The following is a 144,179-nucleotide window of genomic DNA, read 5'->3' as shown; positions in this document are numbered from 1 at the left end:
CTGTGCAACCATGGAGGCAGAGATTGGAGTGATGCAGCCACAAGCCAAGGAATGCCAGCAGCCACCAAACGCTGGAAGAGGCCATGTTTAGAAATAGAAGTTTTCTTTTGTAATGTTAATGAGATAACAGTGGAGTAGGGTGGGCCCTAAACCTAATTCTTTCTAAGCGGTATCTTATGAAAAGAGTAGACATAGACTCACACAGGAAGAGGTAAGGAATGGATTCTCTCCTAGAGCTTCCACAAGAGCACACCCCTGCCAACACCCAGATTCCGGCCCAGTGAAACTGACTTCAGACTTCTGACCTCCAGAACTATGAGAGAATAAATGTGTGTTGTTTTAAGCCATCGAGGTTGTGATAATTTCTTATTAGTTTGTTACCTTAGGAAAGTTACCTTGTCTCTCCAGGCCTAATGTCTTCATCTGTCAAATAATCCCCATGGTGCCTTCCATTCTTCACACAATTTAATTCTTACTTATTAGGGCATAAGCCAGGTAACGTGAAAATAATTTTTATAACTGCAGGATCCTAACACTTTTAAATAATAATAATAATAATAATGGCTAACATTTATTGAGCTTACTGTATGCCAGGTAGAGTGCTGACCATTTTACATGAATTATCTTCATCCATGAGTCCAAACCCCAAAAAAACCCATTGCCATCAAGTTGATTCCGACTCATAGCAACCCTATAGGACAGAGTAGAACTGCCTCATAGGGTTTCCAAGGAGCAGCTGGTGGATTCAAGATGCCAATCTTTTGGTTAGCAGCTGGTTAGCAGCCAAGCTCTTAACCACTGCACCATCCATGAGTTAAGTACCATTATCATCCCCCTTCTTCACAGGAAATTGAGCAGCTTAGAAACTTGTGAGTAACTAGGCATATGGCTAAATTGCAGAGGTCCATTGTCTTCGTTCCCTAACAAATATACCATAAAGTGGGTGGCTTTAAATGCATTTTCTCACAGTCCTGGAGGCTACAAATCCAAATTCAGAGTGTTAGCAGAACTATGCGCTCTCTCTCTCTCTGCAGGTCTAGGGAAAGATCCTCCCTTGCCTCTTCCAGCTTCTGGCACCTCTGAGCATTTGCTGGCATTCATTGACTTGTAGATGGAGTCTCACATGCTGTCTTCCCCTGTGTGTGACTCTGTTTCCCTGTCTGTTCTTCTCTTTTATAAAATGCCACTCCAAGGGGATTAGAATTAGGACCCACCTTACTTCCACAAGACTTCATTAACTGATAACATCTGGCAAGAAAAACTCTATTTCCCCCCCCAAAATTACATTGTGCCTGTGAAAGCTGGACAATGAATAAAAAAGACAGAAGAAGAACTAACGCCTTTGAATTGTGGTTTTGGAAAAGAATACTGAATATATACCATGGACTGCCAAAAGAACGAACAAATCTGCCTTGGAAGAAGAACAACCAGAACGCTTCTTGGAAGCAAGGATGGTGAGACTTGGTCTCACATACTTTGGACATGTTGTCAGGAGGGATCAGTCCCTGGAGAAGGACATCATGCCTGGTAAAGTAAGGGTCACCGTAAAAGAGGAAGACCCTCAACAAGATGGATTGACACAGTGGCTGCAACAATGAGCTCAAGCATAGCAACTACTGTGAGGATGGCCCAGGACCAGGCAGTGTTTCATTCTGTTGTGCATGGGGTCACTATGAGTTGGAACTGACTGGATGGCAACTAACAACAACGACAACAAGGTTACACTCACTTGTGTTGGAGTTAGGACTTCAATATATTGGGACAATCCATAACACCGAGCTTATAACCACTATGCTATTCTTCCCTCCCAAATGTTCTAATACTAGACTATCGGCTAAAAGGCATTCCACCAGAAGATCCCAAAGTCAGACCCCTCAATTCTCTGAAACAAATTCGCAACACCATGCCCAACTAGTTTGGAAGGATAGATAGTGTAGACTAACAAGGTAATGAACTGGAGAGATTCCAAGTCATCTGTGGTCTTTTTCAAATTAAAATCAACACTCTAAACTATACTGGGGAAAGACTAGCTTCTAACACTAAAAATGGAGTTTAAGGAATGACAGGATGTCAATTTGGAAAACCTGCAGTCATTTACACCAAGCTGCAATCTCCAGAGCTAAAAGGAGCCTGAGTAACCTTGGGTTAATATAATGTTTCGATATCTCGCTGTATTATTTTGATCTAAGTTACCATAAAGAAGACAAAACACACCATATAAAGATAGAGTGAAGCCAAGGAAAATAAATATTAACAATAACAACAGCAACAAAACAAAACACCTTAGCCAAAGGCAAATGCACCCACTCTGTTATCCATTTTCAATGCAAAATAATGCAATTTGTTTCCTATATAAAATATGCTCTCCCACCAACTTTGGGAATGTGTCCAGGAAAGAGGAGGGTAAGCTGGATTTTATAGACCATAGCTCACCACCACGCGTTGCCATCGAGTTGACTCCAACTCATAGTGGCCCTATAGGACAGAGAAGAACTGCCCCACAGGTTTCCAAGAAGAGGCTGGTGGATTCAAAATGCTGACCTTTTGGTTAGTAGGCGAGCTCTTTAACCACTGCGCCACCAGGGCTCCCATACCACGGCTAATCTCCTGATTTTGTGGGAGAATCACTTATCAACTCTGAATAAATAAATTCCCCCAGCACCTCTCCCTGAGACTTGCTTTAGACTTGCTCCTGTGTGAAGTAGCTCTCTAGCCAACACCTGGAGTAGGTTCATCTGCTCTTGATTTTTGATCTGAAGCTCATATTTGAAGCCACTATTTGTTTTCTCGATTCCTGTAGTGTCTTAGGTATTTAGTGCTGCTATAACAGAAATAACCACAAGGAGATGGCTTCAATAAACAGGAATTTATTCCCTCACAGTCTAGTAGGCTAGAAGTCCAAATTCAGGACGGCAGTTCCTGGGGAAGGCTTTCTCTGTCAGCTCTGGAGAAAGATCATTGTCATCAATCTTCCTCTGTCAAGGAGCTTCTCAGCACAGGGACCCCAGGTCCAAAGGATGCACTATTCTCCTGACTTGGTGGTATGAGGTTCCCATGTCTTTCTGCTCCCTTTTCTCCCTTATATCTTAAAAGAGATTGGCTTAAGACACAACCTAATGTTGTAGATTGAGCCCTGCCTCATTAACATAACTGACGCTAATCCTACCGCATTAACGCCATAGAGGTAGGATTTACGACACATAGGAAAATTGCATCAGATGACAAAATAGTGGACAATCACACAATACTGAGAATCATGGCCTATCCACTTTGACACATATTTTTGGAGGACACAATTCACTCTATGACACATAGCATCTTAAATACGTATATGTTGTGTCTCTCTCAATTCTAGAGGCTGACAACCTATATTTTTGAGGCAATTCTTTGGCCACATTGTACCTAATATTATAATGTTTGTGTATCTGTCTGGGGTAGGCTAGATAAATAATAGCCTCCAAAGATCTCCCAGGCCTAATAGCTGGAACCTGTGGATGTTATGTTATATGGAAAAAACATCTTTACAGATGTGATCAAATCAAGAATCTTGAGATATATTGTGCTGGACTATGTGAGTGGGCCCTAAATACAATCGCAAGCATCCTTATAAGACAGAGGCAGATGGAACTTTGACCACAGAGAAGGAGGCATTGGAACCAAGGACGCAGAGCTTGGAGTGAAGCAGCCACACACTAAGTTGGAATGCTGGCAGCCTCCAGAAGCTGGAAGAGGCAGCAATGTGTGTGGTAATTTGTTACAGCGGTCACAGAAAATTCATACTCTGTATTCAGAGAGACTGAATATACAAATAAACAATGGCCAGACAATAAGTGACAATAGGACTCCACCCCACATCCATGGATCTTCTCAATATAAGCTCTTCTCGGGCTTCTGTTGCAATGGCTAAGGGACAACATCATGAAGCTTCCTGGTGGTTGTACTGTGCCATCGAGTCAACTCATATCATAGCAACCTATATGACAGAGTAGAACTGCCCCATAAGGTTTTCAAGGCAGTAATCTTTACAGGAGCAGATCGCCAGGTCTTTTCTCCTGAGGAGCTGTGTCCTAGAAGCCATATATTTTGATTAAGGATATGTGACTAAACACTCTGACCTTACGACCTTTCTGAGGTTTTAGCAGAAGGCTGTGCACTCACGTTGTTGCTAGCTGTCGTCAAGTCAGCCCCCCGGCTCATGTAGACCCCATGCACAAAGGGACAAAGCGCTGCCCAGTCCTGTGCCATCCCCGTGATCAGAGGGATAAGACCACTGTGAGCCATGTGGTTTTCATTGGGTGATTTTTGGAAGTAGACCACCAGGCCCTTCTTCCTACCCTTAGTCTGGAAGCTCCACTGAAAGCTGTTCGGCATCTCAGCAACCCACAAGCCTCCACTGACAGAGGTCGGCTGTGCTTGACGTGCGGCGTCTGGGAATTGAACCTGAGTCTCCTTGGAAGGCAAGAGTTTTACCACTCAGCTACCACTGCCCCCGATGTACACCCATGCTTTTCACTTTTTCTCTAGAGCGTGCTTTTCTGATGTTAATTCTCATAACTTTAGTATCTTTTGCTCTCTGGAAAGGTTGGAACTTTTCAAAATCATCAGGTTCTGGGTTTGTTTGTTTGTTTAGCAGTTCTTTCCTCAATTTATCTCTCTCCTCTTGTATTTCTTTATAAGACACAAGAAGAATCCAGGCAGCACTTTCAACACATTCCTCAGAAACCTCTTTAACTATATAACCAAGTCCATCACTTACAAGTTTTGCTTTCCACATAACTGCAGGAAGCCATTTCACTAAGTTTTCTGCCACTCCATAACAAGGAATCCCGCTTCCTCCAGTTTCCAATAACATGTTCCTCACTGCCTTTTGAACCCTCACTGGCAGCATCCTTAAAGTACAGATGCCTACCAACAAAGCCTGATAGGCTTCCTCTATCATGCTCCTCAAAACACCTCGAGCCTTCACCCACTGCCTGGCTCCAAAACCATTCCCACGTTGCTGGGTATTTGTTACGGTAGCATCCTCCTCTCAGATTCAAAATCTGTATTTGTTATCTTTTCCTGAATGAAAAATTGCCACACAGTTAGCAGCTTCAGGTAACACACACTTATTCTCTCACAGCTTCTGTGGGTCAGGAGTCTGGGCACAGCTTAGCTGGACCTTCTGCTTAGAATCTCACAGGCTGCAATCAAGATTTCAGCCAAGGCCAGGTCCTCATCAGCAACTCGGCTGAAGAAGCAGCTGATGCCCTTCTTGCCTGGGTTTTGGAAGCATTCAGTTTTTTGCAGGTGTGGGATTCATGGCAGCTTGCTTCTTCAAAGCCAGCAAAGGAAGAGAGAGATTGTGCTAGCAAGAGAATCGTATATATAACATACAGTAATCAACATACTCAATATATGTAATCAATGCTGAGGCAAGCAGCAATCAATAAATCAAACGACATTTTGCATTGGGCAAATCTGCTGCAAAAAAGCTCTTTAAAGTGTTAAAAATTGCAATGTCATTTTTTAAAATAATTTTTATTGTGCTTTAAGTGAAAGTTTACAGTCAAATCAGTCTCTCACACAAAAACCCACACTCCCAATTACTCTCCCCCTAATGAGACAGCCCGCGCTCTCCCTCCACTCTCTCTTTTCGTGTCCGTTTCGCCAGCTTCTAACCCCCTCCACCCTCTCATCTCCCCTCCAGGCAGGAGATGCCAACTTAGTCTCAAGTGTCCACCTGATCCAAGAAGCTCACTCCTCACCAGCATCCCTCTCCAACCCATTGTCCTGCAATGTCATTTTGATGACCAAGGTGCACCTGAGCCAAACCACGCTCTTCAGTTGTCTCATATGCATGTGAAAGCTAGACAATGAAAAAGGAGAGAGAAGAATTGATGCATTTGTTCCAACTGTGGTGTTGGTGACGAATATTGAATAAACCATGGACTGCCAGAAAAATGAATTAGTCTTAAAAGAAATACAACCAGATGCTCCTTACAAGTGAGGGTGGTGAGACATCAGCTTGCATACTTTGGACTCATCACCAGGGAATCACTAGAAAAGGACATCCAGTCTGGCAGAGGATCAGCAAAAACAAGGAAAACCCTCAATGAGATGGGTTGACACAAGAGCCACAGCAACGACCCCAAACATGTCAATGAACCTAAAGATGGCACAGGGCCGGGCAATGTTTATTTCTTTTATACATAAGTTCTCCATGACTTGGAGGCAAACTGACAGCAACTAACAACAACAACAGACTAGTGGGAGAGTAAAATAGTAAACTAATAATTACAGAAGTAAATATATAAATAATTTGTTTAAATGTGCAATGATGGAGAGATGTAGGATGCTATCTTTAAAAGTGTTTAGAGGGGTTATCTGATCAAATTTATTGTGGGGTCTTAGAAGGCTGTTTACATTGGTGCCCAAATGTTTTATGAGCTCCTTGTAGGTACAACACCATCATATTTATCTTTGCCTCCCCACAGCCCTAGCTAATAACATATAGTAGCAGCTCAATAAATGCTGCAATAAAGACATTACCAGACCAATTCAACATATAAGGTCTTACTCCCACCAGAGTCAATAAAAAGCTCTGGTTACATGCTTCTAAAGACGTAACCTGTGATGTTTGCTTTTCTTCACTTTCAAGGAAGAAGTTCTAGAGTTCCAAACATTTAAGAGAGGGCTCTAGGGAGAAAGTTTGTGTAGCTAATGATCCGGCTTGGGTTGGTTTATCTAAAGCCAGGGGAGTATTTGCTGCCTTCACCCTGTCAGCAGGGAACTGGCTCTGAAGATACGGGAGATTACAGGAGCTTTCAAGACAAAGGAACATAAATCAAAAAGAATTAAAAGAAAACAAGATCCTTTATCCTCCTCCTGTTAACGTTCTTTTAAAGTATTCAGCAAGAGAGTGGGGAGGGGGAGGATAAACAAAAGTTAAAAAAAGGGAATTAAGGCAGAAGTTAAATGGCTGAAGCCAATATAGAGCTTGGGTCTCTTGTCTTCTTTTCTCTCTTCGTCCTGTTCCTCCTCCTCCTTCTCCTTTCTCTCCTCTATCTCTTTGGTTTTTTCTGTCTTACCAGTTCCAACTCAAAATGATTAGTATTTAGGAAAAAAAAAGTCAAAGACATGAGCCATTTCCTCTCCCTTTCTCACTCTCATTTCAGTTGCAAATAGTTAAGTGCGTGACTACTAACTAAAAGGTCAGCAGTTCTAACCCACCCAGAGGCACCTGGGAAGAATGGCCTGGCAGTCTGCTTCCCAAAGGTCACAGCCAAGAAAATCCTGTGGAGCACAGTTCTACAAATGCGATCGCCATGAGTTGGAATGGATTCAATGGCAGCTGGTTCGCTTTTGGCTTCCTAGTTCAGAAATTGAGAGATACAGATATTCTTTACTGATGAATAGTTGGGGCTCTATTTAACAAACCAAGAACAGAGTGCAATGTGGTGGTGAGGAGATGGGACAGAATATTTGCAACAGAATTGCTCAGTTCTGAAAGAAACCAAGAGCATCTGATTTGGATGTTAACTCTTCAACAAAGATGTTTAAGAGCTATCGAAGGTGTTTAAGAACTATAGAAGTCCCATTCTCTCTATAAATAGGGGAAAAGCCCAACCCTTTCGAGATCCCCAAGAGGGAAACATCCCAGTCCAGAGTCCTGCAGGCTTCTGGCCGTCTCTGAAATGCATTACCAGAGCTTCAGAACCAAAAAACCCACTGCCATCGTGTCAATTCTGACTCATAGCGACCCTATAGGACAGAGTAGAACTGCCCCATAGAGTTTCCAAGGAGCGCCTGGCGGATTTGAACTGCCGACCTCTCGGTTAGCAGCTGTAGCACTTACCCACTACTCCACCAGGGTTTCCCAGAGCTTCAGAGAGGAGCATTAATTCATCCAGTATTCCTCATGCCTCAAAACTTCTGTAGGCAGCCGGCTGTCATACACTGATAGACAATCCCTGGGTTGATAAACTCCAGACTCACGATGCTCCCTTCCCAGTCCCTGTAGGCTAACACATCATCATTCTCCCAAGGTTCTCATGGCGTGCTGCGCATTCCTCTGCTCTAGCACTTAATCACTCAACAAATATTTATTGAGCACCTACTATCGAGAGGCAATATTCTAGGCATCCAGAGCACATCAACGAGCAACCCAGTCGAAAATGCATGCCCTCAAAGAGTTCCCCACGCTAACAGGGGAGGCACACAAATTAAACAGGGAAATTATATATTTGAAAGTGGTTAATTGTGCTATAAAGAAAATAAAGCAAGGAAGAGGTGTCCTAATGGGGGTCATTTGTGGTATAAATAGGGTAGGCAGAAAAGACTTGGCTGAGAAGATGGCATTTAAGCAAAGGCTTGAAGGATATGAGGAAGGGAGCCATACGAACTCCAGGGGAAAGGAATCAGCAAATTCTCCCCAAGGGGAGCAGCCCAGCATGTCCTGGAGCAGATGGAGGTGAGCATGGCTGCAGAAGGAGCGAGGGGACATTGTAGGAGATGAAGACAGAGTGGTAACGGGAAGGCCAGCTCCTTGGAGCAATGCCTTGTCACACTGAGTTGTACAGGACTTTGATCACCACCACCCCAGCAGGGACACTGGCATTTGCTTGGGTGTCCTGGTGCCTCGCACAGCGCTGAGGACATTGTCATTGTTAGCTGCTGTCAAGTGGCCCTGACTCATGGCAACCCCGTGCAAAACAGAAAACACTGTGCCATCTCCATGACAGGTTACAAACCCAACAGTTGTGATCCATAGGGTTTTCATGGGCTGGTTTTCAGAAGTAGATTTCCAGGCCTCTCTTCCTAGTCCATCTTAGTCTGGAAGCTCTGCTGAAACCTGTTCGGCATCATAGCGACTCGCAAGCTTCATGGACAGATGGGTGATGGGGTCACACGAGGTACACTGGCCAGGAATCAAACCCAGATGTCCCACATGAAAGGCAAGCATTTTACCACTGAACTACCACTGTTTCCCACCCCACCCCCTACCCCAGCACACTGCTAGCACTTAAGGGATGGGATGTGGCTGAAGGGAGGGACCTAGGTTCAGTTTTCCACTAGGTGAGGAAATGAGACGTGGTTTTCTAACTACAACTTTACTGTGCACTTCTCCTTCCTTTCTGTGTTAAGACAGAGGATCTGGGATGAGGCCATCTTACCCCTCCGGCCAAGGAAGTAAGAATTGCAGTTCCCAGAATCCTGTGCTCTGCTCTTGCTTCTTTGCTTGCCACTCTCTGCTGACCATCTGCCTGCCCCTCACCCTGAGGATCCTCCCCACCTCATTCCACCCCCTGCCAAAGCCTTGGCAAGGCCTCCTTCCTTTCATTACCTGCTCCATGCACAAGCCTTTGACATCTGGAGAGAAGGGAAGAATGTGGGGTAGGGAAGGGAGGTGCAAGAAGCTGGGGGGATGGGGGACAGGATTGAGAAACAGACCGGGACTGTTCTGGGGGAATGAGAGAGAGGACATTTTGAAGCCTGTTTGTTGGGGGGGGGGGGCGGGTAACAAAGGGTTAAGCCATTTGCATTACTGTATTTGTGTGCAGGCCTCGGAGGGGCCGCCCCGGAGCTGCGCTTGGGTGGTCCGGTACAGTCTCGGGCAGCAAACTATTAGTGGTATCTCGGCGTGATTTATGCAGCTGTCAAGCGGCCTTCAGCAGGACAAGTGAATTGCGGGCACCGGCCTGCGGCCCATGCTCCTTCGGAGAGGACAAGTAAATGGAGGCCAAAGAGAAAGAAGGAAAACAACCCAAGGTGCCCCCCACTCATCCTCGGGGTCCTCTAATGAGGAGTCCCCGCTATAGAAAAACAGCCTGCTGCCCACAGGAGACGGCGCGCACAGAGCCCCACTGTCTGAGGCCCCTGCGCGCCCTGCCACCAGGAGGCCCAAGGCTGGCAGGGAGCCACCAACATAAGCAATCTGAGAGGCGAGGCAGGACACACAGCAGCCCCTGAGCACACTTACTGGGGTACTCTTTACACGGGGCCACCTGTCTCAGCCTGAGGGGGATGGCGACATCACGTGTGACTGTCCAGAAGCACTGTCAGGCAGACACCACTCCAGACCATGACCCTAAGTCCGGTGACCGCTCCACTCATGAAATGCGAAGCCTCTGTGTGCCCTGCCTCCTCCCAATCATGGCCTCACCTCATTTTCCTTTCCACAAAGGCATGGGCCAGCGCACAGGGGTGTCTGAGAGGCTCCGGGGCTGAGAACGCAGTCTGTGGGCTCCATCATTCCAGAGTGGAGTGTGAGAGACTGGACCCAACGTCTGAAACTCCTGAATATGACCACTCCTTGCTCTGCACCCACCACGGTCTGTCCACTCATAACCACCAGACTTCCGCTCCCCCCCCCCCCACCCCACATACACACCCAATAAATCAGTTTACTTCTAGTCTTTACCGTGTGTGCAGAGTAGAACTGCTCTATAGGGTTTTCAAGGCTGTGGCCTTTCTGAAACAAATCACCAGGCCTTTCTTCCGTGGTACCTCTGGGTAGACTCAAACCTCCAACCTTTCCAGTCAGCAGCCAAGCATTTTAACTGTTTGCACCACCCAGAGACTACACAAACACACACACACACACACACCTTCCTATACGCCTGTTATCCTCAGAGGTCTAGCTCCCAAGGAGGTTGAGATGCCTCTTTTATTCAGCGTTTGACTGACAGTGGGCAGCAATGAACATGTGCAAATCTTTAGAGGTCCAGTGTGTGTGTGTGTGTGTGTGTGTGTGTGTGTGTGTGTGTGTGTGTCAGAGACTGAGAGAAAACAAGCAATGGGCAGGACTTCACTTCTTAATAATGTTGGGGACTTTTCTTTCATGGGCCTCTTTTCTCTCCCCTGACAAGTGACATGGGGTATATTGTGTTTGTGGTACAGCAGTGGAAGGCAGGTGTTTCATATTGGATTTGATTTCCAGCCAGAACATTTCAGAGGTTGTGGGTGGGGGGCAGAGATGCATTCCTGATTGTTGCCAAAGCAGGGGAAAAAGAAGAAGAAGTTGCTTGCTTTTCGCAAATGATAACCACGAACTATACTTCCCCCTTCCCTTCCTGCTCTACACCTTTGCCTCCCCTGTACTCTGCAGGCTCCCAGGATCCAGAACATGGGTGCCCTGGAGAGGAAATTGCTTAGCTGGACTCAGATAGACACAGGTGGTAGCAGCAGCTGCATGTTCCCTGGGTTTCTTGACTTGGCAGGAGCTGCTTGGACTTGGTCTTTTAACAGCCCTTTCAGCACAGGCAGGAAGGGACAATGGGCATTTTTAATAGGCTTCCTGTTTGCTCAGATAGGAAACCGCTAATGCCTCACTTCAAAATGGTGCCTGGAGGCAAATGTGCCAACTAGGACTTTGAGCACCTGATCTGCCTTCTCTTTGCAAGAAGCCTTAAGTGCCCATTCAGCCGGAAGCTTGCAAGTTTGACAGTTTAGTTCAGGGCATGGCAGGGCTTGTGTTTCCCACTGCCAGGGGCCTTTTAAGGACCCTTATACCCTTCTGTTTTTCAGGGCACCATTCTTCTGCTCTGGTCCTGGTTATAAAGAGAACAGCTGCACTGGCAGTTGAGGCTGAGGCAGGCTTGGCCAACATTCCTTTTTATAATTCCCATCTTGGCCCTGTCACCCACGCCCCACGTCCGGTCATTACAGACAACTCTTGATTCCTTGAGCTTGCTTCCGATATTGAATCTACAACATTGACCTTCCGTGTTGTCCCCAAAAGGCCTGTGATAGCTAGCTGCCCTCATGGCAACCCCTCAAGCCCAACGTCTCACAAGGGTCACACAACACAAGGAGCCTTTCGGATTTGTTTTCTGGAAAGTTCCCTGGAGACCCTAGAGAGGGGAAGTCACAAAGAGGTGGAAAGGAGCCCTTTTTGGTTGTTCATTAGAAAGAAAAGGGTGGGTGACAGAAGGCACAAACAGCTGTTGTGTGCCTGATGCTTTTCTATGCACAGTGTTGGGGAGACCATGCTTGGAAATAACACAGGGCCCAGAGTGACTTCTCCCACTGACATTTTATTTAGGGTCCTTTCTAATAAACTTGGAGTCCCGGGATGGCACAAGGAGTTAAGCACTCAACTGCCAGTCAAAAAGTTGGTGGTTTGAATCCACTCAGAGGAGCACAGAAGAAAGCCTTGGCGATCTGCTTCCGAAAGGTCACAGCTTAAAAACCTTACAGAGCAGTTCTCCTCTGCAACACGTGGGGTCGCCAAGAGCTGGAATCGACAGCAACTAACAACAACAACTAACAAATTTATGTTCACATTACTCTTTCTCATAAAACTGAGAGAAGGCAGGCTTTCAGAGCAGAGTCGCATGCTTTCTTCTGCAGGAGGTGTGAAGCCCACTGACCATCATCACTGCCCCTGCAGTGACTCAGCTCTATCAGGTCTCATCTAGGTCATTGTAAAGGCTTCTCCAAAACCCACCCTCTCTGCTTTTATCTCAATCATCTTCCTAAGATACAAGCCAGGTCTCATTTTCCACTCCTCTAAAATCTTCCCCAGCACCCTGACTGCCTAAATCCCAAGTTTTAGCCTGTCATTCAAGTAACAAATAACAACATCATGTTTATAAAGACATAGAGATAGTATATGCAATCAATAACCCCCCAAAAGGGGAGTCCTGGTGGCACAATGGTTAAGTGCTGAGCTCCTAACTGAAAGGTCGGTGGTTCAAATCCATCAGCCACTGGGCGCAGAATGATGTGGCAGTCTGCTTCTGTACAGATCCCAGCCTTGGAACTTTCATAATAAACCTCTCTTACTACTTCTGTTCCCCTACGTGTCTGTCAGTTTGTCGTACTGTGTGTCGGCTTGTGTGTTGCTGTGACGCTGGAAGCTATGCCACCGGTATTCAGATACCAGCAGGGTCACCCGTGGAGGACAGGTTTCAGCTGAGCTTCCAGACTAAGACAGACTAGGAAGAAGGACCCGGCAGTCTACTTCTGAAAAGCATTAGCCAGTGAAAACCTTATGAATAGCAGCGGAACATTGTCTGATATAGTGCTGGAAGATGAGCCCCCCAGGTTGGAAGGCACTCAAAAGATGACTGGGAAGAGCTACCTCCTCAAAGTAGAGTCAACTTTAATGACGTGGATGGAGTAAAGCTTTCGGGACCTTCATTTGCTGATGTGGCACGACTCAAAATGAGAAGAAACAGCTGCAAACATCCATTAATAATCAGAACCTGGAATGTACGAAGTTTGAATCTAGGAAAATTGGAAATCGTCTAAAATGAAATGGAACACATACACATCAATATCCTAGGCATTAGTGAGCTGAAATGGACTGGTGTTGGCCGTTTTGAATCGGACAATCATATAGTCTACTATGCTGGGAATGACAACTCGAAGAGGAATGGTGTTGCATTCATCGTCAAAAAGAACATTTCAGGATCTATCCTGAAGTACAATGCTGTCAGTGATAGGATAATATCCATATGCCTACAAGGAAGACCAGTTAATACGACTATTATTCAAATTTACTCACCAACCACTAGGGCCAAAGATGAAGAAATAGAAGACTTTTATCAGTTGCTGCAGTCTGAAATTGATCAAACATGCAATCAAGATGCATTGATAATTACCGGCGATTGGAATGCAAAAGTTGGAAACAAATAAGAGGGACCAGTAGTTGGAAAATATAGCCTTGGTGATAGAAACAATGCCAGAGATCAAATGATAGAATTTTGCAAGACCAACAACTTCTTCATTACAAATACCTTCTTTTACCAACTTAAACAGCGACGGCGACTACACACATAGACCTCACCAGATGGAACACACAGAAGTCAAATTGACTACATCTGTGGAAAGAGATGATGGAAAAGCTCAATATCATCAGTCAGAACAAGGCCAGGGGCCGACTGTGGAACAGACCACCAATTGCTCATATGCACGTTCAAGCTGAAACTGAAGAAAATCAGAGCAAGTCCACGAGAGCCAAAATATGACCTTGAGTATATCCCATCTGAATTTAGAGACCATCTCAAGAATAGATTTGATGCATTGAACACTAGTGAACAAAGACCAGACGAGTTGTGGAATGACATCAAGGACATCATCCGTGAAGAAAGCAAGAGGTCACTGAAAAGACAGGAAAGAAAGAAAAGACCAAGATGGATGTCAGAGGAGACTCTGAAACTTGCTCTTGAGCGTCGAGCAGCTAAAGCAAAAGGAAGAAGTGATGAAGTAAAAGAACTCAACAGAAGATTTCAAAGGGCCACTGGAGAAGACAAAATAAAGTATTATAATTACATCTGCAAAGAGCTGGAGATGGAAAACCAAAAGGGAAGAACACACTCTGAGTTTCTCAAGCTGAAAGAACTGAAGAAAAAATTCGAGCCTCAAGTTGCAATAGTGAAGGATTCCATGGGGAAAATATTAAACGACGCAGGAAGCATCAAAAGAAGATGGAAGGAATACACAGAGTCATTATACCTAAAAAAAATTAGTCAATATTCAACCATTTCAAGAGGTGGCATATGATCAGGAGCAAGTGGTACTGAAGGAAGAAGTCCAAGCTGTCTGAAGGCAGTGGCAAAAAACAAGGCTCCAGGAATTGATGGAATATCAATTGAGATGTTTCAACAAACAGATGCAGCGCTGGAGGTGCTCACTCGTCTATGCCAAGAAATATGGAAGACAGCTTCCTGGCCAACTGACTGGAAGAGATCCATATTTATGCCTATTCCCAAGAAAGGTGATCCAACTGAATGTGGAAATTATAGAACAATATCATTAATATCACACGCAAGCAAAATTTTGCTGAAGATCATTCAAAAACAGCTGCAGCAGTATATCAACAGGGAACTGCCAGAAATTCAGGCTGGACTCAGAAGAGGACGTGGAATCAGGGATATCATTGCTGATGTCAGATGGATCCTGGCTGAAAGCAGAAAATACCAGAAGGATGTTTCCCTGTGTTTTATTGACTATGCAAAGGCATTCGACTGTGTAGATCGTAACAAACTATGGATAACACTGTGAAAAATGGGAATTCCAGAACACTTAATTGTGCTCATGAGGAGCCTTTACATAGATCAAGAGGCAGTTGTTCGGACAGAACAAGGGGATACTGATTGGTTTAAAGTCAGGAAAGGTGTGCGTCAGGGTTGTATTCTTTCACCATACCTATTTAATCTGTATGCTGAACAAATAATCCTAGAAGCTGGACTATATGAAGAAGAACGGGGCATCAGGATTGGAAGGAAGACTCATTAACAACCTGCGTTATGCAGATGACACAACCTTGCTTGCTGAAAGTGAAGAGGACTTGAAGCACTTAGTAATGAAGATCAAAGACCACAGCCTTCAGTGTGGACTACACCTCAACATAAAGAAAACAAAAATCCTCACAACTGGACCGATGAGCAACATCATGATAAACTGAAAAAAGATTGAAGTTGTCAAGGATTTCATTTTACTTGAATCCACAATCAACAGCCATGGAAGCAGCAGTCAAGAAATCAAAAGACACACTGCATTGGGTAAACCTCCTGCAAAGGACCTCTTCAAAGTATTGAAGAGCAAAGATGTCACCCTGAAGACAAAGGTGCACCTGAGCCAAGCCGTGGTATTTTCAATCACATCGTATGCATGTGAAAGCTGGATAATGAATAAGGAAGACCGAAGAAGAGTTGACACCTTTGAATTGTGGTGTTGGCAAAGAATATTGAATATACCGTGGACTGCCAAAAGAATGAACAAATCTGTTTTGGAAGAAGTGCAGCCAGAATGCTCCTTAGAGGCAAGGATGGCGAGACTGCGTCTCACATACTTTGAACATGTTGTCAGGAGGGATCAGCCCCTAGAGAAGGACATCATGCTTGGTAAAGTAGGGGGTCAGCAAAAAAGAGGGAGACCCTCAACGAGACGGATTGACACAGTGGCTGCAACAATGGGCTCAAGCATAACAACGATTATGAGGATGGCACAGGACTGGGCAATGTTTCATTCTGTCATACATAGGGTCACTATGAGTCAGAACTAACTCGACAGCATTTAACAACAACAATAAATGAAAAGAGGCTGGGTCCTCCATCTGCTTACCCAGGATGACCTGCTTAAAAACTGGATGAAACTACAATGACATTTCTTGGGACCAGATCTGTTGCAAATTTACCCTGGCACCCCTTTGTTGTTTTTGGTGTGTGCTGCCGAGTCGATTCCAATACATAGTGACCCTATAGCATGGAGTAGAACCACCCATAGGGTTTCCTAGGCTGTAATCTTTACCGGAGCAGATCACCAGGCCTTTTCTCCTGAGGATTCATTGGTGGGTTAGAACGGCTGACCTCTAGCTAGCGGCCTAGCACTTATCCATTGCACCATCAGGGCTCCTTTGCATCACTTTTAGAACCCATGACTGAATGAGTGAGTGAATGGATGATACAAGACACCAGTAAAAGACCTGGAGAGAACAAACACACAAGGTGGCCTGGCCACAGCTTCTAAAACTAGAAATACAGCCCTGCAAACAGTTATCTCATTTTAATTTTGGCAGAGGGTAGGAACTGAGGAGTTCTAGTATTCGGTCCTCTTCATTCTCACTAGGTTTTACTTTTCTCCATCTTTTTTGTGACTTCTGGCAAAACCCTGTATTCTCAGCCAAGCCTAGGTTTACTTGGGGAATTAACTCACAAACAGAAATATAGACACACAGAGGCACCTCTGCATAGAGTTAGCTTCTGGTTCTCTCATTCTCTTATGTCTTTCTTCTTCTCCTTCTTCTCTTCCTCCTCCTCTTCTTCTCTTCCTTCTCCTCTTCCTCCTCCTTTTTTTTCTGTTTAAACTCTTAGATGATCTCAGCCCTCTCTAGAATCTTCACCAAAAGAAAGAACAGATATGGATGTGGTAAAGCTTACAGTAGCCAGGTTTGCAACTTGTTTGCAGTTCTAGGGAAGGGACTGAAATGACCTTCCTCATATCCTTCAAGGTACTGTATCAGTTTATGCTGTTGTTGTTAATTGCCATCAAATTGATTCCGACTCATGGCAACCCCACAAGTGAAGAGTATAACTGCTTCATAGGGTTTACAAGGCTATGACCTTTCAGAAGCAGATTGCCTGGCCTGTCTTCTGAGGCACCTCTGGGTGAAGCTGAACCACCAAACTTTCAGCTAGTAGTGGAGCGCTTAACCGTTTGTGCCACCCAAGAATCTGGCCTCATTTATGTCATTGGTCCCCATGAATGCAATATTACATTTGTTCCTTTCAAGCACTACCTATGGGGTAGTATGTGATCTCTTTTTGGTCTAGATCACAGACCTTAAAGATCTCATGAAATGGAACCAGGAGAACGTGGATAAACCAGCTTCAGAGAACAGAAGGGAAATGGCACACAGATTCTCAGAGCTCAAGAGTCACTTTCTCCTCTGAGGCAAACTTTCCTTATAAAACCAAAGGGAGCCTCACAAAGTAATTTCCTTTGGTGACTGAAAAGTAACATCGCTACAACACACACATTTGTCTGGCAGGCTTGGCTTTTGTAGTCACCTCATACGATATGGCAGGCAATGTATTTTGTTAATCACCTCATGTCTCTCCAATGTAGTTACAGCCTGAGTCACTTCACCGGGTGGTATATGCAGTAGTAAAATATTGAAGAAGAAGAAAGCTTCTCTGTCTCCGAGGTGTCTCTTCTGAAGAATCTCTTTCCGCCACGTCTAGGATGACCGCATCTCGGCCGTTGCTTCATGCCAACTCTGTGATGGGAGGACCCAGACAAAGTCTAGACTTTCAAGTCATTTAACATCCTAAACTATTTTGAAATGCTTTCCTGTTTTCCAAAATCTAGTTTTGATCCCTTTTGTCCTAATTATGCCAGTCTGCAAATTAAACCAAAAACACGAAACTGGTTCCTGTAGAGTCTATTCCAACTCTTGGTGACTCACTGTATGTCGGAGTAGAACTGTGCTCCACAGAGTTTTCAGTGGCTGAATTTTCAGAAGTAGATCACCAAAACTTTCTTTCAAGGCACCCCAGGGTGGACTTGAACCTCCAACTTTTCAGTTAGCAAATGAGCTCATTAACCATTTGCACCACCAGGGACTCCCTCTATAAGTTAGAGAGGGATAAAAAGGACTCTGGGAATCCTGTCATCTTTATATACATAAAACAAAGGAGTTTGGTTTATTCATCTATTTTAATTTTTTTCTGCCCTCCTCTATTTCTTTTCCCCTGAAGTATGGATCTGCCCAGGAAGGCTTTCATATTTCCCTGTAAAAAAATCCTTTCCTACTTTACTATTGTTCAAAAATATTTTTTGCATTTTAAAAGTGAGTTTTGCAAAAAGCAGACTAAATGAATTTATACCATTTGAGCTCAATTCTACTTTAAAAAGTAACTGTAAGCAACAGGGTAACGAACTCAGTAGAATTTAGGAAGAAACAAGAGCTTGCTAGAGCTGGGTCTGTCATTCTCCAGTAGCCCCTCCATTTCTGCTCCACAGACAGCTTGTGTTTCTGTCGACTTTGGAAACTATCAGCTCCCAAAGAGGAAGACTTCTCAGAGTATCACTCCCAGGATTCTATGTGTGTCGCAGGACTCCCTGTAAGTTATGCTGTGGGCCTGCTTTCCTCGAAGCACTGCCCGGGGCCAGGCCTTGTTCTGCCTTCCGCTCTGTAGCTTCTGAGGGATGATGGGGCAGGGGTCTCCCAGGCCTACTGGGAACACGCCTCGAATTTCTTTTCCTGCATCCGGTACCTCTAATCACGGCTCCCAAGCAGTAATCTCTTACCCTTTGCAAGCTTCTGCAACACCAATGGAATTAATATCTTCCTGGATTTAAGGCGGGGTAGGGAAGGGTGGGAGTGGGGGGAGGTAGGGGGATGTTTTCCATTTAGGGAAAAGGTATAGAGGTTTTGGAATTAGAAGGAACCTCTAGGTACTGCAAACTGTTAATGCACTTAGCTGCTAATCAAAAGGTTAGAGATTTACATCCATCCAGAGATACCTCAGAAGGAAGGCCTGGTGATCTATTTTCTGAAAAAGCAGCCATTGGAAACCTTACGGAGCACAGTACTACTCTGACATACATGGGGTCACTACGAGTCTGAGTCAACGAACAGCAACTGTTTTTGGGGGGGGGTGTTGGTTTATTTGTTTGTTAATCATCCATGGGTATTGATCAGGTAAGAAAAGCACCTTATTTCTTCACCACTACCACAGCGTCCACCAGACTGAGCCCAGCACAACTAGACGGTGCCCAGTTACTACCACCAACTGCTCTGCTCTGACAGGGTTCACAGTAGAGGGTCCCAGACAGAGCTGGAGATCAACGCAGAACAAAACCTGAACTCACACACAAAAAAAGACCGTACCTTAATTGGGAACCCAAGGTCAAGAAGGGAGAGTGTTGACATGTCACGGGGTTGTTAATTAACTTCGTAAAACAATATGTGTACTAACTGTTTAATGAGAAACTAGTTTGTTCTGTAAGCCTTCATCTAAAGTACAATTAAAAAAAAAAAAAGAAGAGAAAAAAAAGACCAGACTTACTGGTCTGTCTGACAGAGACTGGAGAAACCCCAAGAGTATGGCCCCTGGACGCCCTTCTAACTCAATACTGAAGTCACTCCTGAAGTTTACCTTTCAGCCAGATTAGACAGGCCCATGAAACAAACAATAAAACATGTAGCTAAACCATGTATATGACACCAAATGGGCACACCAGTCCAGAGGCAAAGACAAGAAGGCAGGAGGGGACAGGAAAGCTGGACAAATGGAAATGTGGAACCCAAGGTCAAGAAGGTGAGAGTGTTGACACGACACGTGGTTGGCAACTAGTGTCATGAAACAATATGTGTATTAATTGTTTAATGAGAAACTAATTTGCTCTGTAAACTTTTACCAAAAACACAGTTAAAAAAAATTTTTTTAAGTACCTTATTCCTCACTTGTTGAGGTTGTTCAAATTCAAACCAACCTCTTTCCCATCCTACCGAAGCAAGAAAGAAGCACAGACAGAAAGCGAACGCTTCCTATCACTTGACTGGCAGATCCCAAAGAGTGTACTGAGATCAGACCCTGGGGTTGAATATCTACCACCCTTGAATGCAACACCAAGTCCTGCAAGTACAGTTTGCTTTGTGTTATCAAGAAATACAGTAACTGTGTCTTTCCATTATCAGTAATAAGCTTTCCCTGCTTCATACTAAACTCTCAAAGGACTTCTGCCCTAGATTTTGGAGTCTTAAAGATTCAGGCAAGCACAAATTATTTGCAAAAATGATTCCAGTGACTCAATAGGACCATTCACTTTTATTTCTTCTTCCCTTTAGCAAAAATCCTCTAAGATTTTTATTGACCTTGAGACTTGGAGAGGAATTTTGACAGAAATGAATAGGTTGATTTGGATACAATGACAACCAAGGCAACTGGCATCCTAAAGAAGCATTATAATGATCAAGAGAGCATCCTAACCAACAAAGGTGTTTCATGTTACACCCCTCGGTGTCTAAAAACTTAACTGCAGCTCTTTCTTGTAAAGTTTCCTTGCCTTTTACTCAAAAGACTGCACCAAGTTTTTCTTCCATGTTTCTTTTTGCAAATAGACTACAACAAGAAGGCTTGGTTGTTGGCCTCTCTTTAGACTTAATGGCAGACGTTCAATCTTAAACAGGCCTCATGGTGTAAGTATGGTCTGTTGGGAGCTCAGTGCTCTGCACTGCTTACACTCACAGCCGAACACTCTTCCTCTCCTTGTATGTTATGAATTGAATTGTGTCCCTCAAAAAGTTACGTTGAAGTCCTAGCACCTGAACCTGTGAATATGACCCTTTTTGGAAATAGGAGTTTTCTTTTCTTATGTTATGAGGTCTCATCATAATGGAGTAGGGCGAGTCCTAAACCTAATCCCTTCTTAATGATGTCTTTTAAAAACAGCTGACAAAGACAGGAAGAAGAGACCCCATGAAGAGCTACCTATGGGCCAAGGAACACCAAGAAATGCCCAGGGCTACCCACAAGGAAGAACCCTTCCCTAGAACCAATGCACTGATTTGGACTTCTAGCCTCGAAAACCGGGAGACAATGTGTCTCTGTTCTTTAAAGCCACCCACTTGTATTTTCTGTTATGGCGGCATTAGGAAACGAAGACATTATTTTTAATATAGCGTACAATTGATATACTCCGCATGTCTGCTGTTATTTCAATTCTTCCTGCTTTCTGGGTGTCTTATCTCCCTTGTGCAGACCCTGTCATCTATTCATACTTGCACAGTTGCCACATGTGTGAGACTGGTGTGACACAGGCAAAGGGACAGCTTCTTTGATGTACTTAAAGGACCCAATGAAGAACATACAGAGGTCTTCCCAGAGCTGGGGGGATGGGGGGTAGCACCAGTTTCCCCATTGGCAAGGTAGGCTTCCCTGGCTTTCAGGTCCCTCGGAAGGTATTCTGCTGCCAAAAACATCATTGGGCAGAGTAAGGATTCCATGAGGTTCCTTGAGAGGCTCACTTTGGCCATTCCCAAAGGAGGGATTATACTCTGGTGGTGTAGTGGTTAAGTCCTACGGCTGATGATAACCAAAGGGTCGGCGGTTCGAATCCGCCAGGCACTCCTTGGAAACTCTATGGGGCAGTTCTACTCTGTCCTATAGGGTCGCTATGAGTCAGAATCGACTTGACGGCACTGGGTTTGGTTTTTTTTTTTTGGTTTAGCCCTCACCTTGTATTTATATTACGTTCTTGTCTGTTTACAACATCTGACAATCACTCTACTGTAAAGGCAAAAGGAATGTTTGAGAGAGCAATGCTATAAATGGCTGTTATGGATCTAGTTGTGTTACTCAAAAATGTACGTTGAAGTCCTAAACCCCCGTACATGTGAAAGGGACCTTACTTGAAAATAGGGTCTTTGAAGTCATTAAGTTAACATGAGATCATCCTGGAGTAGGGTGGGTCCTAATCCAATCTGAGTGGTATCCTTGTGAAAGAGGAGAAGAGAATGAAGAGACTCACAGAGAAAAGATGACCCTGTGTCTTAGGCTGGGTTCTCTAAAGAAGCAAAACCGGTAAAGTGTATAAATACATATAGAGAGAGAGATTTGTATCAAGGAAACGGCTCATGAGATTGTAGAGGCTGAAATGTCCCAAGTCCGCGTATCAGGATAGAGACTTCTCACAATTCACGTAGCTGCAGAGGCTGGCGAACCCAAGATCAGCAGGTCAGAGAGTGGCTCTCCCCTCTCAGGCTGTGAAGATTGCCAAATTTCAAGATTTGCAGATAAGCTGATAGCTCAAGTCCCAAGAAGAGGAGATCAGATGAACAGGAGGCAGCCACAGGATCCAAAATGAGCAAAAAAGCCAGAAGGACTGCTTATATTCAGATGCGGACCACACCCCCAAGGAAATTCCCTTTCAACTGATTGGCTACTCCCAGCAGATTTAATCATGGGAGTAAAAAAATATATATATAAATACTGAGAATCATGGCCCAGCCAAGTTGACACAATATTAGCCACCACACCCTGTAAAGAAGGTGATAGAGACTGAAGTGATCTCACTAAGGATCACTGCTGTCACCAAAAAGGTGGGGGAGAGGCATGAAACAGATTCTGCCTCTGAGCCCTCAGAAGGAATCAACACAGCCTACACCCACGTATTTTCCCTGAACTTTTCTCATCTCTCATCTAGTCAAGTACCCTACAACTTCCCTCTCCTCTCATTCTCCTTCTGTTTCCTCTAACTCTTGGGGCCTCAGACATCCCATTATCTGATTCTGTCTTCTTCTCTTTCCTTCTCTCAATCAGGCAAAAGATCACCAGTGACGTGATGGTTAATTTTATATGTCATCTTGGTGAGGCCCAGTTGTTTGCAGTTGTTTGGTCAAACACTAGTCTAGATGGTTTCTGTGAAAGTATTTTTTAGATGTGATTAACATTTACAACCAGTTGACTCTAAGTAAAGAAGATTACCCTGGATAAAGTGGGTGGGCCTCATCTAATCAGTTGAAGGCTTTAACGAAAAAACTGAGGCTTCCCAGCCCAAGAAGAAGAAATTCTGCCTCAAGATTGTAAGATAGAAATCCCACCTGAGTTTCCAGCCTGATCTATGGATTCGACCGCTCCCACAATTAGCCAATTCCTTAAAATAAATCTCTTTTTATATATGTGGCTATGTGTGTGTGTCCCATTGGCTCTGTTTCTCTGGGGAACCTTGACCAAGACACAGCTTTCTACTCAGGCTTTTGTTTTTCACTGATATTTAGCAGGCCAATCATTACATTTCAATGATAGTAGCTTCCATAATGCCACGAGAAACAAAGCCTGTGGCACCTTCCATATCACTCCACCTTTGCATAGTCTGGAGCCCTGGTAGCACAGTGGTTAACAGCTATGGCTGCTAGCCAAAAGGTCAGCAGTTCAAATCCACCAGAGACTCTTTGGAAACCTTATGGGGCAGTTCTACTCTGTTCTATAGGGTTGGTATGAGTCAGGATCAACTTGACGGCAATAGGTTTGGGTGTGGTTTGCATAAGTCTGGATACTTATATATTGCTTACATATTCTATAAGGTTGAAAGCTCTTTCCCTTCTTAAATAGAAAACTGTCTCTTGTCAAAAAGAAAAAAGCCTGAAGCCCTAGAAGTTCAATTTCTGTTAGAAACAGACCCCTCTCGGTATTTGAGTAGAGGCTAAACCTGGGCAGGCCAGTCCTCCCCACCCCCGCCCCGCCACCAACCGTTTACTCCATGGACACTTGAAACCATGAATGCTCTGGGACACAGGGAAGCTCCCAGATGGGCTGAGTTTTTTCTTGCTGGGCCGGATTGAATCTATGCCCAGAGCCCTGTGCTCTCTCAGCAACCTCTTCTTAGTCGGACCTGCTCAGAGAGAAATCCCCTGGATCCTTTGCTGCAGGGCCAACCCACCCATCAGGCACAGGAGGCACAGAGCCTTGGACCCACAGTACTTTCAGGGGGTCCACAAAAATGTTTCATTTTAAAATCAGGGAAAAAATTAACTTTTGGGTCAAAGAAAAATTTTTAGACTAAAACACTAATATTTTCATATTTGTACCAACAGTCATAAAATTTAATTTTTAATAATTTCATATGTGTGGAGGAAGTGGCCCACAAGAACAAAGTGCCTAGCCCAGAATAAAATTTAAAACATGACCCTGCTTCTGTTCCTGTAGGAAAGGGCTTGTCACCCAGCCACCATCTTCCACGACATGCTCTACTTGCTATTACCCCACAACTTGGTGGCTTAAACAACAACGTTCTCACACGCACAGATTTGGTGGGTCAGGAATTTGGATAGTGAATAGCAGAGATGGTCTGTCACTGCTCTGTGATGTCTGGGGCCCCAGCTGGAGGGTCTTGAAGGTAAGCGTTACTCAACAGCTGGGGCTGGAATCATCTGGAAGCTCCTTCACTCACATGCCTGCGTCCTGGACCTAGAGGACTAGCGCTGCCCACCAGAGACCTTCCTAAGGCCTCTCTGTGCAGCTTGGCTTCCCCCAAAGCATGGCAGCCGTAGGTAAGCTGGACAGGCAGCTCAGGGCTCCAAGCACAAGTGTTCCAGAGAAAAAGGTAGAAGCTACATCATCTTTTACTACTCAGCATTGTAGGTCTTACCACATCACTTTGACTGTATTGGTAGAGCCAGTCACAAGGCCACATAGATGCAAGAGAAGGAGACATGGATTGCAACAACCTCTGGCTTAGCAAGATAACATGATTGTCTGTCTGCATATATTAGTTTTTGTTCTAACTACTACCTGTTCATGGAAAAAATATAATTTTCCATGGAGCCCTCATGGTGCAGCGGTTAAGAGCTCAGTTGCTAACCCAAAGTTTGGAAGTTCGAGTCCACCAGCTGCTTCCTGGAAACCGTATGGGACAGTTGTACTCTGTCCTATAGGGTCGCTATGAATCGGAATCAACTCCATGGCAATGGGTTTTTGATTTGCGGAAATAATAGAGTATATTTACCTTTCAGACTTTTGCTGATACAAAGATTTTTTTTTCCCTAAATAGAGGATTTTTCCATTTCCTTGCTTTTGAAGGTAAAACAGTTTCCAGAGAGCTAAGAGAGAAGCACACCATGTTGCGAGGGCGCGTGCACAGACACCTCCCCTGAGGCCCTAGGATCTGCCTGGCAGAGTCCGCTGTCACTGGGCCCACAGCGTGGGTTCGTAGAGGAAGATGAACCAAGGCTGATGCGTCCCATCCTCATTTCTGTTGTGCCCAGAGGCCGTAGCAACCAGGCATGTCTGCACATTGAGAAATATATATAATCCACAGCCCTTTGAGTCAGCAGTTGGCTTGGCCCAGCCTGAACTAAGCGGCTCTCACGTGGTGCTGATCCTTTATCCCCCAGGGGTTAGCCAGCTCTCGGTTACACCACTGGTTTCTCCCACTGGGAATAAGCCAAGCTCTCTTCTGCTTTTCCTCCCACCATTGCCTGATCCTTTGCTGAACTCACAGGGTTTGTTCCTGCTTCCGCAGAAATATAAAAAGGTCAGCAGAGGACTTTAAACTGGTCAGGCTTGCTGCTTGTTAAGATGGCTTCCCACCTTCTGTAGCATACTCTTGTGTTTCTTCCCTCCTTCCATATCGATGTGTCATTTTCTCCATGGGAATCACTTTGCGATTGTTCCCATTTTGCTTGGTAGATGATATTGAGTTTGTTTTGCAAAGAAGTATTATAGATAGGGAAGTATTTGATATATACGTTATCTCAGTTGGTAAACTGTGGGAGGTTAGAACTACCTGCTATGAGTGAGCACTTTCCTGAGTGAAGTCGAATGCTCTGCCTGTGTTCATAAAAGACAGAAGTGACAACCCAAGTCTGATTCCAAATCCACGGCCCTTTTTATTACACAATGTTTTACTTCTTCTTTACTCAAAGTACCTAGATTAGCACTATGTACCCAGTTGTTGTCAGCTGCTACCAAGACGTCCTTCACCATCACACGATCCTGCGCCATTCCCATGATCAGTTGCAGATCAGACCACTGTGATTCATAGGGTTTTCAATAGCTGATTTTCAGAAGTAGATCTCCAGGTCTTTCCTTCTAGTTCATCTTAGTCTGAAAGCTCCACTGAAACCTGTTCAGCATCGTAGCAACACACAAGCTTCCACTGACAGATGGGTGGTGGCTGTGTATGAGGTTCACTGGCTGGAAATTGAACCTGAGTCTCCCTCGTGGAAGGCAAGAATCCTACCACTGAACCACCACTGCCCCCGGAGAAGTCAATAAATGTTTGCAAATGGGTTACTCTAGTCTGTGTGGCTGAAGAGAATGGCCTTGAACTTCCCATCAAACTCCAACATTCTAGAACTCTAAGGTAGCTTGCAATCACAGTTCAGATTATATCATAATTTTCCCTAACCAATAGATTGTTTCTTTTCAGACTTTTACGAAAATTGTAAAGATTTAAATTTGTTTTGCTCTACGTATCTTTTCCTAAGAAAGAAATGGCAAGTTGCTAATCTTCTGCTTGGGAATCTTAGATGTCTTTTTTGTTGTTCTTGGCTACTCGACAGCTCTGATCTCCTTTTAAAAATATAGACCTTTAGGTAGACTTTTTCCAGCCATAAATCATCAGTGGGAGGGAGTTACGGGAATGTTTAATTGTGTTATAATTACCCTTGGGCTGCCACACCACCTCTTGCTTTTTCTTCCCAAGGAAATGATGCCATCTCAATCTTTCTGGGGTGATTTATGGTTACACTTTGTAGGAAAGTAATTTATCTGGCTAATAAATCCAAGACAAATTTCCCAGATACATGACAGAGAGGACTGACAGCATTTGCTTCATCCTTTGTTATGCCCCATCCTCAAGTGGATGGTATGGGCAACTTCTATTACAGCCAAGAACAAACCCTACCCTTCATTGCACCATTGCCTCCCACCTCCCCTTTGCTTCCTAACCAAAGCTTTAAGAGAGTCTCTACCAAATTCTTATGCAGATCATGGTTAAACACGCTCAGAGCCAGTGCCTTCTAATCTAGAGTCCAGTTTGGAAGGCTCACATTTATATCTAGTAGTTCTTTAAAAAATGGTTTCTCAATTATTTGTGCAAGCCAATTCAAATAATATACCCATTCAGCTTCCAGGAAAAATGCACATTACAGACCTGTACTACCACACACATTTGACTGAATATCTTCAGTCCTACTATCTGCTTCAATAAACTCCCTTCACTTTTATAACTGGCCTCACCAACACACAATAGTAGTCTTTATCCTTACTTGTCAAACTCCTCAAAAAGGGAAAATCTCAATACTACCCAAAGCGATCTATAGATATAACGCAATCCTGATCCAAATTCCAATGGCATTCTTTAACAAGATGGAAAAACTAGTCACCAATTTTATATAGAAAGGAAATTGACCCCAGATAAGCAAAGCATTACTGAAGAAGAACAAACTAGGAGGCCTCACACCACCTGCTCTCAGAACCTATTATATAGCCAGGGTAGTCAAACAACCTGGTACAGGTACAATGATGGATGCATAGACCAATGGAACAGAACTGAGAACTCAGACAGAAATCCAACCACCTACGGACAGTTCATCTTCCACAAAGGGCCAAAGTCCATTAAATGCAGAAGAGACAGTCTGTTTAACAAATTAAAAAAAAAAAAACATTGCCATCGAGTTGATTCCCACTCGTAGCGTCCCTATAGGACAGAGTAGAACTGTCTCACAGGGTTTCCAGAGCACCTGGTGGATTCGAACTGCCAACCTTTTGGTTAGCAGCCATAGCTCTTAACCACTACGCCACCAGGATTCTGGCAAAACTGGGTGTCTATCTACAGAAAAATGAAACGGGGCCTACACCTCATACCATATACAAAAACTAACTCAAAATGGATCAAAGACCTAAATGTAAAACCTAAAATTGTAAAGATAATGGGAGAAAAAAAGGGACAACTCTAGGGGCCCTAATATATGGCATAAATAGAATACCAATATAACTAAAAATGCACAAACAGCAAATGAATTAGATAAATGGAACCTCCTAAAAATCAAACACTTATACTAATCAGAAGACTTCATCAAAAGAGTGAAAACAGAACCTACAGATTGGGGGAAAAAACTTGGCTACAATATATCTGACAAGGGCTTACCTCTAATATTTATAGAAAATTTCAATACCTCAACAACAAAAAGACAAAAAAATCCAGTTTAAAAATGGGCAAAGGATATGAACAGACATTTCACCAAAGAAGACATTCAGATGGCTAACAAACACATTAGGAAATGCTTGTGATCATTAGCCATTAAATCCAAAAACCAGTTGCCATCAAGTCTGTTTCAGCTCATAGTGACCCTATAGGACAGAGTAGAATTGCCTCACTGGGTTCCCAAGGAGTGGCTGGTGAATTTGAACTGCTGACCTGTTGGTTAGCAGCTGAGCTCTTAACCACTGTGCCACTAGGTCTCTCAATAGCCATTAACCATTAAAAAAAAATGAAAACCCATTGCCATCGAGTTGATTCTGACTCACAGCAACCCTACAGGACAGAGTAGAACTGTCCTGTAGAGTTTCCAAGGAGTGTCTGGTGGATTCAAACTGTCGACTTTTTGGTTAGTAGCCATAGCTCTCAACCACTGCACCACCAGCGCTGAATTATACACTTAAAAAATGATTAAAATAGCAAGTTTTTTGTTATATATTCGTTACACATATATTTTGCCACAATAAGATACAACCACTATGGAAAATGGCATGGAGCTTCCTTAAAAAGCTAGACATAGAAATACTATGTGATTCAGCAGTCCCACTCCTAGCACTAATGAAATAAGAGCCATGACACATATAGTGATATACACACCCAGCATTATTCACAATAGCAGAAAGATGGAAGTAACCTAAGTGCCCACCAATGGATGAATGGATAAACAAACTGTGGTACATATATGCAACAGAATACTATGCAACAATAAAGAATAATGACAAATCTGTGAAACATTTCACAGCATGGTTGAATTTGGGACACATTATGCTGAGTGAAATAAGCCAATCACAAAAGGACAAATACTGTATGAGACTGCTATTGCTAAGAAAAACAAATAAACAAACAAGAAAAAGTTCACACACAGAAAAGAAAAATTCTTTGATGGCTATCAGGGATGGGAGGAGAAGGGAGGGAAAATTACTATCTAGATAGAAGTCATGTTAATGTCAGTGAAGGGAAAGGAAATATACAAGATGGGGGAAGTCAGCACAACATGACCAAGACAAACAAAGACACTCAGAGAAGTGCAAGAACAAAGGGCAACTAGGGTAATTACTATAACAGACAATCCTGCAACAACGGTATTAAAGCAAACAATAATTTACGAATGGATACATAGGTAGATAGGTATGCTAAAGAGGTGTGGAAAGGTGTAATGGAGCACACCCACCTGCAGATACAGGTTTGGTTGTGTATATTTCTACATGCATAATTATAGGTGCTGTGCGTATATTAATATAGACAATAGAGCACACAAGGGGCACAGTGATGGAAACTTCTTAGACATGACCAGATACCTCCAAGGATGAAGTTCCCAGGCTTAGGGACAGATTACCCGATAAACAAGGTACACACGGGCTTAACTGTGTTTACTTACTAATCCACAGTGCACAATTTCACATGGGTGATGTGCATACCTTGCTTACTGGTTAATCCACCCCTGCCTAGGCTTGAAGGAGAAGGACTACAGATTTGGGGGACATCTACACCAATTGGCCCAACATAGTTCAAAAAGACAATGCTCTGCATCCTACTTTGGTGAGCACAGTCTGGGGTCTTAAAAGCTTGTGAGTAGCCATCTAAGATACAACTATTCGTCTCTTCCTGTCTAGAGTAAAGATGAGTAAAGAAAACCAAAGACTCAAGGAAGACATTAGTCCAAAGGACTAATGGACCACATGAACCATAGCCTACATGACCCCAAAACCAGAAGAACTAGATGGTGCCCAGCTACCACTACTGACTGCTCTGACTGGAATCACAACAGAGGGTCCCAGACAGAGCCGGAGAAAAATGTAGAACAAAAATCAAAATCACAAAAAAGACCAGGCTTACTTATCTGACAGAGACTGGAGGAACCCCCAAGACTATGGATCTAAGACACCCGTCTGACCTGGAACTCAAGGCACTCCCGAAGACCACCTTTCAGCCAAATAATAGACAGGCCCAAAAAATAAACAATAACACCTGAGAGAAACATATTTCTTAGGACAGTCAATTATATGAGATCAAAAGGACATTTGCCCAAAAGCAAATATCAGATGGCAGGAAGGGATAGAAAATCTGGACAAAAAGAAATGGGGATCCCAGGGCAGAAATGGAGAGAGTGCTGACACATTGTGGTGAATGCAATCAACATTGTGGAACACTTTATGTACAAACTATCAAACAGGAAACTAATTTGCTCTGTAAACTTTCACCTAAAAAAAAAAAAAAATTTTTTTTTTTAAAGCATAATAAAAATCTTTTTTTAAAAAATCCTCAAAAAACCAACTCAGGAAATTACTATAGCATCTACACTGTATTCAACTAAAAAAAAATGAATGGCAACTCACAAGTGGGAGAACATACTGGCTGCAAAATTATCCTTATTTAAAAACAAAAATAATGAAACCTGCCTCCATGTTGATGAAGAAATGGGAGCTTTAAAATTTAAGGCATCTTTGTAGATATAACAAAGTCTAAAAGAGCAGTGACAGCAACAGTAACACCAACAAAAAAATTCAAACTACACTTTCAGTCAGAGGAAGAATTACCCATTGGAGACAGGACTGCCAGATTTAGCAAATAAAAATACAGGTCACCAGCTGAAATTTGAATTTCAGGTTAAAAAAAAAAAAAAGCCAAGCCCACTGCCCTCGAGTCGATTCTGACCCATTGTGACCCAACGGGACAGAGTAGGACTGCCCCATAGTTTCCAAGGAGCACCTGGAGGATTCAAACTGCTGATCTCTTGGTTAGCAGCCATAGTACTTAACCACTACGCCACCAGGGTTTCCTAATTTCAGATAAGCAATGAATAATTTTTAGTCCCAAATATTGCATGGGGGATATACTTATGCTAAAAAATGATCCACTGTATTTCTGAAATTCAAAGTTAACTTGACGTCCTTTCATTTATCTGGCACTTCTGACAGTTAGGCAGTGGCCTCCTTTGAATTCCCCGCTCCCAGAAACCTGCTCCTCTACAGAGAAAGTGTGGTGTAACAGCATGTGGTCTCAGGAAGGAAAACCCTAGAGCAATTAGGGAAGAACAGGAGAGCTGCCCTGTCAACCAGATCAGTTCTCTCATCCCAGGCAGCCAATGGGGTGATGGCCAAATCTTCCCATCCATCTTCCTCTCCATTTGTGAAAGCTGCATAAAATATGTGCATTCTTTATATCCCAGATGAGTTCCTAAATTTAGTACAAATGAAATCACATTTTAACTGCAATGGGAAAACATCTTCACTGGGGGAAAAAAAAGTCAAACCAGTAGCTGTCAAGTCGATTTTGACTCACGGAGACCCCATGTGTTTCAGAGTAGAACTGTGCTGCACAATGGTTCAATGGCTGTGACCTTTCAGAAGTAGATCTCCAGGCCTTTCTTCTGAGGCACATCTGGGTGGACTTGAACCACCAACCTTCTGATTAATAGTCAAGCACTTAACCATTTGTGCCACCCAGAGAGCCTTCTTTATTTAAAACAACCCTTGAAATAAACTAACACACGTAAATACAAACACAGAGACATACAAACAAAATCCCACTCTTTCTTACCACAAAAGACCACTCTCTAATTAAACCTATATTGCATACATATATATATGTATGTGTATATATACCGTAATCACAGCCTGGCTCAAAAGACCACAAATATTTTTAACTATTTTCAATGAAAAAAAAAAAAATCTACATTCCTTCCTCACATCTCACGTCCATGGGACATTCCACTACCACCTGCTTCTGTTTAAGCAAAGAGTTACCCAATTTTTTTTTTTTTCTCCAAACTGGGTTCAATTTAATTACGGTTTTTGTTTTAACCCACACCACTTGTTGATTACAGCAACAACAGACACCCAAAGAACCCTAGAAGTTGGCATAAAGCTTTATTGCAAACAATTTGAGAAGCATCTTCATTTCCATATATTTTTGTCCCTGCAATTCATCCAACTATGACATTAAATATCCTCCAGGGAAAATAACCCTGTCGTGACCGCTTCCAGATAAGTTAATATAGTGTCTTCTCTTGGGAAACTGGAAAGGACCCTCAAAGATCTCTTTAAATCAGGCTCTGGCTCTTCTGATTACTTACAAATTACATCAGAACCATCTAAAGTTCCAGGCGAAGAGATGCAATGGAAATGCGCCTTTGCGCGCAGCTGGTTAGCGTTCATGGATTATTCATGAAGCACCACCATTCCAAATCGGTCTAAAGGAAACAACAGGACAAAGGACTCAGAGGCCAGCTTGGCTAACTGGAAATCTGATCAGATGAAGTTAGTGTAGTCATCAGAACTAAGGCCCCCATCAGATCTGATTTCCGATGAGTTTCAGTTGAATCTGGGCAGCAAATACAAAGCAGCTGTCACGACTGATGCTGCCATGGAGGAGCCAAGGCCACTCTGCCGGAGAACCAGGGCTCCAAGTCTTGGGCATTACTATTAGAGGACATTGTGACAGGTCCTAAAAAATTCATGGATATGAGCTCAGCCCCAAGCTGGCCCCTAAGTAGCCAGCTCGTTTTTAGTAGGGCTAGGAACAAAGCGATACGAGTATGGCCGAATACTTAATTCCAACAGAAACTTGGACACAAGATGTTCCTCAAGGGAAATGGCAAAGCTAAGACCCAAGGACAGAAAAATGCCTCGGGGCTGCCGCCTTATTTCAAACCCAAGCAGGTTCTGGGTGTTCTTCTTTCGCAGGAGGAAGCTGAGATACTGAGAAAGGGTGATGGCCTGCGTCGGAGGACGGTGTCAGTGCAGCATAAATTCCTACACAAACACACGGTCTCGAGATGGAAAACCCTAGAGTACTTAAGGAAGAACAGGAGACCTTTCCTGTCAGCCAGATCAGCCCTCCCCTCAGTGAAGTCATGGCCAAATCTTCTCATCCATCCCCCTCCCTACCATTTGTGCAAGCTAGCTACATGAAAGATGTGTATTCTTTACGCCTCAGTGAGTTCCTGAGTGAAGTGTCCGGGAGAGGGCTGAGATTTGGGTCGGTGCTCAAAACCCAACTCTCAAACCAGGGTCCAATGCAGATGGAGTCGTTGAATGCTAATACAGACGATAACAATCCTGTGTTCGCCTACTTAAAGCTAGGTGGAAAATTACCTGGAATGAAAACAGAATAAGACAAAGAGCTAAAGAATTGCTGAAATAAATTAGACTTTAATAAATGAAAACACATCCACGTTCATGCATTGGAAAACTTAATGTTAAAAATGTCAATGCCACTTAAAGCAACCTACAGATTCAATGTAATCTCTGTAAAATTCCAACAGTTTTTTTGGTGGTTGTTTTTCTTTTGTTTTTTGCTCAAATGGAAAACCAATCCTCAAATTCATATGGGATTGCAAGTGGCCCAAAATAGCCAAAACAATCTTAAAAAAGAATATGACAGGAGAACGCATACGTCCCAATTTCAAAACATACTATAAAGCTACAGTAATCAAAACAGTGTGGTACTAGTAAAAGGAAGCACATATAGACCAATGGAATAGAATTGAGAGTCCAGAAATAAACCCATGTATCTATGGTCAACTGATTTTCGAAAAGGGCAAAAATTCCATTTAATGGGGAAAAAAAATAGTCTCCAACAAATGGGGTTGGGACAAGTGGATCTCCACAAGGAAATGAATGAAGTTTGATCAATATCTCATACCATATGTAAAAATTAACTCAAAACGTATCGATGACCTAAATATAAGAAATAAAACCATAAAACTCTTAGAAGAAAACATAACAGTGAAGTTTCAGGACATTGTTTTTGGCAATGGATTCTTAAATACAACAAGGAAAGCATCACAACAAAAGATAAATAAATAAATAAATTGGACTTCATCAAGGGACCTTACCAAGAAAGCAAAGAGGCAACCTATGGAATGGGAGAAAATATTTGGGAACCATCTATCTGATAAGGGCTTAATATCCAGAATATATTTTTTAAAAACTCAACAACAAAAAGACAAATGACCCAATTAAAAACTGGGGAAAAGACTTGAGTAGACATTTATATATTCAAAGAAATATATAAATGGTCAATAAACAATATGGGGCAGTTCTACTCTGCCCTATAGGGTCACTATAAGTGAGAATTGACTTAATAGCAATGGGTTTGGGTTTTAAGCACATGAAAAGATGTTCAGTGCCATTAATCATTACAGTAACATGAATCAAAACCACAATGAGATACCATTTCACACCGATTAGGATGGCTACTATAAGAAAAAAGGAAAATGCCAAGCGTTGGTGGAATTGGAACAACTGTGTATTGCTGGTGGGCTGCTGTGAAAAACAGTTTGGGGGTTCCTCAAAAAGTTCAACCAAAAATTACAATATACCTAGCAATTCCCCTCCTAGATATACACCCCAAAGACTTAAAAGCGGGGACTCAAATAAACACATGTGCACTCATGTTCGTGGCAGCGTTATTCACAATAGCCAAAGGCAGAAACAACCCAAGTGCCCATCAACGGATGAACAGATACACAAAATGTGGTCTAGCCACACAATGGGATATCACTCAGCCATAAAGAGAAATGAAGTTCCAGTCATGCTATGACGTGGATGAACCTGGGAGACATCCTGCTGAGTGAGAAAAATAAGTCAGACAAAACAAGGACAGATATTGTATGACCCCACTTATATGAAATACCTAGACTAGGCAAATGCATGGAGTCTGAAGGAGGTTAGTGGTTACTAGGGGGTGGGGACGGGAGGGTGAGGTTATTGCCTAATGGGCACTGAGTTTCTCTTTGAGGGGATGAAAAAGTAGTGATAGGTAAAGAACATGGGAAATGTAATTAATATTTCTGCATTATACACTTAAAAGTGATTAAAATGGCAAGGCTTTTGTTATATATTTTACCACAATAAGATTTTTTTAAAAAGAGAGTGCTGAAGAGGACAAGAACAAGAGAGAGAGAAAGAGGGTGATACTCAGTGCAAAGTGGGAGCGCCATAAAATCACTCCTATGGGTTTCTCGCAGGCATGTGTTATGACTCATGGGATGCCATCTATGGTGGACGTAATAATGTGCCAGCCAAGTGAAGGACTCGTCATCTCAGCTGTTGGGAGTGCTGTTGGCATACAGGCTTCAGCTGTCAGCCCCTTTGCTACCGCAGCTGCAGAAAGCCACCTCAACCAAGGCCATGCCCCTTTCTGGGGCAGCCAATATCCAATCGCTGATCTATCTCAGCCCAAAGTGGGACAATTCTAAAAGGCCATTCTAACTCCAGAGCTCCCTGTGGGTTTAACTGAGGCTATTGTGGGCTGCATCCTTCTTGCTCCTAATTCTTTTCCTTCGCCTATGGCATTTCCCCTTCTTAACCAAAAATACAAAACAGAAAAAAACCTACCAAGCCGGTGGCCCTCAGGTCAATTGTTTCATTGCCACCTCATGCCGCCCCATGTGTGTCAGAGTATAGTGTGCTCCTTAGGGTTTTCAATGGCTGATTTTTCAGAAGTAGATTGCCAGGCCTTTCTTCTGAGGTACTTCTAGGTGGACTCGAACCACCAAACTTTGGGATAGCATCCAAGCACTTAACCGTTCACACCACTCAGGGACTTTCCCCTCCCTAAGGGTACCCTTTAATAAACATCCTGCACACCAAACTCCATCACAGAATCTTCCCCAGGGAGCCCAACTGCTGGATTCTCCTTGACAACTTTCCAGGGTAACCTTGATAAATTTCCGGTTGAACTATTGAATTATGCTTGGTCAATTAAGTTCTCATGCCTAAAAAATAATCCACAGGAAACTGGGATTATCAATATGTTGAGGTGTTTGACTCAAGAACAAGGATACGAGAGTTATAACATTAAGATAAACTGTTATCAAATAAAAAGGGGCAGCATTAAGAGACAGCCTGGGTAAATGTGGGGGGTGGGGTGGGAATGGGGGGCCTTGCTGGTTTTCTTGAATTGTGTGAATCACTTCGGCCATGGAGACCTGGTGTTTGGTCACAGGCTCTAGGAATATTGTTCAAAATCTGTTTGTTGTGCATCAGTCTTTGTCCCTACGTGGAGACAGCAGGGAAGGTGGAACTGTGAGCCTAGATGAAGTCAGAACCTTATTCCCCTTGTTACTGTCAGCTGCTGTGCTGTCAGCTCCCATGCACAATGGAACAAAATGCTGATTGGTCCTGTGCCATCTTCATAATTGGTTGCAGGTCAGATTGTAGTAATCCATAGGGTTTTCATTGGCTGATTTTCAGAAGTATTTCGCCAGGCCATTCTTTCTAGTCTGTCTTAATAGGGAAGTTCCCCTGAAACCCGTTCAGTATCATAGCACCATGCAGGACTCCACTGACAGATGGGTGGTGGCTGCACACTAGGTGTGCCTTAGTTATCTAGTGCTGCTATGACAGAAACACCACAGATGGATGGCTTTAACAAGAGAAATGTATTCTCTCACAGTCTACGAGGCTAGAAGTTGAGTTCAGGGTGCCAGCTCCAGGGGAAGGCTTTCTCTCTGTGTCAACTTTGGGAGAAGGTCCTTGTCATTAATCTTCCTTAGTCAAGGAGATTCTCAGCACAAGGACCCCAGGTCCAAAGGACAGGCTATTCTCCTGGCTTTTGTTTCTTGGTGGTATGAGGTCCCCCATGTCTCTCTACTTGCTTCTCTCTTTTATATCTCAAAGGGGATTGGCTCAAGACACAACCCAATCTTGTAGGTTGAGTCCTGCCTCGTTAATGTAATCTCCACTAATTCCATCTCGTTAGCATCATAGAGGTAAGGATTTACAACACATAACAAAATCACATCAGATAACAAAACGGTGGACAATCACACAATACTGGGAATCAAGGCCTAGCCAAATTGCTACACATATTTTTGAGGGACACAATTCAACCCATGACAAGGTATGTTGGCCAGGATTTGAACCTGGGTCTCCCACATGGAAGGCGAGAATTTTGCCACTGAACCACCAATGCTCCTTCTTTCAGTTTAATCCCCTTGTTTTCTCTTATAGGTACAAACCTGAGACTAACTTCAGAGTCCACCCTGAGTTCTGAGAAACTCAGCCCTTCATTTACTTGGCCCTCTCTTAACAAGCTTGGGAGGGGCGTTCCTTGATCACTGCCCAATACGCAGAGCCATGGAAGAGGCAAAGCTCCACCTCTGTGTTTGAACCTGCTCTTACCTCTTAGCTATTGGCCAGAACAGAGGCACAGGAGCCTGTTTAGAAAGCAACGCAGACTCTTGAAGACCATTGGCAGACAAGCCAAACACCCCTGAGATTAGGACAAGTCTGGAATCTGAGGTGCTCCCTGTGTTCAGACGCTGAGATCATCCCTGGGAACTGAGAGGCTAGGAAAGGCATAATCTGGCACTTGTTCTTGGACTATTCAAGCATCTCTGGGCTCAGCGCAGTCACCACCTGTCACTTCCGCAGAGCAGCCCTCGGGACATGCTGTTCTTCCAGCATTTTGTCTTAAGGGATCATGTTTCTTAGATGACTTTCGACAAAGGTGGTCCTCTTGGGCAACGCTCCCAGGAGGACCGTTGTCAACCTGAGATGACACAACTGAACAGTTGTGCACAAGTCACGCCCCTTGCTGCCAGAAGAGGGGGTGGAGGAAGACCATGAAAGAAGGGTTATGGAGACCAGAAGGCAGAGCAGGAAATGCTAGATCAAATTTCTCTTCCGCTCCAGCTGGAAGGCCTGCCTTTCCGAACATCCAAGGGTGGGGCACAGTTGAGCAAGGGCAGTGGAGCCAGAATAACAAAGAATACTGTCTACCAGGAAGGATTCTGAGAAACGAGTCAGTTACAGGACAGACATTTGAAAGTCGGGGCCAATTCTGGCATCTCTACGGAGGGAGATCCTTCTGAATGTTAAAAGCCTTCAACTTTAGAATATATAAGCGTTGCTCAGAGTGCTTGTTCAAAAAGCTGATCTACTCCTAGGGTTTCTGATTCAATGAATATCAGCAGGAATGGAGTGAGAGCAAGGAATCTATATGTTTACTTTTTCAAAGCGAGCCATTGTTGATTAGATGCATGGGCCACAGTTTCAGACGCAGAGCTCAGATCTGCAGGGAGGCTTCTCCTCTCATATTTTTGCCATATTCTCCTCTTCCAGAAGGCCAGTCTGGATTGTTTGCATAACAGGTAATTATAAATTCCTACAAAGCTCAGTAGGATTTGAACAAACATAATCACCCTAAGAGGAAGCAGGTTTGGAAGTAACAATTATTAAGCTCTGACTACATGTTGGGACTCTGCAGTTAGCTTAACCTACTATTGTTGTTAACTGCCATCAAGTCAGCTTCATGGTGACCCCATACAGAAGGGAAGAAAACGTTGCCCAGTCTTGTGCCATCCCCATGATCAGTTAAGGATTGGACCCTTGTGATCCACAGGGTTACCACTGGCTGATCTTTGGAAATAGATCACCAGCCCTCTCCTCCTAGTCCATCGTAGTCTGGAAACTCCACTGAAACCCACTCGGCATCATAGCAACACACAAGACTTCACTACAGGTGGGTGGTAGCTGCACATGAGGTTCACTGGCCGGGAATCGAACCTGGTTCTCCTGCATGGAAGGCAAATATTCTACCACTGAACCACCACTGCCTTATAACCCACTATTAGTTTATTTAATTATTACAAAATCTCCAAGGAAAGAAGCATGTCGGTTTTACAGAGAAACTGAGGCTTTGAGAAACTAAGTAAGTAATTTGCCAAGGATCACCAAGCTAAAGCGATCTGACTCCAAAAGCAAATTGTCTGAGCAGAAGAATCTTCTAGGGCATTGGTTTAAACTCCAGATTCTCAGTCTGCTCCCCTGGAGATTTGATTCAGTCTTCTTGTGGCAGAGCTGTGGAATCTATAGCTTTAATAATTACTCCAGGTGATTCTTATCACGTGAGTTAGGTTTTTTTTTCTACCACCCACACTGCCCATCATAAAGTACACATATCTGTGGGCTCCTTCCAGTGGAATTAAGTGTCTCAAAAGGTCCAAGTCCTCACCCATTGCTTTTAGGGTAAAAGGATTGCCATCACCGAACAGCTTCCTTCCAAGCTTGTCTTGAAAAAATATGTATATATATGTGTTATATCCAGATGTTTTCTTTCCCTGCATTGTTTCTTTTCATAGAGAAAATCACTGGATTGGGATGAAGGAATTTCCAAATTCATGAAACCCTGGTGGTGTAGTGGTTAAGAGCTACCGCTGCTAACCAAAAGGTCAGCAGTTGGAATCCATCCGGTGGTCCTTGGAAACACTATGGGGCAGTTCTACTCCGTCCTACAGGGTCTCTACGAGTCAGAATCGACTCAGTGGCAATGGGTTTGAGGGAAATAGCATTTGAAGGTGGCAACATTTTTTGCATTACTTCCCATAACAAAGAACAGCAATGGGTTAAAGAAAGGGCAGCAGAATTAGAACTGCTGTGCTCAATACAGAGATTAGTTCATTTAATTGGAAGATCAGCATTCTACACTCCAACATGCCAATATCATCTAGTGGTTCTCAAACTTAAGATGAATCAGAATCACTCACGGGTGGAGAACCCTTTGCCGTCAATTCAATTCTGACTCATAGCAACCCTCTAAGACAGAGTAGAACTGCCTCACAGGGTTTCCAGAGCACCTGGTGGATTCGAACTGCCAACCTTTTGGTTAGCAGCCATAGCTCTTAACCACTACATCACCAGGAAAGGACTGTTAAAAATGCAGGTGCCCAGGCTCCACCCCTAGTGATTCCAATTTAGTGGGTTCATAGTGGGACTCCAGAATCTGCCCTTTGAAAGAGCATTTGGGGTGATTTGGATGCAAATGCCTACAAACCACACCTCAAAAATTTTTACAAGTATATCCAGGCTGCTCCCAGTTCTTGGTGGGAGTAGGTAGGAAGGAAGTGGATGGATGAGTAGGTGGATAGATGAGAGATGAATGAGTAACAGGATATCAACCAACACAAACAGACCATAAGACTTAGTGGTAAACACTGCTGCCGCCTGACCTGCAGATCTTGGATACACCAGCCCCTGCAACCCTGTGAGCTAGCAGACTCTCCCACCTGCCACTGGACCCACAGATTTGGACTTGCCTGTCTCCATAATTGCATGAGCCATTTCCTTGAAGTAAATCTCTCTGTGTATATTTATATACATTTCACTGGTTTTGCTTCTCTAGAGAAGCTAGACTAAGACAATGTTAATGAAAGCATTTCATTTTTATGAGGTCTCATTTATCTATGTTTGTCTTTTGCTGCTTGAGCTTTTGTTGTCATATCTGATAAGCTATTGTTAAACACTAGGTCAACCTCACCCCTACATTTTCTGTTTAGAAATTTATGAGTTTTAGTTTTGACATTTACGTCCTTGATCCACTTTGAGTTGGTTTTTCTGTATGGTGTGAGGCATAGCTCCTGATTCATTTTTCTGCACGTGGAAATCCAATTTTGCCAGCGCCATTTATTGAAGTTTCTTCCATACCCATTGAATGGATTTAGCACCCCTGTTGAAAATCAGTTGACCAGAGACATCTGGACTTTTAATTTTATTCCATTGGTCTATATGTCTATTTTAAAAAAAAAAAAAAAGCCCTGATAGCATAATTGTTAAGTGCTTGGCTACTAGCCAAAAGGTCAGCAGTTCAAACCCATGAGCAGCTCCACAGGAGAAAAGACCTAGCGATGTGCTGCTGTAAAGATTACAGCCTAGGAAGCCCTATGGGGCAGTTCTACTCTGCTATATAGGGTTGCTGTGAGTCAGAATCAACTCTACGGCACACAACAAAAACAACGTGTGTCTATTATTATACCAGTGCCAGCCTGCTTTAATTACTGTAGCTTTGTAGTATGTTTTGAAATAGGATATGGTTTTTAACAGCCAAAAACACTGAAAACTATAATTGCTCATCAATAGGGGAACCAAGGCCAGGTCCACAATGGAACCCTGTGGTTGTTATTGTTAGCTGCTGCCAAGTGCCCATGATTGTTGCAGACGGACCATTGTGATTCCTAGGGTGTTCTTTGGCTAATTTTCAGAAAGAGATTGTCAGGCCTTTTTTCCTATTCTGTCTTAGTCTGGAAGCTTTGCTGAAACTTGTTCAGCATCATAGCAACATGACAGGCAGATAGTGCCTGAGCCTGAGGTGCACTGAGCAGGAATCGAACCCTAGTCTACCCCATGGAAGGAGAAAATCCTACCACTGAAACACCAATGTCCCCATAATGGAACCCCAGGGAATCTTTAAAGGATGAAGCCCATATTTTTTTACATAAGAAGCTACCAATGTAAGTGAAACAATTAAAACTAAGTATAGCATGTTTGGTATCATTGAATTTTCATATAAATTAATGAAATACTTATTTATAAAGATAATATAATAATAGTATTTATTAGGGAAATATTTATCTAAGTGATAGAATGATGGGTTATTTTCACTTTCTTCTTTATCCTTTGAATGTCTGAATTTTTTACTGGGTGCATGGATAATACTGAATTCTTTTATTTATTATCGGCAAAGACAATAAAGCTAATTTCATTTTGGAAAATGATTTGCACAGTAAGTGTTGAAAATAAGCATATAAAATGATAGATAATTCACACACACAAAAAGATAAATAAACAAATACGTGGGAAAATGTTCAGCCTCAATACTAATCAAATCTGTGAATACAAAGCAAAAATAAACGCCATTTTCATCTGCCAGTGTAGCGATTTTTTTTTTTTTTTAAGACAACATCAAGTGCTGGAAAACTATGCCTTGAGTTACTGGTGCCTCTCTAATGCATCACCACACATTTGAAAAGCAATGGTCAATTAACATCCATTTTAAAAAAAACCCATTGCTTACCCTTGCTCATGGATAGGAAGACTCAACACTGTGAAAATGTCTATTCTACCCAAAGTGATCTACAGATACAACATAATCCTAATCAAAATTCCAATGACATTTCTTAATGAGATAGGGAAACAAATCACCAAGTTCATATGGAAAGGGAAGAGGCCCCAGATAAGTAAAGCATTACTGAAAAAGAAGAACAAAGTGGGAGACCTCATACTACCTGACTTTAGAACCTATTACACCACCACAGTAGTCAAAACAGCCTGGCACTGGTACAACAACAGATACATGGACCAATGGAACAGAATTGAGAATCCAGACATAAATTCATCCACCTATGAGCAGCTGATATTTGACAAAGGCCCAAAGTCTGTTAATGGGGAAAAGATAGTCTCTTTAACAAATCATGGTGGCATAACTGGATATCCATCTGCAAAAAAACAAAACAAGACCCATACCTCACACCATGCACAAAAACTAACTCAAAATGGATCAAAGACCTAAATATAAAATCTGAAACAATAAAGATCATGGAAGAAAAAATAGGGACAACACTAGGAGCCATAATAAATGGCATAAACAGTATACAAAACATTACTAACAACGCACAAACACCAGAAGAGAAACTAGGTAACTGGGAGCTCCTAAAAATCAAACACTTATGCTCATCCAAAAAAAAAAGACTTCACCAAAAGAGTAAAAAGACAACCTACAGACTGAGAAAAAAACTTTGGCTATGACAAATCCGATCAGCATCTAATCTCTAAAATCTACATGATACTGCAAAACCTCAACAACAAAAAGACAAATAAGCCAATTAAAAAAATGGGCAAAGGATCTGAACAGGCACTTCACCAAAGAAGACATTTAGGCAGCTAACAGATAGATGAGGAAATGCTCGTGATCATTAACCATTAGAGAAATGCAAATCAAAACTAAAATGAGATTCCATATCTCATCCCAAAGAGGCAAGCATTAATCCAAAAAACACAAAAAAACAAATGTTGGATAGGTTGTGGAGAGACTGGAACACTTATACGCTGCTGGTGGGAATGTAAAATGGTGCAACCGCTTTGGAAATCGATTCAGCGCTTCCTTAAAAAGCTAGAAATAGAACTCCCATACGATCTAGCAATCCCACTCCTTGGAATACATCCTAGAGAAATAAGAGCCTTTACACAAACAGATATACGCACACCCATGTTCACTGCAGCACTGTTTACAATGGCAGAAAGATGGAAACAACCAAGGTGCCCATTAATGGATGAATGGATAAACAAATTATGGTATATTCACACAATGGAATACTACGCAACAATAAAGAACAATGATGAATCCTTGAAACATCTCGTAACATGGATGAATCTGGAAGGCATTATGGTGAGTGAAACTAGTCAGTTGCAAAGGGACAAATACTGTATGAGACCACCATTATAAGAACTCAAGAAAAGGTTTAAACACAGAAAACCTTCTTTGATAGTTACAAGGGTAGGGAGGGGGGAGAGGGATATTCACTAACTAGATGGTAGACAAGAATTATCTTAGATGAAGGGAAGGACAACACACAATACAGGGGAAGTCAGCACAACTGGACTAAACCAAAAGCTAAGAAGTTTCCTGAATACAATCAAAGACTTCGAGGGACAGAGTAGCAGGGGCGGGGGTCTGGGGACCATGGTTTCAGGGAACATCTAGGTCAACTGGCATAATCAAGTTTAAGAAAATGTTCTGCATCTCATTCTGGTGAGTGGTGTCTGGGGTCTTAAAAGCTAGCAAGCAGCCATCTAAGATGCATCGATTAGTCCCAACTCACCTGGAGCAAAGAAGAATGAAGAATACCAAAGATAGAAGGAAAATATGAGTCCAAGAGACAGAAAGGGCCACATAAACCAGAGACTCTGTCAGCCTGAGACTAGAAGAACTAGATGGTGCCTAGCTACCACCAATGACCACCCTGACAACAGAGAATTCTCACAAAGGAGAATCCCTGACAGAGCAGGAGAGAAGTGGGGTGCAGAACTCAAATTCTGGTAAAAAGACCAGACTTAATGGTCTGACTGAGATTGGAGGGACCCCAGAAGACATGGCCCCCAGACTCTCTGTTAGCCCAAAACTAAAACCATTTCCGAAGCCAACTCTTCAGAAAAAGATTAGACTGAACTATGAGACATAAAATGACACTTGTGAAGCACATGCTTCCTAGCTCAAGTAGATAAAAAAAAAAAAAAAATTTTTTTTTTTTTTGATACATGAGACTAAATAGGCAGCTCCTGTCCAGAGGCAAGATGAGAAGGCAGATGGGGATAGGAGCTGTTTGAATGGATAAGGAAATACAGGATGGAGAGGAGGGGTATGCTGTCACGTTACAGGGAGGGCAACTAGGGTCACATAACAAAGTGTGTATAATATTTTTGTATGAGAAACTAACTTGAACTGTAAACTTTCACTTAAAGCACAATAAAAAAAAAGAAAATAGAAAACTATATGGATATTAGTGCATAGATTATTATGCAAAGTCTCTTTTCTTCTGCCTGGTTAGCTTTTTACTTTAGATGGTTGATTTGATTTGGCTCAAGATGAGAGCCTAGGATAGATGAACTATGCATATACCCTTTTATTATTTCCCTTTATAATTATTTGAAAATTAACAACTAATAATAAGTGAGCAAGTAAGATATCTGGACAAATATGCAGTTCTACTTTTCCTCCAGTTAAGGAGCTTAATTTATTATTTCCATGTACAATTAATCCTTTAAAATCACAGAAAACTAATGTTCAAAACCCAATTCAGAGTCAAAAGTCATTGCATTATCCACAAGTCTACTTACCTCCATTAGCACCTGGACTATGTAATACATTAAGAGCTTGGGATTCCAAGATTTTGTTTGCCTTTGAACACGATACAAATTTACAAAGATGATATATTGTAGACCTCTATTGTTCATGCATCGTTCTTAGACTTAATACTTAATTAAGGATGATTTATGAAAAGTGAACATTCATGAATCCTTGGTGCCTCCACAATAGCATGACATTTCTGGAAGGAAACATATGAGAAAAAATAAAAATGACAGAATTTGATGAAAAAAAAGAAAAAAAGCCCATTGCTCTTCAGTGGATTCTGACTCATGGCAACCCCTTGTGTTACAGAGTAGAATTGCTCCATAGGGTTTTCTTGGCTGTAATCTTTATGGAAACAGATCACCAGGCCTCTCTTCCACAGCACCACTGAGTTAGCTCAAACCACTAACTTTTTTTTTTAGTGATCTTTTATTTTTTTTTAATTTTCTTTTTCTTTATTACTGTACTTCAGAGGAAGGTTTACAGAACAAACTAGCTTCTCATTAAACAGTCAGTATACATATTGTTTTATGATATTAGTTACCAACCCCATGACAGGTCAGCACTCTCCCTTCTCAAACCTTGGGTTCCCTATCACCAGCTTTCCTGTCCTTTCCTGCCCTACAGTCCTTGCCCCTGGGTTGGTGTGCCTTTTTAGTCTCATTTTGTTTTACAGGTCTGTCTAATCTTTGGCTGTAGAGTGAATCTCAGGAGTGATTTCATTACTGAGTTAAAAGGTTATCTGAGAGCCATACTCTCGGGGTTTCTCCAGTCTCTGTTAGACCAGTAAGTCTGGTCTTTCTTTGTGACTTAAAATTTTGTTTTATATTTTTCTCGGGCTCTGTCTGGTACCCTCTATTGTGATCCCTGTCAGAGTAGTCAGTGGTGCCGGCTGGGTACCATCTAGTTGTGCTGGACTCAGACTGGTGGAGGCTGTGGTAGCTGTAGTCCATTAGTCCTCTGGTCTTTGTATCTTTGGGTTTCTTCATTCTCCCTTGCTCGCAATTGGGTGAGACCAGCTGAGTATCTTAGATGGCTGCTCACAAGCTTTTAAGACCCCAGACGCTACTCACCAAAGTAGAATATAGAACATTTTCTTTATAAACTACATTATGCTAATTAGCTAGATGTTCCCCAAGACCATGGTCCCCACACCCCCCAACCCAGTAATTTGATCCCTCAGGGAGTTTGGATGTGTCTATGGAGTTTGCATGACCTTGCCTTGGACAAGCTGTGCTGGCTTCCCCAGTACTGTGAACTGTCTTACCCTTCAGCAGAGATGAACCACCAACTTTTGATCAGTAGTCAAGTGCACTTGTTTGCACCACCCAGGGAACATCTATCTAGTTCTACCATTTCCTTAGCTCCATCAAACCCAATTCTGTTCCCTGCTGTCAAGGCCACATGAAAGCCTTCTCTCCCTGCCCCTGGATGTCAGCATCATCCTGGCACAATTATTCTTGCTCCAGCTACAACAACCCTCCCTATCTGCCTCACACTCCACCCACCATTCAAGCTTGGTATCCCTCACTTTTGACCTCAGGATTCTTGTTCCTATTTATGACCTCACCTCATTCCTCTAACCGAATGAACCATCTCCGTATCACCCCCTCTTTTTTCCCACGAAGCACGGCAAGCCCTAACCACACATTCCAAGAGACAGATCATTGCAATCTTTCATTCTTTTTAGCATATTGTTTTCTACTAAGTCATAGATTTTGCACCTCATGTATATTTCTCAACTAAATTTGATGTGAAAGCTAGAAATGTAAAAACGTCCTAAAGCCATCATTCTCTATGACAGAAGCCATTTTTCACTAACAGACTGTCTAACTTTGTGATAATTCATACTTTCCAATTGTTTTTTGTTTTTTCTGAATCAACCCCATTCACATGGGTCCTTGTGCACCTCAAGCCATGATCATTCTTTCCTCTGCACAGACACAAGCAGAATCACACATAACTCATTCCAGACATGTCACAGTGGGGACGGAATTAAGGAAGGAAACAAATTAAGACCTGTGTCCTGTCTGAGAGCTGACAGAGCCCAAGTTCCCAAGGCCATTCTGTCAAAACATGGCCAATTTTCCTTGGCCACACATTTACTAGGCAGAAAGGAAATGCAGGGATGATTAGTAACTTAAGTAAGCATTTGTATTTTTAATGCATTCGATTCTTGTTTTTTAGTTTTGGAAATTCTGTGCATTTGACATGGAAAATAGGAAATGTATCCAGCTTATACCTTTTTTGCAAAAACCTCAGTAAATACTTTCCCCCTTGTCCATTTTCCATCCTGTAAGGAAAAGAGTTTTAGTGGAGAAAAACTCCATAGTGAAATCTAGGGAAACTGGAAGCATGTTTAATATTCACAGAAGATGCCTGAAGAGAAAAGCGCACCAGCTTTTGTGCTACTTTTATCTTTCTTGATAATCTTTTTTTTAAAAAAACGTATTTTTTAAGATTGAATACAATTCAGTATGTGGTCTCATCTTCTTGACAGAGTATGACAGTTTCAGAGTTAGACTGAGAGCTATTTACACAGCCAGCCCATCCTGCCAATGGGCTTACTCTAGTTTTCTAACAAACCCAGGTTCTACATGGCAACCAGGAGAGTTTACCTCAAAGGAAAGCTAGTTGGGCCAATTTGGCTTTCTCATGGGTTTCAGGATCATTTGGTTTTAGGGAACCAATTTCATTCACTTGTTCATTCACAAACATCTACTGAACCACTCTCTTAGTACAATCACTGGTATACTAGGAGTCACGCCTTTCAGCCATGTTAAACCAAAAAAAAGCCAAAACTGTTGCCATGGAGTCAATTCCTATTCATAGGGACCCTAAAGGACAGAGTAGAACTGCCTCAGGGTTTCCAAGTAGCAGCTGGTGGATTCAAACTACTGACCTATCCGTTAGCAACCAAGCTCTTAACTGCCTTGCCACCAGGGCTCCATGTTGGCAACCAACAACTCCAAATTTCCTTTCTATGTTGAAGAAATCTTGTAAATTACTAGAAAAAAAATCCAATGCTTTTTAAGCCTATAACCTTTAAATCTTATTCTCAGCATCATTCAGTATAACTAAGCCCTTCTTCCCTCTTGAAAACAATTTATTCCCCCAGCTTCTGGAATATTGTTCTCTCTTGGTTTTCATCCTAACTCAGTGGTGGTTTCCTTGTTTCCATCTTGGTTTCCCTGGCTGGCTGCTCTTCCTCTGCCTTCAGTGACTTTTCCTCAGAGCTGCTCAGTCCTAGCCCTTCCTTCTCTCTTCTTTCAGTACTTTCTCCCTGGGTAACCACTTCTATCCCTATGGCTTTAAATATCGTCTATGTGGTGACAACCCCCCAATGTTTAACTTCAGCTCAGAACTCTCCTCTGACCTCCAGTTCTGCATATAAAACAGCCTTTTATGTTTATAGTTGGAGTTCTTCAAAGCATCCAAAAATTGACATATCCCTACTGAATTCCTGATTCCGCCTTCTCCCCACCAAGCCTTTTCTTTCCCAGGGTTTGTCAGCACACAAAATGGCACCACTTTCTGCCAGGTCCTTCAAGCCAAACCTGGAAGCCGTTATTGATTTCTTTCTTTGACTCACTCTTTACACCCAGTCCATCACCTGTTGCTGCTATCTCAAAAATGTACTTGACACCAGGTATGATATTCAAAATATTTAACAACTGGTACGGATGGGCATTTGTGAATGGTGCTGCCATGGGTACTGTCTTCCCCACGGGGCCTTCTGAGGGTGGGAGACTGGCACATTGGAGCCTCAGTAGGCTCACAAGAGGGCCAGTGGATACTAGAGTGGTCCTCAACAGAGACCATAGGGGGCATAACGGAAGCACAGTCAAGGGTGCAAGGAAAGCCAGCGTGGGCCTGGAGGACCTCTGACGGGCCAGGTCTTACCACTCAGTTGCTGGATCATGGGCAGGTGGAAGAATCCCAAAGACAGACCTAAGAAGGCTGGAGCAATGGGGCTAAGAGACTCTCGAAGATCCAGGAAAAGTACCTAATTACCAACTGCTACAGAACATTTTCAACACTTTAATAACTTGTGCCACCATCCCCTCATACTCTAACTGAACATCAGCCCTGCTAGAATCCATCTATTTCTCTTGATCCCACAACATGACATAAAAAAAAAAACTTTTTTTTTTTTAGTCTAAGCCAAATCTTCTCTAGCCTGAATTGTTGCCACATCCTCCTAACTTCCTGTCTTAGGCTGGGTTCTCTAGAGAAGCAAAACCAGTGAATTGAAAGAGAGAGAGAGAGAGAGATTTGTGTCAAGGAAATGGCTCACATTGTTGTAGAGGCTGGCAAGTCCTTAGTCTGTGGGTCAGGCATCAGGCTGGAGGCTTCTCCCGACTCACATAGCTGCAGGGGCTGACAAACCCAAGATCGGCAGGTCAGACAGCAGACTGCTGGCTCAAGACCCAGAAAACAGAGGTCAGAAAATGAGGATGCAGGATCCAGAGTGAGTGAAAGCCAGGAGCCTTGCCAGAACATCCACATATATTGGATGCAGGCCACACTTCCAAGGAAACTCCCCTCACAACTGATTGGCTGAGAACATCAGATCACATCATGGAGGTGATTGCATTTTATCACAAAATGGAGGATAACTACATCATTACAAAACTGCCAAACCACTGAGAATCATGGCCCAGCCAGCCAAGTTGACGCACAACCTTAATCATCACACTGTCCTTCCCACTTCCATTTCTACTATCCTCTGATCCCAGACCTAGAATTCCAAATTGTGAATTCTGGAGTCACTCTCAGTGGGCCACTACCTGCTCCATCACTTAATAGCAGTGCATCCATGCCTCAAGTGCTGGCCTCCCATCTGCCTCTCATTCCCCCCCACGCCCATCCCACCCGCTGAGCCCTGTCGACAGGCACCTGGAGCCCAAAGGTATTGTACCTGTAGGGTATTGCCTAGGGTGAAGGCAGGAGGAATTTGCCTTGTGTGCAAAATTTAAGGGTGTGACAAAAAGCTCAGTGATCAAGAGAAATAACATTTTAATGCAATATTTTAAACAATTGAAAGTAATAAAAAAAATCCATGATGAACAAAATATCAAATTTTAGATAAAGACAGGATTAGAGTGGGATGACTCACATGAGTCAAACAAGTGCTGGGTTGAATCGTGTCATCATGTTGATATTTTGCTATGGATTTTTGCATTAATTTTGATTATGTAAAACATTGCATTAAAATATTATTTCTCTTGATTACTGAGATTTTTGGCTCTCCTCTTCAATTTTGTGTCCCATGCAAATGCCCCACTCACCTCACCCTGTGGGATACAATACCCTTGGCAGAATAAACCTCAATAACTGATCCTTTACCTCTGATTATCTGAAAGCTGTGACTTCCTACAGTGGGAAGCCAGCCCCAGTTCACTGAGTTCCACATGGTTAATTGTGGCCTCCTCCCTCAGGGCGGTAGAATTTTCCTACTGTGCTAATCTCTGGATTGCCTCACCATCCCCTAACTGACTTCTTAGCACTTTTGGCACTTGAAAAACTAATTCTTTGCATTAAAATCCCTCTGGCCATGACCTAACCATCCCATACATAGGTATTTACCCACAAGAAATTATAATATATGTCCATACAAAGACTTGTACACAAATGTTCACAGCTGCTTTATTTGTAACAATTAGAAACAATTCAAAAGTCCTTCAACAGGTGAATGGATAAATTGCCAGTATCCATACAGTGCAACACTACTCAGCAATACAAAAGGAATGATAGAGACATGCAAGAACAGGGACGAATCTCAAAAAATTATGCTGAGTGAAAAACATATCTACCATATGCATCCATTTACATGAAACTCTAGGAAAGACCAATGTAACCTAGAGTTACAGAAAGCAGACCAGTTGTCAGGGGCTTGGGGTGGGCAAGTGGACTGCAAAAGAGTACAAGGGAGCCTTTGGGGGTGATGGAAATGTTCTATATCTTGATCGTGGTGAAAATGACATTACTGTATGTGTTTCTCAAAACTCATTGAACTTTACACTTTAAGAAGGTCCATCTTATTATCCATGAATTAGACCTCAATAAAGTGAATTTGCATAAGCCTCAGTTCCCTCATCTATAAAACATGGATAAAATGTATTAGTTTGTGATAGTTAAATGAGGTTAAAACAGTGCCCAGCAAGTAGTAAAAACTCAATAAGTGATAGATTTTATCATAGCAGCGATTGTAATCTTTTTGAAATGATGACGCCACTTCCCTTCCTAAAAATCTTCCTGGCTTCCCATTGCTTTTTTTTTTTTTTTTTAACTGTGAAAAAATATATACAACAAAACATTTACCGGTTTAACAATTTTCACATGTACAATTCAGTGACATTGATTATATTCATCAGGCTCTGCATTATTAGCCCCCTCCTTTCGCAAATTATTCCACCACTGTCACCCATTGCTTTTAAAATAAAATCCAAACTCTTACTACGTCTTAAAAGGCCTGCAATATCTGACTCTTTCCCTCTTCTCCAACTTCAGCTCGTCCCCTTCCCCAGCTCACTCAAGCTCCGACCCTCTGACCACACCACTTCATCAGATGCGCCAAAAGTTCCTTCCTGCCCATGTGGCCTCAGGTGAGGCCCCACACCCTGGGAGCTTCCTCTTCTGACTCCCTCTTATCTCTACATAGCAGACCACACCTGTACAGCTGTGCTCTCCCCAGATCCCTCCTACCAGCCAGCCACACACCCCTCTCCCCTCACCACCAACCTCCACCCTGCTTTAGCTTCTGATACCTATCCCCCATTAAAAGGTCAAACCCCTGAAAAGACCTCTGTCTCTCTCTTTCTAAAGTAGGGGACCCAGCATCTCCTGTTTTTTATCCCAAATGCTGTTTGTTTCTTCCACAGGACTTACCTCAATGTCTAAACCTTTATTTACTTATTTTCTATCTCACCATGAGGTTGTAGCCTCCATGAGGCCAAGGCCATTGTCCTAGCACAGTTTCTGGTGCATGTTGTTGTTGTTAGGTGCTGTCAGGTCGGTTCCGACTCATAGCAACCCTGTGTACAACAGAAGGAAACACTTCTAACATTCTGGTTGTACTTCTTCCAAGACTGATTTGTTCGTTCTTTTGGCAGTCCATAGTAAACCAAAAAGCCAAACCCACTGCCATGGTGTTGATTCCAACTCATGGCAACCGCATGTGTTACAGAGTAGAACTGCGCTCCATAGGGTTTTCTTGGCTGTCATCTTAATGGAAGCCAGTTGCCACGCCAGACCTGGTACATAGTAAGCGTTTAAAATATATTTGTTGAACGAATAACTGAGTGAATGAATATTTATTCTCTGAATGTCAGAACAAAGTTCAAAGAGGATGGCTTTTATTCATTGAGAAAATTAAGATTCAAAAAAACTAGTTGCCATCGAGTTGATTCCGACTCGCGGAGTTCATTTCAGAGTAGAACCGCACATAGGGTTTTCGAGGGCTGTGACCTTAGGAAGTAGATCACATCTTCTGATGCACCTTTGGGTGGCCTCAAACCACCAACCTTTCAGTTACTAGCTGAGTGCTTAACCATTTGCACCACCCAAAGACTCCAAACATCATAATAAAGCTTAATAAACAAAAACATGTTTCAAAAATTGGCTTTTTAAGGGTGCATTTAGACACAATGCTATGAGGAAAAATATTACTCCTGAAGCTCATTCCTTATTGTCAAATCTACGCTTCCCATCTGGATCTGATTTAGTGGGACCTCTGCCACTGCTGTTTTCTCTTTTCCTTTTTTTTTTCTCACTGAAATATTCCTACATGTTTCCATTATGTCATGTATTTTGTAATTTTAGCTTCAATATCTGGTTTCTTAAAAAATCTTTGGGCTAACAAATCTGTTTTGCCTTAGATAAGCCCCAGGTTGGTAACACAATGATATTTCGGATGCACCTAGGGACCCCCGTTTTTCTGTCCTACTCTTTATACAAAGAAAACTATCTACAAGTTTCCAGGACGCCAAGACTCCTTTTTTCCAAAATATTATGCAAATAGTAAAGATGCCTTTTCCCCCCAAGGTCCTATAAATGTTTGCAGACATTGAAGATTCCCACAACGTTCTTTGTAGCAAGCAAGAGCTAGGAATTGTAGAGAGGAACAAGGGTGTGGAGATCCTCAGCGCCAGGAACCAATCGCACTTAGGAAAAAGCTCAGAGGATGGTGCCTCCAAGCAAAGCAACTGTTCCCAGGGTGCACGAGGCTATGTTGGTCCCCCAAGCCCAGAGGACGGTGTTCAGTGGGACCCCTGTGTGTGACTATCTCTCTATCCAAAAATCAATCCCGTTGCCAGCGAGTCAATTTTGACTCATAGCTACCCTATAGGACAGAGTAGAACTGCCTCATAGGGTTTCCAAGGAGCAGCTGGTGGATCCAAACTGCTGACCTTTTGGCGAGGCGCCGAGCTCTTAACCAGTCTCCATCTCTGTATAGATGTGTGCTTTTCACCAACGTGGCCTTTGCACAACTGTTTAAGGGTTTGCTTTAGAATAGGTGTCGACAAACTTTTTCTTTAAAGGACCGGAGAGTAAATATTTTAGGCTTTGCAGGCCACGTATCGGTCTCTGTTGCATCTCCTTCTTTGTTTTGTTTGTTTGTTGTTGTTTTTAGTTGGTGTCAAGTTGGCTCCGACCCACGATGACTCTGACTCAGGTCGACCTCATATATAACATAATGAAATGCTGCCCGTCCTGTACCATCTTCTAATTGTTGGTATGTTTGAGTCCATTGTTGTGGTTATTGTGTCAATCCATCTCATCCAGGATTCCCCTCATTTTTGCTGACCTTCTACTTTAAGAAACAAGATGTCCTTTTTGTTTTTTTACAAATCTTGAAAAACTCAGGGAACCCCTGAGTGGTACAGTTAATGCACTCAGCTACTAACCAAGAGGTTGAAGGTTGGAGTCCACCCAGAGGCACCTCAGAAGAAAGGCCTGGCAATCTACTTTTGAAAAATTAGTCACTGAAAACCCTAGAGCACAGTTCTACTCTGACACACTTGGGGTCACCATGAGTCAGACTCAACTCAACTCAACTCAATGCCCACCATAGAAACTTTTTCTTCCAAGTGGGACTTGGATCTCTTAGCATGGCAATGGCCCTTTGCTTGCACCTTCATTCTGGCAGTTAGACTTGGAAGAGGTATCTGAGGGGGTGTGACACAGGCATCTGGTACATGCCCCTTGAAGATGGGGGAGCCCACCAGTCACAGTCCCTTTCTACTGGATCATCTTCCAAGCTGCCCTCAGCTGGGGTTGGTTATTATACCCAGCAGTGTTGGCACCTCCCGGCCACCAGGATGCCCCCACCCCTCCACCCCAGCATTCTTGAGGGCTCACTGTCTCAGGGACCTGGCTTTGTTTTGTTTGATAGTCTATTGTTTATCTTGTGAACATAACTCTGCTTTAGCTAGAATTTCAATTTGATAGACACTTCAGTTGTTCATCACTCAGGATAGAGTCTTATAAGATAGAGCACTGAGTCTGGCCAACTCTGAAACTCTCCCCTCAGACTCCATCTTCACTGAGGCCTTCAGTACTCTTGCTCACTCCCAGAGTCATATATATCATTCTACACCTATGTTTTTAAGGCATTTCATACTTGATACTTTATTTCAAGGAGCCTTGGTGGCACAAACTTTTAAGTGCCCGGCTGCTCACCAAAATGTTGTTGGTTCAAACTTACCAAGGAACTCCATGGAGGAGAGGCCTCATGACCTGCTTTTGTAAAGATTACAGTCAAGAGAACCCTACGGTACAATTCCACTATGTCACCTGGGGTTGCTATGAGTCCTAACAACAACACAGTTTTCAAATACATCATCACATTTAATCTTCATAAAAATCCTGTGAGCCAAGTGGTATACCCCCATTTTACAGATGAATAAACTCAGGCTGAAAGGAATTGGAGAACTTGTCTAAGGGTCCCAGTATATCCTAACCAAGCTCAAACAGTTCCCATACATGCCACCTCAGGGGTAATAAGCATCAGCTCCAGACTCCTAGCCGTTCATATCCAGATGAATTTTATTCTGGCACATTTATGTAAATGCCTAAAGCCAAAAATCTCAGGGAAGGGGCAGGGCATAAGGAGAACAAGAAATATCTGAAGGCATCTCTCCCAGGAACTCTCTTGCCAGTTTCTATGAGGCTCAGATCTTTGGTGGTATGAAGAAAAATTTTTCCTTATGCTAATGCTGTTAACTTCTGCCTCTGCAGGGTCACCTTTGCTTCACCCCAATCTCCTATGGGGATTTGCAATGCTAAAATTTCACTCTGAAATTCCCTAGATCAAACACCCTCGGGGAGGAGGGGAAATATATACATATATATGTAAATATATATATGTGTTCATGTGTGTATACATATATAAAAACACATATATATATTTAATAGTTTATGGGAAAATCACATAAAGTTATCTGCAAAGTACATGTAATTTTCACAGGGTATTGATTACACATATCAAGGGTGAAAGTAAAAAAGATGTGGCTGTAAGAATAAAAATAAACCCCAAGTTTAAAGAAAAAGGAGATAAGGACTGAAACTGCTTAAAGACTCATTCAGACAGGATACAGGTCAATCTCCAGAGCCACTGACAAGAAGTGAGACAGGTCAGGGGTTGGGAGGACTGACGAGAACTGCAGGGCTGCCATAGTCTCCAGCCGAGAACTTTCCTCTAAGCAAATCATAAAGCAGGTGGGCAACCTCTGACAGGTTTGTCCTAAATCAAAATTATCAAGTAGATAAATTTTGCCTTTGGGGAGATTTTCTCTTATCATTTCTGATGCTGTTTCATTCATTTATTCATTCAAGAAATATTTATTAAGCTCCTGCTATGAGCCAGGCTGTCTGTCAAGTGCTAGGGAGCTACAAAGATAAAACAGACAGACAGCTGATCTTGTAGGAGAGATTGAGCCTCCCAGTGGGTAATAGAGGCGACAACTCTCATTTGTTAAGTGCTCCCCATGTACCATTAATTATCTTATTAATATGCATAAATATCCCACAAGTTGTGGTACTCATTTACACCTCTATAGAAATGATGGCACTGGGTTTATAGAAATGAGGGGAAACCCTGGTGGTGTAGTGGTTAAGAGCTACGGCTGCTAACCAAAAGGTCAGCAGTTCAAATTCATCAGGTGCTCCACGGAAACCCTATGGGGCAGTACTGCTCTGTCCTACAGGGTTGCTGTGAGTCAGAATCAACTTGACAGCAATAGGGAAGGAGGATGGGGATGCAAATGAGGACTTTCAGAAGTTTGCTTAGCATCATGCCCAGTTCCCTCTGCCTCCAGGGCCGGCCTCTACCTGCAGTTCTCTACCCCAGCACTGTCATCGAGAAATACAATGAGAGGCATATTATGTAATCTTACATTTTCTAAGAGCTACATTTGAAAAGTAAAAAGAAATAGATGAATACATATAATATTTGTTTTCTTTAACCCAATATATCCAAAAACCCTTTTCCTCCAACAAGTAATAAATATAAAAAATTATACATGAGACATTTTATTTTCATCTTCAAAGTCCAGTGGAATACAACGAAATACTACTCAGCTGTAAAGAGAAATGAAGTTCTGGTACGTGCTACCACATGGATGACCCTTGAAAACATTATGCTGAGTGAACTAAGCCAGCCACAGAGGGACAATGTTGTCTGATCCTGCTCGCAGAAAATATCTAGAAGAGGCAAATGCGCAGAGAACAAAGTTCATTCGTGGTTCCCAGGGATGGAAGGGAGAGGGAAAGGGGGCCGTGAGCTTCCGTAAGTGGTGGCGGAACAATCTGGAAAGGATAATGGTGGTGGTTGCACAACATGATGAGCTCGTTAACGTCCCTGAGTTATACATGGGAAATATGTTGAAATGGCAAATATTTTGTTTTCTATATATATTTACCACCATTTAAAAAAGGACTTTCAGACTGACCACACTTCGGGTGCCCTGGAGTCACGTGAGGCTAACCTCTGACTAGACAGCATGGCTCTACCTCCTTCCCTGGGGTGCGTGTGAGTAACCGTTGCTCTTCCGTCACTGTCGAGTCGATTCTGAGTCACGGTGACCCCGTGTGTTACACAGAAGAACTGCTCCACAGGGTTTTCTGGGCTGTAATCTTTTTGGAAGCAGATCACTAGGGCTTTCTTCTGAGAAGCCCCTGGCTGAGTTCGAACCGCCAGCCTTTAAGTTCGCAGCCAATTGCAAACTGCTTTCGCCACCCAGGCTCCTTATTGGTGATAACAACAAAGAGCAAGGTAAGGATCGGCCATTCTGAGGGTCTAGAGAGAAGCTTGGTTACTCCAGCAGGGGTCAGGAAGAGAACTCTTCCTAGGGAAAGAGACATTTGAGCCAGACCTTGAAGATGAGGAGGGAGCTGATGAGTGCAGGGGAGAGAGGTCATCCCAAGCCAGGTGAGCAGAGGGAGAGAGGCAGAGAGGCTGTAAAGGGCAGGCTGTGAGCAGGGAAGGGGACCGCCAGCTCACTTTGCCTGAGTCACAGGATTCATGAGGGGGTCTCCCTGGGGAGCAGCCTTTTTACCCCCTTTTGACATTGACCCCTACCAGAAAATACATTTTACACATATTTATACACACATATGTATAAAGACCCACACTCATGGTTGTTAAATATGTACATATATAAGCACACGCACACAAATCTGTATAACTGAAACAAAAGTTTTACAAAACTAACCCTTACTACATGTGACACGCTCAGATAGCTTCTATTTTATTAAGTCCCCTTCAATCATAATTTTTTCAATGCTGGGCATGATTCATTGAATTTATTTCACAGTCCACTCTGGACTGTGACTGACAGATATTCTAGCAAGGAAGACACAAGCTGTCTATGTTTCCAGATCCCACTTCCCTCTCTTCTGATAACACCATTCCCACCTCCTCGCTGCGGATATGTCAATGGAGGTGACCCACCTCTGGTTCCAGGAGGAAGCATGTGGCCCCAGCATAGTCCACCAGAGCACTGCATCTGGTGACCACCATGATTGCTTCTAGAATGAGTATGTAACCAATTACTGCCAATCAGAGCTAATTCCACAATTTTTGTTGCAGTGATCAGGACACGAAGAACCTTCTGTACTATTCTTGGGAGATGACAGGAGACCCCGTGAGCAGAGGGCTTGCTGAGAGGGAAACCATAAGAGAGAAAAGCAGGTTCAAAATCAAAGAAGACCAAGTGTGGAGAGTGCTGTTTGAACCTGGATCAAGCCATGCCTGAAACCCCACCCCAGGTATATACCATGGGACTTTTTAATTACATTAATTGATAGATTTTCCTTTTTTTCTTATGCCCAGTTGGGTTGGGTTTTCATCACCTGAAGTCAAAAGAATCTGATTGATAAAATCCCTGTATGTATCATCGCAGACCATAAGCACCTTTTGATTGCCCACTTTGGCAAAGCTCCAGGCATTTTTTTCTTCCTAGTAATTCCCTGTTCTTCACAATGTCCCTTCTCTCTTCTCTCCAATTCAGAATTCCTTTCTCTAGGTATTCTTTTCACTATGGTGTGACTGTTTCATAACAGTGTTCACTGAGCTACTTCTAGGGATAGTTACATTTTCAAACTGACTAACCCAAGCAGTTACTGATCTAATGATGGAATTTCTGCAGTGTGGTAGGCCAGTGGGGGGATACTTGGAAATATTGATTCACCTGGTGCCCCGAACAAATCATAAGCTCGATTCTATACACAGAAGCTGGTTTAAAGTCACATTTTCTTTTTCGTTTTTTTTTTTTAATCAAGTAATGGGTTCTTTCCTGAAACTGCAGGCTTCCCTCTGGATTTGTGACTCTCCAAAACTCTCTACCTTAATTTGAAACAAGGCACCCAAAGAGGCATCCTGCAAATACTTGGTTACTTAAGGGAAAATATGAAGGCTTCAAAAATAAATGCACTGCCAACCTTTCAGTGCTGCAAAACGTTTATGCCGAGAACTGTCAAATGTCAAAAATAATTACCAGGCAGAATGTTACTCACACATCTAGCGGGCATGATCAACACTAATCCTTCCTGCCTTCATCTGTCTGGACAAAGTTGGGTAGGAAAGCTGCCGAGCCTGGCGCCTTAGGGCCTCCTAGATTTGAAGAGGGAGAGTCTGCGACCTAATTCTAGAACATTCTCTGTAGCTGTCAGGGGTAATTTTATATATCCACTGATCAGATGCTGCTTTTGTTTGTGTTTGTTTTTATACACACACGTATAATTTGTCATAAATGCCCAAATTGATGATGTGATACTTACCAGGATGTTTTAACCTTTTTACTATAAGTAAAATATAACCCAGACAGAAAACTATACCAGACAAATGTAAATTTTAATGAATTATAACCACCAGCCAGGTCAAGAAGTAGGACTCTGCAGCCACCTAGAAGCCCCTGTTGTATGCCCCATCCCAACCACCATCTCTCTCCTCCAAAGACTAAGCACCATCTAGACTTTTTTTTAAGAATTTGAAAGGTCTCTATCATTTCTCATCTATAGGTTCCCCTTCCATCCTTTACTTTTCCTTACAAATTATCTATCAGAGAACACTGTTTCTAAAGTTTCTTTTTCCTTTATGTTATTCCTCATTATTTCCTCCCCCACCTTCACCATATTCCATAACTCCCCTCCTCCACTCTATACTCAGTAACTCTAGCTAACCATGTACCTCACTTCAGTATTTTTCTCCTTGCTCATAAACCATATGCAATTATGGGTGTTTATACATTTACACAAACTATAGTAATAATGAGAGTCCCTGGGTGGTACAAATGATTAAGGTGCTCAGCTACTAACAAAAAGGTTGGAGGTTCGAGTCCACACAGAGGTGCCTCAGAAGAAAGGACTGGCAGTCTACTTCCAAAAATCAGCCCTTGAAAACCCGATGGAGCAGTTCTACTCTGACATACTAGGAGTCGCCAGTAGTCAAAGTCGACTCGATGGCGACTGGTTTTTCTCGTAGTAATAATACCCACACTTACTGAGTACTTATTATATTCCAAGCATCATCCTAAGCCTTTGCATACAATAACTAGTTTAGTCCTCACGACAACCCTATGAAATAGATACTGGTTTTTTCTGCATTTAATGTATGAAAACCAGAGGCTACAATAGATTCCCAGAGTCACACAACTAGTAAGAGTTGGAACCAGAACCAAACCCAGGCACTCTGGCTCCCAAAGAGAATAGACACAAAATATGCCTACATCTATATTTTTGGTACAAAAGTTAGATTACACGAGACAGTCTTTATCCAACACTCTGCGGAAATCCTTCCAAGTCACCCAGCTCACATTCATTCTTTTTTAATTGCAGCGTAAACATATAGGATTCCGCTGTGTCATGTTTCTCACCACCAACTGACGTGCTGATGGGCCTTCATTGTGTTCCCAGTTTTGTACTCTATGAACAGTGCTACAAATAACAACTCCGAACACATGTGCAGAGGTAAATGGAACTTTTATGTCTAGCTGATGAATTCCCAGAAGTGGAATTGTCATGTTGAACCATTTGTGGGCTTTTAATAGTCATTACCAGATTGAACCACAAAAAGGGCTGCAACGCTTCACAATTCCACCAGCAAAGAGTGAGAAATCCCATCCCCACGTCTCTACCACCAATAAGAGTTAGGCCTCTTTTTATTTTGTGCCAGAGTGATAGACATGGAGCAATACGTCTATGCTTTTTTAATTTGAATTTCCCTTTGAACTTTTCTTTTTTTCTTTTTGTTCCTTGGGTTTGCTCTTTTTATCCTCTACTACTATTTCTATTGGGGGTGCTTGTACATTAACCCTTTGTCTGCAGAGGCTTGCTTGATTATTTAACTAAAAACCAGTTGCCCTCGAGTCGACTCCAACTCATGGTGACCCCACGTGTGTCACTGTAGTTCTGTCCTCCACAGGGCTTCCAATGGCTGATTTCTCAGAAGTAGCTCTCCAAGCCTTTCTTCCCAGGCACCTCTGGGTGGACTCAAACTGCCAACCTTTCTGTTAGCAGCCAAGCATGTTAACCGTTTTTATCACCCAGGGACTCTGATTACATAGCTAGCAGATTACATTCTTAATGGAATGATTGAGGGAAAAATTAATACATTTTATTCTCCAAGTACCATGAAGTGTATCAGGGGCCTTACACTTTTTCAAGACATTTATTCACTGACTGTGAAGAGACAAAACTTAATTTTCCTAAGAGGCGATCAACTGTTGGAGGTTCCTTGAGTCCACATTCCCCTCTAGGAAACCTTTTCAAGGCAGATAAACAGATGAGAATTTTCCATCTGAAATTTTATTGTGACAGCTTTTCTAATTTTTTTTCTCTGGAAAGAATCAGTCATTCAACTAGTATTTCTCCCAGAATTGTTTCCTACTCCATCAAGTCCACATTTCCCAGTAAACCTTTCAAGGTCCCTTTCTTCACTGGGTTTCCTGAAAAGCAGAGCCTGAGACATGGCCTGGAGGCAGGGAATGTATTTGGTAGGTGACCCCAAGAAGCAGGAGTGAGAGGACAGGAAGTGAGTCAGGGAGCTGAGTACCACTGGGTATCACTTCAGACAACTAGGCTGAATGCTTACCTCAGAGGAACTATGTAGAAAGTGCCTCAGAATTCCCCCTCTGAAGGATGAGGGCCTGAAGCATTTGTCCACCAACTCTCATCCGCCGTGGTTGAGGGTTGCCCCTGGGGTGTGAACTCCCCTATACTTCAAGGGCCCTCCTGAACGCAGGCTGAGTGGTCTTCCTGAACCTGGAGGAAGCAGAACAACAGACACAGTGGCAGGCACGTGAGGAGGGATGCTGTCACTAGACAGGTAACTGAATTCCACAGATGCCACAGAACAGTGATGCATAAGTGGCTCAAGGCACACAGGGCATCCGTTACTGTCCCTCTCAAACAAGCCCGAATCCGCCTTCCTGCAGCATCTCCCCCTCCTTCCCAAAGAGTCTCCAACTTTCCTACCTCCATCACCTTGCTAATGCTTTTTCCTCCCCTGTAATGCCTCCCACTTTTTAATCTGAGCCTAAAACAATTCTGCCATCTTTTAATGTCCAGCTTCAAAAACTACCTTGGAAGAAATTGGAACCCTTATGTATTGCTGGTGGGACTGTAAAATGGTACAGCTGCTGTGGAAAACAGTTTGGTGATTCCTTAAAAAGGTAAGCCTAGAACTACCGAACTACCATACGATCCAGTAATTCCACTCCTAGGTCTGTATTCAGTAGACCAGAAAGCAGGGGCTCAAACAGATACTTCTAAACAAATGCTCACTGGAGCACGATTCACAACAACCAAAAAGGTGGAAACAACCTAAATGTCCATCAACAGGTGAATGGATAAACACAGTGTGGTATATCCATACAATGGAATGCTATTCAGCATAAACAGAAATGAGATTCTAATACATGCTACAGCATAGTTGAACCTTGAAAAGAGTATCTGTATGCTGAGCAAAATAAGTCAGACAAAAAAGGGCAAATATTGTACGGCCCCATGAAATATCTAAAATATATCTGTGAAACACCTGCTCTTGTTGTTGTTGTTAGGTGCCATCAAGCCTATTCTGACTCGCAGTGACCCTATGTACAACAGAAGGAAACACTGCCCGGTCCTGCGCCATCCTCACAATCGTTGTTATGTTTGAGCCCATTGTTGCAGCCACTGTGTCAACCCATCTCATTGAGGGTCTTCCTTTTTTTTGGCTGACCCTCTGCTTTACCAAGCATCATGTCCTTCTCCAGGGACTGATCCCTCCTGATAACATATCTAGAATAAATGAAATGTCTAGAATAGGCAAATGCGTAGGGACAAAATGTTTAATGGTGGTTACCAGGTCTGGGGGGAGGAGGAAAGGGAGTCACTGCTGAAGGGGTACTGAGTTTCTGTTTGGGGTGATGGAAAACTTGTGGAAATGGATAGCGGTAATGGTAGCAAAACCTGGCAAATGTAATTAATGTCACGAAATGTAGGCTTAAAAATGGCAAAAATTTCATTGTATATATTTTACCAAAATAAAATTTTTTTAATTTAATTTAAAAAATTAATAAATTAAAAAAAAAGAAAACACCTTTGAGAGGCAGCATAGTGGGTAGAAAAGTTTGGACTTTGGGATCCAGCAGACCTTGGTATGAAGCCCTGGCTCTGTGCCTGCTGACCAGCTGCACCAGAGCTTGAAGAGTGAGCTACCCGGGGTCTTGAAGAGGCGAACGCCCTGCCCAGATCCAGAATGTTCCATCCAGATCCTCTCTGCTTCCGTGGAAACAAGGAAACATCTGCATGAAAGAAGGCAGCAGAGAGTCGAAGAAGAAAAATAGGCTTTGATATTAGGTAAAACTGGTCTTCTGCACAGTTTTTTTTTAATTGTGCTTTAAGTGAAAGTTGACAAATCACACCTTGCTATATACTCCTAATTGCTCTCCCCCTAATGAGACAGCTCTCTCCTTCCCTCCACTCTGTCTTTTCATCTCCTGCACAATTCTTTAGCTAGGTCCTCTGAACCCCAAAACCCCTTCAATCTGTCTTCCCCCCCAGTCCCTTTCCAGTCACCAGCATCCCTTCTGCACATAACTCGAATTTCTTCTAGAATACACTGGAAGATGAAAACTTTTTCCCTCCACAGAAAATCAAATGAGGGAGGGGGAAGGGAAAGAACTCACCATCACTCTTGAAAGAGAAACTGTCTAGATTTGACAAGCTGGAGACAATTCAGGTATGTGCCACAGGTCACATTGTGTAACTGTCATCTCCCACTTGCCTCTGAGGCTCAAACATCAACACTGACACTGCCTCACGGCTGGAGAGTGACTCCCTGCAAAATGACAACAAATAATTTTATCATAAACAAGTTAGCACAAACCTCCTCCCCTCCTCCTCTCATTTCAGGAGAAGCGAAGCTAATCCTTTAATTATGCAGCAAGTTCATCTGTCAAAGTGACTTTCTCACTGCTGACAAGTACTTTGCTATCACCCAAAAAAAATAATAACCCATTTCCGTTGAGTTGATTCCGACTCACTGCAACCCTGTAGGATCCAGAGTAGAACCACCCCATGGAGTTTCTAAGGAGTAGCTAGTGGATTCAAACTGCCAATCTTTTGGTTAGCAGCCTGAGCTCTTAACCACTGTGATACCAGGGCTCCAGAAGGCTGTTAATAAATACCTGCTCAAAGAATTTATTGTGTCTTTTCTTTAAAAATAAATAAATAAAACAGCAGAGAGTGGAAAACTGAATCCTTTAAGAAAACCCATTGCCATCCAGTCAGACTCATAGTGACCTTATAGGGCAGAGTAGAGCTGCCACATAGCATTTCCAAAGAACAGCTGGTGGATTCGAACTGTCAACCATTGGGCTAGTGGCAGAGCTATTAATCACTATGCCATCAGGGCTCCACCCTTTCAAGAAAGCAAGCACTATATAGGCTTAACAACCATCAGTGGCCCCCCACCACACCAGCTTCCTGCTGGAGGAGTTTGGAGCAACTCTTAGGACTGGATAGTTCTACCATCAGTTTGTTCTTGTTAGTACCACATTAACCAGGCTCCCTGAAGTCTCATGGAAACTCTAAGTATAGGGAAATAACTTTACTAAAACCACTTGCACATAGTCAAATAGATCCTAAAACTAAAATAAGCAAAGCGTTCCGGTGCTAGATTACCATGGGCATTGGTGGTTCAGTGGTAGAATTCTCGCCTTCCATGTGGGAGACCTAGGTTCAACTCCCAGCCGATGGACCTCATTCGAAACCACCAGCCATCTGTCAGTGGAGGATTGCTTGTTATGATTCTGAACAGTTTTCAGCAGAGCTTCCAGACTGAGGCAGACTGGGAAGAAAGGCCTGGCAATCTACTTCTGAAAATCAGCCAGTGAAAACCCAGTGGATCACAACAATTTGATACCCAGCTAATCATGGGGATGGTGCAGGACCAGGCAGAGTTTTGTTCCATTGTGCATGGGGTCACCATGAATAGTGGGCTGACTTAGAGCAGTTAACAACAGCAATCAGATAGTGAGAGACAAGTCAATGGGTGAAACCATCCAGAAAAAAAGATGAAGGTGGCATTTCCAATCAGCGAGTAAAAGATGGTATTGATATACATCTAATGCTTTTCCAGGCTTTAAAGTATACGTGTATAAATTCTAACACTTCACCAACTTTAAAGACTGAGACATCCTTTTTAAATCTATCCTCGGGAAATTTCTGTGCTGCAATTTCAGTCGATTCCAGACTTTTCTGTCCTCTGTATGGGCTGGTAATGCTGACGGCCATTTATTTAGGGTCAATTCTTTTGTCTGAGGGTCATTACTATGTCACTTTGTCTGCCTGAGAACTTTGTCATGTAATCATTATTGTGTGGGGACATTAAAACCAGAACCTTACACGGTACTTGGCCCAGTGCAGACAGTAAGATGAACCAGGTGAGTTGTGAGTACTGATTCCTCCCTGCCTGAGTAACATTTCCCCGGGTACCAATAACTGAGTGTTTGGGAAGCTCGAACTGAACTAATGACTTTTTCAACTCGGAGACGTTATACATTCAGGAAGTCTGTAAAAAAAATTTATTTTCTCTTTAGCAACTCAATCTCTCTTTTATCTAACTTAAAACCTTCTTCTATAATTTTAGCCAGCTTTATACAATTTTGTTCTTAGAATGCATTGATAATAATAGGTTGCCATGTTTTCTTTAGGGCCGTTTGTATACTGGTGGACCATTACTTAGTAACGTTTTAGCATGCTATATAGTCAATAAATATTTTTTAATTAAAAAAAAAGACTGTATTGGGAAAAGCTAGTCAGAAAAAACAAAAAACACTCAAGTCATATCTTACTTTATGAATCAAAACTAATTCCAATAGATGGAAAAAATTAAACCGTAAAAAGTATCAAAAAAAGCATGACTAAATATGCTCACAATTTTGTTGAGGATATCTAAGCATGAGGAAAAGAAGTTATAAAAGACATATTGATAAATTTAACTACAAAAAAGAAATGCAGAAAAAATTAATTTTATACACACAACAAACATATACATAGCCATGGAAACAAAGCCAAAAGCAGTTGATAAACTGAGATTAAAAAAAAAAAAAACCAAAACTGCAGCATACCATGACAGACAGAAAGTTAAAGTAAAGAAAGCTCTTTACAATAAGAAAAAGCTAGATAATGCAATAGGGAAAATGTGCAAAGAGCCTAAAGATATACTCCAGAGAAAAAGAGGCAGTTGATAAGTGAATAATGAAATTATATTAAACTCATATTAAAAGTCATGAACTATCATTTTTCGCCTTCCACATAGGAAAAAGATCCAGCCTTCAGGAGGAAATAGGAATAATCTTTTTTTTTTTTTTTTAGACAACAGCCATTTTGAAAGGTCATTTGTCAAGATTTATCAAAAATGTTAAGGCACATACCCAGCAATTATATTTCCAGCAGTGAATTTTTCCTGCAGTTGTGTAAAAATTACATGTACAAGGACATTTGTTGAAGCAATATCTCCTGGCAAGAAAAGGGGGAGTCTTAAATACTCTGAGCAACCTATAAGACAGAGTAGAACTGCCCCATAGCGCTGCCAAGGAGCGCCTGATAGATTTGAACTGCCAACCTTTTGGTTAGCAGCCATAGCTCTTAACCACTGTGCCACCAGGGTTTCCCATTAATAGGAGACTAGTCAAATAAGGTACGAAGTATTATTACAATGGAATACTAAACCCCAGCAAAAAGAATAAAAGAACTATTTACAGTGACACAGAAAAAATATCCATAATGTTGTCAAGTGTCAAAATATGTTAATCACAGAAATGTAGGCTTCATTCAAGTAACACCAAAGTATATCTGTACATGTGCATAGAAAAGTCTATAATGTTACACAATTGGGGGTGAAATTTAGAGGACTGGGGAGACAAAATAACTTCAACTTAATTTTATTTTATATATTATGTGAAAATTTAAAAGATAAGTATGTGTTATTTTTTATATTATAAAGTGGGAAAAGTACTGTTCTATATACACAAACTCCAACAAAAGTAAATGGAAAGCATTCTCAAAAAATAAGTTAGATATCTCTACAATCCATCTGGAGACCTGGTGGCGTAATGGTTAAGAGCTCGTCTGCTAACCAAAAGGTCAGTAGTTCAAATCCACCAGCCACTCCTTGGAAACCCTAGTGGGTGGTTCTACTCTGTCCTATAAGGTCACTAGGAGTTGGAATCCACTCCAGGGCAACAGGTTTGGTTTTACGCTCCATCTTGACTATAAAGCTCTCTGAAAGCATATGAATTTTCTACTTGGAAACCTGAAGAATGATAAAATCATCTAGATAAATTCTCAAAATCTCCAGAAAATTTCTAGCATAATTTCTGCACTTTTTCTTAGGTATAATTGTTTTCTATTTTATTAATGTATTTGTGCACACCTCCGCCTCATTTCTAAAAAATTTTGAGATTTATTTAAATGTGAAAAGAAGCGAGAAAATCAAACAGAAGAGAAATAGAAGTCAGAAAAATAAATGAAGTCAGAAGTACAGTTAGAAGGGGAAAAAATGGTACTGTATGTGATAACATCCTGGTCTCTCACTAGCAGTGAGCTATAATTTGGAGCTTTGAGCATCCTAACGTCCACCAGAAAGAGGGAAACACAAAAGTTTCAGACTTCACAGTGCCCACAAAATCAAAGCAAACCAATTACTTGTGAGAAGTCCAGTTATCCAAGATGGTGATTCCTGAGAGAAATTTCTTCTGAGTCCTAATAAGAAAATACATTGACACGTTAACAAAGCTCAAAAAGTTTCTACAAAAATGAACTTCAAAGTGCAGTATCTATTGGATTGTGGAAAACAGAGAACAAAGAAGATATTGTCCTTTACTTTCTGACATGGAAGCTTTTTCAAAGCAACAAACCAGAGCCATTAACTCCTACTTCAGAGTTACAGTGTACAACTTAGATGCTAAAATCACCAAGAAGGCTCATTATAAAAGAATTTTACTGAGCTGCCGTCCCCAGCACCTAGCATAGTGCCTGGCCCGTGGTAAGCATTCAATAAACATTTCCTAAGTGTTAAAACATGATTAACTTGGACTTTATGTAGATCTTCTAAAACAACTTGCTCAGCTGTTTTCCATGATTATTTTAATCAATGGCAAACTCCACCACTAAGGGGAAAACACACAATAAAAACTTGGAATTTCTTGCAAAACACACTCTTTCCTTTCTCCGCTTGCCTGAGGAGCGGAGAGGCGGGTGCAGAATAGTTCAATGATAAGTTTCTGGCAGGAGACCAAGAATGGTTCAGAAGGTGCTATTGTGCTGCTGTCAGCTCAAGGAACTGTGCGGCAGAGCTAATAAGCATGATATGGGAACCCTGTGATTTACTCACCCACGGCATCTACACGGAGAAGCATCAATCAGAGTGTCAGGTATATATTTCACAAAGGGAGGGGACATTTAGGAATCAGGGCAAAAGTTGAAGGTGGGAGCTGTAGTTTACCCAAGCATTTCTTGTCGGTAGGGAACTTTATACCGGTGGTAGTTACACGGCCTCCTCACCTTTAAAAATAAAGAAGAAGATCACTGGGCCCTTTGGCGAGCAACCCCCACCCCCCAGGACTGAGATACTTAACCTGACTGATACTCAACCTGTCTCTTTTTGGTTCTCTGGCTGCAAAACTCATTATATGACAATCAAATGTTTCAGCCTCTAAAGAACTAGTTTTGAATTTGCATATGTAACCTATCAAACCCAAAAAACCACACCCGTTGCTGTTGAGTCCATGTACTCTGAAAATACACCTCCAACAATTCATGGAAATACAGGCACAAGGTTATTCGTTGCAGCATTATTTCTAATAGCAAAATACTGGAAACAATCTAAAGGCCCATATACAGGAACTCAGTTGAATAAATTATGGTATATTTACTCCATGCAGTACTAAGCAGTTAGGAAAACGAAAAATGTTTCTACGAACTGACATAAACTGATTTCCAGAATATATTATTAAGTGATTAAAAAAAAAACCAAACTACTAAAGACTGTATGTAGAATGCTACATTTTGTATGATAAAGCTCAAACACGTATGTGTCCATGTGTGTATATAAGTATATATATGTATATATATATAAAACCCACTGCCGTCGAGTGGATTCTGACTCGTAGCGACCCTGTAGGACAGAGAAGAACTACCCCACAGGATTTCTAGGGCTGTAATCTTTACAGAAGCAGACTGCCACATCTTTCTCCTGTGGAGCCAATGCTGTTTCGAACCATCGACCTTTCAGTTAGCAATCACTTTAACCTCTGTGCCACCAGGACTCCTATATACATACCTACACACATATATGTGTGTGATTACAACATACATATACATACCCATATGGGGTCGCTATGTGTCAGAATCAACTGGAAGGCAGTAGGTTTGGTTTTTTGGGTTTATATATTGTATGAGGCCCTGGTAGTGAGGTGGTTAAGGTTGGCAGTTGGAATCCACCAGCCACTCCTTGGGAAACTCTACGGGGCAGTTCTACTCTGTCCTATAGGGTCCTATGAGTCAGAATTGACTCAAGGGCTACGGATTTATGTATGTATATACTGTATAACTAAAAAACCAAAGCTGTTGCCATCAAGATGGTTCCAATTAATGGCAATCACATGTGTTACAGAGTAAAAATACTCCATAGGGTTTTCTCGAGCTATAATTTATAAATATTATATATTTAGGATTGTAGTGAAGCACAAACCATTTGCACCACCCGGAGACCTTTGTAACCTATCAGCCATTCCAAAATGGAGGCAGGGAATACAAGCATGTGCTGTCTAACAGAGACGTGGAGGAAAGGCAGACCTACCTCTTACCTGTTTATTATACTCATCCATCTTTCCTTCTCAGCAAGATTCCAGGCCCATATTTTCTCTTTCTTTTGTATCTCCATTATCATCAGAGAGTCCTAAATACACTAAAAATCATTCATAAATGCTTATCAATACTATCTACAATTGGTCTGAGTAGCCACTTTAACTCATCAGGCCCTACCATACAGACCAACCAAAATAGGAACTTAGCATATTTTTAAAGACTTTTAAATAACAAAATTCTGCAGATTTTATTCCGTGATCCAACCCAAAACCTTGGACTGAAAGATCAAAGTTCCAAAATACCTAAGTCCACCACCTGTCTATCAGTTTGTCACACTGTGGTGGCTTGCATGTTACTATGATGCTGGAAGCTAGGCCACCAGTATTTCAAATACCAGCAGGGGCACCCATGGTGGACAGGTTTCAGTGCAGCTTCCAGACTAAGACACACTAGGAAGAAAGACAAGGTGATCTACTTGTAAAAATTAGCCAATGGTTCACAACAGAATATTGTCCAATATGGTGCTGGAAAATGATCTCCCCTTAGGTTGGAAGGCACTCAAAACACACAGTGGCTGCACAGCAATAATTGAGCATTGCGACAATTCTGAAGGTGACGCAGGACCATGCAATGTTCCGTTTGTTGTACATGGGGTCGCCATGAGTCACCGGCAACAAACCACAACATCACGTAAGTAAGGAGGTATGACAGTAGGGAAATAAAGTGAGGGGTATAATAAAAATTCAGTTCCCTTCCCCCAGAAGATTGAAGATTATGCTGCTGCCCTTTTACATATGGAAAGAGTCAACTACAAAAGATGACAAGAGATAGATAAGGGGTAACTTTGGTAAAGGGTAGGACAGTACGGAATACTGGGGAAGCCAGCACAACTTGTACAAGGCAAGGTCATGGTAGCTCCATAGACACATCCAAACTCCCTGAGGGACCGAACGTCTGGGCTGAGGGTTGTAGGGGCATGGTCTCAGGGAATATCTAGCTCAACTGGCATAACGTAGTTTATAAAGAATTCTACTTTGGTGAGTAGCATCTGGGGTCTTAAAAGCCTGTGGCCAGCCATCTAGGGCACTCCACTGGTATCACCACTTCGGGAGCAAGGAAGAATGAAGAAAACTAAAGTTACAAGGGAAAGATTAGTCCAAAGGATGAATGGGCCACATCTACCATGGCCTCTACCAGACTGAGTCCAGTACAACTATCTGGTGCCTGGCTACCAGCACTGACTGCTGTGACAGGGATCACAGACAGAGCTGGAGAAAAATGTAAAACAAAATTCTAACTCAAAAAGAAAGACCAGAATTCCTGGCCTGACAGAGGCTGGAGGAACCCTGAGAGTACAGCCCCCGGACACCCTTTCAGCTCAGTGATGAAGTCATTCCTGAGGTTCACCCTTCAACCAAAGATTAGACAGGCCCACAAAACAAAGCTAGACTAAAGGGGCACACTAGCCCTGGGGCAAGGACTAGAATGCAGGAGGGGACAGCAAAGCTGGTAATGGGAAACCTAAGGTTGGGAAGGAAATCCTGGTGGCATTGTGGTTAAGTGCTACGGCTACTAACCAAGAGGTCAGCAGTTCAAATCTGCCAGGTGCTCCTTGGAAACTCTATGGAGCAGTTCTACTCTGTCCTATAGGGTCACTATGAGTCGGAATCGACTTGACAGCAGTGGGTTTGGGTTTTGGTTTTTAAGGTTGAGAAGGGAAGATGTTGACATGTCGTGGGGTTGTTAACCAATGTCACAAAACAATATGGGCAGTAACTGTTTAATGAGAAACTAGTTTGTTCTGTAAACCTTCATCTAAAGTACAACAAAAAAAAGAGGAGAACAGGTGTCAGGGCAGAGCTGGGACTGGAATGGGAAAGTCGGACTGGGCAGTCCCAAGGTCCTGGCTACCAAATGGCTTCCTCCTCCTTTTACCTGAAACCTGAGATAAATTCCCTTGCCAATGCCACTGAGGTGTCACCACTACCAAACACATTACAGATGCCCCAAGAAAGTTCCTTCTGCAAACAGTATCTCTTGCTAGACATAAACACCTACTTTCAAAGCTTGAAATTTATTAGCACCCAAATGATGTTTATTACCCTGTGGCTTGTGAGCCTGTCATGCCTTCTTTCAACCAAGGAGACTGGATTAGCTCACAAACACAGGCATTTATAGCTCTGACGTTGAGCCACTGCTAAAAAGGAGACCTAAGGACAGATGGAACTGATCTACCCACAGGTGGATGAGCTGTGCTGGAACAGAAAGCACGCGAGTGCTGGCTGAGAAAACACCCAGGCCTGAGAAGAGAATGCAAAATAATAAAGCAGGAATCTGCACCAAAGCCAGCTGCCAGCCACAAGTCATAACCAAAAGAAGCGGGCCAACCACAGAGGAAAAGCAACCAAAATCTGACATAGTAGCATAACCGGCAATAAAATGCACCAAGATTTTCATTGAAATAAAAATGCAAATAAAAAAAAATTAGGGGTGAAGGAAATTTCTGGAAGTGGTTGGGGTGATGGTTGTACAACATGATGAGTGTGAATAAGCAGCTGATTAGATCCACTCTCCAACCAGCCCCCTTATCAGGCTCTCACTCTCCGGGGCCACTATGCTCAGTCTCAATCCCCCTAGGCAGGCACTCGACAACTAGGGCAGCCCCTATGCCTGGAACCTATAGAATTATTCAAAATGCCCAATCCCCAGGAAGCCCAGGAAACCTAATTAACCCTACTGTACAAGACTAAACTGTACCTGTAAAATACCTTGAAATGGCAAATGTTTTGTTATATATTTTTTACCACAATTTAAAAAATGCCCCCCAAAAAACTGAACAAATTTCAGAGGGAAAGTCCCTGGAATAGCTTAGTGGTCAAATAAAAAAGGAAGGAATTTTATAAATTTTTTTTTTTAATTTTTCAAAAGCTAGAGATGTGTGCCTTTTTTGAAATGCACATAATTTTAACATCTGTGGACTCATCCAGAATATTTCAAAAGAAAATGAAAATTTGGATAAACACTGAGGGTTATTCACTGGGTTAGGAGATCAGGAAAAGAGAAAGAAGCAGAAAGCCCACTGAAATTCTAAACCTCCAAAAATATAGGTGGCATAAAAATTATTAATCACTTTGGTATTTTGCTATCTTCTGCAGTCATTTCTAATTTTTGTTTTTATTGTTATGAAGAAAATACAAGGTGACAGTAGCTAAGAAGACATTTAAATTAAAAACTTTCTCTTTTATCTTTGGGGCCTGTCTGTAGAACAGGAGTGATTGTACTAGGGATCTTTTAGAAAGCCTTTTCAAAGAGAGACTTCTAGATTTATTCGCTGGGTAGAAGGCTCTGGAGGGCAGTGATGGTTCAGTGGTAGAATTCTCACCTTCCACAGGTGGGAGACTCAGGTTCGATTCCTGGCCAATGCACCCCCTGCTCAACCACCGCCTGTCTGTCATTGGAGGCTTGCGTGTTGCCGCGATGCTGTACAGGTCACAGGGGAGCTTCCAGACTAAGATGGACTAGGAAGAAAGACCTGGGGGTCTACTTCCAAAAATCAGCCAATGAAAATCTTATGGATCACAGCAGTCCGATCTACAACCAATCATGGGGTTTTGTTCTGTTGCACATGGGGTCACCGTGAGCCAACTTGACAGCAGCTAACAAGAACTGTCCTAGTGGAAACCTGGCCTTAGCTTCCTCAGCGCGGTGCTGGTGTCTGCAGGGTCAAGACAGATTCCCCAACAGGAGAGGAAGGCGGCCCTGGAATGGGTCTGAGTGGAGTTGGTGAAGCCAGCCTCTCCTGCTGTATAAATCAGGGAGGGACGGCAGTGTGCCTGCAGCAAACTACTTAACCTATTCGTGTCTCTAGCTCCCATTTGTAAAATGAGGTAATTATAACCTCCCTGCCTTACAGGGCTGTTGGGAAGCTTCATTAATGTTTGTAAATCACTCTGAAGATGGGAGTGATTGCTCACTGCAGGGCAGGTGGACAGGCCCCAGCCTTCCCTCTGTGTTCGGCTTAGATGACGGAGGGAAAGGAGCACTCTCTCTGTTCCCTGGTCCTACTAACACTACGTATAGATCCTTCTACCTACATTTCTGGGTTCTCAGCAGGGCTTTGAACCGGTTTGTTCCATTTGAACCTCTGCTGCAAATTTGCCTTTCCGCCCCAGATATACTGAATCCGAATCTACAGTTTAACCAGGTCCCCAGGTGATTTTTATGTGTGATAACTTCTGAGAACCACTGCTCTCCTAATGGCTCTCAGAACTGGTCCTGCAGCATTGGCATCGCTGGGAACTAGTGAGAAATGCAAATTCTCAGCAGGGGTTCGAACAAGAACAGAACAGTTCGAAGCCCTGGTTCTCAGCTCTATGTGTTTTCATTATTGGGATGCAATCATTTCAAATTAAATATTTGTAAAATTCCGTAAAGGCTGTGGAATGGCTGTCAATAATTATTGCTATGCATCAATTTATGCCCACGTTGTTGTATTTCTATGGATTCAAAACCAGATGAATCCTGAATGCTATCTCCTAGTTAGTCTGACACCCAAATCAGTTAGCCTTCTTTAAAAAAAGAAAGCACGCACACACACACACACACGCACGCATTTTTAAGTTGCATATAAAACACATACATGCATATGCATAGGGTGTGCAATGAACTCCTGGATACATTTTCATATGTAAAACCAATGCAGAACAGTGTACTTTTTAATAAACCAATTGGGTATTTTTAAGTATGTTGTGTCAGAAGAAGGTCCCTATGTGGCACAAATGGTTTGCATTCATCTACTAATCTAAAAGTTGGTGGTTTGAACCCACACAGCAATGCTGCGAAGGAAAGGCCTGGCGATCTGCATAGGTAAAGATTACATCCAAGGAAACCTTCTGGAGCAGTTCTACTCTGTAACACAGGGGGTCGCTGTGAGTTAGAATTGACTGAACAGCAACAGCTTTGGTTTTGGTTTGTGTCAAAAAAAACATTTTGAAGATGTATTAGCTTACTTTGGCTGCTTTTTTAAAGTTCAAGAGCATACATTTTTTAAAAAAATAAACTTATTTAAAAGCCATTGAGACTTAAATGATCATTAGCAGAGTGCTGGCTAGATAAACCCTGGTGGCGTAGTGGTTAAGTGCTAGGGCTGCTAACCAAAGGGTAGACAGTTTGAATCCATCAGGTGCTCCTTGGAAACTCTACGGGGAAGTTCTACTCTGTCCTGTAGGGTCGCTATGAGTCAGAATCGACTTGACGGCAGTGGGTTTTGGTTTTGGGGTTTAGCTAGATAAATTATGGTACATCCAAACAGTGTGTGTGAATATGTGTGTAGTAGACATACATACATAAACATAGAGTGGAATTCTAGATATGTTTTTAATTTAAAAAAACAAATCAAAAGCACAGAACACTACATGTAGTAAGTTACCATTTGTGTTTTCAAAAGGGATATGTTGTATCTATCCATATTTTTACCCAAATAATGCATGCCTTCAATATTTGTTTGCCAGCTGCGCCCTCTCCCCAAGGGAGGCATTTTTGTAAGCACCGCTATGCTAATTTTTTTTTTACCACAACATATTAAAAAAACTGGCATAATGGCACTTAACGAAAATACCTCACTGGGGAAGAGCACCATCGGCAAACAAATGTAGAAGGCTCGTGTTATTGTATAAAAATACAGTATATATTATGCATGTGTATAAATATTATGTATTGCATGTCATGGATTGAATAGTGTCCGCCCGAAATATCTGTCAATTTGGTTAGGACAAGATTCCCAGTATTGTGTGGTTGTCCTTCATTTTGTGATTGTAACTTTCCCATGCTCTGCCTGTGGTTAATGAGGCCAGATTAGATTACGTTAAAGAGGATTAGGGTGCGATTGTAACACCCTGACTGAGGTCACATCCCTGATCCAATGTAAAGGGAGTTTCCCTGGGGTGTGGCCTGCGCCACCTTTTATCTTACAAGCGTTAAAAGGAAAGGGAAGGGAGAGAGTAAGGGACCTCATATCACCAAGAAAGCAGTGCCCGGAGCAGAGAGTATCCTGTGGACCCAGGGTTCCTGTTTGGAAAAGCTCCTAGTCCAGAGGAAGATTGATGACAAGGACCTTCCTCCAGAGCTGACAGTGAGAGAAAGCCTTGCCCTGGAGCTGACACCCTGAATTTGTACTTCTAGCCTACTAGACTGAGAGAAAATAAATTTCTCCTTGTTAAAGCCATCCACTTGTGGACTGTTACAGCAGCACTAGATGACTAAGACATTGTGTTATATATCATGTATTATATACACAGACTATCTCCGGAGTAGTAGTTACTTCTGGAAAGAGAGATTAGAGGATCTAAACTAAAGGAGACAGGCAAGAGTCTTAAAACTTATATATATTTTCTTTGGGGTTCTTTCGTATTGTTTACCATAAGAATGAACCACTTTTTTAATTAAAAAATTTAGAGTCACATTAGTATATTTTGTTATTAAATTGGCATTCTATGATATTTTATCTTCAAAACATAATTAATTTACAGTGTCTGCTATTAAGGAAAACTGTCAACTAAATAGAAAAAGTAAAGAGACGCTACTACATTGGAAAATTAGGATGAATATACTCTAAAATAAAAAAAAAAAAGGCATCTAAAATATGCTCCAGTGAATTACAAGGCAATTTGCCTTGACATTAAAAAGATACAGACGCTTCTGATAAATAGGCAATCCCCAACTGTAATGCAGTTTAACTCATATGGCCTTGCTCTAGACGTTCCCTGGGAATTAAATCTTCCTATGAGTCGGAATCGACTCAACGGCAGTCAGTTTGGGTTTGGTTTTTGGGAAGGTAAAGAAAAGACCTTATTCATACGGTTTCTCCCAAAAGTCTAGCTTAATACCTGGCGAGTAGTAGGTTTTCACAAAATATTTATCAAGTAAATAAATACATAAATTGACTTCACAGTACAATTTCTTGTCTTTTCTAATTAAATGGATTTCGTTAACGTGAAGCTTTTCGAAGCCTTTAATAAATAATTGCGCATTATAAATTCCATGAAGCAAGTACAGTACACAGCATTTTCCATGAAGAAAATCTTTTCTTCACAAAGTACTTTACAGTGCAAAGTGGTAAAACCAAAAAAAAAAACCTGTTGCCGTCAAGTCAATTTTGATTCATAGCGACCCTATAGGACAGAGGAGAACTGCACCATAGGGTTTTCAAGGAGTGTCTGGTGTAGTCAAGCTGTCAGCCTTTTGGCTATCAGCCGAGCTCTTAACCACGCCACCACCAGGGCCCCAAGTGGTAACAAAGTCTAAATAAATAGAAACACAAAACATTTCTTGGCTTTTAATTTATGCCTCGCTGTACCCAAAAAGAAACACTGGTGGCGTAGTAGTTAAGAGCTACAGCTGCTAACCAAAATGTCAGCAGTTCAAATCCACCAGGCATTCCCTGGAAACTCTATGGGGCAGTTCTACTCTGTCCCATAGGGTCACTATGAGTTGGAATCAAATCAAGTCGACAGCAACGGGTCTGGTTTTGGTTTTTCAGTTACCTAAAAGTCAAGGCCAGCAGAGACCACCAGCGCTCACTGAATATTCATGGACTCCCTGTCTTTTGCCCTGTCTTTCCCATACTCCCTATCGTTGGGTCAGGGCCGTGTGATTGAGTTCTAGCAAATAGGAATGTGAGAAGAAGTGCCCTCCATTCCAAGGCACTTGGGGGTTGGTGTGTCTCCATCTTTCTCTTCCTTTGCTGGGACAATTCTGGAAGTCAAGCGTTGAGATTATGATCTCACAAGTTGAAGGGAATCCCCGAGCCCCAAGATGTAGAAGACCCTTTCAGCTTACATCAGAGTTTCTGTGAACAAGAAATACACTTTGGTTGTCCTAAGCCTCTGAGATTTCATATTGGTACGATAGTGTTACCTAGCCTATCCTGACTGAATGTATGAATCACCAAGGCACTCCTTCACGTCACAAATATATAGTGCTAGGCACCTTGTAATAATACTGTGATAATATTTGTAATAATATGTGAGGCTTTTTACAATAAGTGTATTGAAGATGGTCAAAATAGAAATTAAAGAAACAAAACATAAGGGAAAGTGGAGGGATGAACATTCTCGGTCATTTGAAGAAAAAGTGCTAAAGATGAGTACTTTTTGTCTTTGTAAGCCTAGCTATTATTTCAGAAGAATTTGTCAAAAACTAAGCTTAAATATAAAGAATGTAAATTTGCCCAAAATTGACTAGTCTTTTACTGTGTCTGTGTGACTCCCTACTTCCCTAAAGACCAGGTGTTTTCTGTATAAGTTTAGGAATCAGTATATCCAGACCTATTTTTCTTCTCTCATTATACCTATATATAATTCTTGGCTTAAGGGCAGGGGGTAGGGGGGGCAGTTATAAATCCAAAGGCGTTAGCTGCAAGTGGCCTAATATATACCAGAAGTTGTTGCCAGACCTTATCAGTCAAGGCTCTTGGGCTTTTGTGATAGTTAGGCAGTGCCAGTATGAATTTTCTGGATTAAGGCTACTTCCGGGGCCCTGGGTAGATTCATAATCTCCAATGAAAGAAATATTCATACAAGATTAAATTCTATTGCAGTGATGTACTTTGTACTTTGATTCAAACTGCATGACTTCCTTTTGATATAACAGTAAATTGGAGAGGAAGAAAATGGTTGGGAGACATGGAGGAAGAAGGTTCCCAGTTCATCATTTTGAGCTGTGAAATGTCAGAATAATGGGAGTTACTCAGTGTCCCGTCTCTCTGAATCCCCAGGATCTCTTTTTCAACGTCAGCAGGATTTAAACAATCATAGGAATCCAAAAGAGGCTGGAATTCCAACGCAGGCTGTCAGTTGAAACAAAATCTTTCATTAATTTTCTGTCATACGCTCTAATCAGTTTCACAACTTTAAGCAAATCTCCACAGCCACGTAACGCTCTGTGTTCCTTTCTGCCTCCTCCTCCTCCTCATCCCACTGAAGCGGAAAGCCTTTTCAGAGACTTGTTTTGGAAAGGTTGTTCGCAGGTCTCCGTGTCCTGGCCAGGATTTAACCTCCAGGTTTATAGAACTCCTGGGACTCTTCATGGAAGCTGCAGTGACAGTCCAAGTTGAAATCTGGTGCGCTGGGCAAGAAAACCACAAACCCTGTCTAGGCACTTTATCAGTCAGGCCCTCCCTTTGAAAGATAAGCCCCTCTGAGCCAGAGGTCAGGGTCAGACCGAGCTGTTGCAGATTATTAGCTCTTCTGGCTGAAACACACATGAACTAGGCGGGTCTGACCCAAAGCGAACGCTGGCTACGAGCACGCCCTCTTATTATTTTCATTCTTAGCTCACTAATAACAGATTGAACGTGCGTCAAGGCCCACTGAGGGAGCTAAACAGCTTCTCTTCTGACAGAATTATTAACTACTGCCAAGCCCTTGATTACCATTAGCTTGAGTCTGTTTTTCTTTGTTTTTTTTTTTCTTCTCTTCTTCTCTTGAAAAAAAATTTATTATTTTGAACTAATCTGGTTCTTCATTAAATAGCTTTTCAAATTACAAAAATACTAAAAGTGTAACACCACAAAAATGCTTGAAGAAAAAACTACCCAGCATGCCCGTGGGTATCTTCCATAACATTGTCTATGCTCGTATATGTATTTACAACCATCCGCAAATACAAAATTACACACACACAGACACACACACACACATGCATGAGCTGGTAGGTTGATGGGCTCATTGCTGGTTGATTGGACAGTTCTGGTTTAACAAATTAAAATAATAGTATTCCCATTTCTCTGATGTTTTCTCGTTCTTACTATACAACAGTTGTCCCTATAAGTCAATAGATCAAGCTCTCACTCTTTCGTTTCTTCCTTTATGTATATCTGCATATGCATATTCATTTTACATTAAAAAAATCATATCATCTTTGATGGAGATTTGCTTAGTGCAGTCTTGTTCTTTCTTTTTTTGCTTGCTCCTTCATCTTTCCTATCCCTACTACCCTCATATGGCCACCCAACTCTAACTAGGCAGTTGAGTCTCACACTGTGGTTTTGGCCTTCAGTAATTATTAAGATTCTCTTGTGAATCAGTCAGTCCTCCTGAAGCTGGGTGATTTGAAAATTACCAAGATTAGCAAATTAAAAACAAATATTCATATTGCCATGGACTATCTCAGTTTCTGAACATCTGATGAGTACAAGCCAATTTGTTTTTCACCAATTACCATTACACCATACGTTCTTGTAATGAAAGGAGCTTATATGACAAGGACAAATGTCAGACAACCATCCAAGAGAATGCCCTTGGAGTAACAACCTCAGGTACCAACTCAGATATAACAGGTCTATTAAGGTTTCCAAGAAAATATTGGGAGCGTTTTTTGGACAGGTATTATTATTTTTTCCATTTGGAATGTAACGACCATCCTGCTAATCATTCCCCTTGCTCTTGTCTCCTTGAGACTTTTCCCATCACAGAAATCCATTAAAATCTCATTCTGGAATGAAATTCAATTTTTCAAGACTAATTCTAAGTTCAGGTCTCTGGAAAATATCCTTAACATATCCTTGGATTTTTCCATGCAGTGATTAACTGTGCAAAATACAAATTTTAATCATAACATGGAGGTTATCAGCACTGTGCTAGAGAAGGCACGAAACAGCCCATCTAGCCCTTCTTGAAGGTTCTGAGGGGCGGACACCCAGTTGAAACATCTGCTGTGACTTCTCATTTTATTGTCAAGCCTTATTACATAAGGGTGATTTGTGTTTCACACTAATTAGCTAAGAGGTTTGGACATTAATCCATTACCCAATAAACAGCCCTCTGCAATGAGGTAGTTTTTTAAAAAGACCAGTTCTGGCTTTATTGCTCTTGAATTTAGCAGGCTGAGAATATGTGCATGACATGGTCTTTAGTGCCAGTTTAGGACAGTCAGACTCCAGGCTCTTACACAGGGATCTTTCCCTTTGAGGTCCTATATGCCTTGTGGGCACATCGCTCAAGAGAAAGCAGAGTGAGGAGAAGAAAGTGGGGAATGCTTTCACATGGAGAACTTCAGAAAACAGTAAGCTGTGAGTGTGCTAAGAAACACTCGCTGCCACAGGTAGAAGTGAATGGCAGGGTATGCTGGAAAAATGAGACTTGACCTGAAGAAAGCCAAAAAAACCAAACTCGCTGCAGTCGAGTCAATTCTAACTCATAGCGACCTTATAGGACAGAGTAGAACTGCCCCATAAGGTTTCCAAGGAGCAGCTAGTGGATTCAAACTGCTGACATTTTAGTAACTAGTTGTAGCTCTTAACTACTATGCCACCAAGGCTCCAGACGTGAAAAAATATACAAAATATATATCCTACCACAATAAAATTTTTAAAAATAATTATTAAAATCTATATATAAATAGATCTGCTATTAGGTTGAGCCATACGAAATTGCCAATTTTCTAGGTCAAAATGGTCAAATATTGGCAATTTCGTATGTTGTTACGTTAAAAAATACATTGCACACTAATGAGTGCAACAATACACACACCTATATTTATACATGTTTTCACTAGTATAGGGAAAAGTATAACGGGATAAATACCAGGCTCTTATCACTGCTGTCTCTAGGAGGTGTGTGTGCATGTGTGTGAGTGTGTGTATATTGGAAATAGTGATTAGCTTTTCTTTATATATTTTTATATTGTTTCATTTTTGACGACAAGCTTTTTACTTATTACTTTCATAATTAAGAAGCACAATTAGAAATTGCAAATAAGAAAGAGGACACTAGGAAATGAATTCATGACTCTTTATTTTCAAGTTTAGCTTCACGTGCAACGTTACGGCCTGACTAGACGCGAACACACCCACCATCTGCTAAGGAAGTTGCACAGAAATGGAAATTTACTGGGACTCTGGAACTGTCTCAATAGTTGCTCAAACGGAAACACAATAAAAAGTTTCACAACCCTTGTGATAAGACTACTGTACAAAGATTGATCACTTGACATCATTAAATCAAGTGCCCTTTGTGTAAGTGTCTGGGGACAAAGAAGTCCAGGGGTATTTCACCTGCAACATGAAATAAAAGGTAGAAAATCAGCAGAGATAAGATTTCAGTACATCGATGTGTTAGATGGGTTCCACTCATGCTGTCTAACTCCCAGACTAAACCCCAGACATTTGCTCTAAGTCTGGAATAGACTTGGGACAAAGAGCCTTTTTTGTTTGTTTGTTTGTTTGTTTTTTAATGAGTTACACTGTATGTATGCTCTTTCTCATGGGCACCCAAGAATGTTTACACAACTGTAACTTGGGAGGCCGTGCAGGGTAGTGGTGCCTGGCTTCAAATCTCAGTTCGACCAATTATTGGGTATATGGTCTTGGACAACTCAACCTCAATAAGTAAGCATTCTTTTTCTCCATCTATAAGGCGAGAATAATAATAAAATCATCTCCAGAGGTCATTATTAGGATTAAACGTGCTAACATAGGTACAGTATTTAAAATTATACCTGGCACTGGGTCATCTATGTTTTTGTTTGTTAGAAACATCTCCTCATAGCTTTGGCATACTTGTCAAAAACCGGATATGAATGTCCTATCTTCTCTCATTCATTCCACATATTGAGTGAGTGCCTCCTGCCTGCCAGGGCCTGTGCTAGCATTCAGACTAAAAAATTGGTAAATCGATAAATAAATGAGTGGTCAAAGAAATAAATCTCATAATCCCTATGTTGAATGGTCCCTTGTGTTTCTAATATCCTTTTTTAATCATTATCTCTTTTCAAGGTACCCAACAAATAGAAGCCGTTATTATTACATAACTAATGATGAAAGAACATACAAACCAGGAATAAGACAACACAAATTGAGCCTTCAAGGAAGAATACCACTAATATGACCATGCGGTCACAGGGTTTGAAGCCCGAACTCAGCATTTGTGGTTTGACTATAAATTATTGAGGCTAGATCCACAATCCAGAGTAGAAATTCGATCCTGTTTCCTTATAAAGTTGGTGAGTTACATGATTCCTTGATCACATTTAGAGCAGGGGGTCTGCAGGTAACCAAGCAAACTCACACTGGCCCACACACTCAGGCCTGAGAGAAGTTGGAGCTGCCCTAGCAAGGACCAGATAATGGGCCTAACAAAAAATGCTAAACTGTGTGCCCCTCTTTCTCTTTTCCCCATAGGTTTCCTGGCCCAAAGAGGAAGACTCTCCGTGCATATGGTTTGTGATTTTTAAGACTTTGGATAGGCAAACATAGGAAGAGAAGGCCATGGAAATGCTCATTGACCACTGGAAACTCATGTCATCTGCGGCATTTTTGTGGCTCAGTGATTTCCCCAAATGTAAGACTAAACGTGTTAGCTTTTGAAGCTGTCTTTTTTTTTTTTTTATGGTTTCACTGAGATTGCAGCAGCCTCCATCAGTACAATACTTAGCTGTACCCCAAAGGCATCCATTCATTCGTTTATTCATTCTGCAGTTATAGTCCTTTCTTTGTGCTTGGCAGTACGCTAAAAGCTGGAATTTGTTGTTATTAGATGCTATCAACTTGTCTCCGACTCATGGTGACCTCACGTATAACAGAAGGAAACATTGCCCAGTCCTGCTCCATCTTCATCATCACTGGCGTGTTTGAGTCCATTGTTGCGACCACTGGGTCAATCCGTCTCATTCAGGGTCCCCTTTCCCTTTGCTGGTCCTCCACTTTACCATAAATGATGTCCTTCTCCAGCAATTGGTCCCTCCTGATGATGAGCCTAAAGTAAGCGAGTCAATGTCTCAGACAATATTCTGTGATCCATAGAATTTTTCACTGGCTAATTTTTGAGAGTAAATTGCCAGCCCTTTCTTTCTCGTCTGTTTTAGTCTGGAAGCTCCATTGAAACCCGTACAACATGGGTGGCCCTGCTGGTATTCGAAACACCAGTGGCAGAGCTTCTAGCATCATATCAACATACAACCCACCACAGTATGATAAACTGATAGATGGGTGGTGGAAAACCCGGAATTACAGAGATTTGAAAAAAAATTTTTTTTCAGAACAAAAAACAGGCACTAACCTCAAAAGTTTATAAAATTTGTAAAAGTTTAGTCAGAAAAGAATGAAAGTTTCTAGCAAAACACATATATTTTCGCATTGCTTTTATGAGGAGAGGAGTCCTGGTGGTGCACTGGTTAAGAGCTTGGATGCTAACCAAAAGGTCGGCAGTTCGAATCCACCAGCTGCTCCTTGGAAACCATATAGGGCAGTTCTACTCCGTCCTATAGGGTCGCTATAAGTCGGAATCAACTCAACAGCAACAGGTTTTGGTTTTTAAGTGGGGAACCGTCACTCTAATATGTCATTAAGTCAATTGACCCCAGTTCAAGTGCTAATTTCTGGGCAGCTGGTGCAAAGTGAAAGATTTGGAAAGCGAGTGATAAGTAACTAATTATTCCCATCATTGTTCCTGAAGGAAAGGAACATGAGTCAAAATTACCCTAGAAATGTTATACTCCAATTGAGGATAAATAAACAATGGGCTATCTGGAAACATCATGATGACAGTGTGCATCTCTCTGGTTTTCACAACCTGAGAAAGTTCAGGCTTGTGTAGCACATACCCCAGGAGCTCCCTCTGTCAGCTGGTTTTTATCTGCTCTCCTAGAAGTCACCCCCATGAGTAAACCTCATGATCTGAGGACATCCGTATATGCCTAGGCTTTTATCTAGGGGCCTCAGTCATTGTCACAGGACAACTATAAAATTTTTATAGCAGCAGGAATTTATTGACCAGTGGGTAAACTCTACACGCAATAACAATTATGTGTGTCAGAATTCAGAAGCCAGGGAAGACCGGGGCATGTTCGCAGTGTGGCTGCTGATGTTGAGTTTCTTAAGTCAGAGAATTCTTACATTCGTGGATCCTCACCTCAGAAAAAAATTAACAAACAACAAGAAAGTAAATAAAGGCAGCCACAAAAAAAAAATTCCTTCAAAATATAGAAATTAAAAAGACTGAGAAATCATGTTTGCTTGAAGACTTAAAGGATCTAGATATAATCTTGAGCTGCCCAAGAAAGATGAAAATGGAGGGATTTGGGACATGGAAGGAAAAGAAATTTGTAGTGATTACAAGACTTCTTGGAACAACCATCGATGCCCGTGAAAGCAGCAGTCAAGCAATGTATTGCACAATCACTGGAGAAAAACATCGTGCTTGGTAAAGTAGAGGGTCAGCCAAAAAGAGGGAGAATCTCAATGAGCTGGACTAACACGGCGGCCACAACAATGGGCTCCAACATACCAGAGATTGGGAAGATGGCGCAGGACCGGACAATGTTTCTTTCTGTAGCACACAAGGTCACTATGAGTTGGAGCTGACTTGACAGTATCTAATAGCGACAACAACAAGGCTTTACTGGGAGAGGAGAAGGGAGTCTCCTTTTTAATGCAGGGTCATTTAGTTTCACTTGTCAAGTTGGCGTACTGTGAAAACAACTGATAATACACGAAATGATCTAATTCTGCCATTTGCAAGGAGACTGCTCTGTGGCTTATCTAGTGTCCCCACTGGTCTTGGGCTCACACCCTGTCTAGACCAAGCTGGGCGTTATCAGCAACTGCTAGGTATTAATCTGCCATCCACCTGTCAGTTTGTTGTACTTTGGTGGCTTTCGTTTTGATATGATGCTGGAAGCTCTGCCATCGGTATTTTAAATACCAGCAGGGTCACCTGTGGTGGACAGTTTTCACTGGCACTTCTAGACTAACACAGGCTACGAAGCAAGGCCTGGTGATTGACTTCTGAAAATTACCCAATGAAAACTCTATGGATCACAGGCTATTGTCCGAGACTTTCACTCGCTTGTTTTGAACACACCATCAGGAAAGACCAGTCACTAGAAAACGACAACCTTTGGTAAACCAGAAGGCCAATGAAGATGAGGGAAACCCTCAAGGAAATGGATTGACACAATAGACTCAAAGATACCCACGATCATTGAGATGGCATAGCACCAGGTTTCTGTTATGCATTTCCTTCTGCTGTGCATTGAATTATTGCCATGAGTTAGAGCCAACTTGATAGCACCTAATGACAACAACAGTTATTCAAGAGACTACTATGGTATGCTCAGTCTAAAACCTTGATTATAGGAAATGCAGGAGGAAGAAAAGACATTATTCCTCCTCAGAGTTTGCCCTTTATTACAACTATAAAATAAGAAGCCTTGGTGGCGGAGCAGTTAAGAGCTCAGGCAAAGGTCAGCCGTTCGAATCTATCAGCCACTCCTTGGAAACCCTATGGGGCAGTTCTACTCTGTCCTATAGGGTCGCTATGAGTTGGAATCGACTTGGTGGCACACGACAGCAATAAAATAAGGAAACCCTCAGGCTTGATTCTCTCCATTCATCTGAGAGAGTGCTTACAGGATATTTTCCAAGCCTTTGAAAACAAAGATGCATTTGCTCTAACTACTTACTGAAAATTTGCTCTGACCCCTGGTGAAAGGGAAGAGGCACTCCCCGGCTCCACTACCCAAGTGTTCCCAAGCAAGGTTTATCAGCAAATCTCAGTCTTATCGAATTGAAATCTCAGATGGCTGCCTCCACCACACCCCTCCCCACCAAGACTCCTCATGGGTGTAGCAGGAGTATAGCTGTTGGTGACTTCCTCTTCCCAGGCTCCATGGAGGGTGTCCCACCTATTTACGGGTATGTGATCAGCTCCAAAGGAGTCCCTGGGTGGTATAAACAGATAAGCACTCAACTACACATCTAAAGGTTGGTGGTTCGAAACCATCCAGAGGTACCTCTAAAGAAAGCCTGGTGATCTGCTTCCAAAAGCCTTAAAATCCCTGTGGAGCACGATTCTACGCCGATGCACAGGCGGTGGCCACGAGTCGGACTGGTGCTGGCGGTAAGCTCCAGAGGAGTTCCTGGACGGTGAAAACACGCTCGGCGGCTAGCTGAAGGAGTGGAGGCTCAAGTCTACCCAGAGGCGCCTTGAAAGAAAGGCCTGGCAATCTACCCCCCAAAAACTAGCCACTAAAAACCCTATGGGGCATAGCTCTGTAACACACGGGATCACTGTGAGTGGGAGTCAGCTCACACCAACTGGTCTTTTGGGTTAGCGCCAAAGAAATGGAAAGTGGTTATTCCTCACATAACAGTCAGGAACAAGTAATTCCAAGGGAAGATAACGCTTTTTAGGAAGTGGAGGTGCTCAACCGAGAACATGCCTAACCTCTGCCCTCTCTCCATGGTTCAGTGATGGTGCAGGATAACCAGGTGCCAGTGATGGCACACCTGACCTCATTCATTCAGTGAACACACGCTTAGTAAGTATCTGCCGTGTGCCTGGCATTTCCAATGCTCATTTTTATCACCAAATCATGGAAGAGTCTGGTTCCTAAGAATGAAGTGGTGCAAGAGGGAAATCAGGATGGGATGCCACAGAATTGTGTGACCTGTATTCTGCACAAGGGTACCTAACCAAGGCGGTGAGTGGGAACTAGAATCCAGCCATGTTCCTTCTCCAAGCCGGGCACCCAGGGGCTGCATCTGCCCAGGGGAAACACCTTTTCCTAATGTGCAGAAAGACTTTGTCTAGTCTGACAGAGGTCCTGTGTGGGAGATAGGGCATATGGTCAGTTCCCCAAGAGCTCTATCCTGATAGATGATGTAAGAATGAATGAATTTCTTAATTTGTCATTGTCTCAGTCTCCCCAGCAGTAAAAGGGGGACATTAACGCTTCCCCATGTTTTCAGCCTTGAGGTAACCAGTTGTCATCAAGTCAATTCCAACCCATGTATGTCAGAGTAGAACTGTGCTCCATAGGGTTTTCAATGACTGATTTTTTAGAAGTAGATTGCCAGACCTTTCTTCCAAGGTACCTCTAGTGGACATGAACCTCCAGCCTTTCAGTTAGCAGCCAAGCACGTTAACCATTTATACCACCCAGAGACTCCAAGCCTCGAGACGGTCATTGTAAAAAGTAGACTGAGCTCTCTAGGAGGAAAATCCTCAAAGAATGTGCTGTAATGGTATTGAATTTTATTTCTTCTCTTTGTCCCAAGAAAGTGCCACTTACTATCTATGGGTCTTCCTTTAATCAGAGAGGAAAATAAAACCAATTCTGTAGTTCTCGTCAAGGAAAATTAGTGGAAGCCCTTCTTTCACTAGCTACACATCAGCCATGAGGAAAGCCTAGCTAGGCACTAGCTATACTGCTAAACATTTATTCAAGGGCCCAACAGAAAATTTAGATAAATTCTTCATCAACTCTACTCTCAAATTTCATGTGGAAACGAAGGTCATAAAAAGGCCACTAAACCAATTTTTGGAAAGAGAGGGAGAAGTAGGGGCTTTCTTTCCTTGAGGGCAGACAAGTTTTTTTTCTCATCCTGCTATTTCAGGGCCTAGTATGGGGGCGGGGGGTTCCCTGGGTGGCACAAACCGTTAAGCACTTAACTACTAACCAAAAGGGTGGGGGCTTAAACTCAGTGATCTGCTTCTGAAAGGTTACGGCCTTGAAAACCCTATGGAGCACAGTTCTACTCTGACACACGTGAGGTCGCCATAACTCAGAATCGACTCAACAGCAAACAACGAAAACACTATGGGGGAGCCCAGTAAATATTTGTTCCCATTGGTGCTGAATGGACCAACATGTGCTCCCAAGTGCCTGACCCCCCCCCCGCTTTCAAGGGAGAGATGGGAATCAGAATACAGAATCAGGAGGACCTTGAATAATTCACACAAAATAATCCAATTTGGTTAGACCTGCAGAAAAGAATCTTCAATCTCTGTGTTTAGTAACTTCTTTGTCTCTAACCCAAATCTTCTATATTCCTCTTATTCTAGCATTAATGGGATCGGGAAACACAGCTATGAGGTAATCTGACTCTCTTATCCAGACTACACAATTGGCATTTTAAGGAGTTCTGATTTAATTACCTTAGTGTGCTGTTCCTGGCATATAGGTGAATGAATCTTCTTAGGTAAAAATCTAAATGACCTATGGCATCACCGTTAGATCACTCCATGATCACTTGCCCTGAGTACCACCACCGTCAATTGCTGTGGGGTCTATTCTGATCACGGTGACCCCATATGTGTCAGAGTAGAACTCTGCTCCACAGAGTTTTCAATGGCTGGTTTTTCAGAAGTGGATCGCTAGGTCTTTCTTCTGAGGCGTCCTTAGGTGGACTTGAACCTCTAACCTTTCAGTTAGCAGCCGAGCCTGTTAACCATTTGCACCATCCAGGGACTCCACTCTAAGCACAGTGCTTCTGAGTTTCTTTTTGTCTAATTCATTTTTTAATTATGGATTGTCCTTTCTGGCTTGGAAGCCAACAGGATGGCTTGCGTATTGTCTAACATCGATAAAACCTCCAGACTGTACTACAGAGAAAGGAAGTTCTGTGGTCTCCAGCTCAAGCTCCCATTTCTGGTGGACAGAGAACCTCATAGCATGAAGTCAACCTGCCCTTCACTTCTTTGCTTTCATTTCCTCTCCTGAGGGCTGAAGAAGGGATTTGCTGAGGCAGATTCTCCTGAACAACACTCACCCAAGCTTTAAATGTGTTTACACTGGTTCAGATAGCATCGATTCCTACAGCACTGAGATTTAAATTTTTTTTTTCCGTAGCTTTAGTCTCCTCGCTAGCAGGTGGCTACTTAGGAATGTATTTACCGCCACCTTGTGGAATGTAAATAAACTGATTTGTAAAGGGCCTGTTCTAGGCAATTTTTTGTTCTACTTGGAAATACTGTTCTCTTTTTATTCCGATCAGCTTTTCTTCTCCGGGAACCAGCTCTGCTGATCTGATGGCTGGCACATCTCACACCTGGCAGAAAAAAAAAAAAAACCCTGCTTGCGTCATGTACCGTCATTCTCCATCAAAATACAGAGCATACAAACGGCAAAAGATTCCGGCCCCTGGAAACCTCCTAAACCTCCTTGACAGTGCCAAGAATTGAACCATAATCCCAGATAATTATATTTACAAGAAAGGGCCTGCCCATAATCCCTCCCAAAAATAATGTTATTCACATATGTTTTGTATAGAAATCCTCATACATTGGCTTAGCCATGTTTGGATTCTGATCTTAGACTAGAAAATTAGCCTGACCTAACTGAAGTGTTTAAAATTGCCCAGCCTACAGTACAGTACATCACTTGCTTTTACTGCAGTGCCTGGTCTGGTTTCTTTTCCATTGCTCTTTCACACTGCAAAGACAATTCTATATTGCCTGTATCTCCACAGGCAGCTCCAAGTAAAAGGCTTAGAAGCAAGGCTACCCCCATTTGGATAAGTATAACTGTTTTTCCTCAGAGTGAACTAATTTATCATGGGAAAGTTTAAGTCTGTTAAATATACACCAAAATTTTAAAAGGGTTTGATTATAAACAATGTCTCTTAAAAAGAAAAAAAAAAAGACAAAACTTTTTTACTCGGTTTTATGTAGCTCTTTAGAAAAAAAAAAAACATTTGCTATAGAGTTGACTCCAACGCATGGTGACTGTGTGTGTGTCAGAGTAGAACTGTGCTCCACAGTGTTTTCCATGGATGATTTTTCAGAAGTAGGTCTCCAGGCCCTCTTCCAAGGCACCTCTGGGTGGATGCAAACCTCCAATCTTTTGGTTAGCAGCTGAGCATGTTAGCCATTCAAACCACCCAGGGACTCCTGCAGCTCTTCTTGTTGTTGTTTTCAGGTGCCATTCAGTCAATTTTGACTCATAGTGACCCCACGTGACAGAGTACAGGTTTTCTAAGCTATAATCTCTAAGCTATAATCTTTACTAAGGCAGAAATCCCAGGTCTTTCTCCTGAGGAGCAGCTGGATGGATTCGAACTGCCAAACCCTCAGTTAGCAACTGAGCACTTAACCATTGCACCACCAGGGCTCCTCGCAGCTTTTCTTCCAAAACCAAAAGCCAAACCTGTCACCATCGAGTCGATTCCTACTCATAGCAACCTATTATTCCTGAAACTTGAGTAAATAAATCACATTAACACCAATTTTGCCTGAACATTACAATGGTTACTAAAACTGTATAACGTGGACGTTAATTCTAAAAAGACCAAAATGTAAGCAGCTAGAATCATGTTACAGCAAAGCTCCTTTTAGGAAACTTACTTTTTTACAAAATAAAGAAATGATTCTAAGAAAGTTTGGACTTTCAGAGCACAGTTCCCTTTATATGGCCTGTGAGGCTCTGGAGTCAGAAGTTCAAGAAAGGAGAGAGGGAAGAATGTAAGGCTCTCGCAGGAAGGCTCAGGAATCTGTTAATACCACTACATGGCTCTTTGCGGGAGAAAGCACGTAATATAAGGCAGGACCTGGAAAGCAAGCCAAGCCGAAGGTCCTTTCCCAGTGTTGATCGGGAGCCCCATAAACTCCAGTGTCAGGTTTTCAGAGTACTGTCAAGCCAAGAAGGGGACATTACAGGTCTGAAGTCCCAAGAGTGGAAGAATCAATGCAAGAAAAACAAAACCAAAGAGAACATCAGATTGAAAAAATGCATTCTTGATACTACATGATAGGTCCTGTTTTGTTATCCCTAAGGCGTCAAGAGTGAGGCATTATCGGTGTTTCAGTGATAAAATTCTCACCCTCCATGTGGGAGACCAAAGTTCAATCCCCGGCCAACGCATCTCACGCGAAGCCACCACCGGTCTGTACGCGGAGGCTTGCATGTTGCTATGATGCCGAACAAGCTGCAGTGGAGCTTTGAGGCTAAGACGGACTAGGAAGAAAGGCCTGGTGATATACCTGCTAAAATCAGTCAAGGAAAGCCCTATGAATCACATCAGTCTGATCCATAACCAATCATGAAGATGGCACAGAACTGGGCAGCATTTGGTCCCACTGTGCATGGGGTCGCCATGAGTCAAAGTCTGAACTGACTGCAGCTAACAACAACAAAAGCCTTAAGAAGAGAAATAAAAGAGGGTCAAAGGGAAAGTAAAGAACACCTATGAGGGCTTCCTGAGGAAAAAAGTGAAATCACCAAATATTTATTCAGAATGGTATGGTGGTCATGGTGGTTATTCCCCAAATATGTCAGCTCCCCCAGACTCGGAGTAGAATTGTACTTCCTGTCTCCCTTGTGGTTGGGTAGGTCCATGTGACTAGCTTTCGTCAATAAGTAGGGGGCAGAAATGACACTTGTCACTTCCAGGCCAAAACCAAAACAAAACCCATTTCTGTTGAGTCGATTCAACTCATAAAGACCCTAGAAGACAGAATAAAACTGCCCCACAAGGTTTCCAAGATTGTATTCTTTAGGGAAGTAGGCTGCCACATCTTTCTCCTCCCGAGCAGTTGGTGGGTTCAAATTGCCAAGCTTTGTGTTAGTAGCCGGGCACATAACCACTGTGCCACCAGGGCTCCTCATTTAATTGTTGGTGCAGGATGCAGAGTTCTCTATTCCCCAAGGCACCCAAAAAAAAAAAAAAAAGAACTCGTTGCCATGAAGTCAATTCGCACTCATAGGGACCCTACAGGACAGAGTAGAAATGCCCCATAGGGCTTCCAAGGAACAGCTGGTAGATTCAAACTACTGACCTTTTGGTTAACAGGCCAGCTCTTAACCACTGTGCCAGCGACCTACATTTTAAGGTGGCAGCCACTCAACCACCCTGGTTCTGAGAGAATGTAATGAGCATAGCCTCTCAGCCAAGCTGCAGGGACATGAAATATAAGTGAGAAACAAACTTTTATGGGTTAAGCTGTAACCAAACAAGAGTTCTTGTCTGTCCTATTAGCCGATCGAAATAAGGCGGATACCACACCACCAGTTGCAAGGAAAACAGAAAGTGGAATTTTATTGTCTGAGCAGACAAGGAGCAACGTGGGGTCTAGCGGCCGTAAGGCCACGTGCTCGCTGTCTGAGGGGGTTGGGGAGCTTTTTATTTCCAATGGCGTCTGCAGGTTGGGTTTGGTACCCGGAACTCTCTACCCTTAGCCCTCCCATGTCCTCATTTGGAGGTCCGGATGTTGAATCATGTCGGTGATGTTCACGTCCAAGGATAGACTGAGCACACAGCTCTTCAGGTCCTGCGCAAGCACCAAAAGCTTGGTTCGTGCATGCACAGGGATCTGGCATCAAATTCAAACCGTGGTTATGGCCGCAGGGTGGTCGGGCCAAACCGCAGTTAGAAGCTGTGGGTTGGCAGGCTCTGAGGGGGAGCAGGGCACCATGACAGGGTGGGGGAACGTCTCCTCGGAGGCTTCAAGCCACTAACAGTTTGGAGATACTTGTTACCACAGCATGGCCAAGCCAATCCTGACTGAAACATACCTGCATAAGGGAGGCAGTATGTTTGTCTCTTTGAAGTAAACAGAAGTGAGTAACACAGGGCATAGGTTCAGACAATGGGTGCCTGAAATTTGTAGTGGAAACGTAGGGAGGCATTGGCTAGTGTATGAGTGAAGAAAATCTTACATTTAAAAGCAGTTCTCTGTAATCTCAAAGGAAGATTGAATTCAGCTTCCAGGCAAGCTGTTACTTTATTTTAGGAAAATGCCAAAATGTGCCCTTTGGTTACACTAATGTAAATCAAGAACGCTCCCAGTGGCTCTTGGGAGAGGGGCTGGGGGGCTCTAATTTAACTTAGCTTTTTTAAAAGTGGAAGTTAAACCTTGATTTGGAAATGTCAGTTGTTACATAGGGTTGAGTCAGAGTGGTGACTCAGAGGCTTTGTTGCTTTCCTGAGTAAGGGAAGTGAATTCCTCTCTCTTGGCCTCATTCAAACACTTTCTAGGTGTAGGGCTGGGCTAACCACTGCCTCAGGAGGTCCCCAAAAACAGATCCTCTAAAGAGAATCTGGGCCCCTCGGCTCTGAGCGTTAACTACTTCTGGGAGCGACGTGAGTCACCTTCTCTGTGGTTTTTCTCTTCAGTTATGCCTGGCCTTAATGCAAAACTGTCAAAAGTTATAGCCTGGCCCCAGTTTTCTTGCGGGAAAACTCCCACTTGAAATGCAGTGGTAAAGAGAAGAGTACCTTTAAGGTCAGAGCAGTGGTGATAATTCAGTCAGGGGAAGGCCCACTGCCCTTTAGACAAAAATGGCCATTGGGTGAGATGCCTGGTAGTGTGCCAAGAAGACTGTAACTAAAGAATATGTACAACTTGATCTGACTACATGTTAATATTGATGGTGATGGTAATGATCGTAGCTAATGCTATGTACTAGGTACCATCCTAAGCAAAAAAGAGAAATATGTATATATGTATATGTATGTGTGTGTGTATGTATATATATGTATGTATATAGGAAACCCTGGTGGCCAAGTGGTTAAGAGCTACACCTGCTAACCAAAAGGTCAGCAGTTTTAATCCACTAGGTGCTCCTTAGAAACTCTATGGGACAGTTCTCCTCTGCCCTATAGGGTCATTATGAGTTGGAATTCACTCAGCAGCAACAGGTTTTATATATGCATACACACACACACATACATGTATATACATATACATACACACATTTATTAAAAGTGTTGCATGATGACAGCAACCTAGGAGATTATCAGAAATAAGTTGGGAACATTTTGGGAGAGGGTGGATTGTATTTGTATAACCCAGCAGAGAGGGGCTGGGGACTCATGGTATTTTCTGATGGAAATATGACCACTTTTTGAAGTAATCTGTTGGCAATATCTGAACATGCCGCATCCAATTGTTTTAGTTGGGAACTTCTGCCATAAAACAATTTGGTAACGTTGACTAAGCACTTACTATGTACCGAGGAGCCCTGGTGGTGGTGCATTGGTCGAGCACTCTGCTGCTAACCAAAAGGTCAGCGGTTTGAACCCACCAGCCGCTCCAAGGGATAAAGATGTGGCAGTCTGCCTCCGTAAAGATTACAGCCTTGGAAACCCCGTGGGGTGGCTCTACCCTAGCCTACAGAATCACTATGAGTCAGAGTCAACTTGATGGCAATGGGTTTGGTTTTGGTTTAGTTACTATGTATCAGGCACAGTCATTCATTCAACAAATACATTTTAAGCACCTACTATTTTTATGTGCCAGAGGAGTCTCTGAGTGATGCAAACAGTTAAATTTCTCAGCTGTTCTAGTCTACCCAGCAGTAACTCGGAAGAAAGGGCTGGCAATTTACTTCAGAAAAATCAGCCATTGAAAACCCTGTGGAGCACAGTTCTACTCTGACACAGACGGGGTGTCATGAGTTGGAATCCACTCCACAGCAGTGGGCTTATGTGCCAGAACCCGTGAGGCGCACTGGAGACAGTGCAGGGAACAAGGCAGATAAATGTCTCTGTCCTTGTGGAGCATCTCGCTTGGTGGTGAGACAGAAGATAAACAAGTAAGTTGGTTGGCTAGTGAATGAATTTTTTATGAATTATGACATATGCTGTGAAAGAAACAAACAACATGTATGGTGGCAGAGAACTGGGGCTGCTGAGGGGAACGGGCTTTACATGGAGCCTTTCGAAGTGGTGACCTGTAGGCTGAGATGTGAAAGAGAAGGAAGGCCCAAGGAGGTTGGAGGAATCCAGGGAGTAGAACCTTCTCCTGCAGGCAAGTGCTGAGAGCAGTAAAGGAACTAATAAGTCCAGCATGGCCAGGACTTCAGAAAGGGTGAGCCTGAATGTTATTTTAACAGCATTTTGAGGAGATTTAGGTAGGAAAGTAAAACTATCTCACTTACATATTTAAGAGATGTTAATTATGACTGTTAATGTAAACTAATGTTTATTGAGCTCCTATTCTGTGGTGGACTACTCTGGGCACTTTGGGTTATCTCATTCAATCTTCACAAGAATCCCAAGAGGGAAGTCCTTAGCTCTGTTGAACAAATGAGATGACTCAGCTACAGAGAGGACACCCCTTGTTTGAGGTAGTTGGGAGGGGACATCCCACAGGTAGACTCAGCATTTAGATGATGGGATTCTTACCACCATACTTCTCTCCAGACAGGGTTTAGGGCCTTGTTCCCAACAACAGAGACCCCTGAGAGGCCCCCAGAGGCCAACCATGGGTGTACCGAGTATTGTCTGTAGACAAAACAGATAATATGCCGTGTTCATTTTTTCAGTACCTATTACCAAAAAAATACACGCTCATTTAAAAGCGTCTTTTTGTCATTTTGTGTCTTCTCCAGCAACAGATATTGAAAGCACAAGCTCCAATCATGTGCCCAGAAAAACCCAGTGCCCTCAAGTCGATTCTGACTCATGGCGACCCTATAGGATGGAGTAGGACTGCCCCATAAGCATGTGGGCACCCATTAAATTGAATAAAGTTTAAAAGGAGCCCCCATTGTAAAACAACTGAGGAACCACTGGCTTTAAGCAACAGTTTTCTGCTTCATTTCTGGGAATGAAGCCAGTGGGCCAGATGAAAGATTCCGATGAAAACACTTCCACAAGGATGCGTACAATGTGGGAGCGGGGAGTCCCCCTGCCGGGGACACAAAGTCACCACTCCTGCATCACGCACTGCCGCAGCTCTGGTAACTGCATGAATAAAAACCCTTTGCCATCAGGTCGATTCCGGCTCATAGCAGCCCTGTAGCACAGAGTAAAACTGTCCCATAGGGTCTCCGAGGAGCAGCTGACGGATTCAAACTGCTGACCTTTTGGTTAGCAGCCGAGCTCTTAACCATGGTGCCACCAGGGCTCTTCCTGCATGAATAGGAGTCACCAAAAACTAGTTACCACCAAGTTGATTCCGGCTCATGGCAACCCCATGTGTGTCACAGTATAACTGTGCTCCACACGTTCTCAGTGACTGATTTTTCAGAAGCAGATCACCAGGCCTTTCTTCCAAGGTGCCTCTGGATAGACTCAAGCTTCCAAACATTCAGTTAGCAGCTGAGCATGTTAACCGTTTGCATGACCCAGGGAGTCATAGCAACTTTGAATTCCTGTCCTCACCCACTTACTATTTACATATCTATATATAAAAAAATATATATATATATATATATATATATATATATATAGCACAGTCTCAAATACAAATTCATCCTAAAGACGGATCTTGCAATGATCAGAAGACTTGAGACGACTACGAAAGACCACAGGCGGGCCTACAGCCAAAGTCACCGGGAGACCTGCCCATGGTAGGCCCCTTTGATAGTTAAGATGCCATTGCAGTCTGATTCTTTCATTCCATGGAATTCAAGACCAAAAAACCAAGCTCCGAATCCTAGCTCTAGCTGGCCACGTGTACAAAAATGAAAGCAAGACGTTGGTTTACCACACTTGTGAGTGTGTTTAGAGCTTGGCACCAGCAAATTTATGTTCTGTTTTCCCAAAACAGTCTGTAAATATACCCTTTCTTGACCCAGATCATAATGATATCTATAGCTAAAACTGCCAACAAGAGGAAGGCTTAAGGATTTCTGATCTAAACGTGTTATTGTTTTGCTGCCTTTTTAAATCTATTGCTTGTTGTATTGAGTACCTACCTCATGACAGGCACTGCATTAAATGCTTTATAGCTTTTGTCTTCATTATATACAACTACCCTGTAAAACATAAAATATTATTATCCCCATTTTATGGATGAGGAAAATGAGGCTTAGAGAGGTTAAAAAAAACTACCCTAGGTAACTTAGCTAATATGTTAGTGAGGCGCAAGGAGAGGTCTGTTTATTTTCAAAGCCTACGTAATTAATCAAGTCCCTGGGTGGTGCACACAGTTGACATGCTCAGCTGCTAACCTAAAGGCTGGAAATTTGAGTCCACCTGGCAATCTACTTTAGAAAAATCAGCCCTTGAAAATCCTATGGAGTACAGCTCTACTCTGACACACATGTGGTCACCGTGAGTCAGAGTCAACTCCATGGCAAATGGCTGCTGAGGGGGGAGGGTTTAATGTATTTAATCACTCCACTCTACCCAATTCCTTCTCAGAAATTGCAGCCACCTGATTTGGGGCACTATGGAATATTTTTTGTCTTTTATAAATATTTCTGATTTGAAAAAGATGGCTACTAGCATCAACCCCAAATAAAGGAATGTCAGAGAAGTCAGAATCATGAATGATACACCTAGAAAGGGCCTTACAGCTAAACAGTTATCTGGTGGACTCGATCTAAAGGGAGATGAACATAACGGTGACTACAAATTAGCACAGCCAAGTGAATTTTGACATTCAAATGAGTGTCATTTCCTAAAAGTGTCATCATGAGAAGCTATACACTCATTCCGTTGTGCATCCAATGCTCAGCATGTATTTGGAGCATCATGTTTAAAACGGCTTCAAAGTTCATTTACAAGCCACCTAAGAAAAGATCAAGTTATTCTATAATCATTGCCCCTTAGTCTAAATATTGTATTATCCGGCTTAATTACCCTCTCATTTGCCAAACTTGTTTTTAAATGAGTCCCGGTTGCTCTCAAAAACTTAATCAACCTTCTAAATATGAAGATTGCCCACCAATCAAGAATATTAGAAAGATTTTTAAAAGAAAAAATACTAAAAAGTTTGTGAAACAAGGCCACATTTTGGAATAAAGTACATGTTCTTCCAAAACAAACATACGTTTTTAAGGTATGAGCTCCAGGGCATTTATTTTTAAAACCAACCACTTGACTGTATCATCTCACTTTGCATATACAACATAATAAATAAACCTAAACATCCATTAAGGGCAACACTGCATTACTAATTGTATCATTACAAAAATAAAATGTTCTTCATTTGAACGTTTTCCCCATATTCATCTGAAATGTTTTTTAACAAATGGAGCATTAAGTCTTTCAATGTTGATTTATATAATTACATATGTTTATTTTATGGATATTTTATAGATTTTCAATTTTAAGCAAATACCGATATATTCTCCTTTTTTTAACAGTTAGTTGTTTTAAATTAATCAGCCAATCATTTACATTATTCTTACCCAAATAATTAAAAAACAGAATTCACTAAATATTCATAATCAAATTGGATCATTATTGCTTCATGGAATCCCCACTGAGCAGTAAAAAATTACCCAGTATATGACCAAATAGAAAGATGAACAATTAAAGCTAAATTATTAGTTTTTATGTATTTAAATGATTGGTTTAAAAATAAATATAGACTCTGGCTGATATGGCATCATAGACAGAAGCACTACACCATCCCTCCACAGCAAAGGCACAAAAAACTAAGTAAAACAGAGATAAACATTAGTCCTGGAATGTGAGAGAAGATCTCAGCCAAGCACCGAATGGAATAAGAAACTGACAGAAGACAGAGAGCGAGGAGAGATATGTGGGGAAGTCCCCTAACAGCTAACACAGCACAGATTCTCCATCTTTGACTCCTGTCAGAGATCACCGGACAGAGAGCACGGGAAAGCAGTTTTATGGAGCTCCCAGCAGGAGACAGAGCACCCAGTAACCAGCAATACACACTGTCCCACCCCCAATCCTCTCCCCAGTGCTCTACCTCCGTGCTTCCAAGCAGCTGGAAAGTACAGTGTTCATGCCACTTGGATTCACCCCACCCATATCAGAGATCGGTGGACAGTGAGTACAGGAAAGCAGCTTCACCAAGTTCCCAGCAGGAGACAAAGTGCCTGGTCACCAGTGATATATGCTTTCTTAGCCCCCACCCTTCTTCCCCACCCCCAGCTTCCTCTGCTTCCCACGGGCCACGGTCTCTTGGCAGGAGACAGCTGCTTTGGCCCCAAACCACTTGGATTCACCCCACACACACTGGCCGGCTCCCTGAGTGCCATTTGTCTGTTGCCGCTGTTGCTGTTTTCTGTTTCTTTTGTTTTTTTCTGTGCCTCCCACTGCCTGCCCCTCCATTCTTTTGAACACCTGGCTCCATGTGCCATCTTTGCTTCTTCTTGAAAGGCTGTGAAACACCACTCAACTGGGGAACCACTTTCCCAGCCCACAACACCATGCTAGTGGGATCCTGGGGGCTTTTTTTTTTTTTTGCTTTGCTTTGCTTTGCTTCTGTTCTGTTTTGTTTGTTTGTTTTCTTTTTCTTTTCACAGTTTGGGAGCCTCTTCTAGCCAGGCTGCACTGCATGTCTTAGGAGCCACTTCCCCAGGCTGCACAGCCATGTTGGTGGAATCCCTAGGGCATTTCTTTTTTCTTTCTTTCTTTTTTTTTTTCTGTCTTTCTTCATTTCTCAGTTCTCATCTCTCTATACTTACCTTCTTTTCCTGTCTTCTGAATACCTGGCTCTGTGTGATATCTATACCACCTCTAGCCAGGCTATGCTGTGCAGCCTGGGAACCCCTTCCCAAGTCTTCACAGCCACACCGGTGGAACCACTGAGGGCTTTTCTTTCTTTTTTTTTTCCAAATTTTTATCTAGTTATTTATTTTTCTCTTCCCTTTTTCCTTTTTTTCTCCTTTTCTCATCTTTCCACTCTAAGAGCAAGCTCCCTTAGCATTCTTTTTTTGGGGGGATCCTGTTTCTCTCTCCTCTTTCCCATACCTATATTAACTCCACACACCACAACCTCCCACTCCTTCCTGCCTACCTGCACTCTGCACTGAATATCACACCCCCAAGCAGCATAGGCACGCCCTACCAGAACCTGCCCAGCACTGATTCCAGGCCTGCCCCGTTGGCCTTAGTACGTGCCACAAACAACCCATCCCAGCCCCTCCCCTTCAGCTGGACCTGCACTGCTGCACTATAGATGAGAGACTGGCCCTGCCCATTGGACAAAGAGGTGAAAAGTATTGTGACCACAGAAGAGCAAGTAACAAAGAATGCACAGCTGTCTACTCGGACATAACCAAATAAAGCAAAAGCAGGAAAAAAAGAAACAGATGTACAATCAATAAACAAAAAAAAATACCTACTGAATGTCCCAAAGACAGTAGACAATATCAAAACATGGAATAAATAAATAAATAAATAACAGGATGGTTCCTGTAGGCACGCAAAATAAAACACCAGATGACTTCCCGGTAGAAGAAAAGGCACTAGAACTACCTGACAGGGATTCAAGTCTCTAATATTCAGAGCTATCCAAGAGTTGAAGCAAAAGCAGACAAAAACAAGGAAAAAATACACAAATTCATGGGAAATACAGACCAAAAAATGGAAGAATCCCGAAAACTAATACAGGAAAAAATGCCAAAATAGATTCACATTCCCCCTGAGAACAGGAACAAGCCAAGGATGCCCTTTATCACCACTCCTGTTTAACATTGTGTTCGAAGTCTTAGCTAAGGCAATAAGGTAAGAAACAGAAATAAAGGGCATCTAAATTGTAACGAAGAAGTTAAACTGTTCCTATTTGTGGATGATATGAATACTATACTTAGAAAATCCAAAAGACTCCACGAGAAAACTAGTGGAACTAATAGAAAGATTCAGCAGAGTAGCAGGATACAAAATAAGCATAAAAAATCAGTTGGATTCCTATACACCAATAAAGAGAATGATGAAAAGGAAATCAGGAAAACAATACCATTTATAATAGCCCCTAAAAAAATAAAATACTTGGGAATAAATCTAACCAGGGATGTAAAAGACCTATACAAAGAAAACTACAAAACACTACTGCAAGAAACCAAAGGAGATCTACATAAATGGAAAAACATACCATGCTCATGGATAGGTAGACTCAACATGGTGAAAATTACAGTTCTTCCAAAGTGATTTATAAATACGATGCAATCTTGATCCAAATACCAATAATATTTTGTAAAGAGATGGAAAAACTTATCATTAACTTTATATGGAAAGGGAAGAAGCCCCAGATAAGTAAAGCACTACTCAAGAAGAATTAAGTAGGAGAACTTGCACTACCTGACCTCAGAACCTACTATACAGCCACGGTAGTCAAAACAGCCTGATACTGTACAACAACAGATACACTGACCAATGGAACAGAATTGAGAACCCAGATGTAAATCCATCCACCTATGGTCACCTGATCTTCAACAAGGGCGCAAAGTCCATCAAGTGGGGAAAAGACAGTCTTCTTAACAAATGGTGCTGGCAAAACTGGATGTCCACCTGCAAAAAAATGAGACAGGAACCATACCTCAACATATACAAAAACTAATTCAAAATGGAATAAAGGCCTAAATATAAAACCAAAAACTATGAAGTTCATAGAAGAAAAAATAGGATCAAGCTAGAGGCCCTAGTACACAGCATTAACAGGATACAAACCACAACTAACAATACACAAACTCCAGAAGATAAGATAGGTAACTGGGATCTCCTAAAAATTAAACAGTTATACTCAGTAAAAGACTTCACCAAAAGAGTAAAAAGGGAAGCTACAGACTGGGGAAAAAAAAATTGGCAATTACAAATCAAACAAAGGTCTAATCCCTGAAATCTATAAGAAAACCCAACACCTCTACAACGAAAAGACAAATAATCCAATTAAAAAATGGCCATGGAACAGACACTTCACCAAAGAACACATTCAACCTGCCAAAAGACATACGAGGAAATGCTCGCGATCACTGGCCATTAAAAAACCAAAACCAAACCCACTGCCGTTGAGTCGACAACCCTACAGGACAACGTAGAACTGCCCCATAGAGTTTCCAAGGAGCACCTGGCGGATTCGAACTGCCAGCCCTTTGGTTAGCAGCTGTAGCACTTAACCATTACGCCACCAGGGTTTCCCATTAGCCATTAGAGAAATGAAAATCAAAACCACGATGAGATACCACCTCGCCCCAGTATTAGGGGCACGAATCAAAAAAACCGGAAATAACAAATGTTGGAGAGGCTACCGGGAGATTGGAACTCTTATGCACTGCTGAAGGGAATGCACAATGATACGACCATTCTGGAAAATGATATGGCACTTCCTTAGAAAGCTAGAAATAGAAATACCATATGATCCAGCAATCCCACTCCTAGGAATATATCCTAGAGAAAGAAGAGTCATCACATGAATAGGCATACGTACACCCATGCCCATTGCAGCATTGTTCACAATAGCAAAAAGAAGGAAAAACCTAGGTGTCCATCAACAGACGAATGGATAAACAACCTGTGGTACATACACACAATGGAGTGTTATGCAACGATAAAGAACAATGATAAATCTGTGAAGCATCTCATAACATGGATGAATCTGGAGGGCATTATGCTGAGTGAAATAAGTCAATCACGAAAGGACAAATATGGTATGAGACCTCTACTATAAAAACTCACGAAAAGGTGTACATACAAAAAGAAACAATCTTTGATGGTTATGGGAGGGGGGCAGGGATGGAAAAACACTAGACAAATAAATAAGGGGTAACTTTGGTGAAGGATAAGACAGTACACAATACTGTGGAAGCCAACACAGCTTGTACGAGGCAAGATCATGGAAGCTCCATAGACACATTCAAACTACCCGAGGGACCAAATTGCTGGACTGAGGGTTGTGGGGACCATGGTCTTGGGGAATATCTAGCTCAACTGGCATAACATAAAGAAAATGTTCTACATTCTACTTTGGTCAGTAGCGTCTGGGGTCTTAAAAGCCTGTGAGTTGCCATCTAGGATACTCCACTGGTCTCACTCCTTCAGGAGCAAGGAAGAATGAAGAAAACTAAAGATACAACGGAAAGACTATTGCAAAGGGCTAATGGACCACATCTACCATGGCCTCCACCAGACTGAGTCCAGTACAACTAGATAGTGCCTGGCTACCACCACTGACTGCTCTGACGGGGATCACAATAGAGGATCCTGGACAGAGGTGGAGAAAAATGTAGAACAAAATTCTACCTCAAAAAGAAAGACCAGAGACTGAAGAAACCTTTAGGGTATGGTCCCTGGATACCCTTTCAGCTCAGTAATGAAGTCACTCTTGAGATTCACCCTTCAGCCAAAGGTTAGACAGACCCACAAAACAAAACGAGATTCAAGGGGCACACCAGCCCGGGGGCAAGGACTAGAAGGCAGGAGGGGACAGGACAGCTGGTAATAGTGAACCCAAGGTTGAGAAGGGAGAGTGTTGACATGTCGTGGGGTTGTTCACCAATCTCGTAAAATAATATGTGCTCTAACTGTTTAATGAGAAACTAGTTTGTTCTGTAAACCTTCACCTAAAGTAAATAAAAAATAAAAAGGTAAACAAATATATATTCAAATGATTGGTTTAAAAACAAATCATAACAAGATACTAGACATAGCTATAAGCTTAAGTAGATACCTTAATTTCACAGAATATGATAGGCGTATACAATGATGAATACACAACTATTTAAGTTTTTGTCACTTATTTACTGTCTCAAATTTTTCTTTTGAAATTTTCTGAATTTAAGAAATTTATTTTTTAAAATATGTTAAAGTAGATTGTTTTTCTTTTTTCTTGTAATTTCTATTTAGATATAGTATCCATACAGAAAAGTGCATAAACCATTTAACATCTCAATGAATTTTCACAAAATGAAGACAGCCATGTAACTAAAACCTAGACATAAAATAGAACGTTACCAGCACCTTAGACCCCCTTCAGGCCCCTTTCCAGGCACTATCCTCCAACCACTAGGTAGGCCTAACCCACACTTTGGTTTGTCTTTTTGTAAATTTCACATAAATGGGACCAGACATTATGCACTCTCTCTGACTGATGTCTTCCCTCAATATCATCTTGCTGTAGTCTATCCACATTGTTGTGTATAGTAGTAGTTTGTTTATTCTCATTGCTATAAAATCTGTTGCCATCGAGTCAATTCCGACACACAGTGACCCAATAGGACAGAGTAGAACCGCCCCATAGGGTTTCCAAAGAGCGTCTGGTGGATTCAAATTGCCAACCTTTTGGTTAGCAGCTGTAGCACTTAACCACTATACTACCCGGGTTTCCTCTCATTGCTATAGAGTATTAAATCGTGTGAACATACTACAGTTTACCCACTATACTGTTGCATGGGACATACTTATGCTCAAACTTTATGTGTGGTTTATTTGAAATTGAAACTGAACTGCGCCTCCTGTATTTTATCTACCAACTCTCATTTTTGCAACACTTAGCACTGCCTGTAGCAATGCCTATTTTATTTAAACAAACAAATGAAAACCACTTACTACACTTGCAGAAGCTGCGTCTACAAAATAAAAACGAAGACTTGTCAGTCAACCAGCCATCCCTGCAGACAGGGAAACTGGTTTATTCAAGAGCATCTCCTCCCCCAGGTGGGAAATCCACTTTCTGTAATGAACTGTGTCATTCAGCTATCTACATTTATTAAGTTACTTGGAACATGACCAAGTCTTCACTTTATTTTTAATGCGTAATCATCCTCAGTTGTGTTAATAGCTTGCATACAAACACAGAAGTTGTAGTTATAATAATGTTTAGTATTTCTATGAAGTCCTTTTATCCTTCAAAGCGTATTACAAATTAATTAAGCTCTACCACAACTCCCCAGAGTCCCTGGGTGGTACAGATGGTTAGCATACTCGGCTGCTAAATGAAAGGCTGGGGGCACCTCAGAATAAAATCCTGATGTTCTACTCCCAAAACAATCAGCCTCTGAAAACACTGTGGAGCACAGTTCTACTCTGGCACACATTGGGTCACCATGAGCAGGAAGCGACTTGAAGGCAGCTGGGTTTTGTTGTTTTTTTTTTACTACAGACCCCCACTTCCACCTGTGGAAAGAAGGGAATTACTATATGTATTTCAAAGCTCAGAATCCTTATGCCAAAGAGTAAATTTCAAAGATCTTGGCTCCATGTTCCAAACACCAGGCTTACATCAAAAGAAAACACTGATATTCCGCCTACCAGAAGCCATTCTGCTTTTTTGTCTAAAACTGGCAAGGAGAGTTAAGAGATAAGGTAAAACTAAACTTTCAACAAAGTGCTAATCTTCATTCTTAAGGTATAATCTTCTTCAGCAAGGTCTCAGCCTCAAGAAAGTTCTGATTTGCTTTTTTGATGCTAAAAATGGGTACTTGTCAAGAACACAAAGTTCCAACAAATGATAGACGTAGAAAGCCAGAAAAATACAGTAACAAAAATCTAGTGGGATCCAGAAGAAATTCTAAGCTCAAATTTCAAATGATTATTTGCTGAGGGTATTCTGAATTAGAATTATTCTCCTGTTGTCTTCCAGTATGATTAAGGGACTCCTACTGAAAGCAAAATTTTGCTGAAGATCATTCAAAAACAGCTGCAGCAGTATATTGACAGGGAACTGCCAGAAATTCAGGCTGGTTTCAGAAGAGGATGTGGAACCAGGGCTATCAGTGCTGATGTCAGATGGATCCTGGCTGAAAGCAGAGAATACCAGAAGGTTGTTTACCCGTGTTTTATTGACTATGCAAAGGCATTCGACTGTGTAGATCGTAACAAACTATGGATAACACTGTGAAGAATGGGAATTCCAGAACACTTAATTGTGCTCATGAGGAACCTTTACATGGATCAAGAGGCAGTTGTTCAGACAGAACAAGGGGATACTGATTGGTTAAAGTCAGGAAAGGTGTGCGTCAGTGTTGTATTCTTTCACCATACCTTTTTAATCTGTATGCTGAACAAATAATACGAGAAGCTGGACTATATGAAGAAGAACGGGACATCAGGATTGGAGGAAGACTCATTAACAACCTGCGTTATGCAGATGACACAACCTTACTTGCTGAAAGTGAAGAGGACTTGAAGCACTTGCTAATGAAGATCAAAGACCACAGCCTCCGGTATGGATTACACCTCAACATAAAGAAAACAAAAATCCTCACAACTGGACCAATGAGCAACATCATGACAAATGGAGAAAAGATTTCATTTTACTTGGATCCACAATCAACAGCCACGGAAGCAGCAGTCAAGAAATCAAAAGACGCATTGCACTAGGCAAATCTGCTGCAAAGGACCTCTTCAAAGTGTTGAAGAGCAAAGATGTCACCCTGAAGACTAAGGTGCGCCTCACCCAAGCTATGGTATTTTCAGTCGCATCATATGCATGTGAAAGCTGAACAATGAATAAGGAAGCCCGAAGAAGAGTTGACGCCTTTGAATCGTGGTGTTGGAGGAGAATATTGAATATAGCTGGGACTGCCAAAAGAACAAACAAATCTGTCTCGGAAGAAGTGCGGCCAGAATGCTCCTTAGAGGCAAGGATGGCGAGACTGCGTCTCACATACTTTGGACATGTTGTCAGGAAGGATGAGTCCCTAGAGAAGGACATCATGCTTGCCAGAGTACAGGGTTAGCGGAAAAGAGGAAGACCCTCCACGAGGTGGATTGACACTGTGGCTGCAACAATGAGCTCAAGCATAACAACGATTGTAAGGATGGCGCAGGACCAGGCAGTGTTTCCTTCTGTTGTGCATAGGGCCGCTATGAGTCAGAACCGACTCGACGGCACCTAACAACAACAACAACTGAAAATTACTGAGTAGTATGATAAAGCTGTTCTAAACTCCTCTCTTGACTTTTCCAGCCACAAAAACGTTGGTGTGGGGGGACATTGTCCTAAAATGGCTATTGTCCTATCCAGGTCCAGATTGAGAATGAGACTTTGAGGTTCTGTTGGGAAACAGCTGGAATATTTCTAGGGAAACATTTCAATCTAAGTCCATATCCTTGCCTCTAAATATTAACCAATAATTTGTGAAATTTTCCTTGACTACCGATATTTAAAGAAATAGACATTGCATAGTCTCTAGAGCAATTTCTCCTCTGATTTATTCCCTTAGCTCCTCTGAAAATGATCCATCAAATTGCTTACACTAAAGATCTTGGTTCCTTTTTCTGCTCTTCTTTTCTACCGAATGATGGGAAATGGTCATTTAAAATGTAAAAATGTAATTACAAGTATGTTTGGCAGGAATATACTGAAAAATAAAAGTGTCAAGTCCAAAAGACATACTATTGGCAATGATAGAAGAGGAAGGCCCATTCACAAATACAAAAAGTTAAACAAAATACGTAATTTAAACTGAATGAGACAGAGATATATTATTGAAATCAGAGCTCCTCAACTGCTAAGGAAGAAAAGTTGGAAAATAGTCATAAAATTAAAGAGGGAGAGTTTTTTTTTTTTAAGGATTGTCTTTACAGTTATTCAACTGTGTTCAACACAATGTTCAACCATGATTCAATGTGGACCTAGAAAAATAAGTTTACCTGAGGTAGAGAGTTGTTTAGTTGAGAAGGAAATTTTTAAGAGGTGAATCAGAGATGTGCCTTCAAGTCCATGAAAGGATAAAAAGTCACTGTTTACGCTACAAACCTGGTCATCCTCCAGCCCTACCACTCATCTTCCTCATCTCAGTTAATGACCCACCCATTTTCTCAAGTCACAAACCTCAGAAGCATTCTTTTTTTTTCTTTTCCTTTTTTTTTTTTTTTTGTGCTTTAAGTGAATGTTCACAATTCAAGTCAGTTTCTTATACAAAAACTTATACACACATTGTTATGTGACCCTAGTTGCTCTCCCTATTATGTGATAGAACACTCCTCCTCTCCACCCTGTATTTCCCGCGCCCATTCAACCAGCTTCTGTTCCCCCCACCCCCGCCTTTTCATCTAGCCTTCTGACAGGAGCTAACCACGTAGTCTCATGAGTCTACTTGAGCTAAGAAGCACACTCCTCACCAGTATCATTTTACATCTTACAGTCTAGTCTAATCTTTGTCTGAAGAGTTGGCTTCGGGAATGGTTTTAGTTTTGGGCTAACAGAGAGTCCAGGGGCCATGTCCTCTGGGGTCCCTCCACCCTCAATCAGACCATTAAGTCTGGTCTTTTTAGTAGAATTTCAGTTCTACATCCCACTTTTCTCCTGCTCCATTAGGGATTCTCTGTTGTGTTCTCTGTCAGGCCAGCCATTGGTGGTAGCCATGCACCGTCTAGTTCTTCCAGTCTCAGGCTGATGGAGTCTCAGTTTATGTTGCCCTTTCTGTCTCCTGGGTTCATATTTTCCTTGTGTCTTTGGTGTTCTTCACTCTCCTTTGCTCCAGGTGGGCTGAGATCAATTTATGCATCTTAGATGGCTGCTTGCTAGCTTTTAAGACTCAGATGTCAGAGGCATTGTTAATTCCTTCCTTTTCTTCATTTCTCTCCTTATTCAAACCATGGCCAAATATTGTCTTTTCTATCTCCAAATTATATCGAAAATTCATCCACTTCTCCCCATCCTGATGGGCACCACTCTTGTTCAAGCCCCACTGATGTGATCAGGACTGTAGCCTCCTTAGTGGTCTTTCTGCTTCCACTCCTGCCCCTTACAAGCCATTCCCCACAGAGCCAACAACATCAAAAAACCAAACCCACAGCCATCAAGTCAAACCCAACTCATAGCAACCCCATATGGCAGAGTAGACCTGCCCCCTGTAAGTCTTCCAGGGCTGTAATGTTTACGGAAGCAGACCGCCACGTCCTTCTCCTGCAGATGTAATCTTTATGGCAGCAGACCGCCACATCGTTCTCCTGCAGAGTGGCTGGTGTGCTTAGCAAGCAAATGTTTTAACCACTGCGCCACCAGGGCTCCTACGCAGCAGACAGAGGGGGCTTTTTAAGCTCTTGCTTTTAAACTCTTAGATTACATCACTTTCTTGCTATTAAAACAACAATTCTTCAATGGCTTCCTATTGCTCTTGGAAAAAAAATCAAATCTCTTAGTATAACCACGAGGAACTGCAACTAGCATCATCTTGGCTCATAGGAAAGGTTCAAAAAATATTTGCCAAATAAATAATAAATATAATAAAGAATGATTTCTAAGGTAGATTCCCAAGGAAGATGAGCCAGGCAGGAGACAATACATAAAAACAAGCTGCCGTGGAGTCAGCTCTGACTCACGGCGATCCCTTGTGTGTCAGAGTAGAACTGCATTCCACAGGGTTTTCAAAGGCTGATTTTTCAGAGGTAAATTGCCAGGTCTTTCTTCTGAGATACCTCTGGTGAACTCAAACTACCAAACTTTCAGTTAATAGCTGAATGTATTAACCGTTTGCCCCATCCAGGGACTCTAAAATAATATATAAGGGGGTGCATTCTACATAAGTCGCCACTGCACAACGATCAATGTATTGCCTACACCAAGCAAATCTCCAGTGAGGCTGTCTTTGGACAACGTAAACTGAGACTAAAGGGGCACACCAGCCCAGGGGCAAGGACTAGAAGGCAGGAGGGGACAGGAAAGCTAGTAATGGAGAACCTAAGTTCGAAAAGGGGACAGTGTTGACATGTCATGGGGTTGGTAACCAATGTTATAAAACAATATGTTTACTAATTGTTTAATGAGAAGCTAGTTTGTTCTGTAAACCTTCATCTAAAGTGCAATAAAAAAAAGTTTTGGTGAGCATCAGATCAACAATAACCTTTACAAAATGATGCCTTAAAAAGATTTATTCCTGCTTGAGTATACCAGGCATTTTTAACAACACCGAAGCAGGAGAAACCTCACACATAGGTGCTAGGATTAACAAACAGGTTGTACAGTATGGAAGGGTGTGACAAGTCTATGATTTACCCATTGAGAGCCACAGGAATGGCTGTGTCAGTTAAGGAAATGCTGATGAATGGCAGATCATAAGAACTAAATGGCAAAATTAAGAAACCAAAGAAAGACAATGCAAAAAGGACAGAATGATAATCCTTAGTGTCCATTCTAAGGAGCCCTGGTGGCACAATGGTTAAGCACTTGGTAGCTAACCAAAAAGGTCAGCAGTTTGAACCCAACAGTGGCTCTGCAAGAGAAAAGACCTGGCAACCTGCTCCTATAAACATTAATCAGGAAAATCCTATGGGGCTGTTCAACTCTGTCATATAGAGTCACTATGAGTCGGAACTGGCTCAACAGCAAACAACAGTGTTCATTTGAAAATGTGTTTCAATTCCTGGAATGTTCCCTAGAGACTATATAACAACACCAACAAAAAGATTTCTCAAGTTTGAATCGAACACCACTTCACTGTATCTGCCAAAATATGGGGCTACATAGTAAGTTGTCCAGTTACCCCATGTCTTAGGCTGACTTCTCTAGAGAAGCAAAACCAGTAAAGCGTATAAGTATATATAGATAATGGCTCACACGATTGTAGAGGCTGGAACGTCCCAAGTCCGTGGATCAGGATAGTGGCTTCTCTCGATTCACCTAGCCACAGAGGCTGGCAAACCCAAGATCAACAGGTCAGAGACCAGGGCTCAACCCTTAATGTCCTGTTGCACTGATTTTTTTTTTTTTAAACGTCCAGTTTTGACTCTCCAGGTGAATCAGCTGCTGCATATGCCTGGGGGAAAAGATGCTGCAATAACATTTCTAGAACAAGATTCCACAGGGGACTAAAACTCTAAAATGCTGTCATTACAACCAGATAGCTCAATCAAACAGTCATGAGAGCTCACAGACTTTTCTGTAAGTCAGCCCCAGAGTTCTTCCCAAGACCACCACCAGCGCCATCCTTTACTGCTGTCCTCCCTAACACAGACTGACTCCTCAGTACCTTTCCCACCCACCTCTTTGCTGACCCTATAGACAAGTTCCCAGCCTCTAAGATCACCCTACTAATGACCATGGCAGCAGAATATGTCCAACAATAACATCAGCAACAACCACAAAAACTGGGGAACAGTAAACGTTCTCATAGTCCTGCTACTCTCCTGAGGGGAAAAATGGAAGCTCTGGTGTATTTGAGCCCCAGGTCTTACTCCTGAAGGTAAGGCTCTAAAAAAAAAATTTGATGATCTTATAATTTATCATCCATATCAAGGCAGTTTTAAACATAAATGAAAGGAGTTAATAATAACTATGCTAAGACACAGGCTTAAGCTTTCCAGGTAAACAGTGCTATGGCCACCTCTTCTCCTATCCTCCTGCCTCTGACAAAGACTATGCAGACAGGTCGCCTTCTTCCACATGGACCTTACATGTATTGATTCTTGGCTTGGCTGGCCACTTTGGTTCTTTGGTTACCACTGGGGTTTTGCCCCACTGCAGAACTGGTTGGTCACTTGGAGCATTTCTTTTTTGTAAGAAAAATGTTTCCTGGGTTTCTAAATCTTTCCCATGATTTAGAATTAAAATGGTATAGAGCAAATAGCAAGTCTTCTCACTGTTTTAAAATTCTCTTAGAGTCCCAAAAACATCCAAATACTCATCATGAGTCTCCCGCGCATATGGTAACTCCTACCCAGTGACAATGAGAAAAAAATAGAGGACAAGTCCTTAAAGAAACATGCTTACAGGTAAAAGTACAAGTGCAAATGGTTTAGCAGCCTCATAATTTATTGCCAACCCCAAGACAAAAACTCATGCATGAGAACTTCAAGGTGAATGTACTCATCTGATTTTTACCCCAAACCACATCATTATAGGATTTCCACATCTTCAGAAAATACTAGCTTTTCATAACTGATATTTTTCTCTCAGTGTAAGGAATTAGTACTGCTTAAAATCTTCCATTTTTGACTGTCACAATCTTTATTAAAGGATTTAAGTCTAAGCTATCAACTCTGGCTGCAGAACATCAGTCAGAAAGACGGAAAGCAGAAACACGTCTCATAGTATTAATATATCTCAACTACACATGAAGAAAACATATCGAGCGTGATAACCACCATAGCCAGCTAGCTCATTTTAGGAGCCTTGCTGTACCTTGACGGCACTGGGTTTGGGTGGGTTGGGCTGTACCTTGAACTATAATTGCCTCAAAAAAAAAAAAAAAAAAGTCAGTGCTATGTTTCTCTTAATTTTATTAAAATAAATACTATGTGAACCACCTGTTCCTGAGGACCTCTAACCTCAAGTTATTTTTTCCTTTTTTTATTCTTTCCTATATGAACATCATTCACATTTCAAATGACCTTATTTGTCATATTAATTTGAAGGGTTTTGATTGAAGGGTTTGAATAGGAAATGTTTTCTCCTTTGAAAAGTTTGGGATAGCAATAGCTTGATGTTACTAAAGTCCCTTTCTGAACTATTAATATGGAATGGTGTGAATATTTCGTTCATATATAACTCTTTGGTGCCTGGTGGCACAGTGGTTAAGAGCCACAGCTGCAAACCAGAACGTCAGCAGTTCGAATCCACCAGCTGATACTTTGAAATCCTATGGGGCAGTTCTACTCTGTCCTATAGGGTGGCTATGAGTTGGAATGACAGTTTGGTTTTTGGTTTTTTGTATCTCTTTAAATAGATCAACTTAATCGCTATTCCACATTAACATTCAAAAAAGAATTGTCCAAAGAATATTAACCCATTTTCTCATTTAATATTATTATTATCCTAGTCCTTTCTCCTTAAATTCTGGGCAAACCTTCCCATAACATTTGTTCGCCAGGTGTCTGAGAAGTTCTCCTTCGGCCTACACGTATGAGAAGAAAAGTACCTTTTCACTTTAACTAAAATTTACATTGTGCTTTACAATTTACAAAACTGAGTTTACTCCATTTACAATGTTGTTTTTGTTGTTAGGTGCCAACTCATAGCGACCCTATGAACAACAGAACGAAACACTGCCTAGTCCGGCGTCATCCTCACCGTTGTTGTTATGCTTAAGCCCATTGTTGCAGCCACTGTGTCAATCCATCTTCTTGAGGGTCTCCCTCTTTTTCGCTGACCTCTATTTTATCAAGCATGGTGTCCTTTTCCAGGGACTGGTCCCTCCTGATAACATGTTCAAAGTATGTGAGACACAGTCTCATAATCCTCGCTTCTAAGAAGCATTCTGGCTATACTTCTTCCAAGACAAATTCGTTTGTTTTTCTAGCAGTCCATGGTATATTGAATATTCTTCACCAACACCATAATCCAAAGGCATCAATTCTTGTTCGGTCTTCCTTTTTCATCGTCCAGCTTTCACATGCATATGAGGCAGTTGAAAATACCATGGCTTGGGTAAGGCGCACCTTAGTCCTTAAAGTGATATCTTTGTTTTTGAACATTTGAAAGAGATCTTTCACAGCAGATTTACCCAACGCAACGCATCATTTGATTTTTTTACTCCTATTTCCATTTACAACAGCTCTTTGCAATGGTCAAAAACAGTTGAATACCAGCAATTTCGTGTGATTCAATGTAATATTATCTCATTAGATTCTCACACCAATCTTGTGAGGCAGGTATTACCATTCCTGTTTTACAATAATAGGACTGAAGTCCAGAAAGATTAAATAAATAAGCATAAAATTCTTCAATAAGTGTATGGCCAGTATTGGGGACCCAAGTCTTTAGATTCCAAATTCTGTTTTTTTCACTATGATATGTTAAACACAATACATAGCTCAGAGCTTTTGAGATGTCTTGTGCAGAACAGCTAGGATCTAAGGGATGAAGGAAGTTGGACGAGAGGCTGCCTAAACCCAGGATTCCTCATTGTTATTGCCTGTGCCCACCAAGTGGCCTCTTTGCCCAGAGTCCAACTGGGAAGAGTAGAGCTAAGTCTCAAAGTCATGTCTTTGGACAGGGTGGTTCTTCCACTCAAGTGAGATAACATACTTGAGGAAGTGAAAGCTGAGACAGAGTTAGAAGTGCAGAAGGTTTATTGAGGGGTAACCCTGGTGAGGCAGTGGTTAAGAGTTCGGCAGTTTGAATCCATCAGCTGCTCCTTGGATATCCTATGGGGTAGTTCTATCCTGTCCTATAGTCGCTATGAATTGAAATCAACTCAATGGCAACTGTTTTTTTGTTTTTTTTTAACAACTGTGAAAGGAAAAAGGAGGAAGCCATTAGACCCCAATGCAGGTCTGAAATAGTCTCAGCTAGTCCAACAGGGCTCCAGAGTTGTAATATAATATTTCGCAAATGCTATCTTGACCAGTTTTGAGGTCCTAGATGTGGTTGTTGTTCTTGTTAGTTGCCTCAAGTCAATTCCAACTCTTGGCAACCTTCACAGGCAATTTGCTAAGCCTACAGCCCAGCTACATCCCTTATTAGGCTCCAGTACTCCTGGCCCACAACACACACCCCCAACTGCTAGAGTTCCCCAGATACCTAATACCCAGGGATGGCCCCTTCTTCCTTGTGCTGGCAAAATTATTCAAAATACCCAATCTAGGAAGCCTACAAAACATAATTAAATTCATCTTGCTTACCATACAGAAACCCCTCATACTTTGGAGTCCCTGGTGGTGTAAATGGTTAATATGCTTGCTGCTAATCAAAAGGTTGAAAGTTCAAGTCCACCCAGAGGTGCCTCAGAAGAAAGGTCTGGCAAGATGTACTTCCCAAACAATCAGCCATTGAAAACCCTACGGAGCACAGCTCTCTGACACATGTGGGGTTGCTGAGGGTCAGAACTGGCTCCACAGCAACTGGGTAATATGAGAAGTTGCTCTATGAGAATTTATATCTGAAGGCTGTATTTCTTTGAGAGGTTCGCCTCAGCATTAAGAGCTGCAAAAATATTTCTAGTAACTTTCTAAAAAAGTCTCTGCCTCCTTGTTTTGGCTCCTTGTGTTGTGCTTTACTTTTCAGGTAAAATATATTTTACCATCCATTATCTGAACTTAATCATCTTTCTCTCCTACTCTTTGTCCAGTTCATTGTAATTGGACTAAATGGTTACATTACCTTACTGGGTAGCTAGGAAAGGGGGCATGGTAAGTTAGGGAAAGCATAGGAGAAAATGGTAAAGATAGCTAGAAATCTTTGTCAGGAAAAAATGTGGTTTGGAGAACACTGTCCCTCCATATGCCCTGTGATAACTGCAAAAGCAAACTCATTTCAGTTTATTGGTACTTTCCTCATTGAAGGAAACCCTGGTGGCGTAGTAGTTAAGTGCTACGGCTGCTAACCAAAGGGTCGGCATTCAAATCGGCCGGGCGCTCCTTGGAAACTCTCTGGGGCAGTTCTACTCTGTCCTAAAGGGTCGCTATGAGTCGGAACGGACTCGACAGCACTGGGTTTGGGTTTTTTCCATCATTGAAAAGCCCCTTTCCCATATAAACATCATATAAGAAATTTTCATTACTGATGAGCACGCTGTTGATTTGTTAAAGCATCATGTCCTTTTAAAACTCCTGACAACGAGCAAAACAATTGCTTTTCCCTATACCCACTGAGGTATTCTATGGAAAAGATTCAAGCCCAAGAACCACTGCGATTACCTTTTTTTAAGTTCTAGAAAGTAAATCATCAGGACAGGGAACAAGAAGCAGAAGGAATAGACAAGGTCTTATTGTACTCTTGATTGGCTGGGGCTATCAATTCCCCCTTTTACAGCTGGGTTTAATGGGATGACATGGCTTCCCAGACCATCTGCTTCCCTTTTCATTTCCTTTAGAGGGTTCGCTTTTGCAGCAATGAATTTGTTTCTAACTGATGTAAAATGAGGGTCACTTCTTCACAGAAAAGGAGCCAGCTTTATCTAACTCATAGCCTGGATCAAGCCACTGTGAGTTTCAATCATTTCAAGAAGAAAGTTTTGCAGATCTTCACTTACACGCATCTGTGGCCCTATCAACGCACCGCTCAGCAGTAACAGTGCTGAAAACCTGGAAGGCAGCGCTGCCTGCTTTTGTCAGCTTCCTCCCAAGAATTAGGACTCACAGATGGCAACAGGCACATAAAACCTGAGCATTCAGGAGTGGGAAAATAACAGAATTGAATTAATCTGACACCCGCTTCAAACCTCCTCCAAACCATCAGCCTCTTCTGTATTACATCTTCCGGATCAGAGATCCAGGACTGCACAAGAAAAGAAGCCTCGGATGCACCTTGTCTCTCTTAACAAAAGACATTCTTTACTGACCTGGCATTTTATGAATAACGTAGTGTATTGTGGGCTCTCAGAGGAGCCTAGGTGGCGCAGTAGTTAAGAGCTCGGCTGCTAACCAAAATGTCGGCAGTTCGAATCCACCGGCCACTCCCTGGAAACCCTATGGGGAAGTTCTACTCTGTCCTACAGGGTCGCTATGAGTCGGAATCAAAGTGAAGGCAATGGGTTTGTTTCTTTGTTTGATCACACTTGGAGAGCCCTGCTCTGAAGAAATTTAAAAAGTGACTGAACTTTTCCCATCTGGCCAGCGCATCTTTGGAATGCAATGTGAGAGAATATTTCCTAGGAGATGGGAAGATATTTATGACCCTCCAAGCTGTAGGTGAGTAAAGCAAGATAGACTTGGTAAACTAAATTGGTAAATTATGTTCTATCTTGGAAAAAAAATAGTATACACACACATACTCACTAAAGCTCCCTGAACTTTCTGGGGTTGTTAAAGTGACAGATTCCAAACCCAGAGAGTGCTGATATATCTGAAAAGGAATAATGTGAGCGATATGGGTGTTATTTCCAATCTTCGTTTTTATAAATATGCTTGGTGCTGCCGGAGTTCAAAGGAAGGAGAAAGAACAACCGTAACCGTGTGATCCAGTTTCGGCGTAGAAAGAGCTTACAATAGTGACACTACCTCATATCGTCCTGGTTCTAAAATCATTCACCGCACTTCCATCGTTCTTTCCATTGAGTTACCTCATACTCTGCCCGACTCTCCCCTTAGCTTACTAATAAACCTGTCCATTGAGTAGATTCCAACTCATAGTGACTCTGTAGGACAGAGTAGAACTGCCCCATAGGGTTCCCAAGGAGTGGCTGGTGGATTTGAACTGCTGACTTTTTGGTTAGCAGCCAAGCTCTTAACCACTATGCCACCAGGACTCCATATATACAAATATACACATACATGGTGGCTTGCTTTGTTTTAAACTAGGTGCCATTGAATCAATCCCACCTCATGGCGACCCCATGTGTGTCTGAGTAGAACTGTGCACGATAGGGTTTTCAGTGGCTAATTTTTTTTTTACATTGCCAAGCTTTTCTTCTGAGGTGCCTCTGGGTGAACTCAAACTTCCAACCTTTTAGTTAGCATCCAAAAACATTAACAATTTACACCACCCAGGGACTCCCATGGCGACTATCCCTTGTCTAAATTTCTTTTTTGGGCCTGGAGCCTGAGGTGAACATGAATAGTTTATGGCTGGGTAAAGTAACTCTCCCCAAGGAGGACTTTTTTCCTGCTTCTTATTTAAAACATTAGTAATTAATCTAAACTGTCTTTCTTTTCAGGCATAGATTTGAACATTCTTCCTGCCCCATCTCCTACCCTTTCAGGAGAACAGGGAAGCATTTCTTCTGTCACACATTACCTTCTTGATTTTGTGACTTGTGTTCTCTGATGAATCCTTTGTTAGAACTCAGGCAGTTTGAACTCTGAGGTATCTGAGTGACAGGAAGTGACTTACCAAGATTTTTCCCCAGAGGACAAAGATTGGAACACAATGGTGATTTTGTAATAATATGAAAAGTGATTTTCTACATATAAATCACATAGGCATACGTTTCCAGGTTAAATATCCATAAGGTTCCAATTTAGGCTAGAAAGAAAAAAAAAGCCCACTCAACAATCTCATATGGTAGATTTGATACAGAACTAGTGAATTTTATTCAACATTCACCTCTAGGGAAAAAAAAAAAAGCTAGTACGATGAGTTGACTAAACCCCAAATATTTTGATGGTGAATTGTTAAAATATTTTCAAAGAAAAACTGTCAGGGGGAGAACCCTTCCCTAAAACACAAGTCTTAGATTCATGCTAATTTGTGGTCAGTTTGTCGACATTTAATAGCCCATTTCCAATTAGTTGCTTTGCCAAAATCTCCTCCTGGCCAAATGTCAGCAAGTAATGTATCCTTCGCTTTTTACTCAAAGAAGGGAGGAAAGAAAAAAGTCAGTCTGGCATCTAGATTTCTTCAAATTATTTCCCCGAAATGTTTAAGCAGCCCTGAAGTTGGAGCCTGAGTCCATTTATTTATTTAGAAACATGCATCAAGAGCCTACTAGGCGTCAGAGACCAATAAGGCCCTGCCTGCCCCTAAGGAAAAGGTCCCTGGGTGGCAAAACTAGTTTGCAGTTGACTGCTAACGGAAAGGTGGGTGGTTCGAACTCACCCAGGGGTACTGAGGAAGAAAGGCCTAGCTAGCTGCTTCGGTAAAGATGACAACCAAGAAAATCCGATGGATCAGTTCTTCTTTGTAACATATGGGGTCACCATGAGTCAGAATCAGCTCCACGGCAATGGGTTTGGTTTGGGTTTAGCCCTTTAGGAACTCATAGCGGAAGAAAATGGCACGTAAACACTTAGAATTAAATGTCTGAGTACTAGCACTAGCGCCAAACACTCCACAAACTACCCCATGCATTCACGACTCTTCTCCTCACTTCCAGGGATAAAGAGATTATTAATTGCATCTCTGTGTATAGGAAATATGGGAATCTATCATAAGCGCTTTACGAGCATTATAGTAAGCCTAATCCCCACAATTTAGATAGGTATTATTTGTCCCATTTTACAGATAAGGAATACTGAGGTTTGGGATGTCTAAGGTCACATAGCTAGTAGGCAGGAAAGCCAGTGTTTGAACCCACTCTGGCCACATGCTCCATGCTGTTTTTACTAGGCCATGTGCTAATATTTCATAGTAAACTAAACCAGCATTCACTAGTCTTTTTGTTATACTTTTGGAGCCCTTTACTGAATTTTCAAGATAATCACTTCAGAAAATTATAACTCTTCATTCAACCATAGCATGAATTATAATAAACCATATAGAGTTTTAAGTTTCAGCTTTATAACCATACTCCCCCTGGAACCCAAAGACTTTGGTTTCCCAGAAGCTGTCCCGCAGGTCATGGGAATAACGCCACCATATCACCAGTCAGTGGTTAAGAGTTCAGCCACTAACCAAAAGGTTGGCAGTTCGAATCCACCACCCGCTGCTTAGAAACCTTATGGGGCAGTTCTACTCTGCTCTATACTGTCACTATGAGTCGGAATCAACTGGACTGCAATGGGTTTGGGTTTTTTTATTTTTGTTTTTGTTTTTTAATTGCCAGCCCTCATTGTTTGTGGTTGGAACTACAATGGTATCTGATCCTGGTTCGAACAGAACAAGGGGGTATTGGTTGGTTTAAAGTTAAGAAGAGTATGCGTTAGGGTTGTATCCTTTCGCCATATTTATTTAATCTGTATGCTGAGCAAATAATCTGAGATGCTGGACTATATGAAGAATGGGACATCAGGATCGGAGAAAGATTAGCTAACAACCTGTGTTGTGCAGATGACACAACCTTGCTTGCTAAATACGAAGGGGACTTGAAGCACTTACTGATGAAGATCAAAGACCACCTTCAGTATGGACTACACCTCAACATAAAGAAAAAAATCTTACAGTTGATGTTGCTTCGTGAAGCAACATTATGATAAACAGAAAAAAGATTGAAGTTGTGAAGGATTTCATCTTACTTGGATCCACAATCAGCAGCCATGGAACCAGCAGTCCAGAAATCAAAGGATGCATTGCATTCAGCAAATCTGCTGCAAAGGACCTCTTTCAAGTGTTAAAAAGCAAAGATGTCACTTTAAGGACTAAGGTGAGCCTGACCCAAGCCATGGTGTTTTCAATCACCCCATGTGCATGTGAAAGCTGGACAGTGAATAAGGAAGACTGAAGAAGAACTGATGCCTTTGAATTATGGTGTTGGCGAAGAATATTGAATATACCTTGGACTTCCAGAAGAATGAACAAATCTGTCTTGGAAGAAGTACAGCCAGAATGCTCCTTAGAAGCAAAGGTGGTGAAACTTTGTCTGATGTACTTTGAACATGTTATCAGGAGGGACCAGTCATTCCCTAAAGAAGGACTTCATGCTGGGTGAAGCAGAGGGTCAGCAAAAAAGAGGAAGACCCTCAATGAGAGGGACTGACACTGTGGCTGCAACAACTGGCTCAAGCCTAACAACAATTGTGAGGATGGCACAGGACCAGGCAGTGCTTCATTCTGTTGTGCGTGGGGTCGTTGCGAGTCAGAACTGAATGGAGGGCACCTAACAACAACAACAACAACAAAACTATCCCTGCTAAGATCCATCAGGTTTTGCAGCAGGAGTTTACAAGTAGAGTGATTAGATGTTTAAATAATTGAAGTAGATGTTCAGTTCATTAAACTGCCAACTCACAAGTTCAGATAAGAAAGTTTTCCTCAATAGGTTCACCCCTCACTGAATTCCACACTAAACCAAACTCACAGGCGAGATGGCATTATGTCACCTTGGTCTCCAGTCACAGAAAATGTGAATCCATCTGATCAGGAGGCCTTCCTCCCACTCTCTATACCACAGGGCTCCCCTTTGGTCTCAGAGACTTACATTCAACTGACCTGCACAGCCATCCACAAATAGTGAATTTACCTGCTATCTTGACTGGTCTTTTAAGGGATACTTACAAATGAGTCACCTTTTTTAAAAAATACTCTCAAAGCCTCTGAGTATACATTGCAGAGAAGAGTCACCATTTTTAGAACAATTACACATAGTCATTTCCTTACCCTCCACTAAGACAGATGATAGATCGATAGATACATACAGACAGACATAGCTGCCATTGAATCAACTCCAACTCATGCCACGTTACATATAACAGAACAAAATATTGCCCAGTCCTGCGCCATCCTCATGATTGCCCGCATGTCCAAGTCCCTCATTGCAGCTACTGTGCCAACCCATCTCACCGAGGGTCTCCCTCACCCTTGCTGGCCCTCTACTTCACCAAGTACAAATTCCTCTTCCAGTGATCTATCCTTCCTCATGACATGTCCAAAGCAAGTGAGTCAGACAATGCTCTGTTGTGATCGATAAGGCTTTCATTGGCTAATTTTTGGAAGTAGATTGCCATGGCTTTCTTCCTAGTCTGTCTTAGTCTGGAAGCTCCACTGAAACCTGTCCACCATGGGTGACCTGCTGGTATTTGAAATACTGGTGGCATAATTCCCAGAAGCATTTTGAGGGGAAGAGGAGAATCAGAAGCACACAAGCCACGACGGTACAACAAACCAACAGATGCATGGTGTCCCTGGACTAAAGGAGAAAACATACATGACTGCAGCAAATTCAGTTGGTATGTGCCCCTGATTGTGCTTATTTTTAGGACAGTACGTTCCTTTTTCATGTCGGAAATATGACCAAATTAAAATCTACATTGTTTTGGCTACTGGAGATATTAAGAAATGATAGAAACAGAACTTTTACTGGTTTCATCCCATAAAATGTATAAAGACAATCTTATCTTTGGTGTTGAGAACAAGGTGTTATGAGATATTATTTCCTGGTACTTTTTTCCTAAAATAAAAACTGGTCTCATAATCTCCACCCTTCTGTCTGGTTAGGTGCCGTCAAGTTGCCCCTCCACCCCAACTCATTGCGACCTCATGTGCTGCAGAGTACAGCTATGCTCCTCTGAAAAGCTTTCTCGACTGTGATCTTTACAGAGCACTTTGCAGGACTTTCTTCCACAGAGCCACTGGGTGGGTTCAAATCGCCAGCCTTTAGGTTAGTGGCCAGTTGCAAACCACTTGCACCACCCAGGCTCCTTCCACCCTTCAATACCTTGCCACTAATAATAGAATTATTAAGGGTTTAGTGTTTAATTTCATGATTGAGTTTTTGAGTGTGAGGGGGTATAAGGAAGTAAAGATGATTCTAGCTCAGGAATGGGGTGGATGGTCACTGATGGAGACAGAGATTAGAGGAAAAGAAGCATTTTGGGGGGAAGAGGAGAATCAGAAGCACAGGAGAAAAATCTACACTGGGATCAGATTTGGGAGTTACTCTGCTAAAGAGATATTGAAATGGGCTCTAAAAGCTTTACCCCACAAAAATATAGGGTGAGGAAGAGACTTCTTTGCAATCAGCGTGTTGAACAGATTTGTAACATTATACACACTAAGTGCGCACATTTGCAGCTCCACATGGGATAGAGACAAATGCATACTAAAAAAATCCATTGCCATTGAGTTGATTTCAACTCATATCAACCTTATAGGACAGAGTAGGACTGCCCCATAGGGTTTCCAAGGAGCGCCTGGTGGATTTGAACTGCCAATCTTTTAGTTAGCCAAGTAGCTCTTGACCACTGCACCACCAGGGTTTCCCCAAATGCATATAGTGGTGTTAAATCAATTTTACTCACTCCAAGACTCAGGTACATACAGCTTGTCTGAGAACTCGAGGCTGTGTGTACAAAGGACCAATGAACCTCTGGAGAAATAGCCAGTGTTAACTGATTCGAGGCCTATTCAATGTTAACGGGCCAAGGAAGACAAGAAGGTGGCTTCTGAATAAAGCACATTTCTTTATTACCCTCCTAGTCTTCAGGGACACGTGCCCCATGTGCTAGGTTGACAAGGTTCCTAAAACCAAAGAAAAACTCACAGGTACCTTCACGGGGCTTACAGAGCACAAGATAGAACCCCATTGGTGCAATGGCTTTCTCAGAACTACCTCTGTGCAGAGGTTGGTGCCTTCAAAAAGATCACCGGCAATCTCGGTGTAAGTTTCTCTGCGGAGAGCCCGTTGGCACTGGTGCCATACTAGGTGAAGACATGGAGCATGGACGCTCACAACGCAGAGCTCAGAGACTCAATATCTTGTGTCGGGGCCATCGGGAGACTAGCTCTTCACTCTGCCGTTAGCAAAAACGGACAACACCACTCTATGACGCCACTTACAGAGAGCACTACCACCATATTAAGAATTCAAAGAGAGAAATGGCAGACGCCACATGGTATTCAAGAAATACATGTGAAATTATTCCATGAGGACTCCCAAAGCAATTGAAAGAGCATTTAAGAATCTAGGATTTCCTGAGTGTGTAACAGCAGAACCAGAGAAATACTGTTTAGTGGCTGCTCTTTTCATCTTAGTTTTACCCCCAGCCTGGTGTGACTTGCGGAATGCAAGTTATACTGATAAACTGGGTCACGTGAACAAAGTAAAAAAGGAGCTTTACAGCTCCCACCAGTCCCCCATGCATAAAGAAGTGGCCAGCTCCAAATCCAATCGCCCTTCACAGTACAGAGGTTTCTGATTTGTTCTCTTCTCTGAAAATGTAAAGATGGACACCACAATTCCTTTTTTACCCCTTCACAATGAAATGCTTACATGCAATCGTTCTTTTAGCCTGTCTTGGAGCCTTACGGGCCCCCTTTGCTTTGACGCAAGAAAGAAGACACTTGAAGGTTTCTGCTTTCTAACAGTCAGTGATCAGGAAAGAAAGTTTTTTTGGAGAATTCAAGGTAAACCTGAGACACAATAACAGACTCTGTTCTCACAGCTAACTGGGGGGACCTGGATGGTGCCCAGGTCTGAATTCACAGATAACACCAGGAAAGCATCCCCTTACATTCATGAAGGTTTCCCGCTACACAGGAGAAACTCTGGAATGTAACAGCTCAGCCTGCCTCGCCTAGATGAAGATCTGTCTCCCAAATTGAGTGCGTTTGTTTAAGCCCCTTTCCCCCCAAAAAAGTTAAAAGTTTAGTTCAGCTTTTGTTTTTTTTCCCCTTGGGGGCGGGGCAAAGAGATGGAATTTTATCAGGTTACTGGGAAGGCCATGGTGAGGATCTGCCAAAGAGTCCTGTTGCTCTCTTTTTATTTAAAAAACCAAAAGAAAAACTCCTGTTGATTTTGCAGCGGGAAGCCTGCCCACAGGACAAATTAGTTCAAGATGAAATGCAGTGGTTTGGCATTTCTGGAAATTTAATTCTCAGGTTTTGAAAAATCTGGGGAAAACAAGAAATCCTATTGTTCGAGTAGAATAAGTTAGCAGAGGGGTAGCAACCCGCTTGTAAGAAAAGCTCGCTTGCAAAAGGGAAAGAACATATGAAACGGAAAGGTTGTCTGTAAAAGAGCCATTTCAAATAACTAAATGGAGAGAATCTAAAACCTGGAGAGAAAAAACCACAGGAATAAAACAGCAGGAAGCTATGTCCAAGGAGCTGAAAGTCCTGTACAGTTTTTATACTTTGCTTCATTTTACCCAGATGTCAGAAGGAAGGTATCCAGGATCCTCTGACTGAGATTTTAAACAGACTCAGGACACCAGACCAGGGTTAAATACCTAAAGATAAAAATCTGCAGCAAAAGAGAATGAGAAAAGAGGAAGCAAGGTCAGGGACACAGGAGATGAGAACCAGGTCCGTGAGCCAAGATCAGGAACACTCAAGTCAGAGGAAAGGGGCAGGAATATCACCAGGGTTCAAGTTCACTTACTAAAAAAAGTCAAGACCAAAGAGGTCAAGGAATGCCTTAAAGCAGGGCTTTTCAAACTTTCCAAGGAACTCCTAATGATAAAGGAGAGTAATTCGTACCCTTGAAGATTCTATAGGTATAGCTCAAAGCAGACAGGTACACATCTAAGATGCATCAATTGGTCTCAACCTACCTGGAGCAAAGGAGAATGAAGAACCCCAAAGACACAAGGTAATTATGAGCCCAAGAGACAGAAAGGGCCACATAAACCAGAGACTACATCAGCGTGAGACCAGAAGAACTAGATGGTGCCCGGCTATAACCAATGACTCCCCTGAGAGGGAACACAACAGAGAATCCCTGATGGAGCAGGAGAACAGTGGGATGCAGACCTCAAATTCTTGTAAAAAGACCAGACTTAATGGTCTGAGTGAGACTAGAAGGACCCTGGAGGTCATGGTCTTCAAACCTTCTGTTAGCCCAAGACAGGAACCATTCACATAGCCAATTCTTCAGACAGGGATTGGACTGGACTGTAAGATAGAAAATAATACTGGTGAGGAGTGAGCTTGTTGGCTCAAGCAGGCACATGAGACTAAGTGGGCAGCTCCTGTCTGGAGGGGAGATGAGAAAGGCAGAGGGGGACAGAAGCTGACTGAATGGACACAGGGAATATAGGGTGGAGAGAAGGAGTGTGCTGTCTCATTAGGGGGAGAGCAACTAAGAGTATATAGCAAGGTGTATATAAATTTTTATATGAGAGATGGACTTGATTTGTAAACTTTCACTAAAGCACAATAAAAATCAAATTTAAAAAAAAGCAGACGGGCACAGGGGTGGCATTTTTAAATACCCTGTATCTTAAAAATTAATGCAAAATGGAAGTGCACAGGGCATTTTCAGGGCAGTGAAACTGTTCTGTATAATACTATAATGGTGAACACATGACACTGTGCATTTGTCAAAACCCCTAAGGCTGTATGACACAAAGAAGTGAACCCTAATGTCAACTATGGACTTTAGTTAATAATAATGTATCAGTACTGGTTCATTAATTGTACCGAATGTACCACAGGAATGCAAGATGTTAATTATAGGAGTAACGGGGGTGGGGAAGAGAGCAGGAGGGAAGAGGTATATGGGAACTCTGTGCATTCTGCACAATTTTTCTGTAAAACTGTTTTAAAAAATAGTCTATATCTGGAGAGAAAAGTAAAGTTTATTAGCACTAGGAATATTATTTCCTTCTTCTCTTTAGGTGTCAGGAGCTTGAGAACAAGCTGAACTGCATTTGTTTTACAGATTCTCCTTAGCCTTGAAATTCTAACCAGCAAGAACCTTGTCGTTTAGTAGTTAACCTTGATTCTTAAAAGTAGACAAGGGTCAACTTTGGTGAAGGGAAAGATAACACACAGTATAGGGGAAGTTGGCACAACTTGACCAAGGCAAAGTCATAGACGTTTCCTAGACACATCCAAACACCTTGAGGGACTGAGTTACTGGGGCTGAAAGCTGGGGACCATAGTCTTGGGGGACATCTAGGTTAATTAGCATACCATAGTTCATAAAGCAAACGCTCTGTATCCTACTTTGGTGAGTAGCATCTGGGGTCTTAAAAGCCTGCGAGTGGTCATCTAAGATAGATTTATTGGTCGCATCCCATCCAGAATAAAGGAGAATGAAGAAAACCAAAGACACAAGGAAAATATTAGCCCAGAGGACTAAAGGACCACAAGAACCAGAAACTCCACCAGCCTGAGCCCAGAAGAACTAGATGGTGCCCAGCTACTACCACAGACTGCTCTGACAGGGATCACAACAGAGAGTACTAGACAGACCTGAAGAAAAATGTAGAACAAAATTCAAACTCACAAAAAAGGATCAGACTTACTGGTCTAACAGAGACTATGGCCCCCAGATACTCTGCAAACCCAGAGCTGAAACCACTCTCCCAAAGCCCACTTTTCGGACAAAGATTAGACAGGCTTATAAAACAAACAATAACACACATGAGGAATGTACTTCTTAGTTCAAATATATGAGACCAAATGGGCAATTCCTGACCAAAAGCAAAATGAGAAGGCAGGAAGGGACAAGAACTAGATGAACGGACACACGGAGCCCAGGGTAGAAAGAGAGTATTGTCACACTGTGGGGACTGCAACCAATGTCACAAAATGATATGTGTATAAATTGTTTTAATGGGAAACTAGGACTGGAAGCTTTCACCTAAAGCACAATTAAAAAAAGAAAAAAGTGTAAGGCTACCCTTGAAAATTGGAATAATATAAGAGATGATTAAGATGCCCCACAAGCTTCACCACCCTAAGTTTTATATCGCTCCCATTGTCTTTAGGTGGATTCACGAGAATAACGCTAACCCCACGTTCTACCACCTACTCTGGAAGGCCTAAGGCTCTCGGGTGCTGGTGAAGGCAGGGAAGCAGTCTTAGCAGCAGGCTGTCCAGGTGACTCTAACCCTAGGCCAAAGTACTCAGGACACCGGACAGGGAATTTTTCCATCTTCCCAGGCCATAATTCCTTCCTGCTGAGTACCATGCGAGACATTCTACATATGTGGCTACAATGTGAATATGGAACACCTAAACTGCTAATCTGAAGTTGCAGATTAGCAGCTTGGCCCATCCAGTGCTACCCCAGAAGAAAAGGCCTGGCGATCTGCTTCTGTAAAGATTACAGCCACGAAAACCCCAGGGAGCAGTTTTACTCTGTAACACCTAGGTTCACCATGAGTTGAAATTAACTCAGCAGCAACTAACAACAACAACATTGAGTTGACCAAAGGCAGCAGGAGAAACAAGGTATCAGCAGAAGCTCTCTGGAGTTTACACCTCAAATTAATCTCGCTTTCTTGTAAATCGGAAAACCTGCTGGCGTAGTGCTTAAGAGCTACGGCTGCTAACCAATAGGTCAGTGGTTCAAATCCACCAAGCCCTCCTTGGAAACCAGATGAGGAATTTCTATAGGGTCACTATGAGTCAGAATTGACTCGAGGGCAACAGGTATAGTTTTTAGGTTTTTTTTTTCCCGTAAGTCAGATTTCTCCCTGTCATGATCACATTCTTTAAGGAACAAACCCTCCAAACTCCTTCCCAGAACTTTCTTCAAGGTGGACCTAACTCACCACATGGAAAATGCCTTTAATTACTCTTTGTGACATTTGCGCATGGTTTCACTCATTATAATTCTTTTACCAAAAGGAACCACAGCAATCGGAGAAGGCCGCACAGAGGGATCTTTGACTGTACTTGACCAGGTTTCTACCAGACAATGATAGATTGTAAACAAGCCCAGAGCTCTGTCAACATTTTCTCCTCTCTCTCTTACAATACAATAACCAGTAACTTGTTAGAACCTACTCAGCAGCAGCCAACATCGACAAACAGCAACAAAGTTTTCGTTGAGTTTAGTCCAACTCACAGCAGCCCCCTGTGTCTTAGTCATCTAGTGCTGCCATAACAGAGATACCACAAATGGATGGCTTTAACAAACGGAAATTTATTTTCTCACAGTCTAGTAGATTACAAGTCCAAATGCAGGGCACCAGCTCCAGGGGAAGGCTCTCTGTCTCTGTCAGCTCTGGAGGAAGATTATTGTCCTCAATCTTCCCCTGGTCGAGGAGCTTCTCAGGTGCAGGGACCCCGTGTCCAAAGGACACACTCTGCTTCTGATGCTGCTTTCTTGGTGGTATGAGGTCCCCAACGCCCTGCTGGCTTCCCTTTCCTTTTATCTCTTGAGAGATAAAAGGTGGTGCAGGCCCCACCCCAGGGAAACTCCCTTTAATTTGGATCAGGGAGGTGACCTGAGTAAAAGCGGTGTTACAATCCCACCCTAATCCTCTCAACATAAAATTACAATCACAAAATGGAGGACAACCACACATGGTCTAACAAAGTCGATACGTGTTTTTGGGGAACACAGTTCAATCCATTACACCATGTATGTCAGAGTAGAGCAGTGCTCCACAGGGTTTTCAGTAGCTAGTTTTTCGGCAGCAGATCGCCAAGCCTTTCTTCTGAGGCACCTCTCGGTGGACTTGAACCTCCAGCCTTGGGTTATCAGCCAATTGTGTTAACTGTTGCACCACCCAGTGATTCCTTACAATACAACAATACTAACAGAATATACCTTTATTATAATTCTTTATTATAAATTATATAAGATAGCGACTGTCTACCCCTTTTTCCTACAGTGACAGCTTCTTAGTCAGGTCCAATTGCTGCACCCAAAAGCACAGTTTGACTGTTGATGATAACTTGGAACAAACGCTTATTGCCTCATTGTTCTTAGTGTCCCCACTTTGTCATGCTCCCATTAGGCCCCCCGCCCCCGCCAAAGAATTAACAGGATTTGTGGTTCAGGGCCTGCATTCCAGCTCCCAACTGGAGACTTCTCACACCCACAAAAGGAGCCCAAAGTACGACCATACATTTCTGACCATTGCACTCAAAATTGTATTGTATTCTGCCCCTTGCATCTCAAGCCCAGTCTGCAGAAAGTGGTCAGTCCCAGACAACTCAGGACATGGCTCGGGTGATACAGGGAGCATTCCCCAGCTGCATGGACCTCTGTCCTAGATGAGGCTCCGACAATGAATTACCTAAGACATGCAGGATTTGGGGCGCCCTGAGCCTCCACAGTTTACTTACAGAAGCCACGGGGAGAGCTATCACACCACCTAACTCTCCACTGTGAGGAAAGGTGCTTTTGAAAACGCTCATTGGAATAAATGCAATGGCCTGTCCTGTGCTCCGTTCTCTCATTAAACCACATTCTTCCATTTTCTCAGCAAGGCACATATTCTTCACTTGCTTAGAGCCCTAACTCCACAAACTGGCAAGTGCTTGCTAATTTAGGACTTCTTCCCTTTGGGAGTAAAACGCTGGTTTGAGTTTTTGCCTTCAACTTTCCATTGGCTGCAAACATCCTGAGCTGTTCCTATACTGGGAAAGGGGTGATGTTAGCTCTGTTTCCCTGCCCCATAGGCTGTGCCACCCCCCAAGGAAATCTGTGAACATTCACAACTGACAAACATATTTGAGAATATATCAAGTCCTTGCCCTTGTGCAGTTCATCCTTTCCCCTGTGAATGAGAACTGTCAAAAACAAATTAAGTAATTACATGGGGCTGCTGCAGCTGTGTGCATCCTTCTTGCACCCTATGACTTGTGGTTAAGGGGTGACTCCCTCCTTGCTTAGTTTTTGACATATTTATAATGGAAGGTGGCTTGTCAGGGCATGTTCTGGTGTTGCCAGAAAAAACAAAAAGTCAATGAAAATGATGTTAATGGCATGGCACAGCTCTAGAGTGTATGTGTACGTGTGCATGCGTGTGGGTATACAGCAAATGCTCTACCACCCTGTGAAAGTTATTCTGGTTAACTGGTTTTAGGAACTAATTAAAAAACGCCCATAGAAATAGAGTGTCTGTCAATTTTCAAAGAACTCAATGAATAGAATATCTTTAGGACAAACTATAAAATTTACTAACTACAATTTATCATTTCTTTTAAAAAATGATCCTGCAAGATGAGTGTTTGATTATTTTTGTGATGGACAGATGGAAGAACAGAATAAGGGATAAAATGGAATAAAAATGGTTGACCATCCAGTATGTCTTGCATAAAACCTCCTGGATACTGATTTCCTCAAAATTCTTAGTTTCCTTAATTTCAGCATTCTGAAGTAATAAGGATGAGGGCAAAAAAGCAGGTATCATTTCAAGATTTGTGCCTACTTTCTTAGGGAAATTCCTCCATCTTGAGGGGGGTAATTTTCAACAAATTGGATTTTTACAGCTATGAAGCTACACGGATTTAATGAAAATACAGGCAAAAGTCATCTGGAGAGAAGAAAGATTATTATATACATTAAACCCATTGCCGTTGAGTCAATTCCGACTCAAAGCAACCCTATAGGACAGAGTAGAACTGCCCCATATGGTTTCCAAGGAGCTCCTGATGGATTTGAACTGCCGACCTTTTGGTTAGCAGCCATAGCTCTCAACCACTATGCTACCAGGGTTTCCTATTATATACATATAAAAGACCCATTGCTGTTGAGTTGATTCTGACGTATGGTGACTCTACTGTGTGTGTGTACTTTTTAATATAACAAAGCTTATATAAAAACATATCATCTGATTCATAATGTTAGAGCTTCAACTGGAGGCAACAACAAACACCAAAGAATGAAAGGACAACAAAGAAACACTAAGAAAGAGCACAGACAGAGCGTTCTAAATAGAAAAATCTCTGAGGCAAACAGGACTTTCCAGAACATGACTTTCTAAGTTGTTGTGGCGGGGTTGTCCTCTCATTATAAACATTTAGAAATGATGAGTAAAATGTAGCAAAAACAACAACAAATTAATAGAAAGCCAATCTAGAAAGACAAAATTCCTCATCTGCCAGGTAAGCAGAGAAGTCAAGGCAATGGGAGAAAGAGAAGGAGAGGGAGAAAGAGCAAGAGAAAGACCTGGGGGTACAATGGTTACGCACTCAGCTGCTAACCAAAAGGTCAACAGTTGGAGCCCACCAGCAGCTCCACGGGAGAAAAGATCTGGTCATCTGCTTCCATCAAGGTTTCAGCCTAGAAACCTTATAGAGCAGTTTTACTCTGTCCTGTTAGGGTTGCTCTGATTCAGAATCAACTCAACAGCACACAATAACAACAATAAATATAAATATATTATTGGTTCTGTTTCTCTGGAGGACCCTAATACAATAATTAATTTAAAAATATACATATTTAAAAAAATCTCACACTACAAAAAAGAAGGAAACCCTGGTGGCATAGCGGTTAAGTGCTACAGCTACTAACCAAAAGGTCAGCAGTTCGAAACCACAAGGCACTCCTCAGAAACTCTATGCGGCAGTTCTACTCTGTCCCATACAGTCGGTATTAGTCAGATTGACTCAATGGCAGTGGTTTTTGTTTTTGTTTTTTTTATGAAAAAGAACTGGCCAATTTGAAAAGATGCCAAACAGAACTACTAGAAATGAAAGACAAACTCATTGAATTTAAAAACAAATTAAAAAATTCACACTTAGACTTATTAATTTAAAAAACCTTCAGAACTTCAATGACAAAGAGACCAGAAAGTAAAGACAGATTAGCTATAAATAAATGGCAATTAGACTAACAACAGACTCTTCATCAGCAAAAATGATCCGAAAGGCAGTAGAATATCTTGAAAGCAATGAGGAAAAATAACCATCAGTGTAAAGTGTATTTCTTAGTTTCCTAGTACTGCTGTAACAGAAATACTACACGTGGTGGCTTTCAAGAGCAGAAATTTATTTTCTCACACTTCGGGAGGCTAGAAGTCTGAATTCAGGGCACTGACTCTAGGGGAAGGCTCTCACTCTCAGCTCTAGGGAAAGATTCTTGTTACTGTGAGCGTCAGTTCCTTATATCTTCAGGTGGCATGACATCTATCGTCCCCAATTTGTGCTTACTCGTCTGTGTCTATGCTGTTCCTTGTATCACTCAGAAGTGGTTAGGTTTAGAACACATCTTACACTGATACAGCTTCATTAACCTAGCAAAGAAACCCCTATTTCCAAGTAGGATTACGTCCATAGTATAGGGATCAGGATTACAGCACGTATTTTGGGGGGACATAATTCAATCCCTAACAGTGCATATCCGGTTAAATTATATAGGCATAAGGGTGAAATAAAACATTTTTAAATAGGCATTGAAAAAGTTACTACTCCCAATTCCTCACAGAAATGACTACGGGGTTGAACCATATGAAACTTCTGATATTTTATCATTTTTGACCCACAAAGCATACATAAAACATCCCAAAAGAACAAACTACGACAAAACTTTTTTTTTATACATATGGTCAGAATATGGTTGGCACAAGCAGCCATAAGAAATGTGGTCAAGTAGCAAGTGATATTTGCTTTACATCCTGGACTATTTATAGAAACTATTAGGTATTGATGATGAATAATAAGACAGCACTTACGTGTTCTGCTATAAATAACATGCACAATTTTAGCCAGTGTAAACACAATCCTAACAATTAGAATGAAAAAAGGCTTGAGATTACATCTGGTCCCCCAAAAAGTCAACTCCATGAAAATAAAAATAAAAAAAAAAAAGAAACAGGTTTCCATGTGATTAGAAAGCTTGCATGGGATTGAAATAAAGGTTGCAAACTCACCTGATTTTTACACAGTCCTATTTTATTGTATGAGACCCCATGTGTTACAGAGTAAAACTGCTCCATAGGGCTTCCTTGGCTGTAATCTTTCCAAAAGCAGAGATTGCCAGGCCTTTCTTTCACAGTGCCACTGGGTGTGTTCAAACCTACAACTTTATGTCAGTAGTTGAGCATAAACTGTTTTCATCACCCAGGGATGGGGCCGCCATGAGTCAGAGTCGACTCGACAGCAATGTTTTTTTTTTTACTGTATGGATGATGGTATGTTCTGTCGTGACTAACACATCTGGACTAGTGATCATTTCTAAAAGTTTATGGTTTCCTCACCACAGAAGACGCTAAACAACTTTGGGTGACATTAGGGAATCTATGACCCCAGAAGAGCAAGCATTTGACTAAAAGAGGCTTTCCTCAGGTTTCATTTTTTGATAATCATGGTCCTGAAATTTTCATTTACCCCTAAATAACTCCCATTTCTCTGGCCCATTTTAACCGACTGAGTCCACTCAGAATTGTTGTGCAAATGTCATTTAGCTTTCCAACAACTCCACGGGCTCCACTCCAGGACTTAATCCGATGGTCTGGGCTGTCAGTTACTTTGCTTCATTCTCTTGACTGTGTATCTTGTGATATCTCGTGAACGGGTTATGATCCTGCACCAGGGCATCAATTTCTAAGGGGCAGAGGCCCGTATTTTTTGTTTTGTGGAGAGTGTAGATAGACACATAGACAGCTGCCATCGAGTTGACATTGACTTATGATGATCCTGCATCATCCTCACGATTTCCAGCATACTCGAGTCCGTTGTGGCTACTGTGCCAACCCATCTCACCAACGACATCTCTTGCCCTCACTGGCCCTAACTTCCCCAAACATGATGTGCTCCTCCAGGGATTGATCCGTCCTGATGACATGGAAACCCTGGTGATGCAGTGGTTAAGAGCTCTGGCTGCTAACCAAAAGGTCAGCAGTTTGAATCCACCAGGTGCTCCCTGGAAACTCTATGGAGCAGTTCTACTCTGTCCTATAAGGTCACTATGAGTTGGAATCAAGTTGACAGCAACGGATTTGGTTTGGGGTTTTTTTGGATGACATGTCCAAAACAGGTGAGTTGCACAATGTTTTATCGTGATTCATAGGTTTTTATTGGCTAATTCTCACAAGTGAGTCACCAGGCCTTTCTTCCTAGTCTGTCTCAGTCTGGAAACTCCACTGAAACCTGTCCCCCGTGAGTGACCCTGTTGGTATTTGAAATACCAGTGGCATTGCTCCCAGCATCACAGCAACACACAAGCCACCACAGCATGACAAACTGACAGGCGGTAGAACACAAGGTAGACTACCCAAATAAAAAACAGTGAAAACCGTATAAAGATAGAAAACAACCAAGAGCATTTTCTATCAAATCCTATCAGTTCAAGAAAATCCACTTCAAAAGCGTTCCTCGTAATCATTCTTTTGCATGGTGTTTGCCTTTATGATCCTGAGGATTAGAACTGAAGAACTGACATAGTGAGTTCCATTATTAAACCCAGAAACCAAACCCAGTGCCGTCGAGTCGATTCCGACTCATAGCGACCCTAGAGGACAGAGTAGAACTGCTCCGTAGAGTTTCCAAGGAGCATCTGGCAGATTCGAACTGCCGACCATTCAGGATCAATTATTTATTGAGCATCTGTAGTGTTCCTGGTGATGTGCTAGGCATTGTGAAGAAACATAACAATACATCAACTGTGTCTTCAGACAATACAGCTTATCCAGGGAAACGAAACCATTTTTATAATGAAGTATTGGAAAAATATTTTTCAAGAATGAGGTACAATGAGGACATTTTCAGAAAAACAAAAACATAAGGCTGTACTTCAGGCAAGAGGGTTATTACCTCAAATGGAAAGGCTAAGATATTAAAAAAAAAAAAAAAAAAAGGTGAGCAACGTTACCAGACTGCTAAATAGGTAAGTCTAAACAAATTCACCATCTAAAACAATATTAATAATCTATTTTGTAAGAGAAAACATTCTAGAAATAAAATACAACTACAATAACATACAAGTTGAAAGGATATTAAACTTAGTTAAGCAAGTATTTTAAATTAGCTTTGGTACTGACTATAAGGAAAACCTGGTGGGGTAGTGGTTAAGAGCTACAGCTGCTAACCAAACGTTCATCAGTTCGAATCCACCAAGCACTCCTTGGAAACTCTATGGGACAGTTCTACTCTGTCCTATAGGGGTCGCTATGAGTGGGAATCAACTCGACAACAAAGCATTTTGTTTTTTGTTTTTTTCACTGACTAAAAGGTAGCCCTGGTGGCGCAGTGATTAAGAGCTCAGGGGCTAACCAAAAGCTCAGCAGTTCAAACCCACCAGCCACTGCTTGGAAACTCTGCCCCATAGGGTGGCTATGAGTCAGAATCAGCTTGACAGCAGTGGGTTTGTTTTGGTTTTAGTATCCCCTTGTTCTGTTCAAACTACTGCATCTTGTTCTATATACAGGTTCCACATGCGCACGATTAAGTGTTCTGGAATTCCCATTCTTCGCAATTTTATCCACAATTTGTTACGATCCACACAGCCCAATGCCTTTGCATAGTCAATAAAACAGGTAAACATCTTTCTGGTATTCTCTGCTGTCAGCCACGATTCATCTGACATCAGCGATGACATCCACCATTCCACGTCCTCGTCCGAATACTAAGCATAAACGCCAACACAAAAACCAGTCGCCACTGCGTCAATCCTGACTCATGGCGACCCCAAGTGTGCCAGAGTGGAACTGTGGTTCGTAAGATTTTCAAGGGCTGATATTTTGGAAGTGGATCAAGAGGACTTTCTACAGAGGTGTCTCTGGGTGTACTCGAACCTCCAACCTTTTGGCCAGCAGCCAAGTATGCTGTTTGTACCCTCTAGGGACTCCTATACACCAACAAGCAAAAGCTAAAATCACTATATAAGTATCAGACAAAATAGTCACAAAGGCAGTATGGTTTCTATTTCCTAGAAAACAGTGATTTTCACCAAACTTTGAAACTACCATGTCAACAGTAATGGCTCTTCAGCCATCTTAACTCCATTTTCATCTTCAATCTCCATGACCCCCTAAACTGCTGTCTTCACTCCCCATAGACATAGCCACTGAAATCCTCCTCTCAAAACCTGGTCCCTCATTCCCAGCTCTCTGCCTCTCTCTCCCATCTCTAAGCACAGTTTCCTTACTCTCTGGCTCTTCCTTTCTCCATCATGCTCAGCAAAGCCACTCCACTTCCCCAAACCCTCAAAACTCAACCTTTCCCATTGCACCCCAGTGTCAGGGACTGACGAAACCAAAAACCAAATCTGTTCTCATCAGTTCTGATTCATGGCGACCCCATGCATTGCAGAGGAGAATTGTGCTACATACGGTTTTCATTGTCTGGTTTTTTGTAAGTAGATCACCAGGCCTTCCAAGGCATCCATGGGTGGATTCGAACCTCCAACATTTCGGTTAGTAGCTGAGTATGTTAACCATTTGCAACACCCAGGGGCTTCAGGGATTTGAGAGGCACCAATAAACAGCACCCAGTTTCCCTTCTTGAACCTTGCACCATTGCAAAATAAGAGAAAAGTAGATGGGAATGCAAAATACCACCTTTTTAAAAGGGAAAAACTTTGGTTCCCAGATTCTTACACTTAATGTCTTTTCTGAATACAGCGGCCAAAGACGTTTGCAGTGATTTTGTCACTATTAGTCTCTTTCACCGAGCATGTCACCTGGGGGCAAATAGTGATTAGCAATTAAGCATTAGACTAGAATTCTCCCTTCCAACCATAAAAACCGGAAACAAACATGTCAGAGAATTGCCCAGAAAAGGTGTGGGGTGGGGGCCTAAAAGTGTCAGCTAGAAAGAGCCAAAGAGAACAAGAACAAAAGAGTTTATTTACTATTTAACCCCTATTACTCCCAAAAATATTAACATCTTATTGGAGTTGAGCATTTGCCTAAACCTGTCAGAGGGAAGGAGGAAGTCAGTTGAATCTCAATGACACAAATTCCTTTTCCTTTTTCAAAAGTAGAGAAAAAAGAAGAAAGAAAAAGATTTGTTGATGAGTACTGAATTTCTAGATCCTTCTTCTCAAAAACATTTTGAGCCAAGTAAGGCAGTGACTTGTCATATAGAAGACCAGGATCCTAGGTCCAAAGCCTGTCTTTTCAGCCACAGGTACTAATTCACAAAAAACATAAACAAGAAAAACGCTAAATGAAGGAGCAGTTTAAACACCTGTTCCAGAAATAGAAGAGATAGCCCAAGGCCACAAGTAACTGTTAAATAAATAGTATTCAAAAGAAATGCTAGAAATTTGGGCTGATAACATTATCTACACATTCATTTCAAAGCCAAAAGATAGCGAAGGCAAAGAAAAGAGCCCCCACAGTAAGACTATCAGAGCTAGGAAGTGGAAAGTAGGGGAAAATTGAGGGGTGAAAGGAAAAGCTGAAGTGGCTGAAGGGGGTGCGGGTGGTGAGGCGGGGTCCTGCCTTGTCCACTCAGCCCGAGGCCCTGCTGAGAAGGAAGAATACCACTGTGGGAACGAGTCAGGGCGAAATAGCAAAGGAGTTACCTCTCTGATCGCCAGAGGTGGAGGCAGCAGGAGACAAACCCGGGAGACTCGAAAGGCCAGCAGGTGAGACGGAAGGCCAGCAGGTGAGACGGAAGGCCAGCAGGTGAGACGGAAGGCCAGCAGGTGAGACGGAAGGCCAGCAGGTGAGACAAGCCGGAAGAACGCCTCCGAGCTGCCACACCGCAGCCCCACCGAAGGGTTAGGGTTAGAGAAAACACCCGATCCGATGCGCAAGGATTTTGCGTACCCAGAATCGAATCCAGTTACGAGGTTATTCAGGCCGGGTTTATGTGGGTTTGGTATACACGGCTCAGTCAGTTTGCTAGAGAAACAAAACCGAGGGACGGTATCAACATTCCACAGTGGTAATAAAGTATTTCACGCGTGGCTACTAATGGAAAGAATCCACCCAGAGGTGCCTCCAAAGAAAGGCCTGGCAGTCTATTTCTGAAAAAAATCAGCCGTTGAAAACCCTGAGAGCACCGTTTTTACTCCGACACACACACCAGGTCGCCATGAGTCAGAATGAGTGGTTGCCAAACGGTTTGGGGTTTTTTGTTTGTTTTTTAAAATGACTCTCTGAATACCTTAACATAACATCATTACTTCCAAAAATTCAACTCATACTCCCAGACTCTTTTCTCCCTAGATGAAATGAAATCTTGTTTATCTAGATTATTTTAATATTATTTAGCCTGAGGAGCCCTGGTGGTGCTGTGGCTAAAGCACTCAGCTGCTAACCAAAAGGTTGGCGATTCAAAATACCAGCGGCTCCTCGGAAGAAAGATGTGGCAGTCTGCTTCCTAAAGATTTACAGCCTCGGAAACCCTATGGGGTCGCTGTGAGTGGAAATCAACTCCACCAGGACGCGCTTCGTGTTGGGGAGGGGGCTTTTCAATTCTAGAAATCAAAGGACGGGTACACTGCTCCCTCTACTGGCCATACGGCTGCAGTTACAGATGAGTTTAACAGTTCTCAGCCTTATAGATTGCTTCTTCCCAATGACAAAGAAACGAACCGTGCAATTTCCTTGAAGTAAGTTTTTTAAAGAGTTAAGAATAAAAAATAAAAAAAAAAATTATACCCTTAAAAATAAATTCTGTTCGTGTGATATTTGCTGGAACTACTGAAATTTTCAGATGTTGACTACCCTAAAGAGTCAAGGACTAGATAAGAGAAACTACGAAAGGAAAATAGAAAAAAAGCCTTTTTAGATGTTTCCAAGTGATTCAGGAGATAATATTGGAGCCATTATTCCCTGTCCCTGAGTATAAAGAATGGGCCCCAGCTGGAGCTGGATTCACAAGGACTCACAAGGACACATCAACTGGGTCCTGAGGTGTAAAGACAACAGCTGAAACAATCTTGGAAAGCATCTTTTAGGTAAGCATAAACAAATCATAAAGCATACTTTCCACTCTTTTTCTGTTAGCATTTAATGAATATTAAGATTTCCTGGATCATGAAGACACTCCTGACTGTCATCGTTAAAACCCGTACCAATGATTATCAAGAAAGACAATTCAAAAGGTAGAATCACGGTGACTTAGCAGTTTCCAGCCAATCTGTGAAGAGGTGATGCTTTCAATGGTTTTGCCCATTTGAAATGTGAACGTATACCGATGTGCTGTAGTGTTCCTTGGACTCAGCAGACATGGCTCTGGCAGCACGCTCGTCCATTTCCCACTTTTGCCTCTTTGACTATATGACTAATAAAACCTTTCTTTTTGCTTTACTCTAACTTTGTGATGTTTTTACACTAGAACAAAAGCAACGCTTCCCATCAGTCTCGTCTTAGTCCCTGCAGAACCTCTGCCTCGCTGTTCTCCCCCAACTGAAATGGACAGTGTTCTCATACCTCCCTGCTCTCCAGACTGCCTGGAAAGAGAATAGATGTAGAGATTTTTTTAAGTAAAAGTGAAAGCCCTGTGGCATTGCCAAGGGTTTTGCTCTAATGCCTTCAACTGACTGGATGAGACCCACCCACATTATGGAGGATGATCTTCTTTACTTCAAGTCAACTAATTTAGATGTTAACCACATCTACAAAACATCTTCACAGCAAACCGTACATTAGTGTTTGATTAAATAAGTGGGTGCTATGAATTGGAATTGACTTGATGGCAATGGGTTTTTTGTTGTTGTTGTTATAATCTAGCCAGGTTGGTATATAAAACCATGACAGATGGCTTAAAGACTCTGTTTCCCCCAATTGATTACCTAGCAAATGGTTCAAAGGTGATGCTCTAGAATATATCTTCCTCTTTCAAGGCCCCAATTTCACCCTTAACTCTCACTTTCAAAAAAGTTTCTAATTTTGATGAAGTCCAATTTATCTATTTGTTAATAAAAACCTAAAAACAGAACCTGTTGCCCTCAAAATCAATTCTGACTCAAAGCGAACTTATAGGACAGAGTAGGACTGCCCCATAGGGTTTCCAAGGAACAAGTGGCGGATTCGAACTGCCAACCTTTTTGGTTAGCAGCTGTAGCATGCCGTAGCTCTTAACCACTGCACCACTAGGGCTCTATTTATTAAGAGGTAAAGTTAATTCTATGTTAAACATTTTGAAGAACGCCAAACTGTTTTCCACAGCAGCTGCATCAGCTTACAATCCCACCAACAATAGATGAGGGTTCTAAAATTACTATGGAGATTGTTGCACATATCTGTAAATATACTTAAAAACCACTGAACTGTAAACTTTAAATAGAAGAATTATGTGGTAGGTGAATTATATCTCATCTCAATAAAGCTGTTTTGACACCAAAGCAGGCACAACGACACTCAGAATAAATTGGACTTCATCAAAATTAAACACTTTTGTGCATCAAAGGACTTTATCAACAAAGCAAAGAAACAATCTACAGAAAGGGAGAAAATATTTGGTAACCATATATCTGATGAGATTTTAATATCCGGAATATATGACGAACTCCTACAACTCAATAACAAAAAGACAAACAATCCAACAAAAAAAAAATGGGCAAAAAACTTGAATAGACACATCACCAAAGACATACAAATGGCCAATAAGCAACGTCATTAGTCATTAGGGAAAAGCCAGTGAAAACCACAATGAGATAGCACTTCACCCCCACTAGAATGACTATGGTCAGAAAAGCAGAAAACAGCAAGTGTTGGTGAGGATGTGGAGAATTTGGAATCCTCATGCAGTGTTAGTGGGATGTAAAATGGTGCAGCTGCTGTGGAAAACACTTTGGTAATTCCTCAAAAAGTTAAACATAGAATTACCATATGACCCACTCCGAGGCATATTCCCAAAAGACTCGAAAGAGACTCAGATACTTGTATACCAATGTTCACTGAAGCACTGTTCACAACAGACAAAAGGTGGAAAACACCTAAATGTCCATCAACAGATGAATGGATTAGGTGCATGGTTACTTAATATGGCCTTTCTAGCCATGCATAGCCACGCATAGCCTTTTGACTCCCACAAAATGATTGGGTGGGGCTATGCAAATAAGGCGCTGTAGCCTATAAGGTGATTGGACAGTCTGCTAATAATGCAGATAAGGTGCATGGAACCCTTGTAGTGGTGGGACTGTGCAAATAAGGTGTATAGAATCCTAAAGAGAGGATTGGTCAGTTTTGCCATCCTGCTAGGCTTAAAATGAGCCTTTCCAGAGGCTGGAAGGTGGGACCTCACTACCATCACAAGAAAAGCCAGGAACAGTGTTCATGCCCTTTGGACCCAGGATCCATGCACTGAGATCCTCCTAGACCCAGGAGACAGCTGTAACACCAGAAACAGTGCAAGATGGTAAGAAGTGGTGGCAGAGAATCAGCAGCAGCCGACCCAGGAGACCAGTCGGAGACGGTGCTGGGGGCTTCCCAGCTCGCTGAGTGAGGCAGTTACAGTGGGTATGCGGACCCACGGAGCAAGAGAGCTGAGCTCCTTCAGGCAGGAGGCTTGCTGGTGGAGTGGGGTGCTTCTGGACACTTATCGGTGGGGCTAAAGAGCTCTGCAACACTTGCCAGGGCAGGGCAGAGACCAGGCCGAGGGGCCAGGGGCCAAGAGGCCAAGGCCAGTGAGAGACCTGCCTGTGGGCACAACCAAGAAGCTGTCCTGACTGAAGAACTGTATCCTGAGTCATGTCTGATCCTTAGTTGTAACCTGTTACTTCCCTACGAAGCCCCATATTTGTGAGTATGCTCTGTGATTTCTGTGTGGCCATTGCGATGAATTATGGAACCCGGCAGAGAAGTAGAGAGTACCGTGGGAGGGGATGGCTGGTGTCAGAAATGGTAAAAAGATCGGAGTGTGGAGGTATGTTTGACCTCCACCTCATAGGAGTCAGCCGTGAGCTGATGTTGTTGGTGAAGCTGGAAGAAGTGGGACCCTGCACCCATTCCATTTTTACAATGGATAAACAAAATGTGGTGTATTCATACAATGGCCTATTATTCAGCCATAAACAGAGATGAATTTCTGATACACACTACAACATGGATGAACCCTGAAAACAATATGCTGAACAAAATCAGACAGACACAAAAGAACAAACATTGTATGATCCCATTCATATGCAATACCTAGAATGGGCAATTGTATAAGACGGAAGTTTATTGGTGGTTACCAGGGGCCATGAGAGGAGGGGGAAAGTGCAGTTATTGTTTAAGGGATGCTGAGTTACTGTCAAGGGTAATGAAAAAATCCGGAACCAGTGGTGATGGTAGCACAACAAGGTGAATGTAATTAGTGCCATGGAATTGTACACGTAAAAATGGTTGCAATTGCAAATGTTTTGTTATATATCTTTTACCACAATTTAAAAAAAAAAACTGTTTTAAAAAATCCAGTCTATCCTGGAAAACTGGAATGGTATAGTTCTTGTATTCGTTTTTCTTTTTAGCCCTCACAAGATGCTTTCTACATTGCAGGTGCCAAAATTACCCACGTAAATAAGTTCATAACACTTTTCATTGGTCACAAACCATTCCAATTGTTAGCTGAACTTTCTCAAGGGGTTCACAAGCTCCTTGAGGTGAAGTCTATGTCTTAGATCCGCATACATCCATGCTATCAGACGTTGGACGGTGATTGCCTTCATCACAAAATTGGCAGGCAGAAGTGCTCAGTGCCTTGAGTGGCCTATAGCTTCTGGTTCAGGAGGCAGCACTGTGCAGTGGTGGTGGTGGGGAGGGGAAACAATGCAGTCAGACCAGCTAGGTTTAAGCGCAGGTTCTACCATTTGATGATAATATGATCTTAGACAAATGACTTAATCTCCTTGAGCCTTGATTTTGTCTTGTGTAAATTGAGGATTAATAGTGATAGTGACACCTTATAAGATTGTGTGAGGTTTTGGCGAGGTAAGGTATGTAAAGCAGTTACCTGGCCCGTGGTAAGTGCTTATTATTCACTTAACCAACACTTAGTGGGCATCCACTTTAATTCCCTGCCCTCAAGGGGGAGAAGTAGAGGAAGAAAAGACATGTAAACAAACCAATGCAATAAAGTGCTCTCATGCTCTGAAAGAATTCCCAAGACAAGAAGGGAGGGAGGTGGAAAGGGGGTTTCCATGTGGGAAGGGGAAGGGGCATAGGATATGAGAAAAGATCTCATAGAAGAAACACCACTTGAGAAGAGCTTTTATTTAAAAAAAAAAAAAAAAATTTTTTTAAGTTATTCGTCCACCAAGTTGAGGGAGATTGGGAATGGGGACATTTCAGACAGAGGGAATGATGAGAGGAAAGCATCATTTGTTCAGGGAGATGTGATCAGCTCAGCATGACAGAACTGCAGGTATTGGCAAAAAAAAAAAAAAGTTGCCATCGAGTCAACTATGACTCATGGCGACCCCATGAGTGTCAAAGTAGAACTGCACTCCATAGGGTTTTCAGTGGCTCATTTTTCCAGACGTACATTGCCAGGCCTTTCTTCCAAGGCACCCCTGGGTAGACTCCAACCTCCAACCCTTCGGATAGCAGCTGGATGCAGCAGCTGGATGCGTTAACTGTTTATACCACCCGGGGACTCCAAAGCACAAGCACAGTAGCAGAAAACACTAGAGATGCAGGCAAAAGAAGGTCTTCTTTTCCTTTCTTTTCCTCTCCACCAGGACAGACTGAATTGCCTGGTGAATGGGAATCCACCTTTCCACTTTCAACGGAGGCACTTTCTTTGATTGGTTTTATTTGCGGCATTGCTGTCTTCAGAGGTCATAAGGCTAAACAGAAGAAGGCCTGAACCTTTGCCATGCTTCAAAATGCTTAAATATTTCCAAAGTGTTCCAGTAATTTTAATGCTGACATGGCCAGTCATTCATTGGTCAGTCATCATTGTGCACTTGAGGCCACAGGACAATTATTAGGAGTAAAAATTTTCCTTGAAAAATACATCTGCAGTTTCCGTTGTATGCTCCCATCATGCATTATTTCCACACTGGGCACCAGAGAGACCGAAACAAGATGCCTGCTCCCAGAGGAGTTCCCTCAGTTACCCAGAACAAGCTTCTGTACACAAGCCCTCATCATAGGTGATTATGGCCACGGGTTACTCCAGCGGTTCCTCCTAATTAATAGCTTAGAGTATTGAAGAAGCCAGAAGTGACCACAACACTCCAAGTTTTTGGAAACCCCCAGCTGGCTGAGTGTCAGCCTTCCATTTGAGTGAACCTTGGTGTGCTTTTTAACCACATCACCCTTTCCTGGAATCCAGCCCTTTGGCTGACACTCTTCTGCGGAGACAGAGTGTCCCTCTTGCAGCTCAAGAATATCATGTAGGGTTTTTTTCGTGCCT

General features: G+C 42.2%; 1 long non-coding RNA gene across 6 annotated transcripts; it reads right to left on the bottom strand.

Annotated features, from left to right (window-relative positions):
- Positions 1-44,245: 44,245 nt before the first annotated feature.
- On the bottom strand, positions 44,246-137,923 carry LOC126082856 (uncharacterized). 6 transcript variants are annotated; one of them, XR_007518672.1, is made up of 8 exons: positions 137,410-137,923; positions 67,528-67,584; positions 64,501-64,599; positions 63,504-63,655; positions 62,915-63,119; positions 61,427-61,596; positions 57,788-57,996; positions 51,598-51,869 (listed from the first exon to the last, which is right to left on the bottom strand). It is a non-coding gene; the product is annotated as an uncharacterized LOC126082856 (long non-coding RNA). The 6 variants fall into 6 exon arrangements; XR_007518667.1 differs by having other exon boundaries at positions 62,969-63,119; XR_007518670.1 differs by lacking the exons at positions 51,598-51,869; positions 57,788-57,996 and adding an exon at positions 44,246-45,028 and having other exon boundaries at positions 62,969-63,119.
- Positions 137,924-144,179: the final 6,256 nt, after the last annotated feature.

Source organism: Elephas maximus, chromosome 9 (assembly GCF_024166365.1).
Source record: "Elephas maximus indicus isolate mEleMax1 chromosome 9, mEleMax1 primary haplotype, whole genome shotgun sequence".
NCBI classification, from domain to species: Eukaryota; Metazoa; Chordata; class Mammalia; order Proboscidea; family Elephantidae; genus Elephas; species Elephas maximus.
This window is presented reverse-complemented; position numbering and strand designations above follow the sequence as displayed.